This window comes from Eubalaena glacialis, chromosome 1 (genome assembly GCF_028564815.1).
Source record: "Eubalaena glacialis isolate mEubGla1 chromosome 1, mEubGla1.1.hap2.+ XY, whole genome shotgun sequence".
NCBI lineage: Eukaryota > Metazoa > Chordata > Mammalia > Artiodactyla > Balaenidae > Eubalaena > Eubalaena glacialis.
The window spans coordinates 9,700,628-9,822,523 of record NC_083716.1 but is presented as its reverse complement, the minus strand read 5'-3'; the positions used below and the strand labels follow the sequence as shown (position 1 = coordinate 9,822,523).

Here is a 121,896-nt window from a genome sequence, read left to right as displayed (position 1 = left end):
AGAGAAGTTTAGTCAGATAAATTTTAGGGAATGTCCAGGATACAGATATAATATAAATCATAAGAGTAAGGTGGTGGAAGGGGAACCAGGGAAAGCATCAGACATAAGGATGTACAGTTTTCAAAAAGTAAATTTTCAAGTGTTAAATGCACAGCATTTATCCATTGGATTTAACAATTTGGAAAGGAAATCACCAATAAAGAGCCTTGGTAGGATGGTGGGAAAGGAGGTGCTACACAGCATGGTGTGAGGACTGACAGGAGGCAGCAAGTGATTGTTATTTTAAAAGGAGATAGGACAGTAACTTGAGTAGGGTCACAGTAATTTTTTTAAGATGAGAGGTGAGCGCGGTTGAAGGGAAAGTGCTAGATACAGCGAAGGAATGACTGACAGCAGAGATCCAAGGATGCAGAGATCCAGAGCCTCCACAGAAGAGACACCTCTACCTCTGACACCAGTGGGAAAGAGTGAGAAAGGATGCATATAGAAGTATGGGAATGGGAAAAGGAAGTAACTAGGCCTCAGAGAACATCAAGGACAGACTTGCAGGCCCAGCACCCATGGGAGCAGCATCACCCCACCCTGTTGTACGGGTTTTCTCTGTGGCAATCAGCAGCCCTCAAGTACAAAGAGAGGACTGCTGGTAAGACGGATCCAAAGTGGTCTGGCTTGGCTTGAAAGAGGACTGAGTATTTTCTTGTGCGTAAATCATAGGCTGAATCATATAAAATTGCTGATATTTGACTGTATTTTACTTAAAAAAACCCAACAATTTCAAATGGTGCCACCTAATATTGGTTGACTTGACTAGCTAACTTTACAGCTAAAAAGATGCACAAAGAACCGTAATGATCTTTAGGCCATTAACAACCTAACTAAAACTTCTAACGGGACAGGACTGGAGAAAGGAGAAACTCTTCCCAAGAACAGAAAATAAAGAATAACTACAATTATTTGTGAATATGGCAATGAACCTCCTTTAATCAAAGACGACCCATTAACTATCAAAAGCTACACTTTACTAAAAACAATCTGTCTTTTAAAAACGTTTAATCATACAGTATGTACAATACAATATGTTGCTTTCCTTTTTGGACTTCACTATCCACTTGAGTCCTAAAAAAAGGGGGAAAATAGCTGGTTAACAGTTTATAAATGATAAAAGTTCACTTAAGATGCACACATGAAATCTACCAACCAGCCCCTCCTCAGTGAGGAGGGCCCAAGTAAACAAACATTATATATCTTACATGGATTCTCCTCTTTCCTTCAATTATCTTGGAACAAAAGAAGCTCAATTAATTGAAGCACATGTTAAGAGTTTACATTAATTGTTGCAAGATGTTTGGACCCAGATAACGTTTACAGTATAAATTCTTGGCTACTCTTTATGCTGTGATTTTACTCTGTCCATCATGGACAGTATCAGAAAACACTGGTCACCATCATTTTACTTGGATTGTAACAGAGAATTTAACGTATTGATGGATGCAATGAAAAGATAAATATTTTGTTAAATTTTTAAATGCTCAAATAATCCCCAATATATTGTGGGGATGAGTATCTTAGGGTAGGTAAACAGCTACTGAATTTTTTTCCTCAAAGTCAGTAGCTTTCTTCGATATCTACTAATAAATGTTATTGTCTTTGAAATTGAATTCCAAAATCTCATTGGAATATAATGAAGAGCATACATAATCAAGCTTAGGGCTTAAGTGAAAGATGCTGTTTCATGTATACTTTCAGTAGACATTTGATTTCTTTTAAAAATAAAGCTATTTTTCCTTAAAAAAAAAAAGTTTACATTAAGTACTAAAAAGCTAATTTTAATTCTCCAAATCATAGAAAATTTGAGCTAGAAAAAAAAGTCTTAGCAATTATCTAATTCAGAATCCCCCCACTTTATAGATAGATTTATAGAGAAGGAAAACAAAGCTGAGTGAGATTGACTTGCCCAACATTTTAAAGGGGCAGAGCCAACAGAATCCAGTCTTCTGATTCCCATCCACAGCTGTGTGCAGTACAGAATGCCAGATCCTTACTAAGATTTCCTCCCAGCAATGTTCTCCATAAAGATGAAGAATTACTTCATAAGCATAACTCAAATTTCAGAAATGCCCATTACCAACATCATTCCAAGGTAATTCCGTCTTAATCCTCCTTTTCTACTTTGTACCTATAAAGTAAGCGAACCTAATGGGACAATGAACAAAACTGATGGGAGGATTCAATATTCCACTTATCTAATTTATCCATTTGTTTGGGCGTAAAAAAAGCCAAACCGAGAACAATCCCTGCTCTGTCTCTTTCAACGGCAAGTCTTAAGAACACCAAAGTAATCAATCCAAAGAAGGGAACTTGCAACCACTAGGTCCTGTTCTGCTTTTTTCAACAGTTACACACAGTTCTAAAAATGGGGCACTAGAGGGAAACAAAATCCAAATTTCACCAGAATGTGAAAAGGTGAAAAAAAACTTTAATAAATACGTGCAGCTTCCCATAGGAAATGTTACCTTCAGCTGGTGTCAAGCACTTAGCCTCTGCCGGCTTTGACTTGAAGTAATCATAGGCTCTGAGATCTCAAAGGTCTTCACAATCTCCTGGCAGAGAACAAAGAACATTTGGGCACTGGGTTTACAGCAAAGGAATTCTTGGAGACGAACTGCCCAAGGCAACATGCAGAGCATTACCTCCCAGTCACGGTAACTCAAAGCTATAATTCCCTGATTCCTAATTTGAGTGTTTTGGTCAATTCCTCCACTTTCTTCGTTAATATTAACAGGCTCTGTTTGAAAGACAAAGTTTTCAAAAGTTATCAAGTCAGAAGAGGTAATCTGAACAGAAACCAGTGAATAATAGGAATGAAACCTGTATCGACAAGATACTTAGAATATTACATATTTATTAGGATTTCATGCATTACTGTGCTGTATTATTACAATAGCAAGTAGTCCCGTTTGCTTCCATTCAGAAAAAAATGTGGTAGAATAACACATTCCAATCATTTGAAAAACTCTGCATATCTATGAACCAGCCACAGAGCTAAGGCCTAGTGGGTCCAACATGAAATTAAGAACTTTTAAAGGAAGACATAAGTGCAGTGAAAGAACTTCATTCTCTACAGGAGACCTTAGAAGGCAAAGAGTAATGGAGAGTGTGAATCATTCAACAAAGAATTAAAGATTCTCTCACGGAGAGGAGGAGCTGCTGGCATTAGGGTTAAAATAGAAAGAAGGAAACTACAAAAATAACTGCAATTACAAACTTTCTAAATTAAAATTTAAGGGAAATTATATCATTTCTTGTTCGTCTTCACAGCAATAGATGTTCCATCAATGACACAGATGAATCCATAGGTTTTAAACTATGATCAAGTTTTCAGCATTTTCAGTTAGTTGAAGAAGATACAGCATTGTAAAGTTTGTTACCTAAAATAAAAACTAGTTTACATTTAATAAAATACATTTCACAAACTCTAGTAACAAGTCCACTTTCTCTAAAACTAATTGTTCTGAACATAGAATCATTTACCTATTATTGGCAGTCGGTCTTGGTCAAGTCTTATTCTTGCAAACCCATCCTAAAACACAAATGTGATTTTAGGAGAAGACTAAAATTTAGATTCAAAACCTATAACCATTGGATGAAAAAATTACTCAATTAGAAAATTCTAAATCTTAGACAATCAAAGTGTACCGTAACAATAATGAGTTTATATGGACAAGCCTTCTCTAACATCCTTCTCGACACGGGGTATCCCTCAGGTTCTAATCAGCTCTTTTACAACCGCATCCTGAGGAGCTCTTAAATAAAACTGTAACCATCTTGACTCTTTGACTGATTCACACTTACTGAATATTCCACTTTTTATTTTTATTATTATTTTTTGTCTGTGCCACTCAGCTTGTGAGATCTTAGGTCCCCGACCAGGGACTGAACCTGGGCCCTCAGAAGTGAGAGCGTGGAGTCCTAACCACTGGACAGCCAGGGAATTCCTGAATATCCACATTTTATTATGCATAATTCTACCATTTACCGTTGACAAAATATGCCTTTGTTATCATTTCTGGAAAAATACTTTGGTCAATACAAGATTTTTGCGTAAGATGAAAATCGAACTCATCTTACAAGTGCAGGAATGCAACCTGACAGAAGACTAAAGACAGCCTAGAGCAAATTCTCAAAGTACATTTCTGAGGACGTTTTTTTGTTTTTTTCCTAAACCATCTATTTTGAAATTACTTCAAACTTAAGAGTTACAAGACTACTGTAAAGACCTCCCAGATATCCTTTACCCAGAGTCACCAATTGTTTGACTTTTGCCATATTTACATTATTGCTTTCTCTCTATATATATTAATTTTTATGAGAGTGATAGACAATCTGTTCCTTTTCCCTAAGACTTTAGTGTATGTTTCTTGAAAACAAGAATATTCTCGTACATAACATGACAACTACCAAGTTTGGGAAATTTAACATTTATATCATACAGTTATCTAATCTATAAGTTCCATATTCAAATTTTGCCAATTCTTTCTGTAAAAAATTTCTAAAATGTAAAAGCAAGCACATAAGTTTTTAGCTAGTTTCTTCTGCCTATGACTTGTCAATGTTTTGCTACAATGGGTCTAAAATACTTATTGGTTAGTACAAATTCCTTTGCCAGCGCCCATCTATACCTGTTATTATTTACCCTTTTAAAAACATATAAAAACAATTAGAGAAATAATCTTAAATCTTACCCTTATAATAAAAGAAACATGAAAGATGTTTTCCACTGTTCGGGCAAAAGAATGTGGATCAACCACAAAGTCAAAGAAGGACATCGGAGTATCAGCTACAGACAAAAGAGGAAAAAAATTCTTCAGTACAGGAAAAGTTGTTTTTACTTATCAATTAAGACCAATACTCTCTAGTGTTAGCCAGAGAAAGGAAATGGGCATTCATCCTGTTGTGGGATGGAAATCAATACAACCCTGCTGGAGGGCAATCTTGTGTACCTGTTAAAAATCTGTAAGCTGTCCTACAGAAATATTAGCACAGGCGCACAAAGTTATGTGCCAAGATTTTTCACTCCAGCAGTTTACATAAGAGTAAAATGTTATAAAGAACTTGCCCGCTAATAGAGGACTTGTTAAATGTATTTATGATACAGCCACCCAGTGGGAAGCACTGAAAAGAATAAGCGGGATCTTATGTATTGATATGGGAAAATGTCCACATGGAGAAGTCATATTGCAGAATAATGTGTATATTATGATTAGCTTTGAAAAAAGCAAAAAACCGACAAGAAAAATCCCTCCTTAGTTGCATATTTATTATGACATAAACATAAGAAAATCTGAAAATATACACATCACATTTTATAAGTGGCAACCTCTAGGGAGTGAGCACAGGTAGAACAGGTACTTGACTTTTTACTTTTCTCACTTCTATGGCATGTATTATTTTGTAACAGAAAAAATATCCCATCTTCTAAAAATAAAAATGAGAATTTACTACACCAATGTTCTCATGGAATTTCTAGAGAGGAGAAGCCTCATTAAAGAAGTATGTCAGGAAAGAATCAAAATGATTCAAACATTACACATATGCCTTTTGAATAAAAATAACTTCTCACTGAAAGTGACACAGGCCTAACTGATAAATACAAGTTGCTTCCTTTTGAGCTTGGTATCATACTTACGATCTTTTTGAAAATATGTCTGCAACAATCCCAAGATTCTTTCTACTTCTTTTTCTGTTGCTTCTTGATGAGATTCTTCCATTCTTTTTAACTGAAAATATAAAGTCGTTATCAAGCAGACTGACCTATTTGTCTGCCTGTTAACCTTTTCTGCTCTCTTACATGGCCAAACTCCTCTAAATATCTTTTATCTGGGATTACTAGCAGTTTTTATCCCCATCTTACAATTAACAGTTAAAAAAGATTTTTCTGGTTTTAGTAACATTTTCATATTAATTTTCTAATAGAAGAGTAGCATTACCAAATCAACCATTTTCAGGTTGAACATAAAATAGCAAAATACAAAAGGGACACTTTAGAACAGTGGTTCTCAATCGGGAGTGACTGTGCACCACCCCTCCCCCACCCCACTGATGGGCCATTTGCTAACATTTGGTTGTCATACTTGGGGTGGGGCAGGGGGAGTGAGAGGATGCTATTAACATCTAGTGGGAAGAGGCCAAGGATGCTGCTAAACATCCTGTAATGCACAGGACAGCCTCTCACAACAAAGAATTATCCAGCCCAAATGTTGACAGTGCTGAGGTTAAGAAACCCTGGTTTGGGAGAACTAATCCAAACTACAGAAATGAGTTAAAACTAAGACAAGTGGTCAATCCGATAAAATGTTTAAAGGCTCAAACATGTCAAAAATGATTCAAACATTAAATGATTACTTTTAAGTGACAGAACCTGACTCCAGACGCTAAAGCTTAGAAAAGATGGCCAAATTACATGTATATCGTATTAATGGCTATTTGAAATTAGGTGTGTTAAAAAGCAACATGTGAAAAAACAAACCTCGTCAGGCATTGCCTGCTGCTCTTCTATCATACGAACTTTTCTTGAACGATCAGTTCGTGGCTTTGGCACAGGGCACTCTCCTTGTATTGAACCCAACCTAATGAAAAATATGCTCTCATATCTTTGTTTGTTTTTAAAACAAACTAATTTCACTAACTGAAGGCAGTTCCCATGGCATAGTCAAATTCACAACCAGGCATCAGTGAGGTATGAGTGACATCAGACCAAGACTCTTGTGTCAGGTTTGTAACACCCTTTCTGCTCCCTCTGTGTGTCTAAAAGAATTCTTAGGAGCTCACCTCAATCACAGATACCTCCTCAACACCTTCGTATTTTACTCTGAACAGTAAGCCGGTGAATATGCCTGTGGTCCTCCCAGCTAGCCTGTTGTCTGTTTCACAAAGCCAACTTCAGAGATCAGGGAAAGGGAACGAACAGCTCCACTGGGGTTAAAAGCCTTTTGGTCTGGGGGTGCCAGGGCAGAGGCCCACAGCCTGGGAATCCAGAACACACCTGTCTTAGGAGATAACAGGTCAGGCAGAGGCCAAGGGATTCCTTTCCCTTTTGGATTCCCTCCACCTTCCAAAAAAGCCCTACAGAGGTACCATGCAGAAACCAAGGCCCAGAGAATTTAGACCCATGTGGTCCCTACACTTGAGGAAATCAAAGTATATAGTAGAGATGGACAGATAAATATTCACGCACAAAGATCCATTTCCACATAATATGGTAGATCCTGTGGTGCTGTAGTGGAGTATTACTCAAGTGCTATGAGAGCATTTGGACAGAGAGATCTACCCAGACATGGGAGTGGTCTGGTTGGGAAAACTGATCCTACACTGATACCTCTGTCTAGAGAAGTCACTGGAGGTTTCCAAGCTGGTGCCTGTGGGAGAAGTAAACCTTACCAGATGAAAAAAAATGGGGAAAGGACACTACAGGCCAAGGGAACAAACAGCAAGTGCAAGGCTGCAAAGCTGTACATAAATCATTGCGGCTGCAAGTTGAGCTACATCATGAGATAAAGTTTAAGTCACACAACAAAAGGCTATCTTTAGATCCTAGGATCTATGACAGAGCCTAGAACTCAGCAACAAAAAAGACTTGGACTTTTCCTATAGTAAGGAAGCTTGACCTTTTTGCTGTAATATACAGCGGTTCTGGGCACTTGAGTTAAGGGAAGTCTTGTTAAAAACAGATGCCGGGCCCCACGCCACAGACGGACCACATCTGCATCTCCAAAGCCTTCTAACAGACACTACCAATCTCAGAAGGTTTAGAAGGGTAATCAGAATAGACAAATGCCCCGGAGGTATCCACTTAAGGAAGAAACCACTTGGGTGCTTACCCTAGAGAAGTTATCTACTATGTATTTAAAGGCTGTCTCACAGAAGAACCAGTAAGAGCTGTTCTTAGCTTCTCCATAGGACTGAGCTGGGAAATTAAGACAGAAGCCTATTCCATTTGGGTATAAAGAAAAGCTTTTCAAAATTAGAGTTGTATCCAAAAAATAAACTAGGCAGTTTATGTGATAGTGACTCAAGCAGTCTTCAAATATAAGTCAGAGATCATCTAACAGAGAATTATATATAATAAATGGCATTTTACATATACTGGTAGAATTTTAAGACATCTTTCATAGGAGGTATCATCCTCCTACCTGATAAGGATTTTAAAGATGATAAAACAAAGCCAGACATTATGCCACAGACCCAAAGTCTGCCACGCCAGAAAGCAAAGGAGCAACTAAGACCCAGCGCAGCCAAATAAGTAAATAAATAAATAAATATAAAAAAGAAAATAAAAGAAAGAAAGCAAAGGAGCCAGCAGGGTGCCCTGGTAAGGAGGTGCCAGCCCACGGCCTTTCCTGCTTAAATTAAGCAGGATGAGGGTCCATCCACATCAAGATTTTATGGGCTTTTCAATCAAAGTTTAGAAAGTCTCCAAACAACATCATCATGATCGTCACCTCCACAATACCAAATAATTTTTGCCCCTACAATAAAAAACAATTTAAGGTTTACAAATGGCTGGTCTGTCGGATTTTTAAAATAATCTTACAGAAAGTGGAATGTATGGGTTTTATTAAAGGTGTTTTCTGCTGTTTTGCCTGATATTTTCCAGGAGTCATAGACTATGAATTCAAAATCAGAACTATCTTCATCACGGATGATTTCTTCAGCTTCTAGCGGATTTACACCCATATGTGTCAGCTACAAAAATGAAGGGAAACAAAAACCCCAGTTAAGCCACAAGCAATCATTCACCGTACCCAATCATCTCTATCACTAAACAACAGGCCAGAGGCAAAGTCTGTTTTTGCTGTCCTAACATGTTGGCTAAATTTCTTATTATAAATTCCTATTTTCAAAGATACCTTCTTTGTGGCAGAAAATATTCCTCAATGTACTCAGAACATTTTGGTAAGAAAGCGAGATGATCCAGACCAATGGTTCTCACCAGAGCGATTCTGCACCCCCCGTGCCCCCGCAGGGGTCTTTTGGCTTCATGTCTGGAGACAGTTTTGGCTGTCACAACTGGGTTGGGGGGAGGCGGAGAGGGCAGCGTTACCGGCAGCTGGTGGGCAGAAGCCAGGATGCTCTCAGTATCCTACAACAGGCACCCACAACAAAGACTCAGCCAGCCCAAAATGTCCTTAGTGCCCAGCCTGAGAAACCCTGCTCTAGCCCCCTGCAGGCTGAGGGGTGGATGGACCAGAACTAAGCCCACCGGGAATTTCTGATCACCCGTAGTTCACTTTTAAGTATTAGCAAAGCTGAATTAGCATAAAAATATGACATGACATCCCAAAGCAAAAGTTCTGAGACAGAACAGGGAAGTTTAGCTGGCTTTCAATTTTCATTTTTCAGCCAACCTCCTGGAGACCTCTATTCAGCTTGTATCTCAGCATTTCCAGAGAGCAGGGGCCTAGCGTCAGGGAGAGAATCGTTCATCTTAAAACCGCCTTCCTGGGAAGAGTTGGCGGAAGTCTAATAATTCTGCTACCTGAAGCTATCTTACAGAAAGTGTATTATATTAAATTTGCTTTTATGAAAGTACACTTTTATTACACTATAAAATTATGAAATGCCTAGAGGTTATCAAATTAAAATGGTAGTATCATATATAAACAATAATCAAAAACCCTCAGAGAGCTTCACCCTTTAAAGGCAGTTAAACTTTGAAGAAAAGAGAGGCTGCCAGAACCCGATGAGAGAGGCGTGGTCAGCCCCACTCCGTTCTCCTGCCACCCTGCCCCACCACCGCACGCTTGGAGGAACACATTTCAATTTTTGTCTGGTCAAATCTACCAACCTTTTCTTTATAGTCTTTTTATTTAGTGTCATACTTGAAAAGATCTTCCCTTCCCAGAGACTAGACAGCTATTAATTTCAGGTTTTATATGGACTGCTTTAAGACTTCTGGAATTTATTCTGATCTGTTATTTAAAGTACAAAGCTCACCCTGATAAATAAAAGTAATTTTTAAAAAGATTACCCAATACATAGTTAACTTTATTTATTGAGCTATACATTAGTGTGCATTTTCCAAAATGCATGATACGTCAAAATTTAAAAGTTGTTAAAAAAGAAAATTTTAAAGTTTAAAATTTAAGTAGGGTAAATTTAAATTTTAAAAATATCTAAGGTTTTAGAAACAACGAAAACCTCGTCTGCCTCATACCTTTACAAAATAATTTATCTGGTCAGGTCTCATGGTACTAAATCATTTTAATAACCTTTTAACAAACATTTGGTCAGAAAATCAATGTCCTAGCAGAAATGCTAGGACACAGGTTGGCTCAAAGTAGAACCAAGGAAAAAAAGACAACAGAGTAAGGTACAAAGTTAGTCTCCTTGTGCTTTTTTTGGTAAATCCATCAAGGAAAAGTTTCCAAATTTCAGGTAACAACCATTCAAACGTATTAAGAGGCAAAGACAGGTGAACAAAACAACAACAGCAACAAAAAACCCCAAAAGCAGAACCCCAATCATATTCGGATGGTTCTGAAATATTCTCAAAGACAAATCAAAACATGCCGCCTCCACCAGACCTGTCATCTCCAGCTGAACTTTGCCACCTGCAGTGTGGGCTTTTGCCCAGCCTGGGACAAAGGTCCTGGGTCACTGAGAATAAGCTGGAACACTTATGAACTGACAGCTGAGTGAGGAAAAAAATGGCCATTTGAAATAAACATAGCACCCAGAGTCTTAGAAGGCTAGGAGATTTTCAAACTGCTCTAAACTGCCAACCTAGATTCCACCACATAGCTCGACTGTCATCTGTTTAATTTGGTAAGATCTCTTTGGAGGAATCTGAGGCCCAAAAAAGTGAAAATGAAGTGAAAACCATTTGCATATGGATATAAGCAAAGTAGATAATTATACAATATGTGACAGATGAAGCATTTTTTAAGATTCTGTAGCTTTGAACTTACTAGAGTTTCAACATATCTTAACATATCAAACGAGTTCAGATCAGAACGCAGCTGCTTTGCCTTCTCTTTGCCCAAATCTGAAGCCAAAACAAGAAAGTGGGCGTCTAGGACTGCTTCTCTTGCTCGGGACACTATTCAAAAAAGAAGGAAAACACACACATTACAACATACACATTATTCACAGGTATTTTCCCAAAACTTCCAACTATACTTACTCCGCATTTCCCACGGGACCAAAAAAATCTCAAACATCATCCATCTCCGTCTAGAAACTGGTTCCCCTGCCCAGCTCACCAAAATCTGAAATCAAGGCTAACCAGTCTTCCTAAAAGCCAACTCCCTCTGCACTTTTCCTACTCCCGGGAACTGAACCGCAATCTCGTAACAACCCCAGCTTAACAAAACCTCCACCATCTCCAACACCGGCTTTTCCCTTTGACTCCAGCAACCCATCCCAGCCACTGTTAACACCGCGCTGATGATGTACGTCAAACTGAATGCCTGCTATGTGTAAGGCACTGTGCTGGGCGTGGTGGTTTGCCAACCAGCAACAGGTAAGTGGTCAAGGAGCCTCAGCTGAAATTAGGTGCGGGGCCGGCAGCGGGAGATGCAGCCTCTGCCTGGCAGCACGAGCACCACCAAATGAACAGTCTACAGGCAGCAGGGCCGTGACCGCTGAGGATGGATGATCCCAAGAGGTTTGACAGAGGGCATGGGATTTAAGATAAGCTATAGGCAGAAAAAGATTTAAATAGGACACAAGAAGGGAATGGGGCAGGGAAACCGAGGAGGAAGTTTGGGGAGGTGAAGGAAGGGTCCATTGGGGGAAACAGCAGGGCTGAGAGGAATGGGTTTAGTCAGACTCCGAAGGGAACAGGCAGTGTGTAAAAGCGCTCCAGGAACACCGGCAAAGGCAAAATTGAAAAGACAGCCAAGAAGAGACAAATACAGCAAAGTTCAAAGACACAAATACCTTTGCTTGGCTCACTCCCCAAGGCCATTTCGTTTGAATTACTATTTCCCGAACATTCCTCAGGCTGGTGAACTTACTGACTCCAGGCTTTGTATTTATACATCATTTTCTTCAGTTTTTTTTTTTTTAAACATTATCACAATTTTAAAAAATATTTATTTATTTATTTATTTATTGGTTGCGTTGGGTCTTTGTAGCTGCGCGCGGGCTTTCTCTAGTTGCGGCGAGCGGGGGCTACTCTTCGTTGCGGTGCGCGGGCTTCTCATTGCAGTGGCTTCTCTTGTTGCGGAGCGTGGGCTCTAGGTGCGCGGGCTTCCGTAGTTGTGGAACAGGGGCTCAGTAGTTGTGGCGCACGGGCTTAGTTGCTCCGTGGCATGTGGGATCTTCCCGGACCAGGACTCGAACCCGTGTCGCCTGCATTGGCAGGCAGATTCTTAACCACTGCGCCACCAGGGAAGTCCCTCTCCTCAGTTTTATTTTAGGAGAATGACTGTGAAAGTGACAATGAGTGAGAGAACGAGGCAGAGGCAGAAGCTAGAGGGGCTGGTTCCTGGACTGTTCTAGACCCCGCAGCACATCACTGTCACAGCCCACACTGTGAGGAAAGTGCAGATCTCTCATGGGTGGATCCAAGCCTCTAAAGAGTTAAAACTGAGAACATCAAATCCACATCTACGGAGGATACAGAATTCTGTGTTGGCTGACCACCTCCTAGGTCAGTTGTAAATAATTTTGCCTTAAGGAGGTGACCCAGCCAGCACAGTGGAAATGGCGGAGGGGGAAATGATCTGTTGATCGACAACTCTTAAGCTGGGTGAATAATAACAATAAGGGGGCGAAGGGGTCAAGAGTAACCTTGAGGAGCCAGCCTGGGGGTCCAGGCTTGAGAGAGAAGAAAAGCCTAGAGGGTGGAGGAGGGATTTCACAGGGTGAAAAGGAAAGGCTGCCTTCGGGAAGGTTTGAGGAAATTAGGTGAACTGGTGGACCAAGATGGGGGATGGTAAGAAGGCTGCAGTCACGGCAAGAGAGAGACAGATCTGAAAGCGTACAGATAGAGAATGTGAAAGGGGGTGACGTTTAAACATCAGCCACACTAGCGAATGACCAGAAATAAACGTTCTGGTCTTCAAAGAACGTGAGGACTTGTGGTGTCCAGGCAGCGGCCAGCTCTGCTGACTTCTTTACCCGCATCTGCCTGCACCCTCCCTTTCTGCTCCCAATGGATTTAGGAGGGAAAAGTGGTCTGGGGACTCATCCTAGGGCTCTGTGACCCAGTGCCCACATCAGGGGCCTCTCTGACCTGTCCTCTGTCTTCAGACAGACAGACTGCTCTTACCACTAACATTGCTGCTGCTTTTAATTCAAACCAAGATTATTTTTTTAGCGCCTTCTCCCTCTGCAACAAAGGTCTAGAGTTCAGTGCTGAGATTTCTCTCTCTCTTTCTCACACCCCTCCCCCCATTAGAGACCCACAGGGCCACCTGGAGACATGGCTACCCCCACTGGGTTATAGGTGGACCAAGAGCAAGGAGCTGAGGGAGGGGAGGTCGGGAGGAGGACAGGGAAAGAAACAGGACGTCCAAGTCCAGCTCAGTTCTTTCTTTTTAATTCATCCATTCAACCAATGCATTCTGGGGATACAGCAGTCAATACAGTAGAAAGATAATACACAGAAAGTTCTCAAATTTGAACAAGCAACAGAACCACCTGGGGGGCTTGTTAGACAGGCTGCTGCCCCCCACCTCCCCAAATTTCATGTAAAGCCCTTACTATATGCTTAGGGAATGTAAGTGCACAATAAAAGTAGTAGTAGTGCTACAGTGAAAAAGGTTCCAAAACTAGTAAAGCACTATTATAAACGTGGGAGTTGTCTGATGTCAATAATTCGGTTCTTATGTAAAACTAATGAAAATTATCATAAAACATATGATAACACAAAGCTTCCATACATAAAATAATGAATTACCTCCATTAAACAGGGTGTTGGCCTCTTCAAGGACCTCTGTTAACTTGTCACTGGCATTCAATATATCCTCCCGGTTTTCTATTTAAAAAAATACAAGCTTTGGGAAGCGTGCTCATCATTCGCTAACAAATGGCTGACAAAGTGACCAGCTGCAGCAACACAGCCAAGCCCCGCCCCCTGCTCCCCGGGGGAATTACTTCCAACAGCTTTATCTCTTTAACCAAAAGGGCCAGGCAAGAGAAAGATGACTGTACCCCTTTAGCAGAATGAACTTTAAAAGGGGACCCACTTGGTTCCCCCTAAACTTCACCCAAAGGCTCCACTCCTTCTGCAGCCTCTGAGGAGCGCCCCTAACAGTGGTTCTCAAACTCTGCAAGCCACAGGATCCCCTGGGCCACCTAGAGTTTCAGACTGGATAGGGCCGGAGTGCGGGCCGCGAATTTGCATTTCTGACAGTTCACGGGCGACGCTGCCGCGGGCGGGCGACCACTCGCTGGGAACCGCTGGATGCAAGAGAAGGAGCCCGGGCTCCGCGTGCCGTCTCTCCCCCTTCCCGACCGTCTGGGCTCGGACGAGCGCCCGACAGCGCCTGGCCTCCGGCGGTGCCGTCCTGCTCCTCGGGGACCTGCGCGCCCCGGCCAAGGTCGTGCAGCACTATCCGCACGACGGATATGCGAGCGCCTCGCAAGCCAATCGAGGCGCGGCCGGGCGGCGCGGGTCTGGCCCCGGGCGCAGTTGACCAGCCGGGCCGCGCAGGGCCTGCGCCCTGCCGCCGCCCAGCGCCCGCGCCCGCCCTGCGCCCGCGCCCGCGCCCGCGCCGCCCCGCGCCCACGCCGCCCCGCCTTACGTTGGACCGAGTTGATGAGCGCCCGGTACTGATGGCGAATCTGGCGGCACAGGCCATGGTCGGTCTCCGCCTCCAAGCTCGCCGGGTCCATCATCTCGTCCCCGGAATCCGACGGCTCCGTGTCCTCCAAGCTCGGGCGCTCCGGGGCCTCCCTGCGCTCGGGCGCGGCGCCACGGCGGGACATGGGCGACAGCGGGGACCGCGAGCGGGAGCGGGAGCGGGTGCGATCCCGGTGCGGGTCGCGGCCCCGGCCCCGGCCCTCGGACCGGCGGCCGCTGCCGTCCCCCGACATCGCGCCAAGCCGCCCTGCAACTTCGCAACGGCGGAAGTTCGCGCCAGAAACTGAAACCCCTGCTCTGCTCGAGCGCTTGCTCCCTGCGGAACGCGGCTCCCGGGCCGGCGCGAGAGCACAGCGACGCCTGTGGCGGGAGGCCGACGGCGGGGCCGCGATCGGGGGTGCAGTGGTTAGAGCGCCGCCGGGCCGGCACCGGGCGCAGCGCAGGCCCCTGACCTTTCGCGCCCCTGATGTTTGATATACTGAGATCCCACTTACTCCACACTGGAAGGTGTTTAGGATCTTGGTTGTCTGGTCCCCCGTGCCGGCCCCAACAGACTTTCATCTTCCCAGGGTCTCTTTGGCTCTCCGGGACACAGCCACAGCCTTGAAACAAATACTTAGCATTCTTCCAGGTGGAAATTCATTCCAAGCGCCAGACAGAAATACCTGGGACAGCCCATGTTTGTTGATCGAGGCTCCTGCAGTTAAGCAGGATGAGCGGTGGACTTGGAGATACGAGATGCGATTCTGCCACTATCTGTGAACGTAGTTCCTCGAGCCATCCTTGGGGGCACCAAATGGGGTTTATAAACAGCTGGCAATCCCACTCTTTTTGAGGACAGAAGAACTAATGAACAAACAAAAAATGAACAAGTTTTTTTGGTTTTCTCGTAGTAAACTCTGTTAACCATCGCTTTTAAATATCTACACCTTGACAGTTTGTGTTCATAATTGGTCCTCAAACTAAAAGATTCTAAAATACCTTCAAATGGGTCTAAGAATGATGAAATTATATTCCTATAGTTTTAAAGATAAATGGATGAATTTCATTCCATGTATTTTGGATGGTATTGCAATGTTTCTCAAGCGTTCTCTTTGGTGTTGAGAACACATTTTCTCAAAGGAACATTATAAGTTGAGTTACTACACGAGTCTACAAAAATACCATTTTGTGAATCAGGTATAGTCAGCTTGAGTAAGCACTATTCATTGCTGCCCAACACATATATCTCACCTCACTCCTGCTTCACCTGGATTTCAGGAAAGGTATGCTCTGGCACCTGCTTCATTGGATGAAGCATGATTGGTCTAAATGATTCATGGTAATCTCATCCCCCTTCCCCAGTGACTGGGCTAGGGATAGGACTCGATCCAGTTCTGGACAGGGACATGAGAGGGAGCTTCCCATTGGATGACACACAAAGTCTCCGGAAAAGAAAGCCTTTACCCCCGTCCTCACTCTTCTTTGTGATGCTGGCATGAGGAAATGGAGCCTGCACGATGACAACCGTCTACTACTGATGACATGACAAGCATGAGAAAAGACCAGAATACTGAGGACACTGGAGAGGAAGGATGGACACGGCTGAATTGCTGAGTGACTTGGAGTCTGCCTACCTCCAGACTCCTTGTTAAGTAAGCCACAAATATCCTGTGGTTTAGGCCACCGTTAATTGTTTTGTAGTTGCTACTTGCAGCTCAGTGCGTTGGAACTGAAACACTTAGCATTCTTCCAGGTGGAAATTTGTTCCACACTCCAGACAAAAATCCCTGAAACATTTCATTGAATTCAACAAGCTTTTGATGTGTATTAATAGGCCAGACACTCAGCAAACCAAACAGGTCACAAAGACGACTGAGAGACTTGTCTTTGCCCTCCAGGGTCTCACCAGGAGACAGATATGAAACTGATCCTAAAATTCATGTGGAAATGCAAGGGACCCAGAATAACCAAAATAACCTTGAAAAAGGAGACAAAGTTGGAAGGACTCACACTTAATTCCAAAACTTATTACAGAGCTATAGTAATTAAGACTGTGATACTGTCATAAGGACGGACATAAAGATCAATGGAATAGAATTAAAAGTCAGAAATAAACCCATACATCTATGGTCAACTGATTTTCTAAAAAGGTGCCAAGACAACTCAAAGAGGAAAGAATAGTCTTTGCAACAAGTGGTGGGACAGTTGGACACCCATATGCAAAAGAATGAAGTTGGATTCCCCCTTGCACTATATACACAAATTAACTCAAATTGGATCGGACCTAAATGTAAGAGCTAATACTATGAAACTCTTAGAAGCAAAATAGGTGTCAACCTTTGTGACCTTGGATTAGGTGATGGTTTCTTAGATATGACAACAAAAGCTCAAGCAAGCAAGGAAAAACTAGACAAATTGGAGACCAGGTTTGTGGTAATTTGTTATAGTAGCCCTAGGAAACTTACACAGGTACCCAGGGTGAGTAACACTGGGAAGTCATTACCACTTCTGGGCCTGACAGGTCAGAGGAAGAAGCAGTGTTACCAGAGCCCCATGAGGGCTAAAGCCACGAAGAAGGGTCCATCAGACAGGAGCTCTGGCCCTAGAGGGATGCAGCTATGCCAGGAAAAGAGAAAGTGCTAAGAAAAGAGGAAGTGGGAGCTGAAATACCCTGGTCTCTCTCTCTCAACATCTCCCCTGTGCTTACCTCCCATTGGCTGATGCCAACATGAAGCCACAGGGCAAGAGAACCTGTGTGATGTGGTCCATAGATCAGTCTCTGGGCAGAACACGGCCAAGGAAGATCGGATGGATATGAGGTAGGGGTGAGGACAAATGACAATAACCAGGTTGGTGGGTAAAGGGTGTATCAGAGTCTATTCAACTAAAAATAATAGAAACCCCACTATAGTGCCGTAACCAAATAGGTATAATTTTTCTTGTGAAGCTAGAAGTCTTGAAGTAAGCATTGGCTTAATTGCCTCAACCAGAAATGGCACATGTCACTGTTGCTCACAGTCTATTGGTCAGGTCTGGTCACGTGGCCCGACCTAACTGTAAGCGAGACTGGGAAACATTTTCTGTTTCTGTTTCCCCATCTCTTCTTCTTTACTGTCGGAGCCCATTTTCCACCGTAGAAGCCAAAAAAAAAAAAAAAAAGCCAGATATTCACCTTTCCTCCGAACTTCCCTGGTACCTGTGATGGAATGTGGCCCAATCTTGACCAATGGGACTAAGGAGAAACCTATGGAAGGTCTTCTCAAAAATGTCTTCTCCACAAGAAAAATAAACACCAAGAGGAAATGTTCCCATTTAGCCAAAAGTATCATGTCCACATGTGTTTCTCAAAATGTGGCAGCCATCTTGTGACCATGTGAGGACAAATTAACAAATTAACATCACAAGGCAGCAAGAGTCCAAGTCCTTGTTGACATAACCAAGCTGCTGAACCAGTGCTGCAACTGCCCTTCCTCTGGACGTCTTGTTCCGAGAAGTCATAAATGTCCTCGCTGCTTACACCACTTTTCATCGGGTGTTCTGTTATGTGTAGACAAAACCATCCAAATGGTGCATTTCTTTCCTACTGAAGCCAATTTGGTTTAGATTCTAGTACCAAAAAAATAGAGACTCCTAACATGTGCCACCAGGTGGATTCAGAATGTAGGAACTGTGCCTGAAACAGGAAAGCCTGACTAGCACAGGTGGTCACACATGATCAGGAACAAAGAGTGTTTCAAGATGATGAAGTGGAGAACAGTGTGGTGAGAAGAGCTGTGTGGATGCCATCCTCTCTTCCTGGAGATGAAGCCTCTGGATCACCCTCCCGAAGACCACGGCATGACAATGAGGCACTGCAAGATGAGGTGTAAACAAAAGGGGGCACTATCTGGTAACCAGGACTTGATGAACACCAGGCAGAGAGGGGCAATGCAGGAGAAGAGTCAAAGGTGGGGCAGGAACTAAGACGATGGGTCCCCCAGTGGCATGGACTCTCCTCCAGGCTGTAGCTGGTTACCAGCTTTTTTTGCAAATCAAATGGGAAAACATGTACATTCTCAGGTAGGAAACAAAGTTTATAATAGTTCTGGCAACATCACCTCTCGGGAAGACAGCCAACTACAGGTGAGATGCTCCTGGTGAGATCTGATTTGGTGCCAGGAACTCTGGACTTGGTGGCCGTGTTTGTCCAGCCACGGCTGAGTTGGAGCGTCAACAACGTGTTTTTCATGGCTGGCGTCATAAACATGTCACTTGCTGTTGTTCGATATTCAGTATGTCTCTCCAGGAGATCTCTGTACCCCTACTCTGCCAGGCTTCCAGGCAAAGTGGGAAGTTAGTGAAAACTTTCAATGCCCTGGTTCTTTCATAACTCCTGCTGTGCTACCAATTACATGAATCTGAGATGAAAATCTGCCCCTTTTCCGGGTGCTTCATTTATTAATGAATGTTTACTGAGTGCCCGCTATGTGCTGAGCCACGTGCTAGATGCTGCAGATAGAGTAGCAGAGACAACAGACAAGGTCCTGCACTCATGGAGTTTACAGTTTTTGGAGAAAGTCAGACATCAAGAAAATGAAGACAGAGATAACTGTATAATTGCTGCTGTGTCAAGTGCTAGGAAGGAAAGGATGAGGACCCAGGCAAGAATTTTGACCTACATGGCAGTCCAGGTCATTCAGCTGAGATGGAAAGAAGCACAGGATGGGAGTCAGGATAGGATGAAGGCAGGAAGGCAGCTGGGGCATCAGAGCCCAAAGCCTGATGCTCGGTATTTGGGAACTGCTTTGTGCAAAGGTGAAAAAATGATCACAGATGTGTCAGATTAGACACTCTGAAGAGTCTCCTGCTACAAAACAACTCGACCCTGTATACACTATAATTTGTATGGCCCTGCTAGGCTCACAAAAATTAAAGGAAATTTCTGCAGGAACATAAAAGAGAGCTAAAACTCGTGAAAAGGGAAAATGCCAGGAACTCGGGGTGGAAAACTGTGCATGTGGCTGCAGGGGAGCTCGGAGGTGGCAGAGGCATAGGGCTGGACGGTGGCAGTTCAGCTCGAAGCCATCATGTGCCCATTAAATGTCAGGCTCTGCAGCATAAGCAAGATAGACAAGATCCCTGCTGTCCAGGGCAGACACCAGCCGGCAAGCTTATCAGGGAGAGAGACGATAAACAAGGAATAAATAAACAATTTCAGATGGTGTATCATGAGGAAATTAAAAAGTGTGTTTTGGCCAAGAGTGATTAGGCAGTGAGGGGTCTAGGGGATTACTCTAGCTGGGGTCTGGGAAGGCCCCTCTGAAAAGCTGACGTTTCAGTTAAGGACTAAATAATGAGAGGGAAACAGCCATGCAAAGTTCTGGGGGGGTAGAACTTTTCAGATCTAGAGACTTATTTTTTTCCCTAGCATCTCCCCTAATTCTAGACACTGGTCCAAAAGCTTTTGAGAGGAAACTGAGCCCAGGATTGGGACATGCCTGCCTTTATTGTCAAGACCTCTGGGTCAGGGTGCCCGAGACACAAGACAATGCAAGAGGGAAGGGTATGCACAGCTCCTTAGCAATTCCCACCTGGACACAGACAGCAAAGGAAGCACCTACATTGATGCAATATGGCTAGAGAGCAGAGGGGCTGCTTGTACTCAGATATGCAACATGCATGCATGAACCCAGAGAAAGGTGTATACGGTCATCCCTCAGCATCCGAGGGGGGATTGGTTCCCGGACCCCCATGAATACGAAAATCTGAGTTTGCTTAAGTCTCATATAAAATGTCACAGCATTTGCAGATAACCTGCACTCATCTTGTATACTTCATCCTTCATCCTTCAATTTGGGTGAGCTGCAATTCCAGTCTTGCTGTACAGTTGTCACCAAGAGGCTTCCCTTTCCTGCTTTCCTCTGTTAAATCCCTTGCTTTCTGGATTCCATGTTTAAAACCTTTCTCAGGAATTCCCTGGCCATCCAGTGGTTAGGACTTGGCCCTTTCACTGCCATGGGCCTGGGTTCGATCCCTGGTGGGGAAACTAAGATCCCACAAGTCATGCAGTGCAGCCAAAAAAACAAAACAAACAAAACCAAAACCTTTCTTAGTTTATGCCGTGATTTTGTGGAGACACTTTCTTAGAAGATTTGTAAAGGGAAATTTTTATGAGTCTGAAAAATGTCTCTATTGTCTCCTTCCATTTGGTTGAAGATGATTCAACCAAATGGAAGGATGATTTGGCTGAACATAGAATTTTGAGTTGAAAATAGTTTTTTTCATCAGGAATTTAAAGGTATTGCTCCATTGTCTGCTTGAGATGGATTCTGATTCAATATTCACTCAACAAACATTCCAGGTGCTGCTCTAGGCATTGGAGATACAATGTTGTATAAGACAAAGACCCTACTCTCAGGGAGGAGATGGAAAATAAAAACAAAAACAAGAAAAAAGACTTGATAATGGTAAGTGCTATGAAGAATTTAAATAAGGCTAAGGGTATAAATGCTCACTGGGAATGCTATTTTAGATATGATGGGCAGGGAGGCCTTCTCGGAGAAGGTGACATTTGAGACGAGACTTGAATTGTGAGAACTAATGAGTCATGCAGAGATGCAGGGAAATCGTATTCTAGTCAGAGCCAATGGCAAAGGAAAGACTTCAAGGATAAAATGAGTCTGGCACATGTAGCTGGAGTATGGTACACAAGGGAGAAAATGCTGGAAAATGAGTTTGGTTCTGATTCTCATTACTTTGTAAGTGACCTATTTTGTTTTATTTCTAGAAGCATTCAGGATTGGTGGTGACTTGAGGATGGCCAGGAATTCTTTGATATTCCTTCCACTGAAGTAGGAGATCTGTGTCTCCTCCTCTTTAATCTGGGCTCTGTGACTCTCTGACCAATAAAATACAGCAGAAGTGACACTGTGCCTGTTTCTGGATTCAGGCCTTAAGAGATTGGCAGCTTCTACTTCCCGTCTATTGGAACATTCACTCTTGGAATCCATCTGCCATGCTGTAAGGAAGCTCAAAACATGTGAAGAAGCCATATGTAGGCCACTGATGAGCTCCCAGCCAAAGCCTGTGTGACCTGCCAGCCATGGGAGTGAGCATTTTGAACACCCAGCCCCACTGAGCCTTCGGATAACTCTCATTCTACCTGTTGTCTGACTGCAGCCACACAAGAGCCTTCCCCCAACATGAGGACGGGCTAGCTGAGCCCAGCCAACCCACAGGACTGTGCGAGATATTTTTAGTTATTGTACCAGGAACCTACTGGGCCCTTTCAATCTGGAGATTCACCTCCTTTCGCTTTGGGAAATATTCTTCTATTACTTCTTCGATAATTTCTTTCTTCCACTTTTTTGTTCCATGCCTGGATCTCCTGTTAATCAGGTGTGAGACTTCATCAATTGATTCTCTAAGCCTCTAATATGCTTTCATATTTTAAACCTTTCTTTAATTCTATTTTCTTAGATTTTTTTAAAGCTTACCTTCAACCTTCTATTGTTGTTGTTGATTTTTCCAGAATACACGGGAGGTTTGGTTTTGGATTTTGATTTTGCTTTTGTCTAGTTGATAGGCATCAGGAGAGGGGTGGGATGGGGTGGAGGAGTTGGCTTCACTTACACCTATTTTTTATTTTCAGCCCCACTTCTGCTCCCTCCAACGTTCCTGGTGTTTCAGAGCCTCTCCTGGGTCTGCAGGGTCTTGTTGGGCGAAAGCCCCCATCCCCCCTCTCACCCCAGCTCTAGGCTCCTCAGCCCTGATTCCTCCAGGATCAGATCTCCATCCACTTCCTGTTATCCACAAACGTGCAGCCATCTCTTGTCCGCTGATGTGCCGACCAGTTTGCTTCGTTATTGTCCCAACAAACTTGAAAACAAGAAACATTCCTTTGTGATCACTTTAATGAAGTCTCTTGAAACAAGGAGTTAAATTTGCGTGTTCTGTTTGCTTCCTTAACAGGAGTTTCTTTTTCGCTGTGTAAGGAGATGATGAACCTTAAACATTATCTTTTTATTTTCATAAATCCACCTGTTTACTGTCATAATAAACATTACTTTGAATTTATTTTCCTTCCAGAATTTTTAAATAATCAGCAGTTCTAAGCATTGCCTGGGAAATGTTTTGTGTTCTTTGCGTTCTCTGCCATATGCTAGTAATTTTCAGCAAGTCCTCATTTACACGAATTTGAATTGGGCAAATAAGTAATATGAAATAAAAATATTATAAAACCTTACTTTATAAGAAAATTTTGAAATATGTCAAATATCCTCAAATTAAAATTCTTTTTTGCTTTTGTTGATTAAATAAGTAGTTTTTAGGTCAAGAATCATTTCAAAGCTGACTGGACAAATGGTAAAAACTGCACTGTCCCTATTGCCACATGGTGGCGCCACTTCCGCTGGTAAGCAGACAAGTCTGCAGTTTTTCATCAGGATTGTGGGAACCGCACCGTTCATAGGCATTGGAACTTTGGCCTGTGATTTTAGTGTAATCAAAAGCCTTTTTTATATTTCAAGGCAATTTCGCCCAAGCATGATACCTTGGTACTAATGTGAAGACTAAAAAATTGCTTCTGGATTAATAAACTGGGAACAGAACTTAGATGTGCTAGGAAACCATGCAGGAGGCCAAAACAGCCCACGATGACAGGCCGGGAGGTTTGTTTAGAAGAAGGCATCCCGTACAATAATGGGAGGTGATGCTGAGAAAATTAAAAATAGTACTAAGATGAACATTAAGCACAATGACTGTAGATCCAGGCCCTCTCAATCTATGCCCTTTACATTTATGCTTGTTCTTATGGGAAAATTTGACAAATTATTTGAGTGTTGAATTACACAAGAACTTCAGGAAAACATTATAAAATGTGATCACCCTGAACCATTCTATTCCTGAGTAAGGGTTTTCCACTTCTAGAGGGCTTTTATATACATCATCTTATTTGGGCCACGCTGGGCCTGTGGAGAAGGTGGGGTGTGGGACCGTTTTATACCTAACAAAATCGAGGCATGTGGCATTTGGACAATTGACCCAAGCCCTGGTTAGAAAGAAGATGAATCAGGACTAAATATCCAGGCTTCAGACCCCTTATTCGAAACTCACTTAGGTCCTTTGCTATTACAGGATTTTATCTATTGCAGAACTCTGCCTTCTTAAAGAATATCCTTCCCAATCCGATCAAAATATTTAAATATGTGAAAAGTAGGAGTTATGGTCAATTGAATTCAGTGCTCTGAATAGTAGAATAATTTTGAAAATTAAATATTGCTAATGAAAATTAGATCACCTTTCAAATTTTCTTTGAAAAATTACTATTCACAGGAGATAAAATTCCTAGACCAGAAAAGGAAATATGTGAGAAGACAATCGTCCTCTTTCCCTCCCCCACCCCGCCCAGAGTCTCCACCCCTCCCTGGTCCATACCTCCCTGGAGGCAAGCACTGTCACTAGTTTCTCCTGTGAATTTCCAAAAGGAGTCATTAATTTGTATATCATAATATAGTATAGTATGATTTTCTCAGGACATAGAATTTATATACTATACATAATGTATACGCACGCAAATTTATACCCTCCTTTTTTTTTTTAAACACAAATGGTAGCATAATAGACACACTGTTCTGCACCTTAATTTTTTCCACTTAATGATGTATCTTGGAGAGTTTTCAGTGTTGGTACATAAAGAGCTCCCCATCCTTTCTAAAGGTTGCTTAGTTGTCCATTGTATGGCTGCACGTTTAATTCATTAAATACTGATGGATTTTTTAGGTAGCTTTGCCATTTAGAGTTGGTTTAACAGTCTTTGCTCATTTCCCCTTTCCCGAGGGAGCGTACTGACATTTTCAAAACAGACAACTTGATTTTATGAGGTCGGTAGAAGCTGATGATGACCTGCCCCATTTACCAAAAGCACTTCTAATTTTATAGCTTTTTTCTTTTTTTTTTTTTTTAAGGCTGCTTTGTTTTGAAAAGTAGCCAAAATATAGAACTGCCCCAAGTAAATTAAACTGCAGCCCGAGGCAGTAGAGACTGGCTTCAGATCCCAGATAAACTTAGAAAAACAGAGAGCTGCGGGCTCCCGGTACCTGCAGGCTTTCTGCCCCTTGTTGTCCTCCCTCTGGGCTGCAGAGGCTTCTGGAAAGCTGCCGCCTGGCCTGGGTCAGATTGCTTACACACTGCTCCCTCCCAGGCCAGCGTTCCCAACCTTAAGCCAATGCACATTTATAGAACACTTTCATGTGATCCTGGGAAGACAGACCGCGGGCGGAGGGCAGTGCTGAAAAGTCGTAACATCAGGAAGAGAGGGCCTTTCCCCCTTCTCTGCCCCTCATGCTAAGAGGATACTGGGTAAGTAAGCCTCAGATTGGTGGCTTTATTCCTTTGAGCGACATGTACTTTAAACTGGTTTGGCTACTGAGATTAGAGGGATAAATGCATTTCTTTCTTTCTTTTTTTACCTTATAAAGGGAAATTGAAGGCCCATCTGTGCTCTTTCTTTCCCCCCTTCTGATTGTCTCCTAAGCCACATAAACTGTATTTTTTTCTTTCCAATAAGTTACTGGTTGCTTTTGGTAGGATAAGTCCCCATTAATCTAGACCTTCGTCTCTTCCCTTGTAAAATAAGTTTGGGGCTAGGTGGTTACTGAAATTTCTTCTGGCTTCTGTGATGATTCTGCCCATGGCAAACTGGACTTTCAAGTATTTATGAGTCTGTGGAACGATGATTTAAGACAGCCCTAAGGGCCTAAGACAACAAGACTTTATGGCAAAAAGTTATTTTAAAACTGGCGATGCTGTTGATTTTGACATGTTTGCACAGTGTTTCTCTAGACTCACACAAGTACCTTTTCAGACCTCTTTCTGATGTCGTGGTGGCCACCTTAAGCTGCCATGTGATCTCGACAAAAACTGAGTGTTTCTGAGTTTGACTTGGTGTCGGTTATAACCGAATCTTCAGATCACACTGAAGTAAGGCAGTGAGCTAAGCCTCGTAAGAGAGTCCAGCAGTGAAATTAAACACAGTGGAGTGTGAGAGTAAGTGAGTATGTGTGTGTGTGTGTGTGTCCTATTTCATAGCATGTTCCGTGCAACAGAAATGCATAGACTGAAATTCTTTATCCCACTTACACCACATATAGTCTAGTGTGTAAGAGCTGTATTTGTGTGTATGGCGAGGGCAAAGCTCCTCCCAGTTTTAGCCTCTGCTCCCATACTGGCCCACCGTCCCTTCCAGTGGATACCTGTTGGCTCCCTGGGGTTTTTCCTGCTCTCACGTCCCGCTGACAGTGCCCTGTTGCTTCCCTCTGCCTCTTCCTGCACAGACGTCGAAAGCAGGTGGGTCTTGTTGGTGGTTGAGGTTCAGGGGAAACCTTATTATCCAGTTTTGTTGTGAGTGTCCATAGGTTTTCAGTTTTTCTATCCAATTGCTCTGTCTGTTTATAGGTGGGGATTTGGGAAGATCTTAAAACTCTGCTGCCACCATCTTCCCAGAATTCTATTTGGCAGGTTTTTAATTGCAATCAGGGAGACCAGGTGGCTTCTGCAGGACCTTTAACCGGTAGTGATGAGGGTCTGGCCCGGAAGCCAAAGGAATGGGGAGGAAGGGGACAAGGAAAGAGACAGCAGGAAGAAAGAACCCAGAGGGCTTGGTGAGTGTATTGGAGAGACAAGAGGAATGAGGCAGAGGGAAAAATAAGAGATAATCATCCTTTCCTCCAATTCATTCAGCAAACATTTAAGTGATCCCCATGTACCAGACCCTGGGAATAGTGGAGGGAAGGAGGGAATAGTTGTACACTCCAGTCATATAATCCAGGCCCTCATGGAGCCCCTGGGCTAGAGGGGAGGCAGAGACTAAGCAAGCAATCACCATGCGGTGCAGAATTACCGTGAGCGTCCCAGGGGATGCGGCTGAAAGAACACGATGCTCTCAGTGGAAATGGAAAAGTCAAGAGAGGGGTTGGCTTGAAAGAGAAAGATATCAAATGTGCATTTTAAGAGTTTGAGTGACTGTGCGTCATCCAAGTAGAGATATCCATCAGAGAGTTAAAAATGCGGTGGGGATAGGAGGGAGAAGTCAGGGCTGGCATCTAGATTTGGAGCCTTCTGCCTGGGCTCAATGGAGGAAGCTATGGGAACCCATGGAATCTTCCTAGGGGAAGACCAAATCCCGAATCTCATGAAATGCCTTTACAAAGAGGGGAAGAGGAGCGCTGGAGAAGTAAAAAGAGAACGAGATTTTGCAGCACCTTTTAGAAAAGTCCTAAGTGGAGAGAGTTTGTGAGGAGGGTGGGGTGACGGTGTCAGGTGCTGTGGAAACGCTGGAGGATGAGGACTGCAGAGAGGCCAGAGTGCAAAGGTCATGGGCGACTTTTGAGTGTGGTTTCAATCAGGGAACGCTTGGTTGCAAGAAGCAGAAGCTCATTCAAAAAGAGAAGGGCGGATTAGTTGAGAAGACATAGCTCCGGGTTGTAGCAACTCTTTTCACCCCTACTTCTCAGCTACCACCTGCTTCATTTTGGTCTGAGGGTGGACCGGTCTCTGCTGGGCTCCCCGTCCCCCTCCTCCCTCAGGTCAGCACACGCAGGCTCTGGGGGGTCTCTGGCACTGATCTAAGCCCCCATTCTTCATTACCTCGTGGCTTGTGGCTTCCCTCATTGACTTCAAAGCCCCTATCAAATAGCAAGAGAGAAAATCTGATTGGCCCAGCTTAAGCCAGAACCAAGCCCTAGTCCAATTAACAGTGTCCGGGAGGTGAATTGGTGTGGTGGACCAAGACTGCTCAGCCAGTGGAGGGTGGGAAGGAGGGGAGAATGATGGAAGAGTCGTTTTCACAACAAAGGACAAAGGACAAAGGTAGGCCCTCGAAAGTTGCCTGCTTAAGTGTGTGATTTCACAGGTGTAGAGAAGTGAAAGCTGGGTGGCTGTGATGAGTGCTACCACCTGGAGGCAAGGACGTGGATTTAATGGGCCAGGGCATGCTGGGAGTGGCTCCAGGACAAATGCAATTGACCAGATTGTGGAGTATTGGCCAGCAGAAAACCAAACTCATTATGACACTCACCCTGGTCCAATGCTCTGATTCTTGAGGAGATCACAAGCCCAGGTGAGATTTGCCTATCTCAGTGCAAGAGGTCCCATCCCAACACCAAAGGCAGGGCGTGGGGACTAAGACTCCATGTGGTGAAACAACAAAGGAGCAGCCAGACACTGATCAGGAAACTAACACAGGAAGACGACACTCTGTGGGCTTGTCTGCACCCTTTGAGGGTCACTGAACAACCCACGACCCTTGTCCTAGGGCTCTTAATTCAGCTGTGTTCAGAAGAGGTGCATATCAGTGTGTTTTTAAAATCCTAGCCTGGTAGGCAAGTTTGTGCATGTGTTTCAGTCTTGGGAAATGCCCCTGTACAGCAGGGGCAACTCAGGATAGTTACCACTTTGCCAGCGTTTCCTAAATGTTAATGAAGATGTTTAAAATTGACACAGTGGAGAGAGTCTCTGGGATGAGTGGGCGCTCTGAGTTTGTGACCTAAAAAGGGGAAATTCTGCTCCACACTCAAGCCAGGGAACAGCCTTGGCTGAGCTCTGTGCCAGAAGTGGTGCCAAAGAATTATAAAGAGATTAAACCCAGCAGCGCAGGCTGATGTTGTTCTAGTAAAGAGAGCTAACTTTCTGTAGTCAAGCTGCTTACATCTGTATGAAGTTCCAGAATGACTAAAATTGGTTGTGTCTCAGTGTTCTGGGGCTCCCAGGAAACGTCCAGGCTCTAGCAAGGACCAACCATCCTCTGAGTAGTTGCCTTTGGTGCTGATCAAATCCTGAGTTGCAAGACTTAGACCATGAAAGGTTATTTCATCCTGGTTTTGCTCCTTTTGTGTGAAAGGACTGTGAAGGGTTTGGATATGGGTGAAGCCAGAGTGATCATTTATCAGTGGGGCCATGTTTCTCATTTTGAGGAGACATAATTTTGTAAGTGACTCTATGGGTTCAAAAAACATGGCTCTGGGAGTTCCCTGGTGGTCCAGTGGTTAGGACTCCACGCTTTCACTGCCAAGGGCCTGGGTTCGATCCCTGGTCAGGGAACTAAGATCCCACAAGCCGCGCGGAGCGGCCAAAAAAAAAAAACCAAAATTAAACTAAACCAAACCAAAAAAAAAAAAAAAAGAAAAAAAAGAAAAACAACCCATGGCTCTGTATTCACTTCTGGTCACGCCAAAAACCATTCCTATGACTATGCTACTGCTGAAACATATTCAGGTTCAAGTTAGGATCTGACAACGTTATTTTGCATCTCGTATTTCATAGCAAACGGATGAGACAACTCTTGAATCCCATCAGTCACAAGATTATCCTCTTATGTGTTCCAGTTCTTTGAAGAACATATGGTGAGGTTGTTGTTTGCATCACCTGGTGGGAGCGTCACTATTTGACGTTTTTTGGGTGTGCTTCCCTCTCCCTCAATACCAGCCCGCTTTACTGCCCCAGGACTGTCAAAAGATTGAGACGTTTTTGCGAATGCCTCCTTCTCATTTAGCAAAACTAAAGAGATTCAGGTGGACTTATCTTGGTCAACGTGTTTGAGGAAAATGACCCAACTACAGATGTGAACCTTGGAGAAACAACTAGATAGAGAAGGAACAATGCCCATGGGCGATTATTAGTACCAGAGCTTCTTGTTTGGAGGCAGATCCTAGTAGTAGGAAATGTAGGAAGTTTGGCAGATTTATCCTTTGGCAGATGTGTTTATACGTGGCAAGGTCAGTCCTCAAGCCCAGGTTCTGGAAGCCAGGTAGTGATCAGATACACAATACTAGGAACCAACCCAACATGGATGGGAGAGAAGGGCTGAACTAGGACTTGGGAAACAACACTAGGACTTAGAGGTCCATTGGAGGCACTGGGTCCACATTTGAAGTTCAACAAGGAAATTTGGTTTGGAAAATGCAAATCAAAAGTAGCCTAAATTACTGGCAGGTCAACTTGATGCATGCTTAGGGAGGGATGACCTGATTCCAAAGCTCACCATGGACAGGGCAGAGACTGGCTCAGCCAGGACTGGCTGGAGAACTGGAGTGGACCCCAGTAACACGTGAAGGAGGAAGGATTTCTTTTCCTCCCTCCCACTCTCTCTCCTTCCCTTCCTTCACCTTTTATTATGGACTTTTCAAGCATGCACAAAGGTAAGGAGAATATTATAAGAATCCTCATATACCCATTACTAGTTTCAATAATTTTCTACATCTGGACAATCTTATTTCATTTATTACTCTACTTTCCATTAATGTCTGCCCCTCCCCCAACAGTGATATTGTTTTCAAGCAAATCGTTCCATCATTTAATCAGTGATATTTAAGTATGTACCTCTAAAAGATGAGGGCTCTTTTTAATACGTGTATAATGATAACATTATTATCATACCTAAAAAATAAACAATAATTCCTTAATATTAAAAATCCTGTCGGTATTCAAATACCACTGATTGTCTCATTTTTTAAGGTGGTTTATTTCAATCAGGATCCAAGCAAGAACCATAAATTTCTTTGGGTTGATATATCTCTTAAGGCACTTTTCTGTTCCACAACCCCCTGCCCCAGGTTTCCATAGTCCTCCTATATCGTCTGCTATATATGTCCTCCAGAATTTTCCTGTCTTCCACCATTATATCTCTCTCTATTTTTTGTCTTGCTTGTAAGAGTTATTTTTAAGTCCTTGTTTGCTACTTCCAACTTCTAGGACATCTATGTGTCTGCTTATATTGATTACAGAGAGGGAAAGAGGAAACTAGAACAAGCTCATTGCTATAGGTAAGAGGTGGGCGTTAAAGGCTATTGTGTGGGGGTATTCTCCCTCTTGATTATTAGTCCTGTTTTCCTGCTTCCTCACATATCTAGTTGTCTGTTATTGTGTATTGGGTATTGTAGTGATATCTGTAGGTACTGGATTCTATCCTCTTCCTCTAAATAGTATTGTATTTTCTTCTACAGGCAGTTAAATTACTGGGAGATTGCCTTGATCATGTGGAGGCTTAGTTTTAGACCTTGTTAAGGTAGGTCTGTTTTGATTTAGCCCTTATTCCTAGGGCATAATCCTTAGTCCTGAAATATAGTCCTTATTCTCAAGGTGTGGTTCTTCCAGGGTTTCAAAGAGAAGCTTGAGGTATTTACCAAGCCCCTCTAATTCCATGGGACTTGAGCTCCAAACTACCCTCTCTGCACCGGGCAGCTGCTGAAACCACGTCTCAGAGCTTTCAGCTTCCAGCCATTCCTTTTTCTTGAGCTCCTTGGAGCTCACCCTGAGGATGTGCATTTTAGGAATCAACCAGAGACTTGAGGGGAATCTGTGTGCAAATTTTGGGGCTCACTCTGTGGCTTCTTCCTTTGAGAGCTTCCCCCCTCAATTCCAGCTTCCCTGGCAGGCTCAAATTCTGTTTCTTCAACTTAGCAACAGTGCAGCTTTCTGCTTGAGTCTTGGCCCCCATTTATCAAATAGATTGGGGAGTGCCCCCATAGGAAAAGCCAGTTAAATATGCTCTTAAGTGTTTTTTAATCTCTAAACATAGAGATTCCTCTCTCCTTCTCGTACTATCTCCCTTTCCCTTGCAGTTATTTGTTGAGGAAATTGGGTCATCTTCCTGTAGAATTTCCCACTCTTCGGGTTTTGCTGATTGCATCCCTATGGTGACATTTCTCTATTCCCTATATTTCCTGTAAAGCGGTACTTAGCTCCTTAGACGCAGAGGCTTGATCAGATGCTTTTTTATTTTGTCAAGAATACTTCATAGGTGATGCTCTGTACATCCTACAACATCACACCAGGTGGCATTTAATGTCTAACTGTCTCTTTTTTTGCTGTGTTAAGATTGATCAATGAGTCCAGATATTCTCATCCTTCATAAAGTTTCCCATCAGCTTTTCACTTAATGCTGTTTGCATTGAAGAATAGCACCTTACATTTATTATCTCATTAAGGTTTGAAAAATGGTGACTTTGTAATTCTATTACGACTTCTTCATTTATTAATTGTGATTTCTCTATAAAGAAGTTTCTATCATCAACTATTTGGATATCCTGAAATGCAGTTTGTCTGGAAAGTCAGGTTCTATGCTTGATTATTTATCTTTCTTGATTGCCTAGAATTCTTGAAAGGTGACCAATGAGCTTTGTTTAGGGAAGGAAGAGTATCATTATGAATTCATGGAAATTAACATATTTGATGTCTTTCAACTCGTTGCAGTCGTTCTTTTTGATCAGTTCCTGGAAATCCCACTTGTTTGTAGTATGTTATTTTCTGAATGTGGTGCTAGAGTTTGTTTGTATTTAAAAAAAATTTTTTTGCAACAATATTCATGAGTAATATTGATATGCAGCACTCCTGCAGTGATCCATTTTTTATCAGGTTTAGGAATCAGTTTATTATTCATTAAAAAAATTAAGAGTTTTTTACTTGCCTTTACAATGCCTTGGAGTAATTTATAGAGCATTGGGACTATCTGATCTTTGAAGGTTTGGTAGAATTCCTCTGTGAAATCAACTAGCCTGGTGCTTTTTTGTGGTATTGTTCTTTATAAATTTGTTGTTTTGTATGGAAATTGGTATGTTTAAGTTTTCTAACTCTAATGAAGTCAATTCGGTAACCTGAATTTCCCTAGGAAATTATCCATTTCATGCATTTTTTATTAGCAAAGAGGTCTGCAAAGCAGTCTCATAATTTTAAAAATTTCTTCTGTTACAATGGTTATTTCCCTCCTGTCATTTTCTGTTTTGTATATTCATGCTTTCTCCCTTTTCTTCTTGATCAAGTTAGCTAGTAATTTTTCTGTTTTATTAATTTCTTAAAAAACTATGATTTTCATTTGTTCATTAGATTGTTCATTTTTCTGTTCTTTACCTCATTAATTTCTACTTTTGTCTGTATTATTTTCTTCTTTGTACTTTCCTTAGTTTATTTTGCTTTTCCTTTCCTAGTTTTTTGACTTGGAAATTTAATTTGTTATTTCCCTCATTTTATTTTCACTGATAAATATGTTTAGTGCAGTGAATTTTCCTCTGACTCCTACTTTAAATACATCCCTCTTTTCTTACTTAAACTTTCACTCTTTGGTATATCAGGACTCAACCCCCCCGCCCAATAGCCTTTAACGCCCACCTCTTACCTATGGCAATGAGCTTGTTCTAGTTTCCTCTTTCCCTCTCTGTCTTCTTCAATTTTTTAGATGCATTATTTCTACTTTGTTAAATCAAATAACGTTTGTACATTAGTCTTCCATCCTTGCCCTTCCATCTTTTTTTAGTCTTAGGTGTATATTTACTTTTTTTTTTTTTTGGCCATGCTGCGAGGCATGTGTGATCTTAGCTCCCCGACTGGGATGGAACCTGGGCTCCCTGCAGTGGAAGCACTGCTTCCTAACCACTGGTCTGCAGGGAATTCCCTATTTACATATTTTTAAATCCTTATCATCAGTCCTTTTGCTAAAGTTTTCCCAGTCATCACTGGGTTAGATGAAATATACATCATCTAGGAGATTCCCTGGAATGGAATCTGATGGAAATAGAATTCAGTAAGTTATTACATGTTGAAAATTCTTTTCCTCTAGCCTTGATATATGAAGAACAGCTTGGCTGAATATAAAATCCTTCATCCACACTGTAGTTCACTGGGTTTTTTAAAATGCTACTCCATTGTTACTTTGCTTTGTGTATTGATTTTTTAAAATACGATACGAATCTTATTCTTTTGGCATTGTAAGTTATTTGATATTTCTCTCTGGAGGTCATGAGGATTTTATCTTTTATCTTTGAAATCTAATAGTTTTACTAGGATATGTCTTGGAATTGATTGTTCTGGGTAAATTTTCCCAAGTATTTAGTGAGTCCTTTCAGTGTGTAGATCTGGGTATTTTCCTATTTCTGGAAAGTTTTCTTGCTTAAAAGTTAGAAATATTAGCTCTGCTTAATTTTTTTGTTTTTATATCAAGGACTCCAATAATAGGGATATTATTCCCTCTTTGTCTCCCATTTTCATATTTTCTCTCTGACCCTATTTGCTTCTTTCTTATGTCATTTCTCATTCTCTTCATCGTTTTCCTGATTTTCCTCAATACCCTCTACTAAATTTTTATTTGAATCTCTTCTCTCTTGGGTGCCTTGTAATTTATTTATTTCGGAGGTAATTTAACTGTTTTCTATTTCTTTCCTGAGTCCAATCAACAGTCTTTTCATTTCTCCCTGATTTTTGTTCATTGCATTTTTGAATTTCTGATTCGAGGTATTTTGCATATGCTTGAATGCTTATTTAAGAATATTTAATTCTGTTTAGTGTATTGACTTATAATTTAGTTCTACTTAGCTTTTTGATGGTGTGGGAAAGATTTTCCCCAGGTGATATGTATAAAATGTTGTCTCCTGACTTTTTTTTTTTTTTTTTGCAATAGCTCTGTATAGATTTGTTGACCTTCCTCTTGTCCATTTTTATAGCATTGGGATGCTCTGCAGTATTCCTGCATTAATAGTGCCCTGTTCTGTCTGTAGAGAGTCCATATTTGGTGGGATAGGGTGGGGGAGTTTTTGTGAGTCCTCTGATGTTGTGGTTCTCTTTTTCTTGTCAGGCTCTAAATTTTCTCTTTTTCATTCTTTTCCCCATTCAATACCCAGTTGCCATAGAGTGCCTCTCCTGTGGTTTTTGCTTTTTTTTTTTCCTGCCCCAGAGCAGTGCATTTTGAAGTGCAGTGAATCATACCTGTCTCTTTAAATGTCCTGTGCTTTGAGGCCCTGCCCCTGCAGTCCAGGCTCTGACCTGCTCAGGCACTTTTTTTGGTATTTTATGACTTAGGGTGGACTTAATCATTCTGACAATAATTTCAGATCAACTTAAGCTTCCTTCTTCTGTCTTCTCTACCGTTTTTCTAGTATCGATGAAAAAACTAATCAGTAGTCAATCTGAGAAAGAAATGGAAAATTTTCTTCCAGTCACACTGAGGATTATAACCTGGGAGACAGTCTCTCAGAGAGCTCTGAGAACTGTTCCGAAGAGGTAAAGGAGGAGGCCAACATATACGTGATTTTGGAGAAGGAGGTATGTGCCATCAGGCACACATTTCAGTGGAATTTTGCTGCTAGCCAGAGAAGCAGACATCTTAGTTAATGGTTTTAGTGCTTTTCTAAGTATGGGAAGATGCAAGAATCCAGGTTCATAAAAAATTTCTCCTGAAAATATCTAACTATTTGAAGGCCTGTTCTGTCAGTTTTCCCAGAACACAGAGTGCCTCATCCTGATCTTCGCCCTGAATTCCTTTCAGGGTGTCTTGTATGTAGGTCAGTGACTGAGGTGGCTAATGACTTAGTTCTTGTAGAACTGGATGGTGGGCAATGTTTTTTATTTTATAATCCCTTCCCTTTTGGAAGCACCTTAATGCCTCCCAAATTAGGCATTTCGTGACTAATTTGTCCCACTGCACTAGGAATGCTCATTGCTAGGTCAGGCGAGGATTTTGTTGATAGGCCACTCAATTCTCTATTACTGGACTTGGCCCTGTTAACAGTAGCCAGAAACCTCTGGGTCGCCTGTCCTACTAGTCTGTTATGGTCCAGGAAACGGTTCCCTCTTGTTTCCTCTTCCCATATCTAGAAGTAAGACTATTACAACCTTTGGTCTTATTGAACTATATATTTGGTCAATCGTTTCAAGTCGCCATATCTTCGTTAATTTTATCTGAGGTTCAGTCACACATTTGGTAAAGCAAGAAACAATAATCTTGTAAAATAGGCAGAATACAAGTAATATAGCTAGTGACATTAATAAGGTTCTAACTAAGTATTTAAGCTAAGAACTTCCATTAGGTGTGGCCCAGTACCTCCCCCCGGTCTGTTCTGCACCAATCTCTATCTTTAAGGGAAATGATATATCGCATTGTACATAAAGTTCACCAAAGATGTCTCCACGTACAAGGCCAGTGGTGGGTCATTGTAACCCTTTACAGGATTGACAAAGGACTGTTATCGTCTAAGGAGTTACATGGCTGGCGCCAGAAAGAGAAAAATTGATCTTTATGGTTGAGCAGGTATTTCTGCCATTGTGGGGTGAGGGTCTGCCTAAGGCATAATGCAGGTGCACGATGCACACCAGAGGGGAGGCAGGAGGCCCAAACAGACAGAGAAATTTTTATGTTTAAATTTTTCTTATCTTGCCTTAAAAGCTGAATTTTTATTTCATCACTAGGTTACTAGGTCTGTCTGCGCTTTTCACAAAGTTCTGTGGTGGGGTGAGGGTGGGAACATGAGGAATTGTGCTCCAGGGCTGCCTGACTTTTCTCTTTTTATTCACAGTTATTTTGAAGAGTGCTTAAATGTCTCTGTCTTTCTTCCTACCAAGGGCCTGGTTTTTTGTTTTTTGTTTTTTTTTTAACATCTTTATTGGAATATAATTGCTTTACAATGGTGTGTTAGTTTCTGCTTTATAACAAAGTGAATCAGTTATACATATACTAGTGCCTGGCTTTTGAGTACATTTTCTTTCTCCTTGTCATTGTTTTATTTTGTTTGCAGAGGAAATATTGGGAGGCAGATGGCTAGGATGCCTCTATTGTTTTCAGCTGCCACCAAAGCTAACTTAAAAACAGGAAAATATGATTAAGATGTTCTTTTTGTTCTTCCTGAAAGAATGGTACTTAACAAAGTCTTATTTATAAGGACTTTTAAATTATATAACTATTGTTATCCTTAGTTTTTTAAAGATAAATTTACAATAAACTTATCTGAGGAACAGAGTTTTTAAAAAGGTATTTTCTTTCTTTCTTTCTTTCTTATTTATTTATTTTTATTTTGGCTGCGCCAGGTCTTAGTTGCAGCATGCGGGATCTTTAGTTGTGGCATGCGGACTCTTAGTTGTGGCATGCGGACTCTTAGTTGTGGCATGCATGTGGGATCTAGTTCCCCGACCAGGGATCAAACCCGGGACCCCTGCACTGGGAGCGTGGAGTCTTACCCACTGGACCACCGGGAAGTCCCCTTAAAAAGCTATTTTCGGGACTTCCCTGGTGGCGCAGTGGTTGAGAGTCCACCTGCCAATGCAGGGGACATGGGTTCGAGCCCTGGTCCGGGAAGATCCCACATGCCACGGAGCTACTAAGCCCGTGCACCACAACTACTGAGCCTGCACTCTAGAGCCCGTGAGCCACAACTACTGAGCCCACGTGCCACAACTACTGAAGCTCACTCACCTAGAGCCCGTGCTCTGCAACTAGAGAAGCCACCTCAATGAGAAGCCCGCATGCAGCACATGAAGAGTGGCCCCCGCTCGCCGCAACTAGAGAAAGCCCGCGAGCAGCAACGAAGACACAACGCAGCCCAAAAATAAATAAATAAATAAATAATTTAAAAAGCTACTTTCTATTTTACATGATAAAATTGCCTGATGTTAGCTGAAACTCTCTCTAAAGCCTAATAATTACATTCGCAAATTCTTACTATGTCATATAGAAGGCAAATATCTTCAATTTCTTAGTTCAGCTCTAATACATGATGCATACGTATTAGTATCTTTGGCTCAGATGTGGTTGGCACCAATATCCCCTCTACACTCAAGATCTCTGTCGTGTTGTTTGTGTTGAAACAGCCTTCCCGCACCCCCAATTCCATCCTCCTTCCACCCACCCCTTAGCCCACAGTTCCCAATTAGGTTGATGCTGTATTTGATTTCCAAAAATGACAGCACAGTTCAGCTTTTGGATTCGAACTGATGTCTGAATTTTTGTGGGTTTCAACAGCTTGTTTTCGTAAGAAATAAGTTTTGCTAATGCCCAGTCTGCAGAGAAGGACTATATGGAAATTGTGAGTAAGGGGAACCTTATATTTAAATGTATCAGCAAATATCTGTTTTGGCAGAAAAAAGAGAGACCCCATTACTGCAAATCAATATGCAGCTTCACGTTTCCATTTTGGGCTAAGGGTCTATGCATGGTTTGTAACATGGGATGCTCAGAGGATCATCCTCAGAGAGCTATAGGGCAATGACACTTAGTCTGGCACAGACCAAGGTGACACTAGGGGCCACCAGCCAAGGGGCTGTTCTTGTAAATTGTTGTTTCACTGCTGCAGAGGGATTTGATCCATCTATCAGTCCTCCCTCATGTGGCATCCTTTGTGATGTCTTCAAGGTCTTCAAGACGGCCAGCCAGAGGTGGGTGCAGCTTGGTATGAAGGAAAGTTCTAAGGACCCTCCAGGGGAAATTTTATCATTTAGCTTTTACCATGTAATAAACCACCCCAAAACTTGGTGGTTTACAACAATAACCAGTTAGTTAGCTTCTGATTCTGTGGATTGGCAATTTTGGCTGGACTCAGCTGTGGTCCCTCACGTGTCTGTGGTCACCTGTGGGCTGGCTAGCTGACCACAGCTACCACTCATCAGTCATGACGATGAGAGAGGATGCTGATTCAATGAAGTCCCAGAACAAGGCAAACTGAGGTTGGCGCTTGAGTAGAGGCTTGCAGCCCAGTCTAAGATGATGGTCCGTAAAGTCAGCTAGATTGTCCATGCTGGTCCTCAGGCCTCACCACTGGCCATTGCCCAGCCCATGCCTAGCTTTAGTCACTATTGTCCAGAGCCATTAGTTCAGCTCTCATGGAATCATGGGTGGGATCTAGACTATGGAGCAATAGAAATAACTTTCCAGTGATCCAGTATACCTCTCTCCAGAAAAGATGCCTCAGGACGAAGTGAGTTTCCCATCACTGGAGGCATTCAAGCAGAGATTCCATGATTATTCACAGGTTCTGGTTTAGAGTTTCAAAACCTGGAGGGCATCACCACCACAGGTACCTGGCCTCTGTCCCAAAGAACCAGATTCCAGCTCATGAACTAAACCTTTCAAGACCTGTCTCAAACATTGTAGGACGTGATTGCCAATGGAGACCCCAGGTCTCCGCATTTAAAAAGCAGCACAGGGCGGCAAAACTCGCCTCATACAAGAATCCTCCTCTCTCCATCCTGACTGCTTGTTCTGGCACAGTCCTTGCCCCCATTTCTGATCCTGCCAACCTGATGGTGCCCCGAAGTTCATCTCCCATTCATAATTCTCTGGTTTCAATACCTTCCTGCTTGATCTAACCTACGGCAGGTTTATGCTAAGCCCTACCCACCTCACTCTATAACTTCCTCCACTATCCCAGGCGGAGACAAGTTATACAAAATGAGAAATGTATTTTTAAACAGCTAAAACTTGGAAACAACTTAGTATGCACTGCAGCTATTAAATATGATGTTGTAGCCATGGGGAAATGTTTCTGATATGTTACTGTTAAATGGAAAAAAAGAAGCAGTTTCAAAAAGAGCATAAACAGTATGTATGATCTCCAATTTCATTTCGCGAGTTTTATTTAAGTTTATAAATATATGCTTACCCCAGGTGTCAAATGGGGTCTCCCTGACCTTTTAGACTCCAGTTCAAGTCCATGACTGGGGATCTCCAAAGTCCACCCCCAGATTTCTGTGAATTCCCAAAAGTTTATTTTACACTCTGGTCTCCTCTACATTCAGGTTCCTACTTTATGGTGTCTCTGTTCCATATTGTATTGACCCAAATAAGAATAAAGTGCAGCCCTTTCTTCAAGTTCCAAACCCCCAATCCCAGCCAAAAACCAAACAAAGTAAAACACAGTACTAGTGAAGCATTCGTGAATGTAGTGTGAAGATCTGTGGGGAGAGAGGAGAGCTTTGCAGTATAAGAACCGAAAACAACTTCAAAATGCCGTTAGGCATTCTTGTTGTTCAAAAGTCCTCGGTACCTCATTTCAGGGAAAGTTCCACTGGCCCTTTACCTTATCATCCTCTATCTCACACCAAAGCCCAGATTCATCTCCTCCAGCCCCCAATTACTTTCTCTGACCCTGTGACCTCTTCTCTGACCTTTTCACCTCTGGAACCAAACCCCAAATACTCTCATTTCCCATGAGGAGCAATGTAACCAGCTCCTTTTACTGAGCTTCAGCTCCTGCCAATACTTGCACCTACACAGATTACATCAAGTTCCTTTCTTAAATGAAGATTGTTCCTTCCCAAGAGGAATTCTGTGCTAGGCTTAAGAAGCCCAGGCTAGCCTGCCGGAGGATGAAGGAGAGCTGAGAAGCTCTAGCCAACAGCTCTTTACATTTGGGCCAGTTACCTAAACTCTCTGGCCTTAAGTTCATCATCTATAAAATGAAAGCCTTAGATTAGGTCACTGCTTCTCCACCGTAAGCCAGTGGCCCACTGCTGGGCAGACAGGTTACAAGATTTCGATATCCTCAACTCTTGGTGTGGCCAGGTGGGGCCTGGGCAGTGGATGAGCCATACAGCAGCCTTGTCCCAAGTCAGGGGCTGTATTAATGTGATTGTATTATGTGTGTCACAATGTGAAAAGGTTGGGGAGCCTTATAAGTTAGAGCTGTAGACCCTCCCAATTCTAATAGCTCGTGATAGAGACTGACATCTGGATGACAGAAGGTCCAGGTTGTGATTGGGTGAGGGCTTGTTGTTGGTGATGCGGAATCCTATGCAACTTCTTTTTTTTTTTTTATAAATTTATTTATTTTATTTATTTATTTTTGGCTGTGCTGTGTCTTCATAGCTGTGCGGTCTTTCTCTAGTTGTGGTGAGCGGTCTTATTGCAGTGACTTCTCTTGTTGCAGAGCATGTGCTCTAGGCATGCAGGCTTCAGTAGTTGTGGCACATGGGCTCAGTAGTTGTGGCTTGCGGGCTCCAGAGCGCAGGCTCAGTAGTTGTGGCGCATGGGCTTAGTTGCTCTGCGGCACGTGAGATCTTCCCGGACCAGGGCTCGAATCCGTGTCCCCTGCATTGGCAGGTGGATTCTTAACCACTGCGCCACCAGGGAAGCCCTAAACAACTTTTTATTAAAGTTAAAGCTGATGATGGACTGAACTCGCTTTACTCATTCATTTAACTGAACACATATTTATTGGGTTCCAATGCAGAGAGTCGTGAACCAGGAGAAAGAAGATTTGTATCCCAGTTCTGCAAGCATATCAGCCACGGTTAAGTCAGAAGACAGAAATGTCCCAGTTATTTTAACAGAGGGAATTTAATATAAAGGATTGTTATCTAGGTAAATGCAAAGGCAAAAGGCAAACTCTACAGGATGATGGAAGGTAGCCACTGCAGGAAGCAGTTATCACACTTAGGGCTTAGGGAGCAAAGAGAAGTGGGAATTATTACTTAGGAGCTTGGAGGGGGTGCCCCACAGAAGGGAACCTCAGACCTCTGTGGAGGGATTTGCAGTCAGCTGGGGCTGATGTCCACGAGGCTAGCTCTGTAAGAGTTGGGAGAATGGCAAACTGGACCCCACTGCTGCCCCGGGAGGGAATTGTTGCTGCCACAGGGGAGAAGTGAGGTTGGGGTGATGCTCCCAGAAGCAGAAAGCAGCCAGGAAGGAGTGTGCCCTGCTTCCTCCTTCCTCCTCTGGCTTCCGCCTTCCCCTGGCAGAGCTTCACGAGGAGCTGTTGGCAAAGCAGAAATGGGGTTTTCAGAGCCTCCCAGCATCTGAATATAGTGGGTTTGGAGCTGAGAAACAAGAACTTAATAACTGACCTGCCCGCTCACCAGCAGTCTTGTGTCTGATCTCTACGGCATGAGAGCAGGTGATTTCTAAGCTCTGCGAGAATGGACTTTTCACATCAAAGTTTCTCGGTGCCCTCAGAGATGGGAGAGGAAAGAAGACAAGCGGCTAAGGGGAGAGTAAGAAGGAAGAGTTGTCATTTCACTTAAACCCCCTGGAGCAGCCAAGTCCACGGTGCTCACGAAGGGCCCCTGCCGGAGCAGAAAGCAGGCAATGTCTCTTAATAAATCCCTTTCTCAGGCTACGGGTGTTTGTTTGTATTCAAACAGGAACATGATAACAGAGCTATAAGTAGCTCCGCGCTCAGCCGTTCAAGGTAGGGAGTTAGAACAACTGAATCCAGCCACTGGAGGGAGAAGCTGAGGCCTCCTGCCTGCCTGGGATGAGGGTTGGCGCCGTCTGTGGGAACAGCAGCTGACTTAGGTCACTGGGTTTGTCAAGCAGCCAAAGGAACTGCTGGGTCAGGTGAACCTGAGCTCACCCCGAGAGCAAGCATAACCTCCCAGTTGGTGCCCCCCATATCCTCAGCTGACGCAGGACCTGAACGGCTGGAGGCCACTGTGACTGGAGAGCAATGCCATGCAGGAAAGGTGGGTCTCATCTGATCTTGCTGGGCTGGTCTGGAGGCGACTCCGGAGCCTGCAGAGGCCTTGTCAGGGGACACTGCCTGTTGGAAGCAAGCCTGTCTGAGTCCAGTTCTGGTTCCAGCCCTTGCTTGCTGTGGGAGGATGGGTAGATCATCTCTACCCTCTGGCCTCCGCTTCCTCATCTGTGCTGGAGAAGATGATCTCCACGCTGCTTCCAGCACTAACAATCGAAATGACTCAACGCGGAAGAATCCAAACGTATTGAGTCTTTAAAACAGATACATTTTCCTCATGTACAGAAAAAGTGTTTTTAAAATAGAGAATTAAAAACCCTGAATAGAAAACTCGATGAGATTGTCTGATGTATCAACACATCCCAATAGATTGCTCACAGGGCAGTGGGAGTTTGGCTGCAAAACCTCTCTGAGCCCACGTGTTACCGTCGATGAAACTGGGCCTGCGTGATCTCGTCTTCGCTTCCGCAGCATCTTGTACCTCCCGCCCCGTACACAGCAGGTAAAATGGGGCATCAGCTCAGACACCACAGTCTGGGTTCTGAGCCACGTCCTCCACCCACAGGCTGTGCTGCACAGTTTAGCTGCCGTGCTCATTCTCCCGGCTCCATCCCCTCCTATTTCAGACTTGGCTCCAGGCCCTGTTTCCCCAATGTTTCTCTTGGCTCCTCTCAGCAATGCTTCTGGCTACCCAGCCCCGTTAGGCTATCCCAGCCTTGGTGGTTCATCACCAGCCCAAACCTTACCTCCTTCCCTCTTCTAGATCAGCTAGGGGGATCCATAAGCTGGAGCCTTCCCAAGCAGCTTCAGTTGCCAACAGCTAGAAACCCCATGCTCTGCTATAGAGGTAAGTGAACGAGCGATAAAGGCAGTCAATTACCTTTGAACACTTGCCAAAAGTCTTCCAAGGCGGCAGCATTTCATTGTTCATCGAATGCCAGGGTTGGGGCCATCAGACTCCAGCCTTCCTTTTCCTCTCTCCTGGGCTTTGGCCATGCGACTTGACCTCTCTGGGTTTCAATTGTTCATCCATAAAAAAAGAAAAAAACCTACCTTATGGCTTTGCCGTAAGTGCAAGAGAACACAGGGACCTCAGGCTTGGCACATAGAAAGAGCTCAGTATTTATGGAATAGACGCGTAAGTAAATGAATGAATCAAAGACTGTCCCAGTTTATATTTGCAGCTGTGATGATGTGACGCCAATACACCAGCTGAAAAATAAAAATTCTCCCAAACAACCATCTTTTAAAATGAATTTTATATTTGAATCTACTGGAGACTAGGTTGAGGTTTAGCTGGCTGTCTAGACTCTGTACACAGAACAAGTGGGTAGAAGAAACCTTTGTGGATTCAGTCTTGCTTGTGGAAAACCCCCTTGAATTAATTAGAAGCCTAAACCATGGATCATTTTTGAAGAAGTACAGTTTCATTTGCCTGGGGATATAGAGCAACTCTAGCTAAATTAACATCGGACGCCCAGCAATGGCCAAGTAGAGGGACAGGATTGGAATGATGTGTCACTTGCCCAGCAAATATTTCAATGTAAATTGCTTGGTCCAAGTTCTTGAAACCGTGAACTTCTTATTGAGCCTATGTTATAAATAGTCTTCATCAACATCTGTTTCTTTCAGTGCACAAGTCAGTTTAGCTGATGTGCTGGTTTCTAATCAGTAGCGTCAGAATTCATGATTTTTCTGAAGGGATAAAAAAGAAGGCAACCTAATCTTTGTTTCACTGTGGGATCTGCCTGTTGGGGGCTCCAAAGAGACCCACTGCCAGTAGTAATATAATAGCCAACAATTTATCTAGTGCTTAATCTATTGCAAGAGCTTTATGGAAATTATCTCACCACAGTCACATGAGGTACATATTGTTATGATTCCCGTTTTATTTTATTTATTTATTTTTTGGCTGTATCGTGCAGCATGTGGGATCTTAGTTCCCTGACCAGGGATGGAACCCCTGCTTTGGAAGCGCGGGGTCTTGACCACTGGGTCACTAGGGAAGTCCCTGATTCCTATTTTAGAGATGCCAAAACTGAGCACAGAGAAGTTAAACAATTTGCTAAAGTTTATACATCAGGTGGGTGGTGGAGTTGGCGTTCACAGGGCAGCGGTCACGACCCTATCCTCCCTCCGAGGGGAGCTTGTCCCAGAGACAGATGAAGGAATTCACATACACGTGCGTTTAGCCATCTGTGGCGGGAAGTGGAAACCTGGTCACTTGCTGGATGTCCAGCTTGGAAGAAAACAGCATGAAGAGAACGAAGCTGATCAGCCGCGAACACGTGTAGACAGTGGTAAGACTGCTGTTGGGGTCCCGTCAGAGTAGTGCCTCTAGGAAAGGGGGTCTTGACTAAGAAATATGGACACTCTGGATTCCGTGGTGCCCAGCCTCTGGGCCTGTCCCCTGTGCCTGGGAACTCTATCATTATAAGAGACAGAGCACTAGCTCCTGGGATGGAAGCTGAAAAGTCTGTGTATTCATTCGCTCTCTTCCCCAGTGGCAGTGGCAGCCTCTGGTGCCCGTGGTGTCCAGGACAACAGTGAGTGATGAGACAGGTGTCAGCGACGATGCTCAGTGTCCATCAGCCATGGTAGTGGTGGTCCAGGGGCCAGTGGTGGCAGCAACAGGTGAGGCTGCAGAGCTGCCTGAGGGAGTGGTCCCTGGAGGGCATTTCATTGCTGAAATGTACACAACCGAAAACTGAACACTGAACATTCCCCACCTTCAAAGTCCTTACCCTTACTAGACTCTGCCATTTTGGTTGGCCATCCTCTCTCCCTCCTTCGCCTCTCTCCTTGGGAGTGAGCCCCCAACTCTCTCGTTCTCTTTGTCAGGGTTTTTTGCTATGTTTGCTCCCCTGTTGAAGACTTGCTTGGGACCTTTCTTCATTCCCATCTGGCTCATCCAAGATATTTTGTTTGAAAAGATTCTCTTCCCTAGAAAAATTCCCTTTTGATTTTGTGATGGGGGGACGGGAAGGGGGCGAGGGTAGGCAAAGTTTCTTGTTTCTTATCCCTTTAATCTTCAATTTTATGGAAATCTAGTGTTAATAAACACAAAAGCAGTCGTTTTCAAGCTTTTTTCCCCCAGTAGGTTTATTTTTTCAAACAATATCTTATGCAGAATCTCAAGATATGAAACATACTCACTTTTAAAAATTGAGTTGAAACTCACATAACACAAAATTAACCATTTTAAAGTGAGTAATTAAGTGGCATTTGATACATTCACAATACTGTTATCTGTCTCTCTGGATTTACCTATTCTGGACATTTCATGTCAATAGAATCACACAGTATGTGACCTTTTGTGTCTGGCTTCTTTCACTTAACATATTTTCAAGGTTCATCCAAGTTGTAGTATGTCTCAGAATCTCACTCCTTTTTATGGCTGAATAATATTCCACTGTATGGATAGATCACAATTTGCTTATCCATTGTCTGCCGAAACATACACACTTCTGCTCTGTTTGAACTAGAAGTGGGGCACTGAGATCCCCCTCCACATCCAACTTTCCCCTCCCAGGAGCTCCTGACACTCCTCTGAGCTTGGTAGGACATCTGGTCTCCAAGAAACCTTTGATGAAGTGCTAACTTTTTTCCCTGGAGGGGCTGCACCGTGTGGCAGGTGTAAGGAGCTTCTGCAGAATGAATGAAAGACTCTGCCACTACAAAAAATATATGTATATATATTGAAATTGACTGCATTCATGCAAAAGAGTGGCTAATTGTTAATGACTGGAATCCAGAGAGGAAGGAGGCTGCTGAACAGAAGGGTCTTTGGTGGCTGCCTTTCTCCAGTCCCGCCTGAGAGCCGCAGGGCCTCCTCCACCCTGGATGGGCAGGTCTGCCTACCAGCGACCTGGGCAAGCCTGCTGCTTTGTACAACTTCACTTGTTGACACTCAAGCCACGCCTGGGTAAGTACATCCTGCACACACCACACCATAAACAGGTGCCAGACTGCTGCGTCATCATGTTTCCACAAGTTTTCTTTGTCTTTCCGTATTATTTACGGCAGAATTTTCCCAGGTGCAAACAGGACGCCCTTGGAGGATTTTCCTCCTCTGTAGAAAGAAAGGTTTGTCTCCTGCTCTAAAGCATAAGGGCAAGCGAGTGACTCATGGCACCCCTGCTCTGGGAGCAGGACAGTCCTGCTCGCCTAAGTGCGGCCAGTCAGATCACAGGGGCCAGTTTTAGTTTGGATAAGCCTTTTCTGAAAGGAGCCCTGCTAATGTACTAACAGGAAAATCCTCTGCATGAAAGGCCCTGGCCTCAATGGGCTGGGAAATGCTGATTGCACGTTTGTGTACTCACTGCGGCTCTGCTCTGGCTCTGCCCAGGTATGATGTGCAGCTGGTTTGTGTCAGTGTCGTGGGTGGAGACTGTTTGGGCTGTTTGCCCAACTGGTTGAGGTGGCTCTGGGCCTCTGCTTAGACCTTGCTCGCTTCTGAATGGTGGAGGAGAAAGTCAAGTTGCTGACACGCAGACTTTCCAGGGGCCTCGGCCTCCAAAGTCACAGACCGTCCCTGACTGTAAGTAGACGGCAGAGTCGTACAGAGCGGTACTTCCTCTCTGGTCTTGAGGAAGCCCGAGGAGGGCAGTTCTAAAGGTCACCAGGAGAGAGTTTTGAATGCAGCCAGGCCTTCCCTCGGGGGTTTTGAAATTTACACTAAGCCAGAAGTAGTTTTAAAAGCCAGTTTAAAAATCTAGCTCAAGTGTTCTGATTCTTAAGAAAATTATTGAATTTTATTTGGTGAATGAGTTTCAAAAATTAATGTTACATCGAATCATGTGTAATTCCAGCTGCATGTGGTTCAGCCTGGCAGGTACGAGGAAGTTATGATAATGGATAAGGGCACAATGATTGTAACACTCAACATTATTTCCTAAGGCATAATTTTGCAAATGAACAGAAAAAATAAACTGAAGTGATTGATTTTACATAAATGAAAATTTTTACATTCTGTAAGTGAGTATATGATTCCTTTTTTTTTTTGGCCATCTTATAAACAGCAAATGGCAGAAAGGATTGAGCAATTGCAACTTTTTTTTTTTTTAACATCTTTATTGGAGTATAATTGCTTTACAATGGTGTGTTAGTTTCTGCTTTATAACAAAGTGAATCAGTTATACGTATACATATGTTCCCATATCTCTTCCCTCTTGCATCTCCCTCCCTCCCACCCTCCCTATCCCACCTCTCTAGGTGGTCACAAAACACAGAGCTGATCTCCCTGTGCTATGCGACTGCTTCCCACTAGCTATCTATTTTACGTTTGGTAGTGTATATATGTCCATGACACTCTCTCACTTTGTCACATCTTACCCTTCCCTCTCCCCATATCCTCAAGTCCATTCTCTAGTAGGTCTGTGTCTTTATTCCCGTCTTGCCACTAGGTTCTTCATGACACTTTTTTTTTTTCCCTTAGATTCCATATATATGTGTTAGCATACTGTATTTGTTTTTCTCTTTCTGACTTACTTCACTCTGTATGACAGACTCTAACTCCATCCACCTCACTACAAACAACTCCATTTCATTTCTTTTTATGGCTGAGTAATATTCCATTGTATATATGTGCCACATCTTCTTTATCCATTCATCCGATGATGGACACTTAGGTTGCTTCCATGTCCTGGCTATTGTAAATAGAGCTGCAATGAACATTTTGGTACATGACTCTTTTTGAACTATGGTTTTCTCAGGGTATATGCCCAGTAGTGGGATTGCTGGGTCGTATGGTAGTTCTATTTTTAGTTTTTTAAGGAACCTCCATACTGTTCTCCATAGTGGCTGTATCAATGTACATTCCCACCAACAGTGCAAGAATGTTCCCTTTTCTCCACACCCTCTCCAGCATTTATTGTTTCTAGATTTTTTGATGATGGCCATTCTGACCGGTGTGAGATGATACCTCATTGTAGTTTTGATTTGCATTTCTCTAATGATTAATGATGTTGAGCATTCTTTCATGTGTCTGTTGGCAATCTGTATATCTTCTTTGGAGAAATGTCTATTTAGGTCTTCTGCCCATTTTTGGATTGGGTTGTTTGTTTTTTGTTATTGAGCTTAATGAGCTGCTTGTAAATTTTGGAGATTAATCCTTTGTCAGTTGCTTCATTTGCAAATATTTTCTCCCATTCTGAGGGTTGTCTTTTGGTCTTGTTTATGGTTTCCTTTGCTGTGCAAAAGCTTTTAAGTTTCATTAGATCCCATTTGTTTATTTTTGTTTTTATTTCCATTTCTCTAGGAGGTGGGTCAAAAAGGATCTTGCTGTGATTTATGTCATAGAGTGTTCTGCCTATGTTTTCCTCTAAGAGTTTGATAGTGTCTGGCCTTACATTTAGGTCTTTAATCCATTTTGAGTTTATTTTTGTGTATGGTGTTAGGAGTGTTCTAATTTCATACTTTTACATGTACCTGTCCAGTTTTCCCAGCACCACTTATTGAAGAGGCTGTCTTTTCTCCACTGTATATGCTTGCCTCCTTTATCAAAGATAAGGTGACCATATGTGCGTGGGTTTATCTCTGGGCTTTCTATCCTGTTCCATTGGCGATTGCAACTTTTTGAGTAAAGGGTTAGGAGGGAGAGAATTGATCACTACAGTGACATCACTCATAATTGTCTCAGTTTGGGGGCATTTTAATTAGGCCCGTTCAAAATACTTATATTTTATTTTCCCGTGACTGTTGATTACACATAGTACATGGTAGCTACTCACTCAGTTTTGGTTGAATGGCTAAGCAAATCAATGGACACATTTTATTGTGAGTAAGTCCATCACTGAGGTTTTCTGAGGAAATGCTGTGATGACAGCCATCCTGCTGGGAAGAAATCTCGAATCAGAAGGCAGGAGACTGGGTTCTGTTTCCAACTCTGGCCTCCCCAAACTGGGTCTTTGGCAAATCCCTGGCTTTCTCTGCAGCCTCAGTTTCCCCACCGGATTAGACTGGTAATCTCTAAGGCTCCAGCTTGAAAAGTCTGTAATTTATTTAATTAATTAATTTATTTATTGAAGTATAGTTGATTTACAATGTTGTGGTAATTACTGCCGTACAGCAAAGTGCTTCAGTTATACATATATATATATATATATATATTCTTTTTTAAAATATGCTTTTCCATTACAGTTTATCATAGGATAATGAATATAGCTCTCTGTGCTATACAGCAGGGCCTTGTTGTTTATCCACTCTATATATAATAGCTTATATCTGCTCACCTCATCCTCCCACTCCATCCCTCCCCCAACCCCCTCCCCCTTGGCAACCACCAGTCTGTTCTCTATGTCCATGATTCTGTGTCTGTTTCATAGATGGGTTCATCTGTGGCATATTTTAGATTCCACATATAAGTGATATCATATGGTATTTGTCTTTTTCTGACTTACTTCACTTAGTATGATAATCTCTAGTTGCATCCATGTTGCTGCACATGGCATTATTTTGTTCTTTTTTATGGCTGAGTAGTACTCCATTGTGTATATGTATCACATCTTCTTTATCCATTCATCTGTCGATGGACGTTTAGGTAGCTTCCATGTCTTGGCTATTGTGAATAGCGCTGCTATGAACATAGGGGTGCATGTATCGAAAAGTCTATTATTTTATTTATTTATTTTATTTTTTGGCCACGCTGTGTGGCATGCGGGAATATTAGTTTCCCGACCAGGGGTGGAACCTGTGACCCCTACGTTGGAAGCGCAGAGTCTTAACCCCTGGACTGCCAGGGAAGTCCCTGAAAAGTCTGTGATTTTAAAAGCTTTCTGTAACTTAGTTTCTCCACCTAGAACAAGTGAACAAATAGGCCTGATCCTGCTTATGCTATGGGGTCTTGTGGAACTCTGTTGGCGATGTCAGCAGATGTCCTGGGTTTCTCTGTGGGCTGTGTGGGAAGCATCCTCATTATGATGACGATTAATAAACAACGTCACTAAGTAAGCCCGATGAAATGACTCTGGGTGTCCAGACAGCAAGCCGCTTTACATGATTATTTATTCCTTGTCTGGCTACAACTATGCATTTTCCTCAGCAAGAAAAACATGCTGCCTTCATCGAAATATGTGCAGAAGTGAAACTGATTTGATGAAACAAGTGTTTAGAGAAAAAAATATGAAAACCACATGTTTTTGAAGAGCAGTGGATTTCACACCTCCTGACATTGGACACCCAGCTCTGCTGTCCTCGACAGTGGGAAGCCAGCCGCACTCTGGATTTCCAAACCGAACACAATTAGAAACAGAAAACACTCCAACAGCGGTGCTCCTCAAGCTCTCCTTGGCAAACGGGCCCCTTTTGTCACTCCCTTTGTATGTATACATATACGTGTACATTGGCGTTAGGTCAGAGGCTCAGTAACAAACTCGTCTTACAGAAGTGTCTGCCAACCCGAGGTGGGAATAAAACACCAGCCTGTACTGCTGGGTGGCACGTTGCAAAGGAAAACCCTTCAAAAGCAATTTTCCATGCTGTGACTGCAGAGATAAACACTTCCCATCATCTGGCTTTTGAGTTTGGGGAAATGAGCAGGCGGAAAAATCCTCAGATCTTCTTCAATTTTACAGATGTATATACCCTTTTGTTTCTTCCAGTCACCGCCGATCAAATCCGAAGGGACGCTGGGCACCCTGAATCACCATGGGCAACGAGAACAGTACCTCGGGCAACCAGGTGGGTGTCACGGGGCTTCCCCTTGACCTACACGGGTCTCTTGAGTGACATTGACTAGACTTTTTTTCAGCATCTCCTCTCTGCCCAGGAAGGAATGAACTAAAACTCAGATTGTGGCTAGATACATGCGGGCATATTCGTATCCATGTAGGCATTTTTCATTCCATTTTCAGAATTCTCATATTAAGTCTAGCCCTAATTTTATAAACTATATAAAAAGTAGTTTTAATTCTTGTCCTATGCTTTTGAAATTGACATATGAGAGTTTGGCGCATTTTTTCCTGGATTGTGCCCCCCTCCCCATCTACTTACCTACATGGATACATACCCCTCCCCCCCAAAAAAGTCATGGGCCTGAAAAAGTGGTTTTAAAAATCTATAAATGTTGAGCAGATTAAATGTGAACTATCATTTCCATGTTAGGTAAGGTTTTCACAATTGAGGAATAGGCTTTGCTGGATTGTGTGTAATACTGGGATATTCAAATAAATTCAAATTTTATAGTTATCCATTTTAAGTTTGAGAGTTGTAATTCAATGCGCTGGTGAGCAAAATTAGGGAAACACTTTCCCATTGATCTGATACACAGTGGAAATTTTGGATTAATGGTATTGAGTTCTCTGAATGAGAAAATTCGACCTAAAGCCAGCCTAAGGCAGTTCCTTTTCCCTCTGCTTTTTTCTTCCCCACCATCTTCTTTCCTCCCGCAGGAAAACGGGAATCATCAAAAGAAAAGATGGCAAACTCCGATCTTTAGGGGCAGACAAGAAACAGTAATTGTGTTAAACAACTGGGTGGGAAACTATAGGGAGAGGTGGGAACTGTGGCACACAGAGGGGTCCTGTCCAGCTGTCTAAAGGAAGCAGCCACCATCAACACCAGCTGATGGCTGCCAAGTAGAAATGTGGGTCCAGTGTTACAAGACCTTTCCATTTCCTCAAGAGAAGTCAGAAACCCAGATATTTTTTTCCCAAAAATCTTAAAGATTTTAAAATTAAACTTTTTATGTTGAGATAATGGTTAGATTGGCATTTTGTTGGAAGAAATAATACAGAGAGATCCCACGTACCCTTTACCTAGTTTCCCCCAGGGGCAACATTTTGCAAAACTAGAGTACAAAATCACAACCCAGATACTGACATTGACACAGTGAAGATACAGAACATTTCCAGAGACAGTATTCCTTTTGTTGCCCTTATAGCCACACCCACCTCCCTCCGGTGCCCCGTTCATAACCCCTGGCAATTTCTAATTCGTTCTCTATCTCCATAGAGATGAGATAGAGAATGTTATACCATGTTATATAAATGGAATCATACAGCAGGTGACCTTCTGGAATTGGCTTTTCTCACTCAGCATGATTTCCTCGGGATTCATCCAGATTGTTGCATGTGTCAATAGTTCATTCTTTTCTATTGCTGGGTAGTGTTCTCTGGCATAGATGTACTACAGTTCATTGAACCATTCACTTAGTGAAGGACATCTGGGTTGTTTCCAGTTTGGGGCTATTACAAATAAAACTGTTATGGACATTTGTGTACAGGTTTTTTTGTGAACATAAGTTTTCATTTCTCTGACGTAAAGCCCAAGAGTGCAGTTGCTGGATCATATGGTAGTGGCATGTGTAGTTTTATAAGGAACTACCAAACTGTTTGCTAGAATCCCTGTACCATTTTACATCCCCACCAGCAGTGTATGAGGGATCCAGTTTCTCTGCATTCTGGCCATCATTTGGTACTGTCACTATTTGGTGTTGCCATTCTGGTGTGTGTGTTGTGATATCTCATTATGGTTTTAGTTTGCATTTCCCTGATGACTGATGATGTTGAACATCTTTCACATGCTTATTGCCATCTGTATATTCGTTTTGGTGAAATATCTGTGCATGTCTTTTGCTCATTTTCTAACTGGATTTTTCTTACTGTTGATCTTGAGAATTTTTATATAGTCTAGATACTAATCCTTTGTCAAATTGTGGTTTGCAAGTATTTTCTCCCATTGGTAGCTTGTCTTTTCATCCTCTTAACAGGGTCTTTTACAGAAAAGTTTCTACCAGGTACAATATATCAGTTTTTCTTTTTATAGATAGTGCTTTTTGTATCTTCCCTAAGCTGAGAACTCCTACCTGAATACAGACAATAAAGTAGGTTATATTTTCTCTCCATTACCTATACTAAACTGCACTGTCCAGAATTGAAGGCTGGTTTATTTAGGATAGATGCACAGAAATGGAATTGGCACATCAAATGGAGGGTATTTTTGAAAGGCTCTTGCTATATATCTATATCTATAGTTATATCTATATGCGAAATGCCTTCCAGAAGGTGATGACAATTTATATGTCTCTCATCAGGATACGAGAGCCCATCTCACTATATCCTTTCAAGCAATGAATATTTTAGTGTCTCAGATCTTTACTGATTAGAAAGGTAAAAATACTTAAAGATTTAAAAACTCTCACCCTACTATACCTTACCCCCATTTCTCATCTCCTGCCAGCTTCCAACCCTAGCCTCCCTCCCCAGTCCTCCGACTCCTGGAGCAGACAGGAGAGGTTTTCCTGGCACCACAATTTTTCACATCTCCAGCCTCAGCCAAACATGACCCAGTGGGGCGTCACGGGGGTGCCTTTAGGATTCCAGAATCAGAACAAAGTTTGCCTTCCTTGGAGAGACAAATGGAAATGAAGCGCAAGTACGTTTGGCTGTAGGACTCAGGGTCCCCCACGGGGCTGAGGCTCCAAACCTGTCTTTCCACTGTCTCCTGGATATGTCTGCCTGGATGACCCGCAGTCACCCTGAGCTCTTCAAACCTGAGCTCAGCTGATCCTCCCCTTCTGTATTCCCCCTCTTGGGTACCATGCCCTACCATTCAAGACAGAAACCTGGGGGTCACCTCTAACTCCACCCATTCCCATTCTCCATATTTAATAAATCACTCTATGATTGATTGATTGATTAATGGACTGGCCGTTTAGCTTTCCAAATTTCTGTTTAATCAGGACTGTTTTCAGTTGTGAGAGACAGAAGCCCATCTCCAATGGCCACAAGCAGAGAAGGGGTTTGTTTGGTTTATAGAATTGAGAAGTCCACAAAGAGGGTTTAGCTGTAGTAAATTACTGAGTCCAAAGGGTCAAAAGATGACGCTGGAGATCTCTCCTCCCCGGATCTTGCTCTGCTTTCCTACCGTGATGACCTAGTCCTTAGGGAGGTGCCCCCAGCCCCACAGGCAGCTCCACGCTTCTTCCAGCTAATGGTCCGGCCTCTGATTAGCTCTCTCTAAGGAATCTGATGGGCCCTGATCTGTCATGTGCCCTCTTTTGAGTCAATCACTGTGTCCCCAAATGTGGGACACTTTGATTAGCCAGCCTGAGCCACGTCCCCATACCTGTAGGGGAAAGGTGGGCCCTGGGTGATGACGGTCCCATCAGTATGGCTTTAGAGCACTTTCTCAAAAGACAAAAAATGTAGCACATATCCATGAAGTTTTTTCTTACAGCTTTTTTCCTCCACATCCCCATTGTCACAACCCTATTACCTCACACCTGGCTCACTGCAGACACCTGCAAACTATTTTCTCTGCCTCCACCCCTCCCCCATCCCACCCACGCTCCCAGTCCTCTCTCCCAGAAGCGTTTTCTCTGCGAAGATGCACTTGGAGGTGCCTGCAACCTGCCTACAAGTGAACTCTTGGAAGGAAAGATGCAGGTCCGAATGAACCTCTGTTCAGATTAAGGACCAGGCGTTGAGAACCAGCCACGTCACTGGTGCAAAGGATGAGAGACAAGCCTGCCTAGTCCTGGCCCTTGCCTCCTTCATACACCCTCGGGCTTCAGGTTCCTCTCCCTCTGTTGTCTGATTTCCCCTGGGTAGCCGTGGGGGAGGTAGGAGCACCCCCAGCAGGTTAGGCTCTCGCTCTGGTACTTGGGGGGATACAGTTCACTGTGGCCTGTCCTAACAGCAAGACACTTTGCTTTCAGCAAGAGGACTCCGGCTTGAATAACATCATCCTTTGGCCTCCAAACCCTGAACCTCTGCAGGTACTGGGAGATGTGCTCTGCGTGGCTTGCTGTCAGCCCCCTTCCTAACTTCTAGATGGTTGCAGACTTTTGGCGTGGTGTGTTCGTTTGCATTTTTAGTTTTTCTCCTCTTCCTCCTTCTCCCATTGCCTCCTCCCACCCACCTCAAATAAGTGATAAAACACAGTAGAAATCTGCAATATATGTTTGGATTTTTAAAACTAACATTTTGGTGTGTCTACCCAAGACCTGGCTCGGTTGATATGCTTTGAGATGCTGAATAAGGCTTATGTTCTCAAGGTAACGCAGCTGCTAATACTTACCTTTCCAAACATTTCTACTTTGATTTCCTTTGTCCTGGATGGAAGCTGAGCATGGGATGGTGGCCCCCCTTCGCTACCAGTGGGCAAAACGGATTTGTTGTAAGGAAGATTGATTTCCCAAGCGCCGCCAGTGTCGTTGTGCATAACGCAGCTGGCTGAGTCCCCTAGTTTTAGCCCTGCTCAAAGTGTTTGCTGTCGACTGGAGAGGAGGGCAAATTGGGAGCCATGCATCCCTTTCATGGAGATGTTTCCTGGAGACAACGTCAAGGTTGGTGTGTGCTGTGGGTGTGGTCAGGGTGAGGCAATAAAATGTGACTTGCGGTGAAATCCTGGCACACCCAGGAGGAGGAGGAGTGTTAGTCACCCACGTAATGTGTTCCTCGCCTTAGGGAACGAGCAGCTCCACCCCAAGGGTGGCTGCCAGAAGGTCTGCTTGGTGCTGTTGATGAAAATAATCAAAACAATCAATAATAAGAATAGAAAAGAGTTTTATTTGAGCCAAACTGAGGACTATAGCCCAGAAGCCAGCTTCTCAGATTACTCTGAGAAACTGCTCCGGAGAGTTTTCAGCAGAGTAATGACATGAACTGAGAGGGCTGTGATTGCTTTGTCGAGAATGGTCTTTAGGGGGCAGAGGGCAGAAGTAGAGGAGGGACGTTAGTTAAGACGCTATTTAGAAGTCAAAAGATAGATGATTATGGCTTGGAATGAGGTGGCAGGGAAGGGGGTTCCTGGATTGGGAATATATTTTGAAGGCAGAGAGAAAAGGCTTAATGATGGATTGAATTTGGTGGTAGGGAAAAGAGCAGACTCAAGAATGAACCCTAGGTGTTGGGCCTGAGCCATTGAGTAGATGGGAATGTCATTTCCTGAGATGGGGAGGATTGGAGGAGGGGAAAATTTAGGGGGAAGGGAGAGAATCAAAGGTTCTGGTTTGGTCATAAAATCTGAATGCCTATTGGGAGCTGCAATGAAGAGATCTAATAGGTATTTAGATACACAAGAGATGGGACTTGAGATGTATATTTGAGTCATCAGCACAGGTATTTAAACCCATGTGACTGACTGGATGAGACCGCCTGGGAGAGAGTAAGAGAGTTGGAAAAGGGGACCCAGGACTAATTCCTGAGATGCTCCAACATTTAGACATAAGCCCAGGGGGAAGTGCGGGAAAATCTTTGAAGGAGTTGGAGCTGGCTGAAGACAAAGGAAAATGAGGGACCTAAGAGATCATGAGAGTATCAAGAAACAGAGAGTGTACACTGGCATTAGATGCTCCTGGGAAATAAGGGGCAGACACCTGTCCATCGATTTGACAATATGGCAGCCTTTGGTGACCAGGAAAACTTCATATTGCCCTGCAGGCCCCTGACAAGCACAGTTGCGGTGGAATAACAGTGATGCAGGTTGCATGGGGAAGGAATGATGAGGGAAATGGAGATAAGGAAGTAGAGAGAGGTGTGTAGATCATCCAAGAAGTTTTCCTAAGAAAGGGAGCAGAATATTGGGACAGTAGCTAGTGGAGAGAGTTGCATGGAAGCTTTAATTAAAGACTGAAGATACTAGATGCCTGCGTGGTGATGGGCTTGAGGGAGAGAGGCAGGGAATCATTGGAAGACGGATGAGAGAAGGGTCAACTGAAGGAAGGCTGACCTTGAACGTTTGCGAGGGAATGGGATTGGAGCAGAAGTGGGCTTAGAGGAGAGACATTTCCACCACTGTGGACTGGGGGAGGGAAGACAGAAGCAGATACACCTCAGAATCGAGAGGATGGAGGGGGAGGAGTTGAGGGAGCTCCCTTCTGATGGCTGATAAGGGTGCAGAGAAAGGGGTGCATGTGTGCGGGGGTGGAAATGAGGTCAGCTGAGGAAGGGGGTGTACTAAGCATGGAAGTTGGGGGGATAACAGGTACTTGGGGAGACTGGACCCTGAAGCCAGGGTACGAGGCATGGTAGGACCTCTCTTCATAGTCTCTTGGCAGTGGGCTAGCAAATTAGCTTAACGATTTTTGCTTTTGAAATTTTTTGGCAGCAACTGATTTGTCGAATTAATTAATGACCAATTTTATCTTAAGAAGTCAAGTTTAATAACATCACAATAGTCCTGTATCTGGATCCTGCTGACAAGTCACAGTTATTTCTACTTTCATCAGCACAAACTCTATTTAAACTCTGAAATTTAGTAGTGTGGCCTTGGTTTCTTGTCTGTACTGCCAAGGGAAGAGGAGTCATTGAGGGGGAAATTCACACACGCAGGCTGGACCAACTCCATCCATTTATTGAAGGTTCCTTAGTGACTGAGTCCTTTTGACCTCAGACCCACCCCCTTGTGGATACCTGTTGCTGCATGCTGGGTCCTACTTGTTACTCCTGCTCCTTCCCTCCACTGACTGACTCACTGAGGTCTCCTGGCAGGCAGGCTGCTCTCAGGCAGCACAGAGCAGCCTCACTTACTAGAATGCACAGCTGTGACTCACAGCCAAGCCCCAGGCCTTTCCTTCCTGGTGACTTCTCTTCCTGAAGGCGTCAAATATGTTGGCTGCAAATGAGAAGAAAGTCCTATGTGTAACCAAGGCTGTGGAGGGACACTGGCATGGGCATGGGAGGGCACAGTCCAGTGAGAGGTCTGTAGACTAACACTGAGCCAAGGGGAGCCTGAGCTGCTCCGGGAGTGTCAGGGTCCTAGCTTGTGTGTCCTCTTTGGAACAGAGGTGGAGGTGACATAGTAATGAGAGGTTTCATGAGCCCTTTCTGGGGTTGCATGCATCGTGACTTGCATGGAAGGATTTATGGTGAAATAAGGGCCATGTCAGCCCACATCCCCAGCTCCTGAAAGTGGGCATGACAGTGGTTCAGTGTTCTTTCCTGAGTGCTCGGTTCTGGGTAGCCCTCCAGAGGGCACCTGAGCTCTGAGCACATGAATTCCACGGCACGAGGACAACGCCCATCCTTTGGTGGCTGCTTTACCACCTCTGAACTTCCCCTTGGCCATTGGGTTGTCATGATACCCGTTTACGGCTCTGACAGTGTGGAGAGGGAAAGAAAGACAGTCAGTCCTATGACTATAATGGCCTGACTTAAAAATCCATGATCATTGAAAAAACTCTTTTAAAGCAATTCCATTGTCTGGACGTTTCTGTAGTTTGAGTCCCAAGGGGGAAAAAAAAAGGATTTTCAACTGTTGGAAGTGTGGTCAATGCTGTGAAGCAAGAAAACAGACGCAAAGACACCTGACGTGGCACTGGGTGTCTGAGAATGCGCTTTGGGGGAGCTGAAGGACGAGCAGGAAACAAGAGGGGTCGGGAGGGTTGAGGGCAGGTCACTGGGCACGCCTCCTCCAGCCCGGACCTCATCAAGGCAGGTCTTTCTGGTTCTGGCTCAGTGTTAAAGAGGCAGCTGGGCCTGAGGTTCGTTCCTGAAGGCAACCTCAGCACTGTGGTTTCAGACTGTGGACTTCTCTGACATCCAAGGGACAGAGGACCAGGAAGACAGGAGAATCTGTTCTGTGTGAGCCGTCCCTGGGCATGTTTCTGCAGGCTGAGGTCTGTAGAAACCCGTAGGCACTGTGTGATTTCGTTTTGCTTCTAGATAAACGTCCCCTAAATATGTGCATATGTTGTTTAACTCTACAAATGCTTGGGGTACCAAGTTCAGCTTGGAGGTAGTTTCTCTATTTCCTGAGGAACCCAAGGAACTCAACATTACGACAGCCTTAGACCAGCGCCGGCAGAAACGGCATCCTCTAATATTCTACAGGCAGTAGATGGGCACCTGGGATGATATAACTGTGTTTAATGAGAAGGAAATTGAACAAAGACTATTAAACAGCATGAACTCAGTGCTGATAACAGTGGGGAGAGCTCCTTTATTATGACGTCTGATGGCGCAGCCCAGAGGGTTGATGCTAATTTTCGCTGGAGTGATTATCGAAGTTTGTGAACTGCGTGGCTCCGTGTCTGGCCGGACGCATCTTCTGAAGAATCTGATTAACTATTTTAGCTTTAAGCTGAGATGGGCACTGGAGCTCTTGGTTAATGAGTTTTGAATCGGTTTCTTCTCTATAATCATAAAAACTAGAATATGTGAGTGTCCACTATGATCTAGCCTTGTGCTTTGTGCTTCACATGTATTATTTTATTTAACCTTCAAATCAACCTTGTAAATATGATCCCCCATTTTCCAGATATGATACTAGAAGGCTTATGGCTGAATAAACACTAAAGCTTGGCTTTGAACCACTACACCTAGCTTCCTGCACCCTTATTTTTATTTTATTTTATTTTAATTAATTAATTAATTTATTTATTTTTGGCTGTGTTGGGTCTTCATTTCTGTGCGAGGGCTTTCTCTAGTTGTGGCAAGCGGGGGCCACTCTTCATCGCGGTGCGCGGGCCTCTCACTATCGCGGCCTCTCTTGTTGCGGAGCACAGGCTCCAGACGCGCAGGCTCAGTAGTTGTGGCTCACGGGCCCAGTCGCTTCGCGGCACGTGGGATCTTCCCAGACCAGGGCTCGAACCCGTGTCCCCTGCATTAGCAGGCAGATTCTCAACCACTGCGCCACCAGGGAAGCCCCTTTTTTATTTTTTTAACATCTTTATTGGAGTATAATTGCGTTACAATGTTGTGTTAGTTTCTGCTGTATAACAAAGTGAATCAGCTGTATGTATACATATATCCCCATATCCCCTCCCTCTTCCTGCACCCTTATTCTTGAATCAAGCCTCATGCTGCTTTAGCATGACAATGAATAGTTGTAGAAAAATTCTAGAGGAGCAAAAACTAAGGTTTATATCTGCATTTCAAGAGCAATCAAGTAAAAGAACTCACAGGATGTTACAGGCCATCCTGACAACCCTTACTCTTTGAATAGAGACTGCTCCATTTGGACAGTTTTTTGCCATATTGACAAATTGCTCTTATCGGCCACTGAGGCAGGCAGGCCAGGGGTTGGGGTCCCCATTTTATAGACAAAGAAATAGGCTCCAGGGAATTCCCTGGCGGTCCAGTGGTTGGGACTTGGCGCTTTCACCGCTGTGGTCTGGGTTCGATCCCTGGTCAGGGAACTGAGATCCTGCAAGCTGCGAGGCGCGGCCAAAAGAAAACAAAAACAAAAACAAAAAAAAGAAAAAAAGAAAAAAAAAAGAAATAGGCTCCAAAAGGTGAAATGATTTGCGTTTTCTGAACTTATCCAGCCCTCTTTAAACCATATTGCTTCTAAAATATTAAATACATACAGGACATTAATATTAAGCAGTGGTTTTGAAGTCTCAAAGGTTTTCCTTTCCTCACAAACTCCAGACGTCAGAACATGTCAACTCTGGCATCTTTGAGGTTCCTGGGTCCTTTGAGGGTAATTCCTACCACTTTCAATGCCGATGCTTTTGAGGAAGGGAAGGTAGATATCGTTTATTGAATGTTATCTCTCATTCATTCACTAAACTGTAAGATCCATGAGGGTAGGAACCATGACTCTTTTATTCTAATTAAACCTTTTATTTGGGAATATTTTCAGATTTACAGAAAAGTTGCAAAGATAGTCCAGAGAATTCCCCTACTCCTCCCCCAGCTTCCCCTAAAGTTAGTATCTTATACCATGTCTTTTAAAATCTTCTGTGTCAACCTAAAGCCTAGACTCAGCCCTTCCTGAACATGAGGCAGCACCACCCAAATCCCAGTGCAAACTCAATTCTCTTATTTTCTCCATCTTCTAAAGGAAGAGTGGGGCTTCAAAGCCAGCTCTCACTGACTCCAAAGCTTGTTCATTTTTCCTACCACATCATACCACGTTACATGAGAAACCGTTCCATTTGGGGAAGCCTAAAATTCCACCTTGGAGCCTCCCCCTTCTTGGCCTGACAAAGCGCCTGTGAGGAGAGCTAGGGAGGTGAAGAAATGTTTGGGATGATCTAGCAGAACTGGTCTAAGCATTTGCCTTCCCTTGACAGGGAGGGTGGGCAGCCCACCGGCCCTAGCACAGAACATGTGTTCGTCCTCCATGTTCGGCAGCCTGGCAGTTGTTTCTGAAATCCGACTCCTGGTGCCATGGGGACGACCTTTGGTCTACTTCCCAGCATTCACCTGCAGTCACACTGCTCCCAAGAAGCTCATTCCAAGAGTGGGCGACTTGGCAAGACACCCTGGGCCTGATCTAACCATGTTAATGAAATCTCTTTATTGGCATGACCGGTAAGCAGTGGTCTAGAGAGGTGGGGCACATTTAAGAGGTAAGGTCTGGGGAATTTTTCTTTTTTAGTGAGGAAACACTTTAGCTCTTGATAAAGTGTATTTTCCAGGGCTGGAAAGTTGCTGCGACTGTTTGAAGATCGCTTTAAAATAAACCCAGAGCTCTGGAGTATTCCTGAGCCAAAGAAACACTGTTTGTTTACTCAAGCAATGGCAGCAAAGGAAAGATTTCAAGAAGCAATTTGAAAAGTCAGTTTGTCACGTGGAGGATTGCCAATTTTTTTTTTTTCCAGGCTGCTATTTAGAAGTGTAAGGGGTAACTTTAGAAATGTATGCTATTTGTAGTGACACCTGTTGACACAACAGACCCCTTGGAATCCTGTAAACAACAGGGCTTAGTACTGTTGCTAGGATGGGGAAACTGGACAGGGGTTGGGGGGGGGTGGACTCAAAGACACTGTAGGAAATGTGGCAGAAGCAAGAGCTCCAAGGACTGAGCGTGCTTCCCTCGATTTGCAGAAGTGGCTACCAGACTAAACGGGAATAATCTACTTTTCATACATTCAACAAGTATTTCTGGAATGCCTCTCTGTGCCAGGGGCTATTCTAGGCATTGACTCTAGGCCTCTGTATCACATTGTTCATAAATGTCCAGTTGTTTTAGTTCCTCTGAGCATGGCAGGAAGATGGCAGGAATCGTAGGCAACTATTTCCACTGCTTGGTGAGGCAGCATAAAGTAGGGAGGGGTCAAGGGCACAGATTCTAGAGCCAAACCGTCTCGGTTCAAGTCCTGGCTTCACCACTTCCAAGCTGTGTGATTTTGGGCAAGTGGCTTAACCTCTCTGTGCTGTGATCGTATCAGTAAAATAAGATTGTTGTAAGAATTGAAGGAGTTTATAAATATGTTAAACACTTAAAAGAATAGTACAGATTTCCCCAGCTATCTGCGATCTGAAAGTAGAGCATTCCTAGGAAACCTTTTGTAAGCTGAAATGGCTTAAAGCAAAGAAGCGATTACCTTAGGACAGCTCTTGCTAATGGATGCACAGAATAAATTGAATAAAGCACAGATGCTCACAGGCACATTTCAAAGCTATGGCGACCTGATGCTGTGATGCTGAGTGTGGTTCCCGGGGAAGGAGCTTGGCGGGGCCCCTCTTGCTGCTGCTGGGGGTTCTTGCTGCCTCCATACCGGCTTTGCTGCAAAACAAACACTGACTGCTGTTTTTGCTTTTTGCCTCTTTTCATAAAAGCAAAAATCCTCTTGGGATCTCTTTTGGTTAGCGAAAACTTGTACAGGTCTTTTGTAGTAAAGAAATTACATAAAGCAAACATGAAAAGCAGGGGATACCTGTATGTGGCACATAGAAAGTGTTTACAGTGATAAGTTTGCTACTATTGTTATACCAGAAAATGTGCTGTATAGGTGTTGGGTGTCATTATTACTGTGGAAAGAGTATTGGACTTCAAGGCCAGAGACCTGGCCAAGCCACTTAACCTTCTGTTTCTCATCTGAAAAAATGGAAAACATTATTCTACCTGCCTGTTTAGCACACAGGGATTTTGTAAGACTCAGAGGATGTGAAATAACTTTGCAAAGTGCAGCGTGCCGTTCCCATGGGTAGTACAATTGCCTTTATTTTGACTCCATCCAGGGACGTGTTTGCTGGAGAGAACTGCAGATTAGCTCTTTATTAGGAGGAGAGGTGGCCCTGGAAAGTGAGAAAGGTCTATCCTATTTCCTTCTTCAAAGACAAATCTGAGCCCTTGTTATACTTCCTTTGCCTGAGGAAATTCAGCACGTGGTCCCCTCCCCCCTTTAGTCAGAGCAAAGATCTGCCCCCCTATTCCATCTGTTGTTCGCATCTGTCTGAGCTGTTGCTGAGACATGTTAGTGTCTTTCCAGAATTTCTTCACCTTGATTGTGGAATAAAAAGCAGGAGACTTATCTGTTAAATTATTTGCAGATAACGGGGTGATTGAAAGGGAAGCCTGGCTGCGGAAGGTGTTTGGAGCTGAGGCCTGCATGACAGTTAGACAAGTAGGAATTGGGTTACAATTTTAAAAATTCAGGACCCTGATATGAAAATGTCACTCACTCTGTACTGTGATTCCGGAGTTATCAAAGTAAAAATTGTAAACCATGAACCCAAAGGTAGTAATATTGTATAGATAAAGAACCTTTCTCAGAAGAGTCAGGAACACTTGGAGTTTGAATTTACCGTGATTTGAAGTTTGTACTGTCTTGATACTGCCCTAGAGGATGATTGTTGGTCCTGGAGTCACAGATCAGGAGACTGAGGCCCACAGGACAGGGCAGCGGCGCTCGTTACAGGGAATGGTTCAGCCAGCATGGAGATCAAGCCAGCCTGGGGTCCGCAGGCCCCTCTTAGGTGAGGAATCAACCCCAGTTGTTTGCCTCCATTGAAGGCATAGAATAGAGATGCCTCTCCTTGGCTTTGGGGTCAGAGAGAATTAGGTCCATCCAGACTCCACTGCTGTGTGCTCTTGGCCAAATACTTAACCTCTCAAAGCCTCTGTTCTAAAACAGGGACACAAATAGCATCTTTCTCCTAAGGTTGTGGTGAAGATTGAATAGAAAGCTCCTGGCCCAGTGCCTGGTACATGCTCAGTAAACAGATGCTATTATTGTTGTTGTGTTATGATTTTCCCCCCATTCTGTCTCAGCAAAAGTGAATGAAGATTTTTCTAATTGTGGTATTCCTGTTAGCACTGGAATATATGGGTCCCTGAGAGCTGAAGCATCTTTTATATTTTCCCTCTGGACACAACTGGGTGAACACAAGCAGTCAACTGTTCAGAGAAATGCATCAGATGGGGAAGCATCTCATCCCGGCTTTTCTCTACCTGCTGGCTCTGCTCTCCTGCTACAGGCTGCCTTCCTCCACAATGGCTAGGGACAGACTGCCGGTAACTCTTGCATTCATATTCTACAGAAGCAGCCACCAGATTTCCGTCCCTCTTGTTCTCTGGGGAGTCCTGAGGAAGGACCTGGTCTTGATTCGAGTCTTGTGTGCATCCCGACAGGCAGGGGTGTGGAGCACTGGGATTGGCGTTTCCATGGGAACCTCAGGGACAGAGGGTATGGGTGGAACAGGTCTTTAGAAGAAGGCAGATCTGGCCCCAAAGAAAGATGTGTGTGTTGTTTCAGGGAGGGGGGTTCAGGAACGCTGCCGGGAAGACAAATAAAAGGCAACCACTGCTTTGGGGAATACTTCTGGGGGTTCCTAAAAGTCCTTTCCCCATTTCTGATATTTGTATCTGACTTAAATGAGCACAATTGCAATTGAGTTTTAAAAACATCTCATCTCTTTCTGTCCTGTGATTTGAAGTTTTGACTGTGCTCTAAATGTTTGCATCTTGGTTTAAAAAATCAACTGAACAGCAGACGAGCTTATTGCGGGGTTGTTTTTTTTTTTAATTAATTAATTTATTTATATTTATTTTTTTTTGGCTGTGTTGGGTCTTCGTTTCTGTGTGAGGGCTTTCTCTAGTTGCGGCAAGTGGGGGCCACTCTTCATCGCGGTGCGTGGGCCTTTCACTGTCGTGGCCTCTCTTGTTGAGGGGCACAGGCTCCAGACGCGCAGGCTCAGTAGTTGTGGCTCACGGGCCTAGTTGCTCCGTGGCATGTGGGATCTTCCCAGACCAGGGCTCGAATCCGTGTCCCCTGCATTGGCAGGCAGATTCTCAACCACTGCGCCACCAGGGAAGCCCTATTGCAGGGGTTTAAGAAAAGATGGCCAACTCTCAGAATGGTCAGGACCTCAGTGAGGGGCCCTAAGGTTCCCAGGGTCCCTCATTTTCTTCCTTCAGTTTTTTTTTTTTTTTTTCAGGTTTCCAGCTGAATTCTGGTGTGCAAAACCATGGGGCAGGGGGAGGAAGTGTGTTTTCATCTAGGCAGTGCCCCAGACGAGACACTTTAAGATCTCAGATTCAATATCCCACTTTCTCCAGCGAGCAGACGACCCCCAAAGTATAATGTGTATCCTAGTCTCAGTTTCTTACTAAAACAGTCAACCTACTCAGCTGGAAATCTCTGGTTTACTGTGTTTCTCCTCCATTGGGTGGGAGCAGGGGCCACGGTCGCTTTGCCCACCGTGTATCCCCAAAGCCTTGCTCAGCGCTGGCTGGCACAGAGTTGGTGCTCAGATGGACGGTAAAGCAAACCAAACACCTGGCCCTTGGAATGTTGTGGTCAGTGGCCCATTGATAAAGTCTCTGTGTTTTCAAAGACGCTTGTTTGATTTCCTTTCCAATTTCTCTTTCTTGTCGCTCAGAGGACTTCTTTGGCTCGGAGTCCAGGATCCGTGGAGCGGCCTGGGAACAGTCGGAGGGCAGAAAGGAAGCCGGAGGAGAAGCCCAGAAGCAATGACCGCGGAGATCTGCCCAGGTAGGACCAGGTCTGGAGGACTGACCCAGCCCAAGGCATGGCCAGCTCGCTGCCTGCTCAGAGTTTGTTTTGCTCCATTTACTTTGGAAAATTTACCCTAAAATCCATGATGCGGTCCTCGGTGGTGAGATGCTCCAAGCTCTGGTTCCTAGACCTCTTTGTGATTGCCTAGATGCATGATTGGAAAATTCATGTTTTCCTGCCCAGGGATGAAATTAGTAATGATAGGCTTCCATTCCACAGCACGCCAGGTCTTTTATCCTCATTGTCAGAACTTACAATAAACAAGATCAAGGCTGCCAAGGGGCTTAACAGGGGTGACTAATCTGTGGCTAAGTTGGGGTCTGTATGCTAGCATGGAAGCCGAGGTGGGCACCGGAGGATGAGACAGAGGATTCAGAGAACAACCACTGAGTCTCAGGGAGACTGGTGCGTGAATTTCAGAAATCAACAAGGCCACACTGCCACAGTGGAATGTGGCCAGTGCAGGTGCGGCCCACTGGTCAGTAGTTCCTTATTTTGACCCGCAGTCAGGTCCTGATTTCCCCGCCAGGGCTATAGGGAAAGAATCCAATCGACTCTCCCCATGTAGTGTTCAGCACCCACAGTTGTTTTGGGGTCAGTCACAAGCAGAGGGCGAGCAGATGTGAACATTCTGTCCCCAGAACGGACACTGGTCAGGAACACTGGTGGCAATTAATAATTGCCTGTGGGTTCAGCACGTGATCCGGTTAGAAAACCCCTCCTGAACAAATAAATTGAAGCCCAGCTTCTGGGAGGCTGTAGTTACAGGCCTTAAAGGAACAAATGAACAAAAGCTTCAAGGAGCAAAAATGGAAAATTGAGTGGTACACACCCCGCCCCCCAAATCGCCCATCACTGACTTCGGGTCTCAAACGCTTTGCAATCACTTTTCACGTCAAGGGTTAAGCAATATTTTTTGCTTTGAGGGTCATGGGTGAGTAAGAGCGGCCCCTGGTGGCAGGAATTTCCACGCCGACTGGTGTCATTTTCTGGGGGGGGCTTCAGTTATGCGGTTTCCAGAGGAGAGGCATTTTGAACCTCTTGGCATGAACATTGGATTTCTTTAGGGCAATGCTGATCCTGCGGGGCAGAGGATTTTCTTCTGTGGAGAGAGGCACAGACTATGCCTTGAAGGGCACCTTTGATCTCAATTCTTTGTAAAATGGGGGCCTCCTTTCCCTCCCAGAACCCCATGGCTGTTCCACCTTCATGCACTTTTCTATCAGGGTAGCAGGACAAAGGGTTTAATATTTGGCTCTAACTAGACCGGATGACAGTCTAAACTGGCTCCTGGTGATTATGAATCTAATGCTCTGGAATCCTACACAAGCGAAGTCGCTGCTGGCTGAGACCCAAGGTCCAGCTCTTCCATCCCCATCCTTGTGAGGTTCTGGGGTTCCTGGAGAGGTTTGGGAATTACTGGGGACCGGTGTCCCAGCTGGCCTGGGGAGTAACAGCAGCTCAAAGGTCTTTGGTTTCTTGTTCCTCAGCTTTAATCAATTATCTTTCCCTTGAAGAAGAATTGTCTCTCATTGGCATGCAAATTGCACATGAGGTGCCTTCTCAGAGCAAGTTCAAAAGAGCAACTTCCTGTTCACAGTTAAAAACATGATTCTCCTCCGTAAACGTGCCCATGTCGATTGTGCAAGGCCCTGCACTAACTGACTCAGAAACTAGCAAGAGGAGGCCGGGGAGTCAGGATGTTTACAGGAAGAGAGAGCGAGCATGGGGTCCCCTGTGTGCTATTTCAGTGGGGCACGCCACCCTTGGCATCCACAACAATGATAGCATTTGACTAGGACTTGACGTTTATTTTGCAGACGGGCACTAGAAACTATGCCAAATGCTCTGTGCCTGCAAAATAAAATTTTATTTTCTTTAAATCAATTCTTTTCTGATTCTGAGTCCTTACTTGGCCAGGCTGGCGGGAATGCCCGTGTCAGCCATCCTTGGGAACCCCTCTCCTGACCTGGTGTATGGAGGCCATCATCTGTCCCCTCCTCACCCCATCACCACTGAGATGTCCACGTCTCAGGCCACACTGTCTCTCCGGCCCTATGACTGTGCTGCTTTCACGATACACTTGGCACATGGGGGTCTTTGGTGAGGCCGGGAGCCCACGGTCATTCCCTTCAGCACTCTGGGATCATCTCCCCCGTGAGCCTGAGGACATGCTCAGGAAGCAGGGAGGGAGTCCCAGATGTTCCCTACTTCCTAGGACCTTTCCATGCTCTCTCCTCCTCATCCTAAAATGCACTTGCGGTCTCCTTTTGCCTCAACGGATAGCCAGCATTTTCTCTTCAAAGGACGTACTACAGATTTTTACAAAAGATGGAAAGACCCATTGCCCTCAAACTGTTTCTGTTTTCTACTTGGAAAAGCTCCAGAGAGAAAACACAGAAAGGCCTGCAGTGGGCCTGCTGGACCAGGAGGCAAGGGAAGAATATAGGGAGAAAGGCACGTGTTAATACTGCCAAAGATTGTCCCTCTGCGCAGGTGTGATCTCTACTCTCCAGAGGAGGAAACCGAGGCTTGGAGCACTATGCCCTCAAAGCCCTAGTGGTAAAAAGTCCATTGTTTCCCCCTGGAAGCTCCTCTTCCCTCTGAATACACAAGAACAGGCTTCATACATCCCCAAAGAGGTTAGCTCTTCATCCAGTAGGGGGTCCCCTCAGTTTAGCTGCTTTGCTTTCCAGTTGCCACACGGTGTCGCTGTTGTAACTCAGCCCTGCATTGGCCAAACCCGTGCAGAGGCTGGGCAGTGTCTCCCAGGCGCCCCGCCTTCCAGGTGCCCCACCCTGCGCAAGTCCCTGGGCTCCTGCGACAGGATGATCCCGCCCTCCTCTGACAAGCTTCACCCGAGTTTGCACCTCTTACTGCTCAACGATGTCCACCCTCGAGCACAGCTGCCCTGGAAACTTGCGACTGGACTGGTTCCAGCTCCACTGTCCAGTCTCCCGGAGCCTTTCCCTCCTTGGATACCAACAGCCCTTGCCTTTTTTTTTTTTTTTTTAATAGATCTTTATTGGAGTGTAATTGCTTCACAATACTGTGTTAGTTTCTGTTGTACACCAGAGTGAATCAGCCATATGCATGCATGTGTCCCCACATCTCCTCCCTCTTGAGCCTCCCTCCCACCCTCCCTATCCCACCTCTCTAGGTCATCACAAAGCACCGAGCTGATGTCCCTGTGCTATGCTGCTGCTGCCCTTGCCTTTTAAACCCTCAAACCAAAATGGATCTTATCATACAACCTTTCCCCAGATAATGAAGCCATTAGGTTGCACCAGAGGAAATTACTCTTTTTGTAAGTTAAAAAAATGTTGGATAGTGGCCATTTCCTGTGCTTCAATATCATACTTGCTCATTCTCTCAAAGAGGGTGCCAGGCAATATTTCAGAGATGACAGACCTTTCTCAGGGAGTGACCCTAAGCGATTCGTGGGTGAATTTCTGGCACCCTTGTCACTGAAGGAGGAGTGGAAACTCAGCAGCCAAGAGTCTTAACTGTTCTCCACTGGCTGTCAGAGGTGAGCAGGCATCAGGATCACCTGCAAGGCTGGTTAATACACAGCTCGCTGGACCCATCCTCTAGAGATTCTGATTTGGGAGGTCCGGGGCCAGGCCTGAGAATGAGAATTTCTGACGCGTTCCCAGGTGACACTGATGCTGCTGGTCCAGGGACCACGCTTGAGAAGCACTGCATTATGCCAGAGAGCTGTGTGCGTGCCATGGCTCCATGCTGTTGGGGTCCAGAGGAAGACACCTTCTCCGAGGGCTGGGTTAGACAGGAGAGTCTCCTGGTGGGGGGAGGGGAGGGACTTGAACCAAAGGGGATGGCTATAGAGACCGTTCTAGGTAGGGGCAGAATTCCTGAATTGGACCTCTCTGGAGCAGAGCAGGAAGTGAGCCCAGACCTGGTGGTGGATGTTCACTAAAAACAAGGTTGGAGAAGTGAGGCCAGGTTGAGAACTTGGAGGTCAGGGAAGGGACTGAGATTTTATCCTGCAGGTAACAGGAAGCTGGGGAAGTGCTATGTAGTTGGTTTGTTTGTATTTAAACAAGGGTTTATGCGGGAACTTAGAGCCTGGATTAATGCACTGGAGCAGGTAGGCTGGAAGGACAGTAAGGGATGCTCTTGTAGTAGAAGGATGGTGGCTGGGAAATCACCCCAAGGTAGAACCTGTTACTGAACTGAACTCTGGTCCGCTTGCCCACGTGCAGCAAAGCCAATCTACTGACACTGGGTTGTGGTGAAGGAAAGTACAGTGTTTGTTGCAGGGCACCAAGCAAGGAGAACAGGCAGCTAATGCTCAAAAGCTCTAAACTCCCTGATGGCTTTCAGAGAAGGGTTTTTAAAGACAATATTAGGGGTAAGGGTTGCAGGGTGTCTGATCAGCTCATGAACACTTTTTTCATTGGTTGGTGGTGAAGTAACAGGGTGATGTTTGTGGAATCTCAATCATCAACCTTCTGGTTCCAACCAGTTTGGGGTCTACATGCTTGTGGTCAGCATGTAGTCACCAACCTCCACCAGGATATTGTTATTTATATCCCTTTAGGAGGAACCAGTTGTCCTGTGACTCTATTGTCCTAATCATTAACTGCTTGAGTCTGCTCTTTGGAACTCAGGGAAGGTCAAACAAGAAGCGGGGGCAAGGGAAGGGCTTGTACCTTGGAAGGGCCTGCAGGGTCCTCCTCAGTTTCAAACCTACAGAACCTGGAGATGGCCTGGGTGCAGGCAGAGGAGGTGGAGTCTAAGAAGATGCTAAGGTTCTGGACCAAGAACCCAAAAGAAAGTCCAACATTAGAAACTGGGACATCCAAAGTGAGAGCTGCTATAGGGAAACTGTGATCAATTTTAGGCACATTGAAGGAAAGACCATCAAGCTTACTGGGAACCCTGCTGGTATGGTCTTTATGTAAGCTGACCCCTGGCATGGGGAGGAGTGACAGTTTAATGGCATGATGATGGAGCATTATGGCCCCAAATGCTATGATATCCTCATGGAGGTTTCAATTATTTACACAAGTTATTCTCAGATAGATTGGCTCATTCCAGTGCTGCTGTGTGTGTGTGTGTGTGTGTGTGTGTGTGTGTGTGTGACTTTAAAGCTATATTTAAGAATGCAGGAACAGATCGGGGTTGGGGTGAAGGATGGTAAATGAAATCATATGGGACAGTGTTTTCCACACTTCCCAGATCATAAGATTTACCCGGATGTCCGTTAACTATATAAATTCTTAGGCCCCTTCCTAGTCCTTCTAAATCAGAATCACTAGATGTGGAGCCAAGGAATCTATGTTGTTAATAAACACCCTGGGTGATTCTTTCCAGCAGGGACATTTGTGACTAGTGATCGACTGCCAGGTTCACCTTATCACGTGTTAAAATACCCCATTTCCTGACCCCTCCCTTGAAGAGTCTGATCCAGTAGATTTGGGGTGAGACCACATAATCTGTTTTTAATAAGAAGACCACGTGACTCTCATGATAAAGTGTGGGAAACACTGACCCAGGGTTTACCCTCAGGCCAATAACCATAGCTACCTTTTGTTTGCTTGTCTGTGAAGTTTATAGTGAAGGCTCAGAAATCAGGGATAATTAGCATACGTTAAACTCCTGCCCCCTCCCTTTCTCTCATCTATGTTTTCTTTCAATAAAAATCTATTGGGAATCCATTGTGCGAGGCACTGGGGACACAGCCAATAACACTAGAAGCCCTGGGGCTTCTGCTCCAGTTGGTAAGTAGGTTGTAGTGAGGAAGTCAGACATGGAACAGAAGGAAGACAGACACTTTCAGGTAATGTCATGGCTCTGAAAGACACCAACTTGGTGTTGTGATTGACAGGAACAGAGAAGGGAGTGACTAGTTTGGATTAGATCAGTGGTTCTCAAAGTGTGGTTCCCAGATCTGCAGGCTGAGCACCAAGTGGGAACCTGATAGAAATGCTAAGTCTTGGGCCCTTCCCCAGCCTCTGGGGTGAGCCCTCCAGGTGTTCCGTTACACCCTAAGGTTTGAGAACCATTGGATTAGATGGTCAAGGAAGGGAGTGATATTTGAACTAAGTCTGGAATGACAAAAGGGAGGCAGGCATGGGAAGATCCAGGTGGAGGGACGGGCAGTGCAAAGGACGTGAGGGAGGAATGAGTTTAGTGTGTTAGAGAAACAGGAGGAGACTGATGAGCGAGTGAGAGGTGGGCAAGGGCCAGATCAGCCAGACCAGGGCCTTGAGGGCTGGCCATGGTAAGACACCCAGATTTAGGTGATGTGAACTGATATGTGTTTCAACAGGACCTCTCTGGTTGCTGTATGGAGAATGCAAGGGAGCAAGACTGGAGGCCAGGAGGTCAGAGGAGAGGTCATTGCAGGTCCCTGAAAGACGAAGGGGTGCCTGGAACTAGGGCAGGGATGCCCAACCTTGTTTTCATTATCTTCCTTTCCCTGCCCTCCCACGGGAACCTTTGTAGATATTTTATTCCAAATTGCCTTCCCCTCCCCAAGAAATTTCAGTACCATAGATATAGTGCATATGTTTATGTATTGTGGTCTTTGGAGGGCCACAAACCATTGTAATATCTATGATTTTCTTTTTCTGCCTCCTGAGAGCCAATTTTCACCCCTCTGGGGATGATACTGGCCCACTGATGATGCAAGGACTAAGGTGATAACAGTGGAGGTGGAGAAACATATGCAGCTTTGAGTATTTTGGATATTTTGGAGCTAGAGATGCCAGAACTTGCGGATGGATGGGATTTAGAAGGAGGGAGAGAAGAATCAAGGAAGACTCCCAAAGTCTGGGCTTGAGCAATTGGGTAAAGGGGGCCATTTGCTGAGATATGAAAAACTGGCCTGAACAGGTCTATCTGCTGAGTTCCATAAGTCACAGACCCGGTGTCCAGGAGGAAATCCTGTTGCTACCAGGTACCAATCTGGCAAGATAGCATGGTGACCATCACAAACCCTGTCTCAAACTGGGGGAAACGTAGGATGGCCCGCCATCTTTGAGAGAAAAGCAGGGTTCTCCTGTGTGCTTCAGGGATAGCTCATTTCCTGCTATATACCTGTGATATTGTGATTTATAATAAGGAACATATATTTGGTCTTCATCCCAGTCCTGGCACTGAGCTCCTAAAACCTTGGGAATTTCCTAAGTGATGAGAGCGATAAAGGTGTCTTCTGTTATGCTAATGACATGACTTTTGGAAAGCACTTAAAAATGGGTGCTGGTTGCCAGGGGAACCAACCCTGTGATTGGAGGGTTGGAACTTTCAGTCCTACCTCCCTGACCTCTGGTTGGGGGGCGGGGGGGGGGTGTGTGGAGAGGGGCTGGAGGTTGAATTGATCACCAATGGCCAATGATTTTAATCAGTCATGCCTATGTAATGAAGCCTCCTTAAAACCCCAAAAAGACAGGGTTCAGAGGGCCTCTGGGTTGGTGGACACATGGATTCAAAGAGAGTGGTAAGCCCAGAGGGCATGGAGGCTCCTCACTCTCTCCCCATACCTTGCTTTATGCATCTCCTCCATTGGGCTGTTCCTGAGTTATATCCTTTTGTAATAAACTGGTGATCTAGGAAGTAAAATGTTTCTCTGAGTTCTGTGAACCACTCTAGCAAATTAATTAAACCCGAGGAGGGGGTCATGGGAACCTCTGATTTATAGCCAGTTGGTCAGAAGCGCAGGTATCAATCTGGACTTATTGGGGTGGCGGGGGCAGTCCTGTGGGACGGAGCCCTTAGCCTGTGGGGTCTGATGCTATGTAAGGTACCTCCAGGTCGTGTCAGAATGGAGCTGAATTGTAGGACTCCCAGCTAGTACTGGAGAATTGCTTGTTGGTGTGGGGAAGAAATACCCACAGATCAGAATTTTTGGTGCAGAATCTTAACACCCAACACCTTAAACGCCTGAATTTCCTTGGAGGAGGGACAGGTTTCTTAGTCCAGTTAACAAACATGGACCCACAGCTCACCACAGGGCACGCTCCGGGCTTGAGGCCAGAGGTACAAAGATGAACAGGACATGTTGGTCCAGTTGTAGAGAAAGACATGTAGATGAATAATTCTAGAAGAAGCTAAATGCTATAGGCAGCCTCTGTGGGAGCACAGGGACAGGAGAGAGGCCAGACTCGCTGAGGAAAGAAGGAGCATCCTCCAGAGGAGATGGCCTTGCAGCTGGGGCTTCAAAACTGAGTAGAAGTAGGGGATTGTGGGGAAAGAAGGTGGTCCCAGGCAGAAGGAAGAGGTATAATTATTATAGATCTATAGGAAACAGAATTTAGGAAGGACTAGACTTACTAGCCTCTTAAATTTCAGAACTTCTTTAAATGTGGAAAATAGGAGATGTATCACATTCATTAAGCTCAACCTCTTGGATCTTTCAAAACTACAAACTTACTTAGAACAAAAAATCCTTGGTGTTTGGGTAGGGAACACCTAGGGAAGGGTAGAAAAACGGTTTGAAAAAAAAGAAATAATGGGCTCCAAATGAAAGGTAAGGATGTTTCTTATACCTTGCCTCCCGTAGTCATTTTCTTTTCTTTTCTTTTCTTTTTTAATTCATAAAGGTACTGACTTTTTAAAAAAAATTATTTTTATTTTATTTTTTGTTGAAGTATAGTTGATTTACAATGTTGTGTTAGTTTCAGGTGTACAGCAAAGTGACTCAGAATATATATATATTCAGAATACATATATTCTTTTTCAGATTCTTTTCCCTTATCAGTTATTTTCAAACTAAGTCCACTGCATGATGGGCGTTGGACTCAGGGCTGAAACACATATCTCATCCAGCAGCTCTGTGTGGATGAATGCAGATGACCTGAGGGGCTATATAAGGAAACTGAGGTCCTGGGAGGTTAAGGAACAAGCCCCAGGTCACACAGACAAAACGTGGCATGGTGAGGACTAGAATCCAACTTGGTTTGATGCCACCCAAAGCCCAGGCCCGTAGCCATTACGCTGAGTTCTTACATGTGCCTGAAAAGATTTGCCTTGCGGTCTCCATAATTAGAAAGCAAACCCCAGTCTGTTTTCAAAGTTTCATTTCCCTATAAAGAAGGTCAGTTCTCAGACCCAGAAAAAAGAAAAAGCAAAAAGATCTGATCGGTTTTATGAGCAGTGGCCGGGGCCAGCGCTTCATGACTGGGCCCCATGTTTCCTAAGCAGCAGATGCTGTTCCTTCCAAACAAAGCTTTGTGAAGTCCGGGTTCTATCCACAGGCTCCTGCCAAGGCAGGGTGTGTCAGGCAGGGCTGGTTGCAGCTTCCACCAGCCTGTCCTGCTTCTCGCTCATTATTTATCTCTGGCGGGAAGTAAACACGGAGAGGAGAGTGGGAGGGAGGGAGAAAAGGAGGAGCTCCCTGACTTTTGACACTGGCTGGAAAAGAAGGTCATGTGCTGAATTAGGTGTGTGTCTGCTTTCTGCTCGTCTGGTTTCAACAGAACCTTTAAGAAACAGAGAAGAGGAGCATTGTTCCATTCAGAGACAGTACTTGGAAAATAGAGAAAAGTAGAAAGTAGAGGGGGAAAAAGTCACTGATACTCCCACCATCTACAGACAACTGTTTTTAAAATATTAGTGTGTTTCCCTCAGGCTTTTCTATTTCTTCTAGTTCTTTATTGATTGTGATAGCTCTGTGCATATATACATATATTTATATATATATTTAAATACAAAAAAGTATTTAAATAACTTATTTGTATAAATATATAATATATTTAAATAATTAATCAACTATTTTTAGAGCGGTTTTACAGAAAAACTTAGTACAGAGAGCGCCCAAAATTTCTCCCTCCTCTGTACAGTAGTTTCCCCTATTATTAAGATTTTGCATTAGTGTGGTACATTTGTTACAATTAATATACCAATATTGATACATTATTAACTAAAATCTATACTTTACATTAAGGTTCACTCATCGTATTATACATTCTATGGGTGTGAAAAATGCATAATGTCATGTATCCACCATTACAATATCATACAGCGTAGTTTCACTGCCTTAAAAATCTCCCGTGTTCCACCTATTCATCCCTCCCTCCTTCTCTCCAGGGGCAACCACGAGTCTTTTAACTGTCTTCATAGTTCTTTTTTTTTCTATTACCTTTTTAAAATTGGTATAAAATACGTACCATAAGTTTATAAATCTGAGCTTGATGAACGTTTACACGCCTATACCCCTGTGTAATCACGCCCAGATCTATTTCCGTTACTCCAGAACATTCTCTCATGTCACTTCCCAGTCCATACCTCTGCCCAAGAATAACAACTATTCTGACTTCTACCACCACTGATTAGTCTTGCCAGTTCTTGAATTTCATATAAATGGTATTGAAAGGTAGGTATACTTTGGTATTTGGTTTCTTTTAATCAACACTGCTACTTGTTTTTTTTAATTAATTTTTATTGGGTTTAAAAAGGCAAAGCATACAATTTACCATCTTAACCAATTTTAAGCACAGTTCAGTGGTGTTAAGTATCACACATTGTTGTATAACCAGTGTTTCTATAGTTTCTTAAGGTAGAAGTTGAGGTCATTTATTTGAGTCCTTCTTTTTTAATATAGGTATTTTAGGGCATTAAAAGTCACTCTAAATGTTGCTTTAACTGCATGTGACACATTTTGATATTTGTGTTTTCATTTTCATTTTGCTCAAATACTTTCTAATTATCCATTTAATTTGTTCTTTGACTCACAGGCTATTTAGAAGTGTATTATTTAATTTCCAAATAGCTGAGGATTTTCCAGATATCTTTCTCTTATTGATTTCTAATTTAATTCTATTGTAGCCAGATAATGCACTCTGAATAATTTAATATTTTAAAATTTATTGAGTTTTTTTTAATGTGTAGAATATGGTCTGTCTTATAAATGTTTCATTTGCAATTCAAAAGAATGTAATTCTGCCACTATCGAATGTGTTTAATAAATGTCAGTTAGGTCAGGTTGGTTGATAGTGTAGTTGTAGTCTTCTATATCTGTACTGATTTTCTATCTACTTGTTGAATAAATTATTGAGAAAAGGGTATGGAACTATTAGGTTATAATTGTAGATTTGTCCACTTCTGCTTTTATCAGTTTTTGCGTTTTATATATATATATATATTTTTTAATTTATTTATTTAATTTATTTATTTTTGGCTGAGTTGGGTCTTCTTTGCTGCGTGGGGGCTTTCTCTAGTTGCGGCGAGCGGGGGCTATTCTTCATTGCGGTGCACAGGCTTCTCATTACGGTGGCTTCTCTTGTTGTGGAGCACGGGCTCTAGGCGCCTGGGCTTCAGTAGTTGTGGCATGAGGGCTCAGTAGTTGTGGCTCGCAGGCTCTAGAGCACAGGCTCAGTAGTTGTGGCACACGGGCTTAGTTGCTCTGCGGCATGTGGGATCTTCCCAGACCAGGGCTTGAACCTGTGTCCCCTGCAATGGTAGGCAGATTCTTAACCACTGAGCCACCAGGGAAGCCCGCATTATGTATTTTGAAGCTCTGTTGTTAGATAAACTTTCAGAATGGTTACATCCTCTTGATGAATTGAACATTTTATCATTATGATGATCTTCTTTATGCCTGGTAATATTTTTTGCTCTAAAATTGACTTTGTCTGACGCAATGTAGACACAACAGCTTTCTTTTGCTTAGTATTTTCATGGTATATCTTTTTTCCCCTCATTTTCTTACTTTTAACCTATTTGTGCTTGTTAAGCAAAGTTCGAGGTGCCTTTTTTGTAGGAAGCATATAGTTGGATCTTGATTTTTTAATCCATTCTGAATACCTCTGCATGTTGACTGGAGTGTTTATAACATTTACAGTTAATGTGATTATTAATATAGTTGGTTTAAATCTACGGTCCTGTTGTTTTCTCTGTACATCTATTTTTTGTTCCTTTTTCCCTCCTTTTTCTCCTTTTAAAAAAAAATGTATTTTTATGATTCTACTTTACCTCCCTTTTGACTTATTAGTTACAATTATTTGTGCTATTTTAAGTGGTTGCTTTAGGATCTATAGTATATATCTTTAAAGTATCACAATCTACTGTCAAGTGATATTGTACCACTTCATGTATATTAGAAGAATCTTGCACAGTATACTTCCATTTCTCCACTTTTGGCCTTTGTGCTATTGCAGACATACATTTTACTACTACATGTTACAAATCCCACAGTATGTGTTATTTTTGCTTTACATAGTCAATTATCTTCTAAAAGAGATTTAACTAGTAAGGAAAAATGACTTTATATTTACCTGCATAGTTACCATTTCTGGTGCTCTTTATTCTTTTATATAGATCCTGACGGCCATCTGGTATTATTTTCTGTTGGTTTGAGGGACTGTCTTCAATATTTCTTGAAATACTGGTCTGCTGGTGATGAATTCTTTTAGCTTTTGCATGTCTGAAAGATAATCTTTTTTTTAAAAATAAATTTATTTATTTATTTATTTTTGGCTGCACTGGGTCTTCGTTGCTGCACACGGGCTTTCTCTAGTTGCGGCGAGCGGGGGCTGCTCTTCGTTGCGGTGCACAGGCTTCTCATTGCGGTGCTTCTCTTGTTGCTGAGCATGGGCTCTAGGCTCACGGGCTTCAGTAGTTGTGGCGCACAGGCTTAGTTGCTCCACAGCATGTGGGATCTTCCCGGACCAGGGCTCAAACCCGTGGCCCCTGCGTTGGCAGGCGGATTCTTAACTGCGCCACCAGGGAAGTCCCTGAAAAAAAATCTTTATTTCATCTGTGTTTTTGAAAGATATTTTCACTGTGCAAAGAGTCCTTAGTTGGACAGTTTTTTTTTTTCTTTTATTACTTTAAAGATATCCCACTGTATTCTAGCTTGCATTGTTTCCAAAATCTGATGTCATCCTTAAGTTTGTTCTTCTGTCTTTTTTTCCTCCAGCTGATTTTAATGTTTTTTACTTTTTCACTGGTTTTAAGCAATTTGGTTATGATATGCCTTGGTGTAAGTTTCTTCTTGTTTCCTGTGCTAGAAGTTAGATTCTTGGATTTGTGGGTTTACAGTTTGCATCATAGTTGGAAATTTTGCAACCATTATTTCTTCAACTGTTGTTTTTAATGTCTCTGCCCCCTTTGGGGACTCTGACTGCACATACGTTCAGCTGCTTGAAGTTGTCTGACAGCTCACTGATGATCTGTTCTTTTTTTTTTTTAAGTCTTTTTCTCTTTGTGTTGCATTTTGGGGAGTCTCTACTGCTATGTCTTCAAGTTCACTAATCTTTTTCTCTGTAGTGACTAATCTGTTATTAATCCCTCCCAGTGTGTTTTTCATTTCAGGCATTGAAGTTTTCATCTCTAGAAGTTTGATTTGGTCTTTTTTATATCTTCCATGTCTGTACTTATCATGCTCAATCCTTCCTCTAGCCTCCTGAACGTATGGAATACAGTTATATTACTTTTTAAAAAGTCCTTGTGTACTAATTCTGTTATCTGCACAGTTTCTGGGTTGACTTTGATTAATTGAGTTTTCTTTTCAGTCTGGGTCTATTTTCCTGCTTCTTTGAATGCCAGGCACTGTGGACTTTAAGCTTTCAGATTCTGGATATTTTTGTATTCCTATAAATATTCTTGAACTTTGCTCTGGGATGCAGTTATTTGGATCAGCTTAATCCTTTTGGGTTTTGCTTTTAAGGTGAGACCAGAGCAGTGTTTAGTCTGGGGTTAATTTTCTCCACTACTGAGGCAAGACCCTTCTTAGTACTGTAACAGACGTCCCATGAATTATGAGGTTTTCCACTCTGGTTGGTAGGAATGGGAACTATTCCCAGCCCTGTATTAGCTTTAAAGATTCTTCCCTGTAAGCTTTTCAGGTGGTCTGTACCTAGTCCCATGTAGTTTCCATACATATATTTGCCTATCAGTGTTTTGTACAACTCCAAGTTCTCTCTTTGCCCAGCTTTCACTTCTTGGTGCTCTGCCTTGGGAACTTTACATGCCTTGGTCACCCCCCCAGCACCCAGCTCCATCTCCTTAAGTCAGGGAGACTATCTGGCTCCAGCTGGGGTCCCCCACCCTGGGCCACTTTCTCCAGGCCTTAAGCTGGGGCAAGAGCAGGGCCTACTCTGTTACTTTCCATCTCCAGGGATCACTGCCCTTCATTTCCCACATCTCCTGTAGAAGCCAATCCCCCATCAGCCCAACCTCCTGTTAGTTAATAATTCTTTATATGAAATTTTCCAACCCTGGCTCCCTGAAAACTTTGAAAAACTACTGTATCAAATTTTTTTCTTTAAATGGAAATGCAGCAAAAAACACCTGGCATTTATTTTGGGAGAGGTGGGGAGACCCTTCTAGAAAAAAAATTATAGTAAGAGAGAGGATGCTAGGGGCAAGAGTTGTTTCTCTTTTCTCTTCAAGAGCAGCTTGTATCACAGCCACTTGCTGTCTCTTGTGTCTTTTTACAGCCTCAAATGCCAACTTTGACAGCAGTTAATCTTCCCAAATGCGTCACTGCAACTGTGTTAGAGCTGGGAAGGAGCCTAGGATGGTCTTTATGTCTTTGACATTGAACCATCTTGGCCACCACTAATGTTGACTCATCACCACCACCCCCACCACCATGTAGACTGGTGGGATCACAGAGAGACAGATCTCAGCAAAATGGATCATCCCTGGGACTTGCTCTAACAAGAGACACTTAGTCACATTTTTGAGCTCAGTCTCACGTAGGTGATATTGGTAACATCTTCTTTTTCAGAGAGTGGCCCAAATTCGCTGAAAGATTTTTCAGTCATCAAGGGAAAATTCCAGTGTGTTCTCTGTTTTGCACTTTGTTGACTAAGGGAGGAAAATTATTCTAATATATGTTAGAAGTCTTATTAAGAAGGAATATAACAAAAACATGTTTCCCACTATTTCTTGTCCAAAATACCCTTCTGATGTCAAAATAAAATAAAAACACCCCCATAATCCGAGCACATGGGCAAAACTGTCATTTGCATTTTTCCATGGATGACTAGTGAGATTTAATTTACAATTCAGGAAATCTTCATATTCTCAGTTAAACATTCTACCCAATTCCTTTTTTTTTTTTTCATATTTTTATTTATTTATTTATTTAGCCTGCACTGGGTCTTAGTTGCAGCACGCAAGATCTTTTAGTTGCGGCATGCGGACTCTTAGTTGTGGCATGCATGCGGGATCTAGTTTTCCGACCTGGGAGTGAACCTGGGATCATTGGGAGTGTGCAGTCTCACCCACTGGACCTCCAGGGAAGTCCCTCTACCCAATTCCTTGATTTGTGCTTATTAGAATTTTAAAAATCTTTATTGTCCATAAAAGCAGATGTCTCTAGAAAACAAATTTATGGTTACCAAAGAGGATACTGGGGGGCGGGGAGGGTGGATAAATTAGGAATTTGGGGTTAACGTATACACACTACTATATATAAAGTAAGGAAACGACAAGGACCTACTGTATATCACAGGGAAATCTACTCAGTGTCTTATAATAACCTATAATGGAAAAGAATCTGAAAACGAATATATATATATGTAAAAAACCAACCAACCAAACAAACAAACAAAAAAACTACCTGTATACAACATTAAAGACATTTGATTACTTATTGTGAATAACATTTATGGAAATCTCACTTTGTGATCACATCTTACTTATCTTCTTCAATAAATATCTTATTAGATTAAAAACAGACAAACAGAAAACCCAGATGCTTCCTCTAATGGGATTGTAGTTTTATTTTTGGTAATTGATCATTAAGCAACATCCAAATGATCAAAAGTAATTATTATGCCAGAAATGCATTTAAATGAATTTCTGTTTTCTTGTGATAATATCTACATACATTTGAAGTACAGTGACAGACAGACAGAAGGAGGAGACACGGAGTTCATTCCAGCTACAGGGAAGGCTTGGGGGTCACACTCCAAGCCCAGCACTGAGGCTGGGAACCACACAGTTTGGTCAACACCCACATGAGGGTTGCTGAAAAAGATTGGTTAGAGGACAGTTTCTGAATTTTCTTTGGAATTCACTTGCCTGTGCCCTCCTCTCATTATGCTGGTTAATGAAGTCTCATGAGTGGACCAACACCTTGACCTTGAAGTCAAATAAAAGTTCATGTGGCAAAGTACAGGCTGAATACTAAGGATGCTTTGGTGTTTTATCCAACCCCCAACACACACACACCCTTTTCCCCATTAACTCTTTAGAACCTACTAATAATTTTCTTTCATTTACTGCATGGATTGCTTAAGCATTGTGGTCTTTCTTTTTTCTAATGCAAAAGGAGCACAGAAAAGAGTTAACACTGGATTTAAAATACAAAGCTGAGTCTGACAGGGCTGCCAAGGTCAGCAGGCTCGCTGGCATCCATATAGGGAGCATTGTTTGGACAAGTTAGGACTGTGAGTGTGGATTGGACCTAATCTGCTCGGACCACAAAGAAGTTTCTGAGGAGGTGCCTTTCTCCGTGAAATACCATGTTATAGTTGTTAACGCATGGCGGCTGTCATATCCTTATTAACTTGAGAGTCCTTTGCTCTGCACAGATCACTCAGCATGTAAATTCCTTCTCTGAAGCTTCTGGAATGGTGATCCATCTCACAGTGCAGGACCCAACCTAAGTGAGCAGTTATGGCGTCCGTTAAAAATATATTTTTTATTCATCCCATTGTTGACTTAGAGAAAAAGCATAACGTGAGAGTTAATTACTTGTGGGTAAAGTTTTATTTGGGGCCAAATGAGGACTACAGCCCGGGAGACAGCCTCTCAGAGAGCCCTGGGGAACTGCTCCGAAGAGGCTGGGGGCAAGGTCAGTGTTACATACGATGTCAGTGAAGGGGGTGCGTGCAGTCAAGCGCACGTCTCAGCGGAAGGGCTGCCGCTAGTCACGAGGAGCGGACGTCTCCGTTCATGATTTTAGTGCTTTTCTAGATATGAGGAGATGCAAGACATGGGGCCCGTAAAACCTCCTCCTGAAAATATCTAACTATCTGAAGATCTGTTCTGCCAGTTTTTCCCAGAGCACAGAGTGCCTCATTCCTGATCTCCGCCCTGAGCTCCTTTCAGGGGGTGTTGAAGGTCAGTGGTCGCAGCAGATTCTGCATCAGTTGTGAAGGAGATGGCCGGAGTCAGAGAGGGAGAAGGAAGCCAGCTTGATCACTGGCGAGGCTGGACCGGAGGAAGAGCCCACCAGGGGCTCGGCGTACTGTGCCCGCAATCAACTCCCACCAGCGCCAGGCTGTGTGCGAGGGCAGGCTGCCCTGAAGGGCGGGGAGGGCTGGCCCCAGCGAGCTTGCTACATGCAGGCAGCGGGGAGAGGGGCTGCACTGTGGGTGAGCTCATCTCAGTGACCTTGAACACCTTAACTCCCACCCATGGGAAGACTGGACCTACGGGGGGGCTGCCTTCCCCATCTAACCAATCAGAGAAGCCTCACTTCCTGGGGCGACGACCCAAAGGGAGTGGAGAATAGGGCGGAAGTGTCAGACTTCTCTGAGAACTCAGAAGTGTCAGAAAAGCCCCTAATTTGTGGGCCAAGGCATGATGCAGAAGCTGAGGAGCGCCCACAGCCCCCGTGCCCCTCGCCCCAGCCCCAGCCGCTGCCGTGTTTGAGGATAGGTAGTCCCCAGGGTCTGTGGTCTAACTTGCTGGATCTCCCTCGGCCCCATGCCTTCCTTTTCCAGAAACTGCAGCAGAATGCAAAATGAGTAACAGAGACGCTGTTCTGTGGGGACACCTTATCATCTTTTGAATTAGACTAATTTATGAAAATTACAAATCATTCGCAGACTTCCGTGCTTTATAATTAATAACAAATCACTTGCAGCGTACCCCCTAAGTTATCAGACCCACCAGTGCGCAAAGGGACATGTGGTTGAGTCGTGCTGCCTTAACCTCATTTCTTTGGCAGAGGTATTTAAACAAAAGTACTTTGCCTTTCCTGGGCCTCAGTTTCCTCATTCCTGTAAAATGAGAGGTTTGGACTAATAGATCACTAGAGGGCTGTGATTGTATGGAAGAAAAGAACTTTCCTAATCTTCAAGTCGAACAACCAGGATTTGGGAGCATTTCTGCATATTTAGAAACCTTGATTTGCGTTTAGTTGTATTTGTCCATCCATCCATCCATCCATCCATCCATCCATCCATCCATCCATCCATCCCTTCACCCATCCATCCCTTCACCCATCCATCCATCCATCCATCCATCCATCCACTCATGCATTCATATATTCATTGTTTGCAGTATGCCAAGCACTGGAGATACAATATTGAAAAGAGGCAAGACCCAGTCTCCATTATACTCCAGTGGGAGAAATGGGCATCCTTTTTGATGGCAGCTGTGACTAGTGCCCTCACTATGTAGGGCTGTAGAAGGAGATCTGATCCCAGAGGCCAGTCCAGGGAGGTTTCATTGAAAAGTGAAGATTGGGGCTGAGATATGCAGGGAGGAGCAGGAGGGCTCCAGCTCCAGGAAAATGCAGGGATGGGGAGCTCTGTGCGGGATGAAGCCGGAAAGGTAGGCTGGGGGCACAGCTGATTGCAAAGTGAAGCCACCACCGGAGAGTCTTCCCATGAGGGTGACAGGGTCAGGCTTTCATTTCTAAGCCATTGCTCTGGCTGCAGCCTGGAGAACAGAATGCAGGGGCCAGAGTGGGTGGGAGAAGAGGCTGCTGCATTGGTCCAGGAGAGACGAGGCCAGCAAGTACAGGGAAGCAGGAGACAGCAGGGTCCTGGAGCCAGGCGGGGCTTGATCTTGCTTTGCCGTGGGAGCTCCGCGTGCGACCCGGGTCTGGTCTTGAACCTCTCTGTGAATATTTCTTCATTTGTGCAGTGGGGGGCATCCACTCTGCCTGGCTGCTGTGTGGATTAAATGTAATCATAACTGAAGTGCTTAGCACGGGCTTGGCCTTAGTAAATGCTCAGTCAGCGGCGACTCTCCATCTTGACGATTTTGCTTTATGGTTTTGCTGGTTCCCTTAAAGCCTGGTAGTGCAGGGGCATGCTTGTTTTTCCCTCCACCAGCCTCCTTCCCCTTTGTAAGCATTCCTACTTGGCTTGAGTGTGTGTCTTCAGAGCTATTCATTTAGGAACCCATCTGGATGTGATGGTCTCCAGCTAGGATGGTGGGGAGGACATTTTCTGCATCTCCATCCTCTGCTTAGACCTTCGCTGCAGCAAATCACCCCTCCTCCCAGGTCTCCGCACCCCATGCCTCTCGCTTTGTTGGCTGGGGACGTCTGGTCTGCACCGGGGAGGCTGTGCCCTCCCCTCCTCAATTCAAAAGCTGCGCCCACTTTGGGCTGAAAGCCTTCCATTGAGAACACGCTGCCCAGCCCACAAGAGCTTGCCTTTGGATTCTGAGCTGAACCTCCATCCTACACATTGTGATTCAATCTTGAAGCACAAAAGGACATTATGGAAGCTTCCATTAACGCAGAGCCCTCGCAGATGAGTTCTTAGAATTTTTCCTGCCCTTGGGCAAATCTGCTCCTGGTGAGTGGCTTTAATCTCGTTTTAAAAATTGGCTTCTGATGGGCAATCACAGAGATTGCTGGTGCCCAGCTTAGGCGAAATAAACCAAGGCTGGGTCCTTATTTTGAATGGAGTCGTATGCTCACACTCTGGGAGATGTGTTCCTGGTTGCTGTCTCCAAAGACCTGCAGGCTTTCAAGGTGCCCAAATTGAGTGAATTTGTCATCTCGTCCCCAGATGATCCTGACTTCAGGCAACCTGAAGGGAAGCCACACACTCTGCTGAGCTGGCAGCTGCTGTCAGAGACAGGACAACAGAGCTGCCTTGTTTGTTTTGTTACCAGCGCAGAGGGGCTGTGTTCTGCGCTTCTTGAACGAGCAGACATAAATAGGAGCACTTCATTTATGAATTACACACCATTGATCTCATTAGCTACTAAACCGTTCGGCACCCTAGTTAAAGATTGGGACACAAATTCAGTGTAAAGTGCTTATTAAAAGGAAAATGGCCAGATTCAAGAGTGCAGAGTTGCTGGTTCTGGAACAATCCATTGATTTCCAGAAATGCTGCTCTGCAGAGGCCAGGCCAAGGCATGTTACCTGCACACCTGGTGGTTTCACACGTGTCAGTCAGCATGGGGCCAGGGCTCTCCGTGGGCACGTCCGTCCTCATGACCATGTGAGGACTGGAGGGATTCACATAACTTACCCTCTGAGTTTTCTCTTCTTTGCTCTTGTCAGCCTTGCTTTTGGTCTGAAAATGCTAATCTGGTTGAGATAGTAGCCAACTCTCTCTCTTGGGTCCATCTGAAATATTTTCAATGTCATATGTGCAGGAACAAGCATTAAATCAGGACAACTAGTGTGGTGACATGTGTACACACCTCCTTCCAGGATGTCATGTGATGTCATGTACATTTCATAGGTGAGGGGCTTGGCAAGAGGCTGGAATGGAGCCAGGTAAAGAGCCTTTCGCCCTCTGTCTCAGTTTGTTCAGCCTGCTATAAAAATACCATAGACTGGATGGCTTAACGACAGACATTTATTTCTTGTGGTTTTGGAGGCTGGAAATCTAACATCAAGGTGCCAGCAGATTCCATGTCTGGTGAGGGTCCATTTTCGAGTTCACAGATGGACGTCTCCTCTCTGCGTCCTTACAAGGCAGAAGGGGCAAGGAAACTCTCTCGGGTCTCTTTTATAAGGGCACTAATCCCTTCATGGGGGCTCCACCTTCACGACCTAATCACCTCCCAAAGACCCCATCTCCTAATACCATCACCCTGGGGATTAGTTTTCAACATTTGAATTTTGGGGACACAAACATTGTCCCCCTCCATGGAAGTTTTTATTTTTGGAGGCAGCATAGAGTGAATAAGAAGATTATGGCCCAAAAGATTCAAGCTTAACCTCTCTGTTCTCAGGGTTCTTATCTGCAAAATGGCAGTGATAATATCCATCTTGCATGGCTATTCGTAGGGTTAAATGAGATAATCCATGTAAAGCACTGATGTCCAATAAATTTCATCCATTATTATTTTCCCAGCTTTTCATTTTGGAAATTTTGAAACCTTAAAAATGTTGAAAGGATAGTACAATAAGTGCCCCATATACCTATTGTATTAGTCTGTTCACACTGCCATAAGAGAAGACCACAGACTGGGTGGCTTCAATGACAGAAATTTAGTTTTTCAGTTAGGGAATTCCAAGGTTAGGGGGCTGGAGGGTTGGTTTCTGGTGAGACCTTTCTTCTTGGCTTGCAGATGGCGCCTTCTTGCTGCATCCGCTCATGGCCTTCTTGTCTGTGTGAGCGACTCCTGGTGTCCCTTCCTCTTCTTATAAGGACTTCAGTGTTACTGGATTAGGACCTCCCTCTTATGACCTCACTTAACCGTAATTAACCTCCTTAAAGGCCCCGTGTCCAAATACAGTCACATTATAGGTTAGGACTTCAACATATGGATTTTTAGATGGACACAATTCAGTCCATAACACATATTTCTAAATTTGAGCAGAAATGTACTTCATCTTCCCACTATATGCATCTCTCATAAACGAATGTATATGCATTGCCCTGCATGGAAAGATAGGATTTTGGTAGTGGACATGTAGAATAGAATCTTTCCTCTGGTCGTATCCAAAACACTGTGGGTCTATGAATATGTGAATATGTGTGTATGTAATAGTTACAAGAAGATGCCATAAATTTTCCTCCCTGTAATAATTTCAAATAACATGGTAAAAGCCTTAGACAAACCATACTTCTGTTCACTTTGCCTTGAGCAATTTCTTTTGATACTGAAAGATATATGATCGTAAAAGTATATAGAATCACAGCTATGTAAAAATAACAAAAATTGCACCCCCTAAAGAGTTGTGTAGGAAAAAAAGGAAATTCACTAGAACACTTCAGGTGGCAAGCATTTTTTCTACATTTTCAAAATTTTGTATTGGCCGTATATTGCTTTTAAATTTAAAAAATACACCTAATTAAAACTATATAGAATTGAGAAACACAGTCTAAATATGGCATGTGATAAGCTATTTTACAATAACTGGATAGTTGATGATCTATAGCAAGTCCATGACTCTGAGCCATATTCCCCCAAGTTTCCTGCATGTTCACAGTTTTTCTTTACACATTATACAGCAAAGTAAGTTCAAGCTGAGACACATATGGGTATGAAGGTAATTCAGCTCTCAGGAATTTTATATGTAGGTCATATGCAGAAATTCCACAGCTAAATAGAATTGATTTTTGGATTATGCCTCATAGTACCACCCGCTGAATGTAAAGAATCAAGTTAACTTTTTGTCAAGAATAGCTCTTTATTTCAAAGCATGGCTTTGCCCATTTTTGCCTTTTTCCTGAACATCTAAGGATCCCCAGAAGTGTTCAGGACCTCTTTGTAAACTACACAGAGCTCATCCAAATTCTCTGTCATGGTTTATATTTATTAAAAATGTTCTGAGTTTCCTGCATTGTAGACAATTATGAATTAGTTTCCATATTTCCCGATTCACTACTGACCAGCATGGAAAGCCTCAGATTGAATGTTTGAGATTTTCTGCACTAATTTTTGCAGAGAGTGAGGGCACATGTCATGGTTACAGGAGGGGTGGGATTGGGGCGGGGGGTCTCTTCATGGAGAGGAACGAGATGCACGAGGATGATGTGTATTGTGGCCTTTAGTGGGGAGAGGCGTGAAGGGATTCTGCCTGGGCTGTGGCTCTATCCTTGGCATCCATGAGAACTGATAAAACAATAAATGTTTTCATTGTTGGCAGCGTCGGGCACGGAGGTTCCTGCTCCACTTCTGAGGGTGCTACCAGCCCGTATCCCTGCATCGTGTCCCCAGAGGTGACTGAGCCAAGGAAGCACCCACGGGAAGCCAAGGGCCAAGAAGATTCTCCACTGCCCAGCCCACCAGAGCCCTGGGAGCAGGGCAGTCCCTTGGCCTCCGTGCCCTTTGCCGAGGGCGCCCCAGAAGGTTGCTTGGCAAGCCCAGCAGCGGAACCTGAAGATTGTCCCCTGGCTCAACACCCCCAGAGGGAACCTTCCCCAAATGCCCCAGGATACGGCCCAGCAGCCTTTGTCCCTGGGATGGACAGTTTTACTCAGCGCAGGGTGGTTGCAATCGCCCCCAGCGCCGGAAGAGAGAGAGGACCGAAGGAAGACGAGGGGCAGAAACTGTCTTCCTCCAGTTCCATTGACCAGTTGCCGGGAATTTCACCAGCTGCTCCTCGAGAGCCGATGAAGGTGCAGCTGTGTGGAGAGGATGGCTGGCCTGGTGGTTTTGAGTCCCAAGGGAAAGAGGCTGCAGGTGGCTTTCCCCTGCCAGAGTCTGGGCAGGGAGCCCCCATGGCCCCTGCTGCAGCCCAACCAGGCCAAGAGAGCTCAGCCGGCCTGGAAGAGTCCCCCCAAAAACCTGAGAACCCGACCCCGCAAGATCCAGCCCCTAAATGCCAAGTGGAGGGGCCACCTCAGGATTTCACCGATGACTCGGGATTCCTCAGGGCCTGCCCTCCCAGCGGGAGTGGTTCAGGGGCGGCCCAAGAAGCCGAAGCGAAGGTCGCTGCCTGGGAAAGCTGCCCGCAGCAAATGGGAGCGCATCCGCCGCCCACAGAGCTGCCCTGGGAGTCACCGGATCCTGCCCTGGCGCCGGGGGCCAAGGGCTCTTGGGAGGAGACTCTGGATGCCCCTGATGCTCGGGGTCACTCGCAGACAGGGAGGCGAGGAGCCGAGCCCCGTCAAGCTGTCTGTGTGACGACAGGTGACCAGCCCGAGGGGGGCTTGCTTGTGAGCCCCAAGCCTGCCCCACATGCAGTGACTGAGGAAACGGATCCAGCTTCAAGCCTCACTTCACAGCCAGCTGCCCGGGCCTCTGCTGCTGCAGAACAACCCAGGGAGATGATTTCCGATGCTGAGAGGCCTGTTCTTACAGACCTGGCTAAAGAGCAGGCAGAAGCAGGGCTGGCAGGGCAGGAGAAGCACGCGTCAGACCTCGCAGGAGAGGGAGAGGGTCCAGAAGGAGGCCCCGGAGAGGTTCCTGCTCCTTCACCCCCGGAGGAGAGGGAAGAGCTCTGGAAGAGGGAGCAAAGCCACGAGGTCCAGCAAGGGGTTCTGCCTCTTCCCCCTCCCGGTGCATCAGATGAAAGTGCCAGAAGGTCACTGGGGCCAAAGGATGAAGCCAAAGCCCCTGAAGGTCCAGCTGTGGCTAAGGAAAGCACACTGCCTGGGGCCGACCCTAGAGGCCAGGAAGCAGCCCCAGAGCCACCTGAGGGTGCAGATCCTGGGAGCCTTCAGGGAGAGCAACCCGAAGCCTGCGGCTGCAAGCCTGACCCAAAGGTGGAAAAGGATGAGGCTTCACAGCTAACTGGCGGTGTGGAGAGCAGCAGCCTTCCCAGCAGGGCCTCAGCACAGCCGCTCAGAGAGGAGGCCCCCGGGCACGTGGACAGGCCCGGCTCTCCGTCAGAAGATGCAGCTTGGAGCTCGGCGGCCTGTGGGATGACGGGAGAAGCCCAAGTGGTCCATGCATCTGCTTCACTGCACCAGCTCCACGAGCAGGATCCCATCCCACCCTCTGGGCCGGATGGAGCCGGTAAACACGTTTTTCCCGAGGGAGCCGTCCGGGAGGGGCCAGGAGTGCAGACCAAGTATCCTGACACCTTTCAGGATGTGCGGGGATTGGGAAGAATGGACCCTCTTCCTGCTTTAGAATCAGAGAAATCGGATTTCCTGTCAACTCCTGCTACAGAGGTCATCCCCAAAGCCCAGGAGGCGGAGGGCAAATCTGAAATAAAGACGAGGAGCCACCCATCCGCGCAGAGGCCCGGCAGCTGCTATGGGGAGGGCTTGCTGACACCGCCCCAAGCCCATGGGCTGGGACGTGATGCAGCTGGACAGGAAGTCCACACCGATGGGCCACCTCCCCCCGAGGAGGAGAACTTGGCAGTGGACTGTGGGCTCACGACCCTCGGCCCGGAGCAAGGTCAGCAGGAGAAACTGTCCTGCCCGGGGGACAGCGGGATACGAGTAGCTGCATCTGAGAGGCCCTCGCTGTATTCTGAGAACCGTCTCCAGCGGTCCCAAACGGACCCAGAAGCATCCATCTCTGAAACGCTCAGGGAGAAGTCCCAACAGTGCGAAAGCGAGAAAGAGACTTCCCCAGGTGATGCAGAGTTTCAGAACCTGGGTGCAGACTCTCCCCAAACCCACATACCTGTGGAACCTCGGGAAGATGTGAGCTTGCCCACTCACGGAGCAAAGGAACAGGCTTCTGAATCAGAACTTCAAATTGAGCTCCCCAAGGGCAGTCTGTCTGATGCTCCAAGTTCAGCTCCCGGGCACACAGTTCCGGAGAATCGTACGACAGAGCAGTCAGAGTTGTCAGCACCAAAGAGACCGGAGTTGTCTGCACTAGGGGGGAACGGGCAAGAGGGAGAATGCAGTGGCAGTCAGCTGTCCAGGGGCCCACCTCCTGCAGCAGACACCTTACAAGACTCTGCTCTTGCACGTAGCTTGAGCAGAAAGGAAAGTTGCTGTGCTGGACAGGGGCCAGACAAGTCCCAGCAGGAGCTGGTTGATGGGCTGAAAGCTGGCAGCCAGCATGAAGAGGCATGTCTCGGGGATGCAGGCATTTCGGAAGCAGCTGACACTTGGCCCCCGCTCCAGGACTTGGGTAAGACAGAGAAGGCAAGTGGGAGCACAGTGGGGGTCCCGCCTTGTCGGCCTGATTCAGTAGCTCTCCTGCAGGCAGCTCGCTGCCCACCAGCTCCAGCACCTGCCGGCCCCAGAGTCACACCCACCCAGGAGGCCCCAGAGAGAGAGGCCGGTGATGAAACCCAGGAGGGCAGGCGGCAATCAGGGTTAGCCCCACAGAAGGAAATGGAGCGTCCCACCGCCATGGATGCAGAGGCCCAAAAGCTTCTTGAAAGTGTCCCATCAGCCGAGGATCAAGGTGCGGGTGGTGGGACTGCTGAGATTGGTGGGAACGCTGATGGAGGAGACCTGGGGACACAACAGGCTCCGGGGGAGCCAGGAGAAGCTGCTCGGAGTGGTGGCTTCCTCCCAACAGAGCAGTGCCCCTCCCCTGGGGAGGAAGCGTCTACCTGTGCCCTAGATGAGCCCTGCCAAGCTGAGCAGCCCTCCGCCAGCTCCCAGGATGCCTTGCTGCCAGCCAGAGAGCTGGGTGGGATTCCCAGGAGCGTGGTGGATATTTCTGCAGCCCAGGCTGTCCCCGACCCAAAGAGGCTCCTGTCGTCCAGGCCACCAGAAGAGGCTGCTCCTGAAACTCCTTACCTGCATATGGCGAGCGCTGCCAGGAAAGGGGCAGAAGACAGTGGCGTGAAAGCTGTTTCACCTCAAGGCCTCAGAGCTCCTGGTGAAAGCCCTTGTCCCACACGGGAGCCCCTGCTTGTCTTGGAAAATGCCTCCTCCACGAAGGTACCGTGTGGCTCCCCTGCCTCCCTCTGGCAACCAGGAGCTGCAGGTGAGGAAACCTCTGCCGTGCCAGCCAGCAGCGGAAGCCCCAAAGCTGGGACCTTTGAGGGACCTGTGGACTCCGTGCCCTACCTGGACAGGGTGCCCCTTCTGGCCAAGGGTAAGCAGACCGCAGAGGAGCAGAAAGGGTCAAGAGCTCCCGGGGCAAGTGCCAAGCCCAGTGAAATTTCAGCACACCTTGCCAGTGAGGAGAGCACGGCAGGTGATGCAGCAAGGGAGAGAGAGCGCAGTGGGGAGAGGATGGTAGACCCTTCCAAGGATCCCAGGAAGGGAGCATCAGCTGGTGTAGATGCCAGCTCCAGGCAGACCAGTATGATCGCTGGGCTCCCTGACTTCAGGGAGCACATCACCAAGATCTTTGAGAAGTCTGTGCTTGGAGCCCTGACCGCCGATCGGCCCCAGAGCACACTGGGAGAAAAGGCAGGAGCCGGGAAGAGTGTGATGGGCAAGGACCTCGTCACGCCAAGCCCAGAGAAGCTTCCAGATGGGACTCAAGGAGTGGCCATCGCCCCTCTCCCCACCACTCCTGCCGGACTCTGGGTACAGTCAAAGGAGAAGCAGCAAGAGCTGGCTGTAGAGGCTGAGATTTCTCGTCTGGGTCCCCAGGATCCAGCTCCAGAAAAGCTGCCGGGGCCGGCATGGCCAGCTGCAGAGCAGAGCCTGCCAGGTGCCAGTGTGGGGAAGGAAATGAGTGGGACTCCACAGATGCTGACAGAAAGCAAGAAGCCAGAGGGGGCTGGGAAAGGCTGGCCGGGGCTTGGGAGCCAGGCCCACTCACAGCAGGAAAGCGGCCGGCAGGAATCAGCTTCGGGTCTGTCTTCACAGGTGACTTCTCCAGAGATTCCCGATGCTGACTTGCAGGTGGCTCCCCAGAGCCGTGGAGAAGGGGACGCAGTTCAAGACGACAGAATTCCTTCTGGAAAACAGCACCAGGAAACATCTAGCCGAGACAGTCAACCCAGAGAAGATGGTGCTCAGGGCTTTTCTCACCCAGGGGCTCTGGGTGACATGTCAGGGTCTACCTCTGCCCAGGGAGCATCTTCTCCCCGTGGGAATGTTCCGACTGTGGCCGAGGCCATCAGTGGGGCCTGTACCCCAGACACGCTTAGGGGTGAGAGGAGGCATGGAGGTGCTGCTGGGATCTCGGAAACACAGAACGCCCTGGGCACCCAGAGCACCCTGGAGCCACCAGCTGGGGAAGTGGCGGATGCTCCCCTGGAGCCCGGCTTGAGAGCAGAAGCTGCTAGGGAAGCAGAGGGTGACGTCACTTGGAGCACAGCTGAGACCGGGGCACGTGTGTCTGACGACCTGCCTGAAGCAGGTACTACGAGAACGTTCTCTGCTGCGGCTTGTGCCTCGGCTCTGCCAGGAAGCCGTGGGGACCCAGGCTGCTCTGAAGGGGCTCTGAGGATGGAGGCTGCAGCCGCCCCGAGCGGGGACAGCCCGGCCGGGCACCCGCAGGCTGAGGAGCAGCCCGGGCCTGAGCTCCACGCTCCTGCTGGGGATGGGAAGGCGCGTGTCTCCTCACCTCCAGAACCTGACGAAATTTGGGACCTGAAGCTGCAAAGCCTGGATCCAGAAGCGCTCGACGCCGAGAGGTACTTAAAAGAATAAATTCCTATGGGAATATGGGGTCAGCCTCAAAAGTGGTTCCCACTTGGTTTTAAAAAGTCAATCAGAGAGATGGGTGGTTTTAAGAAGGTAAATTTTCCATATCTAATTGTTTAAATTTACCTGCTCACAATCTCTGGATGTGCTGTGATTCTGAAAAATGTGAGAAATGGTTTGGAGGCATGGGAGCTGTCTGTTTAACGTGTCTTATGCCTTGCCTTGTGTTCTTTTAATTCTTCTAACTGAAACTGTTCGCAAAGCATGAAATGTTTACAGGCTGGCAGTGCACTATAAGGTCATAGGTTATGGTCAATCAGAAGTTTTTCTGGAGTCCAAATACATCTGCTTTTGAATCTGGATTTATTTATGCAGAGTTATGCAGAGAGACCTAAATGATCCCAAAGCATCTCAAAGCCATTTGCTGCCTGAAGCTAATTTTTTCTAGAGATTTTGGTGAAGTAGACACTTAAAGCTTTAATTGGGAAATGGGCTTTTCAATAGGACATGGAGAAAAATGCCTTTTTAAATATTTATTGCTTCTTTTACCTTATGCCAGAAAGAGCTCTGGGCTCGGCCCATCCACCTTACCTTTGGTTCCTGAGAAGGATCCTCCAAATGTCATGGGCGAGGTCATTTCAGACGAGACCAGAAGTGCGGAAGAAGCAGAAAGGTCAGTGAAAAGGTAGCAGCCTTTGGAGAACCATGATACGTGCCTTTGGCAGAGACCTGCTGGATGTTTGGCAAAGGAGAGTACTGCTAATATATGAGTCTTTATCTAAGAAAGAAACACCTAGTCACTCCCGTTCTTTATACAGGTAAAGCAGTGCCTAAGATAACTACGAGCTCCATTGCTGTAAAAGGAATTGAGTGAGTTGCTTTCATATCTGAGCTTATCTTTGTTTTCCTTAACAGCTTTATTGAGATGTAATTCACATAGCATATAATTTGCTCATTTAAGGTGTACAATTCAGTGGCTTTTAATATATTCAGAGAGTTGTGCAATTATCCCTACAGTCAATTTTAGAACATGGTCATCCCCCCCAAAGAAACCCTGCGCCCCTTAGACAGCACACCTCATGTCTCCCAGCCCCCTGAGCCCGACACCTCCTAATCTAGTTCATTACCTCTTGAGGCAAATGGGCTCAACTTTGCTTTAATCTCAAGCAGGAATGTCTAATCACCAGCAGCAGTCACACCCCTCTCAAGATTAGAGGAGGACAAATGATAGATGCAACTGTGAATCCCGGACCTTCGCACTTTGCAGCGTACCTGCCTGTTCTTTCCTAAGTGAAATGCCACCCTGTTGCGGAACAGCGGCTGCTGGGAAATTTCATCCTTTGCGGGAGAGGGAGATACTGTGGCAAAGACACATTCTGACCAAGCTTTGCAGCATCCTTCGATCTTTGGCTATTCCAGAGCTCTCCATGTGTATGTGTGTGTGTCTGTGTATGTGTGTGCAGGCACACGCGTGTGTGAGTGGGGCGGGGTTGGACTTTAAATTAGTACCTGTGGCTGGCCAGTGTAGCCTACCAAACAGCTGCAGGCATTTTGTAAATGATTTGTTGCATATTTTGCACATGCAGAAAGAATGCATGATCACCTGTTTTTCGAGTCTGAGCACTTCCACCGACACCCAGCTGCCTTTCCTGCCCTTCGAGGGCGACTCTCATAACTCTGGGCCAATGAGATACGGACGCTGCTGCCGAGACAGATGCAGTTTTAATCTGCATTGGACACTTGTCTCCGCTGCTGACTTAGCACAAAATTCCCTGCAGCTCCTGCTCGTATGTATTTTTGACCTTCCCAGTTAAAGTGTAGGAAAAAATGTCTAACTGGAAAATCCTCCCCTCCCCTCCCCTCCCCATAAATGTTCTATTAGCTCCTTCTTCAGTCCCTTGATGTTTTATCACCTTCTTGGAGAACAAGAAGATCTCAGGACCAGGCATATAGTAGTAGTTCAATAAGTATTTCATGGCTCTTTGTTTTAATCACTTTAAATTTTAAAATTATAATTTCTAAATTAATATTAGAAAATTCGTAAGGTATAGAAAAGTATAAAGAAAAAGAGAAGAATCCACAACCATACCAACTTACGATGACTGGTGTTTATTATGTTAGTGTCGCTTCATCCACTGTTTTTTCCTGTTTAAATTCTGAGTCCTTTCTTTCTGCTGCCATCAGAACTCTTTGCAAACATAAATCTTAGTGGCTGAAGTTGTGTGACGTATCACAGTTTACAGAGCAGTGGACATTTACATTATAATGGGTGTTCTGTGCACTTTGCTCTGGTGGAGGATTTGTTGGGTGGTAGACTTTTAGATTCTTGAGGTGTGCTGTCCAATTTGGCAGCCACTGGTCACATGTGAATGGAAATGTGCTGTAAGGGTAAAACACACCCCAGAGGTTGAAGATTTAGTGTGAAGAAAAGAATACAGGGAATTCCCTGGCGGTCCAGCGGTTAGGACTCTGCGCTTTGAACTCGGATCCCACAAGCCAGGCAGTGCGGCCAAAAAAAAAGAATACAAAATACATCATTAATAATTTTTATATTGTTATAGTTAAAATGATAATATTTAGGATGTACTTGGTTAGACTATGTTACTGAAATTAATTTCACATGTTTTTCTTGTTTTTAATGCGGCTACCAACCTTTTAAAATTACCTATGTAGCTTTTGCATTCCGAGCTTGCATTTGTGGCCCATGGTCTACTTCTATTTAGATCATTGGGCTCCAGAACCTGCTTTGCCCTGGTCCTTGAAGGAAATGAGGATGAAAAAGGGCTGACCTTTCCTGTGCTTTGGGTTCTTAGGAAAAAGGCCTGCCACTCTCCCATTGGCTGAGGATTTCCAGAAAGAATTCTGAATGGACCCTCCCCTCCAGCTTGCCAGGTGGGGTGACCTCTGTCTCCCCTCCCTCGAGGGGAATTACAGGGGCAGCAGCACCTGACTAAATGGACCCCAACAGATTCCACTTTATACTTAGTAGACAGTCAAAGGTCTCTGGAAGGTATAGACCAGCTCTGTCCAATAGAAATAGAACATAACATAGCACAGGGAGATCAGCTCGGTGCTTTGTGACCACCTAGAGGGTTGGGATAGGGAGGGTGGGAGGGAGGCGCAAGAGGGAGGGGATATGGGGATATATGTATATGTATAGCTGATTCACTTTGTTATACAGCAGAAACTAATACACCATTGTAAAGCAATTATACTCCAATAAAGATGTTAAAAAGAAAAAAAGAAATAGAACATAAGCCATAAATGTAATCCTAAATTTTCTAGTAGCTACATTCAAAACTAAACAGAAACAGGTAAAATTAATTTCAATAATACATTTTATGTAACCCAATATAACACAAATATTATCATTTCAACATGCAATCAATATATAAATTATTAATTTGATATCCTACATTCTTGCTTTCCTATGAAGTCTTTGCAAGCTGGGCTGTATTTTGTACCCACAGTGCATCTCAGTTTGGACCAGCCACACTCCAAGCCCTCAACAGTTCCATATGGTGAGTAGCTGCCCTCTGGAACACCCCAGCTCCTCACAGAGCTCTCACAGCTATCGAATGATCCAGAAGGCCAAGCCTTCCCACGGTGACCCTCATCTCTCAGCCCAGCAACTTCATTCCTACTTTAACACAAACGTAGGGAATGCTTCCTTGCCTTGGGGGTAGGCTCAGTAGCTCTGGTGGACCTTTCACCAGGAGGGAGCTGTGCCGTGGACCTGGGCAGGCCTCAGAGAAAGTCTGGCCAAGGTCAGGGGTGCGCGTCCTGGGAACAAGAGGTGTTGCACGTGAAGGTGAATTTTGGCAGCGGTCTGGGGGAGGTTGGGTGGCCACACTGAGGCAGATACTGCCAGGAGCTAGGGTGGTGGTGAAGTTTGGGTTCACACCCAGCTGTGCACCTTACAGGTTACATACCTAACCTCGGTTTGCCAATCTGTAGAATGGGGAGGTCACAACTATACTTGCCTCGCTGAGTTGCAGTGAGGGCTGAGATAACTGATCAAATGCAATTCCAGTGCATTCCAGCCCCTGGCAGGGGTTAGGTTTCCTATTACAGTTCTGTGGGATGGGCTTTTTTCCTGCAGTGAACTGAGTGGTAACTGTTCGTCTTCTTGAGGTTGAGGTTCCAGCCCGGCCATCTTTCTTTTCCAGGGCTGACTTCCTTGTCTGCTAAAATGTCTTCATGGCTGAAGAGAGCGAACTCTTTCTTACCCCCTACTGTATAGCCCACAGCGATCTACTTATTGTGTACCATATCGTATTGTATTTCAACATAAAAATAATGCTTTGAGTTGCCACGAGAAGAGCAAAGCAAGTCAAAACCATATTTTCTACTCTCTTGGTTATCAGGTGACGTGCTTCTGTTGAATCTATTGAATTTTGAGATTCTGCTAACTTGAATGGAGCTGATACCACAGATCAGATTCAATATCTAAGAAATGTCTCTTTTCTGTCTTGGTGACAGGATAGTTTAATAACCCAATCTCATATCCAGGTAGATGCCGGGAGCACAAATATTTTGCTGCTTAATTTCCCATCTTTTGACGTCAAATGGACCCTGCTGGTGTATGTGCTGTGGGTATCTTGTGGCTTTGCTCGCCTCCACCCAAGGGGTACATGTACACCCAACTCCAAGAAACAGGAATCTGTTGACAGACGGCTTGGCTGTGGATTTCTATATACAACGACTGTCTTCAGTGGATGGAAAGTCTAGAATTTGGCATTTTGCTTTCACACCACTGATGGTCAGATGTGTAGTTCTGAATCCATCGTGGACAGCACCAAGCTTGTTTTTGCTGAATATTTTTTAAAGGGGTCTCTTTTTTTTCCATTTGGGGAAATGGTTGGAAAGGTATCATTTTCAAGTACTAGTGCATTTGAGAGAATTAAACTATTCCCAGGTGCTTTGGGTCTTTGCGTACACCTAGGCTAAACCACGAAGGGCAGTTGGGTTGAGGAGTTGAGGGGTAGAAGGAGGAAGCAGCGAGGGGCAGCTGGCATCTTGTCCAGGAAGCCCCGGCTGGCCTTAAAGGCAGGGCTGGAGCGACTTCCTGCCCTTCCTCCCACTGGGTCTGTTTCTTCCTTCTCTCTCCTCCTCCTTCTAAAACTACCAGCTGTGACACCATGTTTTTGAGTTTCAGAATAAGGTTTTGAGGAGGGCTACAGCTGTATAAATTAAGGAAAAGAAAAGAAGCTACCAAGCCTAGGTCTCTTAGCAGATAAAGCCAGGATGACAGATCCCCGTCCCCACCCCCATCCTTCTGGGTTTGATTTTAGATTACATTGCTTGGATTATTTTAACCTTCCTTTTGAGAAGTATTGGGCTATGACAGGGCTATTACAGAGCTACAATGCTGACACTTCTTTCCCTCGGAGCAATTTTCTTCCCAAAAGGGAGACAATGGAGTAAGATGGAGGGTTTATATCCCAGAGACCTCTTACTGGCTGTGTGATGCCTGGGAGAAGCTGCTTAACTTTTCAATCCTGTCTCCATATCTATAAAATGGGAAAAATAATACTTCCCTGTTAGGGTTGGAATTAAGATTAAAATGGAATGTTTCCAAAGCCACCTAGTACAATGCCTGATATACGGTAAGTGTAAAATACAAATGGTAACCACTATTAGCATTTTAAACGTCTTTATTCAAAAACATCCTGGGAATTAAGCAAACAAAGAAAATACCCAAGGTCTCCAAATGACATAGTAACAGACCCCACAGGAATGGGGAGACATGAGTCTGCGTGAGTCTGTTTCCAGCCGGTTTCCAGCCGGTTGGCCTGTCTATGCCTCTGCTTCTGTCATACGCGAGCTCTACTAACCCCGCTCAGCTCACAGGAGCTTGTTACATGGTTCAGAAGTACCTTAGAACTAACGACTTTACAGATGACGTGGATTTACATTACGATCCACAGCTTCAGTCATTGTGAACCATCGTATTGTAAAAGTCAAAGGACCTTTAAAAATGTAGGCTTTATGTTCTGAAGCTTTTGTGTTCCATAATTAAAACAAATTTTTTTAGAGGTGAATCTGTCCTTGGGAATAATGCCAAGTCACTTTGGAAAGCTGGATTATGAGGCACCCACACCAAAGGTGGCAGCCGCCCTGAAGGCAGGGGGCTGGTTCCCTCCCTCCAGATGCCTGTGACGGGAATGCCACTACTTTGGTCTAGCCCTTCTGGGTTTCTGAGCCCCTCAGCCCCAAGGCCTCTGCTGTGCCAAATCTGGATCTGATGCAGGAAGAGCCACTTAAGAATCCCAGGCCAGTTTCAGGGCAAGGTGGTGATTTTCCAAATGAATGTGTCCAAACTCATCCGCTTCTCTTCCTGGAACCTCTCATTACCGCCACTGTTTTAGACCAGGATGCAGGTTTGTTTCAGTAGGTGTGACTGAGAAATGGGTATTTTAGACTCTAGCTGGATATCTGGAAGGAAACTTGGGCACATTCTTGTCAAGACTCGGAATAGGGACGGGACGAGGGAGCTACCTGACAGCAGAACTAGAATCAGATTCTGGCCCCTGACGATATGCTTCCCCTTGATGCCTGAGCTGAACCGAGGACCTGCCCCAGGGCATGGGGCCATTCTTCCCAGCAACACCGCCCCAAACCTGCTTCTAGGCTTTAGAGAGAAGACTGTAGAATTGAGTTGTATTGTGTGAGACCAGCATAGGCCTGGAGGTCTACAGATAAGTTCCAGACCGAGTTCTAGTTCTGTGACCTTGGGGGCATCACCTTTGATGCAACTGTTTACCCACCTGTAAAGTGGGGGTATATAATACCTAGGATTAAACGAGCCACTTTATTTAGAGCGCCCAACACAAAATAAGTACTCAGTGTAAGTTCCCTTTCACTTATTCCTCCTTCTGGGCCAAAGTACTTCCACATCTAGCACCTTATTTCCGCCTCACCTCAACCCTCAGTAGGTACCACTTGTGTGCCCCTTGTGCAAAGGAGGAAGAGGAGGCCGGGACAGGTGACATGGCTTGCTCAAGGCCAGTGGTTTAATGAAAGTTAGGGCTGGGGCTGGAACCTCTTTCTGGAGAGTTCTTCAGACATCAAATCCATGTTTGGATCCCTGATCAGTAACTTATTAGCCAGAAGGAATCTTGGGGAGGTTATTCTCTAAGACATTCCGTCCACTGGAGCTTTCTACGATGATGGAAATGTTCTGTATCTCCGCTATCCAGTACGGCAGCCACTAGCCACGTGTGGCTACTACACACCTGAAATGAGGCCACTTGAAAATCTGGGGCTGGTTTCAGGGTGATGTGGTTTCAGGGTTAGGGAGGAACCGAATTGTGAATTTTATTTAACTTTGATTAATTAAAACAAATTGAAATAGCCACGTGGGGTAGTGGGCTCTGCATGGGACAGCCCAACCTGAAGACATAGTTCCTTCACGTGTCCATGAGAGATGAACCATCCCCGTCAGCAGCATGGACTCCGAGAGGTTCTGTGTGAAGCCCTTGCAGGACTCAGATGCCTGGCGGTGCTCAGTGAGCGCTGGGTTCCTCCTTGCCACCCCTTGGCTCTGCCAGTGGGAAAGTCAGGCAGCTGTGCCTCCAGAGTGGAGACTGGGGTGTATTCATGGCACAAGTGCCTGGCAACACGGATCAGCAGGAGACGTCTCTCTGGCACCTGAACCAAGGATGTTCACCATCGGGCCAACCGGAGGCCTTGGCTTAGCCAGTGCAACCTCACGCCCAGGCCTGGTAAGGAGGCCCGGGTAACCCAGTCAACTGGCTTCAAACACTTAATCTAGAACTCTCTGTGCCTACCCATCCCCACTGGCCACACCTGCAAGGGTGCCCATCCGGGCTGGGAGGGAGCTGACATGGGTCCACAGCAGAGAAGTGTTTGCCAGTTGCCGTCTCTGTACCGATCTTGTCCCAAGAAACTGGCAGGGTGGGAAAGAAGCTTACCGTGGGGTGTGCAAGGTCAGAGGCCCCAGCTAACTGCATCTCGGCCTCCCCTTTCTTCTCAAGCATGTTAAGTCGTCAGGTGTTAAATATTTTAGCAGCCTGCTGATTCAGAGGTAGACCGCACAAGCGTTTCTCTGTTTCCAGGGAAGGCACTGTAACGGGTCTGATTACTGAGACTTTTAATGCCTTTTCCTTTTGTAAGGTGGTCAGAGGGTGTCTGGGAAGAAAAACCTCAGGGGAGGGGTACACCTGTGCCCTGGGAGTGGGTGGGGTGCGCAGAGAGAGGACCGCAGTGTGCAGTGGGCACGGTCAGCACTGAGTCCTCAGGCCAGGAGCACCCGTAGGTGGAGGGAAGCAGGGCCCCGAGACATGGGCACGGAGGGCGGGGGGAGGAGGCACCAGACGTGAGGCTGAGGGTGAAATCAGGCTGGAGGGAGGGGAGCGTCAGGTCCTGGAGTCCAAATCCTGGTCCCCCGCTCTCGGGCCTTGTTGGGTGATTGGGTCACTTCTCCAAGCCTCGGCTTCTTCATGGATAAATGGGCCAATGATGTCTCCTGGGGCTTAAAGGAAGGTTAAAGGTGAATAGAGGAGGCAAGATACAGAGTACCCTGCACAAGCCAGCTTTCCACAGCCAGGAGCTGTGACGACAGAGCTGTAGACAAGGTCCCTGAGCTGCGGGGACTCCTGAAGACAGCTCCATCCCCACAGCCGGCTCAGTCCCCCAGCAAATGTGCACCCAGGCCAGGTGCTTAGAAGGCAAGCCAAGGTCTGCCCCCTTAGGGAGGAGCTAGGACACTGGGCACTCCTCCTCCCTTGGACAGAGGGTTGGGGTGAATCGGCAGGTGGGCGGTCGGTGGGCAGGCACTGCGGGGGAGTGATGCGTGCGGTTTGCTGGCTCCCAGCCCGGTGCTTAGCACCCTCCCTCCAGAGGGATCAGGTCGTTCACCGGCTCCTGGCACTCACTGTGTGCCTTCATGCCTTTGCCAAGGGACCGCACTTCCTTCCCCTCCCTGGGCCTCAGTGTCCTCTGACGCTAGATCAGGAGGTGGGTGTCATGAGCCTGAATTCTCCATCTAGAAATGTTTGGTGGGACACATGGTGATGATCACCTCTATAGAAAGTGGGTCTCGGCCTCTGGCCAAGTGAAGAAGTCACGATCTTGTTTCTTTGGGAAGGTTAGACTTGCAGATGCGGCTCTTGGTTACCCAGCACCCGATACTCTGCGTGGCACACAGTGGGCGCTCCGTGAGCCTTTGCTGAATAATTCATCTCAACTCGCTATCTGTTGGAGGCTTTCTGTCCTGGAAAACCAGGTCAGGTGGTACTCCAGGTCTAACTTCTGGATCTGCCATTAGACTCTCCAACCTCCAGCAAATTCCTTAGCTACTCTAAGCCTCAGTTTCCTCACCTGTAAAATGTGTATAATGCTAGGATCCACTACAGACAGATATTAGGGAGATTACATAAAAATAATGTGTGTTAAAAGCTTAGCCGAGTGCCTGCCTGGCATGCAGTAAGGACTTAAACATCAGGGGTAATTTTTGTCATTACTGCTGTTTTTATTACTATCATCATTTGAATGATAATAGTGCAATTATTCAGGCAGGTTACTGGTAAACATTTGTGCTTTGACACAAGGACTCGTTGAAATTTGCTGAAGTTCATTTGCATCTCCCCTGGATTCTTTGGAAGGTGTCATTACCCATTAAAGCTACCTCTGGAACTGTGGCTGACAGCCTCCCCACTGGGGTGGCCCTCAGTGTTGCAACATTGTATTTGATGCAAGGTCAAGCCATCAGGCACACATGGGGAATGCCTTCTCTCCCTTGGGGAAGCTAGGGCTTTGTGGTTAACCTCTTGCCAAGAATGGCTGCAAAGAGGCTGAAACCTAACATTTGTGGCAGGGATGGAGCGCCTGTGTGGGTGAGCCCAGCCGAGGCTGCACCAGCGGAACGCAAGCTCTGAGCGTGTCTTATGGGTCAAACTGCCCGACTATTTAGTAAGACGTTTTGAGCTGCTAGCCCATCCCAAACTCCTAGAGGAAGGGGCAGGGATGAACGTTGTCTGGCTGCCTGACTTGCAGATGCTGTAGCACAATAGCTGGCGAAGGAGACCCCCTCCTGGCAGGTGACCAAGCGGCTGGTATTGAAATGGGTGTGGCCAGAGTTGTCAGAAAGTGAGGATTTGGATGAGGGGAGAGTGCCAAGCTTGGGCTTGAGGTCTCAGTTTAGGCCAGACTGCCTTTCAGGGCCACGTTTGAAGGATGTCTGGGGCAGAGTCCCTGGCTCCTGAGGCCTGGTAGCAGGGAAGCTCACCCTTTGAGACAGGTACCACCCACGTCTGGCTCAGGCATTCGTAGTCCTGAAATAACTGAACCAGAAGGATCTTCAGGCTCCTCATTTTACAGGTGAGAAACTTGAGACCTCGAGAGGGTGTGTGACTTCCTTAAGGCCACACAGCTTGTCAGGGGGCCACTGGTCTGACTCGTATTGAATGCAGATCTTCTGGCCTCGAGACCAGTGCTCTTTCCAACAAACCCGCTGCCATTCTAGTGAGCAGGCATCACCTTTCCTGTACACAGCAAGCACCCCAGGTGGGCCTGGTATGAACTGACGTTGTAGATCGTTTTCTGGAGGTGGTGGTAGTGGTCTAAAGTAATCTTGTCCTTGGGTTGTATCCAAGAAAGCTGCATATGCAGGCTTCCTCCAGCTATTTTGCGAAATGAGTTAAACTGCAGCCTCTGCACTCTGCTGACCCTAGCTTTCCTTTGATTGTGGCCAGTAGCATTTGCAGTAGGATTGCAGGAGAACCATTACGAGAAGCTGGTTGGACAAGAGCTTGCAGATTCTCTAATTCACCAGGATTTGGGGAGTGAGCAGATGCTGGTGGGGAGGGAAGTCTGATTAGAGTTAACTCAGGGGACCGTTCTGCTGAAACTTGAGCTCACCTCCTTCTAGCCCAGTGTGTCGATGTGAGCAGTTTGCTGAGGAAACTCTCAGACGATACTGCAGTCCGTTTCAGGTTTCTTTACAAACAGTTGGGCCATGAATCCTTGGGAGATAAAACACTCTTGATGAACCCTGCAGGGTCTAGTTTTGCTTTTGCATGAAGATGGGAAGCTTATGTTAGAAACCACCAGGTTCCCTGTTGAGTCACTGTTTGTACCTCTTCTGTGGTTCATATTTGATCTTCGGTGGAGAGAAATTATTCTGTAGAAATGGCCCCACCCGGGAGCGGCGGCATTTTTGCTTTCCAGAAACCCCCTTTGCATTTTGCACTCGGGAACTATAACTGACCCAAATGGGACAGTGTCACACTTTCCTGCTTCTTCCTGGGAGTCCTGCAAAGCCACTGGCTCACAAGTCTAACGAAGGGCATTTTATGTCTTCTCTTCTAAATTCCTTTTCCTCTGGTATAAGAACTGGAGAAATGTGTAAACGCAGAGGCAGGCCCAGACTTTAAAGGCATTAGCGGCAGGAACTCCAGCATGGCTGAGAGATGCTGGCCAGACTCAGACACCCTTGTCCTTGGGTGACCCCTCTGCCTGCCTCGCCGCTCCCCCTACTTCTCCGCCCTCTGGGGAACCGCACTCTTGCTCATGAGACCATAGAGGCTCAGGCAAATGCAGTGCCTGTGAAGCCTTCTCAACCCTCCAACTCCCCAGGAGTACCGCCGCCCCCGGCTCTGCCCAAGAATTGAGAGTTCTTTCTGTTACCTGACCACAATTTTAAGACAGAAGCAAATGTATTATAGTTCGTATAGGATTTCACACTTTGCAGAAGAGGTTGGGTGTTTTCAGCTGGACAGATCTAGGTTCAGATTTGTCACTTATTCACTCTAGGACATCGGTCCAGTTACTTACTTGCTTGAGGCCTCAGTTTCCTCATCTGTAAAGCGTGTATGAAGTCAGCACCTACCTCCGGAGGACTGTGTGATCGTGGGAGGGAAGTGCTAGCTCGGGGCTGGCACAAGCAAGCACCCAAAATATGTCTGTCTCTGTTTGAGGGTGAGGCCTCTGACGGCAGGGTCTGCGCTGGTCCTAGTCTTTAGCACAATGGGCTGCACATAGTAGGTCCTCAACAAATGTTTGTAGATTGATTGTGTGTTGTCCAGCGGATAGAGGGTGTGTCTGTTTGGTGCTTCCCTCAAAAGAGAAATACAAATCTACTGGCCAGGTTAGTTCAGTAACACAATAACAAAGTCATTGTAGTTGTAAATCATACATTCATTCATTCATTCATTCACTCAAACTGAGGGCCTCCTACATAAAGGTCAAGCTAGGTGCTCTAGGCAGGGTTTCCGATCCTCAACACTATTGACGTTTTGGGCTGGGTAATTGTTGGGGACGGCTGTCCTGCACATAGTAGGATGGATGCCAGTAGCATCCCCCAAGTCATGACAATCAAAAATGCCCCCAGATACTGCCAAATGTCCCCTGCTGGGCAAAACTGCCCCTGGAGAGCCACTGCTCTAGGGCTGTGCTACTCAAGGTGTGGTTCTTTAGACCAGCAGCCTTGGCATCACCTGGGAGCCTGTTAGACTGTGGTTGTTTCATCAAGTACTTTATTTTCCACCATCGTGTCGGATGGGACACAGACATCTGACTCTGACTCCTAGAGAACATTGTTTTTCTGTTCAGGAAGAGGGTACAGCCGGCGGAGCTTGCTTTGTATTTAGTCAGACTTACTTAAAATTAGGACTAGGTCAAGTTCAAATACAGGTTCAGCCGAGTACAAGTTCAAGCGATGCGGGCCCTTGTGTGAAGTAGGCTTTGTGTGCACTCAAGGAAAATTCCAAGGCCACGGCTAGAAATCCTGGATGAGGTTCAGAAGTCACGTGGAACTGCCCCCACGCATTTTCTGCGTATATTTTGGGTTCAGGCTGACATTTCATCTTAGCGTGGGTGGAGGCAATGGCTGAATTTTTTGAAGGCCTGAACCCCGCCTACCAGTATTTCTCTTTGCCCTTACAACTACGTTTTGCTGGGTTGCAATTCAGGAACGTACCTCCCTGCTTGGACAGCCGTTCATGGAATGTGAGAGCTTAGCTCAGAAGCCCAAAGCAGTGATTCCTTCTAAAAAAAAAAAAAAAAAATTCCCCAGAAGTCACTAGCGAAGTGGATCTTATTAGTGTGAGAGCTGAACTCACATGCTAGAGGCGGGCACTGGTCCTGGGTTCCTCATGGCATATTCCTCTGCTGACGTATTCAGAGTATATAAAAATAACCTGAAGTTAGCCCTTTGTCACTGTGGACTGGTTAGGAGTTTGGGTTCGTAGACACGCAGCCTGTGTGTGCACCTGCCTTTGCTTGGTTGGTGGGACCCTGGGTAAGGGGCTTCACCACTCCAAGTCTGTTTTCTCCTTTGTCTGCTAAGGACAACAGCAGTGCCCACCGCATAGGCTCCTGTGAGGATTAAGTCAGAGGAGGGATGGAAGCCACTTAGCAGAGTGCTGGCTCTGTAGCAAATGCTCACAAATGTTAGCTAATATTAGAGTGGTCATTTAAAAAAGTTTTTTAATTGCCTTTTTGGTTTTCCTGATCTGATAATTAAGTGGGGACAGCAGAGCGCAGGCTGTCTTATGGATGGTATTTCGTCACCCTTCATAGCTGGCAGATGACAGGATAATCTTCTAGGCAAAAATGCCCTATCGGCTCGGGTTTCTGGTGGTTGGGTGAAGCCCTGAGACGCCGCCGCACTAGAGAAGAAGGGCTTCAGGAAACAGGGAGGTAGGGAGGGCTGGGGAAGGCGGGCCCCGGAGGAGGAGACTCCTGCCAGGAGAGCGATGAGCACTGGGCTGAGAGTCAGCACAGCGGCCAGGTGGGCACGGGGAAGGCTTGCTATTCTGCCCTTGAGCTGACAGTCTGGTTCAAGAGGCAGCACACGAGCATTAAAGAGTTAAAACAGCTCACAGCCCTAATTGTCTTCGCCTCTCATTGGGTAATTAATGTAGGTGGCCGTTAATACTTACCTAGAGAGTATTCTCCACGAGGGCAGATATTTTGTCTCTTCTGTTCACCCCTATCTCCCAGCACCTGGAAGTAGCTAACACATTGTAGGTGCCCAAGAAATACTTGTTGAATGGCTTAGTCGTATGCTTCCTTATCACAAGTTACTGGTTATACTCAAGAAGAGATTTCATTCCCACTACCCAGAACATTCTATTTCTCTTCTCCAAGTCCATTTCCCTTCTTTTTTTGGCTCAGTGTTTCATCAATGTGCACCACCCCTGTAACCACTTTCAAGAGTTTTACCATATCTGTATACCACTGTATTATTATCTACTTATTATTTTTCTTTACATCGATTCATTTTTATTTCAATATATTACTTTACTTTTGTTTTAGGTAATGTCTGTGAAGTTACGGGTTTGATGTGCTAATTAGAACCTTTTCCTCATATGCTTCAAATGTATAACTATTTAAAATACCCTCATATGAGAAACCTTACTATGGTAACACCTCCTTACCCTATAAAAGTCAGCTTAAGTATTCCCTCTTCTGGAAAATCTCCCCATGCCTCTTCCAAGGCTGATCTAAATGTTGCTTTTATGTTTCTGTCATGTGGTAGCCACTCCATGAACCATCTGTAGAAGTGGGCAAGGGACCACGAGGCATCTGACATTGCACAGGGCCAGGAATGCAGTAGATACTCAATACGTGATTTTGAAAGACTGAATGAAACCTCTTGAGTCCAGGAGAGTTTGTGCTGTCTGGCCACGTATGGGTGTCCTGAGCGGACGCCCTAGGATTCTCTGAAGACAATGTGCTGTTACCAACCTTCCATTTGGGTGCCCATAAACAAGGCAGATATGTGAACTTCCATGTAGACTCACCCTTGCAGCAGGGAGCTAGTGTGCTCTTTGTTTAGGGAGAGTTGGACCTCTGTCCTTCAGCATCACATGCTCCCTACCAGTTAACCAGCCAGCCTTGCACGTTTCCAGTCTCTGGCCTTGTTTCCCAGGTTTCTTCATGTATGAAGTTATAGCATTGGCAGTCCAGGGAGGTGCCCATGGTCCAGTGGGGCAGAAGCAAGTCAAATCGTTAGAATGAATAGAATTGTATAGAATGAAGGTTCCAGTCTCCTGAATAACTTCTCCTAATACACATGCTGCACCCTCGGTTCTTCCCGCTCCGAAGGCCGACAGCACCTGGTGTCTGCCGGCGTTCTTGGTCCCAAACTCCTGCTTCTTGCCCCTCCAGCATGAGTCTGTCTGCCCAGGCAGGGTCCCGTCTTACGCACTTTTACACCCGCATGGGCCCTTGGAATAGTGCTCAGTGAATATTTGATTAGTTCATGGTTATTTATGTATCAGGCAAACTTGGACACGGTTTCTAGTTTAGCTTCCCATTTTCACGTGGCTTGTCACTTCTCAGCCAAAGCAAAATATCATTGCCACAACAGAGTGTAAAGGAAGCTGCAAACACAGAGCACAGCAGTGCTCGGTGGACAGAGCTGGGGGTGTTTCCTAGGCACTGATTTGCCTTTTGTTTTCCAGAAGACTCCACTGGCAAAGAATCTTTGATTTGCTTTGTGGTTTTACATTCTTTTCTTCTGTAGCCTTAGGTCTAGTATGGACCAAATGAGTGCTTCTCAACATCACAGTTGACAGCCTTTTCACCATGCTTTTGGTTGCAAGTAACAGACAACCCAATACAAGAAAACAACAATACTAGGTCCATCATTTCTCCTGGCAGGAAACCCAGAGGCAGGGCACTTCCAAGGTTGAGTAATTCATTAGCCCTTTTTATCTTCCTCTCTACCTGAATTTAGCGTGCTGGTTAACGTCCCCCTTCATTGTTTCAAACTGGCTGCAGAAGCTCTAAGCATCAGGCCCCATATGAGATTGTTGAGAGGCAGGAAGACATCTGAAGACACAAGATTTGCAGTCTTGCATCTCCTCTGAAGAGTGAGAAGAATGTCTCCAGAAATACAACTGACTTTCCTTTCTGTATCATGGGCCAAGGGTGTGTCACATGACCACACCTAACCTAATTATTTGAACATAAGTAAGTAAGTAAACAGGAGAGGGAACATCACTTTTGGAGGCAACTGATGACTCCTGCCACAAAAGTTCAGATTCAGAGTTTCTCCCAGTGTGGTTTGGAAAGCATCTCCACCAGAATTATCCAGAATATGCTTGCTAAAATGCATATTCCTCAGCCCCTTCCTGACTTCCTGAATCAGAATCGCTGGGAACATTTTAAAAATAACCCAGGGAGTCTGACATGAACTAAGTTTTGGACCCATGGGTCTGGTGTTTGTGGTTGTCACCTATTAATATTTACAGGTTGTAGATCATCCTTCAGCTGTGCTGATCTTCTTGAGGGGAGGCTGAGGGAGCGAAGAGAATACAGAGTCAGCCTTCAAAATTCCCTTCCCAGTCCTTGCCTTTTGGAGATTCAAACAGGAATATTAACTGATACAGTGATGATATCTGGGATTTGGTTTAAAATAATCTGAGTAACAAGGGAGAAGTGAGCATGTGAATACAACAGAGTTAGCCATGATTTGATAATATTGAAACTGTTTGATATAATAGAGTTCATTATACTGTTCTCTTTACATAAGTTTAAAAAAAATCTCCCTTCCTGATACCTGCTCTGTCACTATGTAGCCTTTGACCTTGGGTGTGTCAATCTCCTTCTCTGGGTCTCAGATTGGATTCCAGGATTCCAACAGCACAAGTTCTTTTCTATAAAGCAGTGTATTCATGTTTTCTTTCTTTTTCTCCCTTTCCCTCCAAATGAACCTTTTCGTGCACAAAATCTCTTGTGGAACCCAAAGATATGACAGATTTAAGTGAAATAGCTCTGGTTACAGGGGCCTCCCAAGGAGCCTTTAAGATAACTCCAGAAACCTAGGACTCTGGAGAAGATCGTTTAACAGCTATTGCACTGGGGCATTGCTGAAAACACTGACCACATTTCTGCAGGGGCCTTGACCTTGTACTCAGAACCAAGAAATCCTTAGGATGTAAAGATTCCGTCATGGATGTAATTACTAAGGCGCATCCATGCTGCCTGTGATTCAGTCTTTTTCTATAGAGTCCAGGTATCCCAAGACAAAGGGCATAAGCACGTGTCTGTCCTACTCTGTACCAGTGCAGTCATCCCTCTGTATACCTGGAGAATGATTTCAGGACCCTCATGGATACGCAAATCCGAGGATGCTCAAGTCCCTTATATGAAATGGTGTAGTATTTGCATATAACCTACACACATTCTCCCATATATTTTAAATTATCTCTAGATTACTTATAATACCTAATACAACATAAATGTTATGTAAATAGTCGCCTGTGCATAGCAAAATTTAAGTTCTGCTTTTGGGGACTTTCTGGAATTTTTTTCCTGAATATTTTCGATCCGCAGTTGGTTGAATCTGCAGATGCAGAAGACGCAGATGTGGAGGGCCTGCTGTGTCGTGTTGTTACCCTTGACCTGGAGCAGGAGGAGACAGGCAATGCACATTTACTATTGCTTCAAGTTTATTATCAGGGCAACTTTTCTGGCTGTGGCTAGGACCAGGGCTGTGTGGGTTGGCTGAGACTTTCTGGTATGGATGTATCTTTGTCAGATGTCAGGATTTAAATATCAATCCCTCGTGATGTTGAGAGCCCTTTATTTCATCTTCCAATGAGTGTGTCCTACACTGGACCACGGCTCTGTCTGAATGCTAGCTACTGAACATCATTGCACTGTTCTGATCTTGGTGATACCTTGGAGAGGTGCTGGGGTCAGGTCTTTCTCAGCCAGAGTGTTTCTCCTGCAATGAATGGTCTTAGACTCTGGATACTTTCATAAAATTCTTCAAGGAGGAGATTAAATCACAGTAGTAACCAGATACCTACTGCATTAGTTGCCTATTGCTGCTATGATAAATGGCCACAAAATTCATGGCTTAAGACAATACAAATTTATTTTCTTACAGTTCTGTAGGTAAAACATCTCACATCGGTCTCAGTGGGCTAAAATCAGTAGGGCTGTGTTCCTTTCTGGAAGCCCTAGGGAAAAATCTATGTCCTTGCTTTTCCAGCTTCTAGAGGCTGCCCACATTTATCGTCTTGTGGTGCCCATCCTCCATCTTCAAAGACAGCAACACAGCATCTTCAGATCTCTCTCTGACTCTGCTTCCACTATCAGTTCTTTTTTTCTCTCTTCTTTCTCCCTCTTCCACTTATAAGGACCCTTGCGATTATATTGGGCCCACCAGGATAATCCAGGATAATCTCCCTATTTTATGGTCAGATGATTAGCAACCTTAATTCCCCTTTGCCCTATAAATTAATATACTCACGGACATCTTTGTGGACATCCTTGAGGAGGGCATCATTCTCCTGGCCACACCAGTAGGTTTCAGAGCATAGTGGTACCTTCCTGTGTCATGAAGGATATGCCTCCGGCAACTGGGGAGGGGCTATTTCACTTGAAAGGGATGTTATCTCAAAATCATGTTAGCTCTTTGCCTAACTGGAATGCTCAAGCTTAGGAAGTGGTGAGTGGAGCATGTTTTTTTTTTTTTACCGTAAGTGGGTATGACCTGGGATCAGGGCACAAGGGCACAGAAGACTGGGCATTCCAATCCTCATGTCACGAACAGCTGATGGTATACATTTGAACAAATTAGCCTATTTTGAGTGTCAGTTATCACATTAGTGAAATAGGCACTTTAATACTAAACCACTGAGCCCATGATAAGCAAGTGAAGAAGGAATCTATTTAAATTTCCGTCAGAAATGTGGTTCTTAGAAGCATGGTGTTTTTAAAAAGACAGTATTTTAGTGGAAGGCAATAAAAGTCTACTTCTTTATTCTACAGAGAATTCCCGTTTGGGGACATGGAGCCTCGGGCATCTGTTTCTTTAAGAGGAGGAAATGAAGCCTTGAGTCATTTGTGAGTCTCTTACCCTTTGGTCCCAGAGGATATAAAACATAGCAATGCTTTCTTGACACTAAACTTAAAATAGGAAGCCTGGCGCCCACGTATAGCCACAGGCTCTTCTCCATTGGGGCCTAGACGCAGAAATTTCCAGAGAAAAGGTGATACGTTTCACTGGTGCGGGCAGGTAAGCGCCACTCTGGGGGTGAGGTCTATCTTAGCGAAGGAGTTGATCTGGGGTCCTATGAGGAAAAACAAAAACAAACAAAAAAACGAAATCCACAACTCACAAATAGGAACACACATGCTTCCCGGAAATATGGCCGCGGGAAGGGGTTTGGATTTAGCCTCTGCCCATTTTAGAGGGCACATCAGCCCAGGAGAAGGCACAGGCAACAGGTTTTGCAAACTGTAGAGCGCAGTGCGCTCTAAGGCTCCGTGGTTAAGCAGCGTTAGGACTAGGCAGGTGAAGAAAGAAGGGTCAGAATTTGGCTTCCGGAACCAGCAAGCCACCACATCATCCGCAGCTTCTTTCTGAGGCTCCGGAGGCCAGCGGGCCGGCATTCCCCTCCTCCCCTCCGCCTCCACACCCCACCCCGCCCCGGGCTCGGCGGAGGCGGAGGAAGCGCGCGTGGACCGCAGAGTTGGGGCACCGGCCTGTAGTTGGCCTTCTCAGTGGTTCACACGCCGGTGCCTTCCCCGCGTTGCCATGAGTAGTGGAAAGCGCCGTGGAAAAACTAAGAGCTGTAGCAAGTTGTCATGACTCAGAGACTCCTGGAGGAAGTCTGCAGCGCATTCGCGAGCAGCGGCCGGGCCGCGCGTCCGTCTGTCCGACTGTCTCTCTGTCCCCTGCGCGCTCGGCGGCCGCGGGGCGAGTGGGCGCGCCGCCGCGTGGGCCCCTCGGTGGCCTGGGCGCGCCGCGACCGGCCCCGCGCATTCCTGGCCCGGGAGGAGAGCGCGGCGGGCGCCCTGCGCGAGCAGCTGGCTGCGCGCTGGCCGGCCGGGAGCGCCGAGAGCTGGGGGAGGAGCCTGGCCCGACCGCCGCCGCTCTCCCACTCATTGGCCTTTTGTGCTGCAACTTTGCCCGAGCCCTTCGGGGAGCCGCGCCGTCCCGCGCCCGCTCCGCGCCGTTGCCCCGGGAAAGTTTGCGTTCTCGGCCGGGCCGGGCCGTGGAGACTCCGCGCGCCGCGCCGCCGCCGGGCTCGGAAACCTCAGCCTCTCGGGGGCTCTTGGGCAGTTGCGTCCCCGAAGGAAGGCGGCTCCGTGCGGGCCATCAGCGGTCGCCCCCGACTGGTAAGTGCGCCGCGGCCAAGGGCGGGCGGGAGGGCGAGCGCCCGGAGTCGGGGAGGAGACCCGCGTCCCCAGGACCTTGGCCGCCAGACAAAGACGTGCTAGAAGTAGCTGAAGCTCATTTCATCTTTCCCCAACGGGGACTGGCTAAGGGGAGGAAAGTGGCTGAACACACATGTGTGTCACTTGCTGGCAGAGGACTGTGTCTGCGGGGGAGCCGGCGGGGCCCGCGGCTTCTGCCCGGGAAGCTCCTTCCGTCGGGTGAGGCGGGTCGGGATCCGCGCCCGAGGTCGGGGCGCATGCCCGAGGCTGGGATCCCGCCCACGGTGGAGGTCCCCGCCCGCGGTTGGGGTTCGTGCCGGTGGCCCGGGTCCCCGCCCGCCTCCCGGCTCCGCGCCATCCCCGCTGGGGTCCTTGCGGGCTGGTGTGGTCCCACCCGGTAGCGCGGGGGCTCCCCCGGCGGGCCACAGCGGCGCGCGGATTAGCCCTAAAACTCTGCACTGGGCTTCTTCCGAGTTTGGGACTTTTAAATTCTCGAATAGTTACGTCAGCGGGGCTAGTGCACTTCAGGGCTTGGGCGCACCACGTGACCAGCCCTTGATTTTTTTTTTTTTTCTTTTTTTTTTTCTTTTTTTTCTTTTCCCCCCTTGGCGTCCTTGGCCCCAGCGGCCTCGGGGCCGTGTCTTCCCCTGCCTTCGGACGTCCTGGAAATGCGACTTCAAAAGTAGTGATTCACTGCACGGCCTCAGAGCGCTTTCTGCAGCAAGCTGTTGCATGGTGTTCCTGCAACGTGTGTTGTCCTCCTCGGTGCTTGTCTTTTCTTAAATGGCATCGTCATCCGCGTGATATTATTATTGTTGTTATCTTTTGCCTCCGTCAAATGCTAGGACAGGAAAATGTGGGAGTGGGTTGAGATACAAGTGAAATAGACATTGTGAGAAAAATGTGTCTCCAAGGTGGACTGGGGGGATGGAAATAGAAGCTGAGCCTAGGGAAGGGTAGCCAGGGTGTTTGGCTGGTGCCGGAGTGTGTGTGTGCGTGCGCACGTCTTCATATGTGTGCGTGCATGTGTACCCATGTCTGTCCCAAGCCTTTTCTATCACAGTACATGGAAAAGCAGGGGTCCTAGTGCCATTTCCTATCTGTTTTATGCCAGAGGAAGGTTCAGCTCTGTTATTAGGTGGAGAACTTCTTATTTCTCTAGGATTCCCTATTGAGGCCACATTTCAAAAACTGTTCCCATTGTATTTAGAAATGACTTTGTCTGGGGCCTTGTCCTGAGGCTGGGTTTCATCTGTGGTTTTCATCCATCCAGATTCACTTATATATTTCAAAGTTAGTCTTCACTAGTGGTTTTAGGGGGTCCATTTGGACAGTTGATGGAACTCAGAGGAACGATTTGGTTGGGAATTGTGGAGTGAGTTACCTCTTAGAATGTTCGGTTTTCCTGTTCTGAGGTCGAGCTGGGAGCTCCTCCAGAGAATGGGGCCAGTTGTGCTGGGCAGGTGAGTGGAAGGGAGTGGATTCCCACGGGGCTTCTCATAGGCTGTGCCTGGGGCTTGGGCATTCTCTTCAGAGGAGAGTTGAAGCAGGAAATAGGTCAGGGACTGCCCTCCTTGTGCAGACACCACAGCCAACTCCCAGCTACCCAGAGTCTCTTCTTTGGCTCTTGCATTGTCACTGGTCCCTCATCAAAAGTTAACTTCCCGAGTCTCAGGGAGGCCAGCACCATAGAGTACAGCCCATACATAGGCATTACTGCTTATGGAGCCAACACACCCCTCCTGGTCCCCTCTGGGAGAGCTAGGCAGAATTGGCCTCTGGTCCCTCTGTTCGCATGCATCCCTTTTGTCTCTCTGAGCTTGGGCACTTAGAATATTTTATCTGGAAGGAAACTTAAAGATCAAGATTTCATTTTACGATGTGAAAAGGGAGACTCAGAGAAGTCCAGGGTCTTGGTCAGGGTCACATGTGAAGGTGGGACTCAAACCCAGGACCCCAGACACCTGGCCTGGCAGCTAAGTCCTGCAGCCTCTTTGGTTTCACGCTTTGTACCGTGGTTATTTACATTTGTCGTTTCTATGGAGACAGACAGTGCTTCCAGGAAGGCTTGTCTAGTTTACGGTACCACTCCACAAGTGTGACGAGGGGCCGGGGGTCGGGGTAAATGGTAGTTGAAGTAAGACCACCCCTGCTCTCAGGGAGGGGTGTGTGTGTGTGTGTGTGTGTGTGTGTGTGTGAGATACCTGAACGGACACACACTGGGCAAACTTTATGGTGAGGATAGTGCCCCAGGAGGGGATGTTTGCGTATGCATGAGGATGTTTGGTTGTCCCAGGGACTGGAGTGGGCAATATCTAGTAAGGGCCAGGGATGCTATGCATGGGACAGTCCTGTCCAACCAAGAACCGCCTCACCCCAAATGCCAATAGCGCCCCCTGTAGAGGACACTGCAAGGGTTTGAGGAGTTGGGAGAGACCAGTTCTAATTGGGAAGATGAGAGATGGGGGTCTATGGGCTCACTAAACCCCAGGCTTCGGGTTTGAATGAGGCTGGGAGAGACTGAGGGTGAGGTCAAGAGCTGTGTGTGTGTGTGTGTGTGTGTGTGTGTGTGTGTGTGTGTTCTCCTGGGACTCAGTTCCACAGCAAAGCAGATGGTTCTTGAATTAACTATGGTTTGAGTCGAGCAAGCCCTGGCACCTTTTGCATAACCAGGAGAAGGTTTAGGAAGCTGGTGGTGGTGTCCCTGACTAGTCCTGGTGGGAGAAGCAAATCTAAGGAGAAGGACTGGGTGCCCTGGTCTCTCCCGCTGTGACCTGTGGCCACGGTGCGCGAAATCTGTCCCGGTGGCTGGGCTTTGTCTCCCTCGCCCCCACTGAGGTCACAGTCCTTTGTTCACAACCTCGATAACCATTTCCACAGCAACTCACCGTGATGACAAAACAAGCCAAGGATTATGAAATCATTCCAGAGAAAGGAAGCCATGAAAAAGAAGAGCTGGCGAAACAAGTTTGTAGGGAAGTGCCTCTAAAAATAGAGTAGAGGGCAGGCGAAATTCTCGGGGGACTACAGAGCCATGATCTGTGATGGGGCTTTCGTTTCAGATACGTTGGGTATCAGCTGCGTCCCCCTCCCTTTCCTGTCTGGTACACTCTGGTGTATGGTTTCAGTCTGTCATTTAGCAAATGTATTCAGGCTACCACTTAAAAGAAAGCAAAGTTCCCAAGACTGTTTTTCCGTGGCTTGGAGAAAGGCAGTATAGAGAAAGCTCCAAATTCAGAGACAGAGATTTTGTATTAGAATCCCTGCCCCACTCTTACCAGCTCTGTGACCTTGAACAAGTCACTAACGGTCTCTGTGAATCATGATTTCCGTCTCATTAACAGTGGGGGTAGTCACGGTGCCCACCTGGCTCACAGAGCTGTAGGGGCAAGTGAAATCATGTGCGTGAAAATACTTGGCAAACTGTGAAGTGCGGTGCAAATGGAAAGTCACGCTAATATTTTTCACTTTGTTATGATTAAAAAGGATTTAATTCGAGGAGGTAGATTTCCTAACACCTCCTGTAGCTATTTTTGTTGTTATTATTTTTAATTGGAAACAAGGAGGTGTGCTAGTCGATGCAGATCTCTTTTATTTGGAAGCTGGTTATCTAGGTTTCCTTTCTGTCCATCTTCCCTTGCTTTGTCACCCTCCCTTTTAATTGCTTATTTATACTTTCCCCAGAAAACAAGTAAAAATAAAAGAATAGGAAATGCATGTCAGTTCCTCTTACAGAGAGCAAATCTGGTGAAAAACTGGAAAGAGAAAGCAGTTGCTTCACTGGCTCCTATGCAGGATTGGCTATTTAGAGTCCTAATTCCTCTCGCCGCCTGGTTGCGTCCAGTGGGTCCTCTGAGGTCCAGAGCTCTCCGGGTGGGTGTCTGTGTCATCGAGAGCATACGGTTCCTGGCCAGCATCCTCAGGTTTAAGCTCCTGAGGGCACAGGGTTGGTTTCCTATCATGACGTTTCCCCAGTGCGGGCCCATTCCAAAGAGACGATAAGAAGATGGGTCATGTCCACGTCAGGAGCATCTTTTCCCTCCTTCTTTTATGGCCAGGACGCCCCTGCCTCCAACCCTCGGGCTTCCCCTGGCTGCCTGCTCTCCAGCGCCTGCTTCACAGGAAACAGGAGAAGGTCCAGTGTTCCCTTGCAAACCTTGGCCGAGGCTCGCTCACCTTGTGAGTTACCTGGCCCAGGAACCTGCGTTCCACAGCTCCCTGCTTCCAGCTCCCAGGTTGTCTTGTGCTCAGCCATGTGCTAGGGTCTCTCTCTTCCAGTGCCGACAAGACCCTGCCTCATTTCCCCGGCATCCTCGTGCCTAGTGCCGTGCTGAGTAGGACACCTGTCCAGCGGTTCCTTCTTGGGTCAGTGACTGTCTGCTTTGGCTCCTCTCTGGAAACGGCGGGTACAAGCCTTTGCTCCATGCATGAGGTCTAGACCTCTCGTTGCATTCCGTGGGTAGGGAGAGCTTACGGAGGTAATTTTGCTGCTTGTGTAGTTTTGGAATCAGGGAAAATCTGTGACCATTATAAGATATGGAGAACTCCAAGAGGTTTTTTTTTTTTTTTTAAAAAGAACACTACTGGGGGGAGGGGGAAAAATAAATTAAAAAATAAAAAATAAAAAAAGAACACTAAAATTTTGCCTTGTCTGTACTTAAGGCATTTGTTCAGGCCTCAGCTTGATTATGAGCTGAGTTGCCTGCTCTCAGTTCAGGAAAGTTAGAGAAGCTGGCTCTGGCCTGAATTAAGTGGCAGCTAGACAACTCTGGTGGCAGCAGCAGTTAACATCTTTCTGCCCTTGCTACTTTCCTTGCATCCATACGTTCAACTAATATTTATCGGACACCTACTGTTTGTTGAGGACCCATTGTGAGATCGACACTATGCTTGACATCTATGTTTTGCTCTTATTTCTTTTAATAATCTTTCCAAGTTATTCAATTTGTCCCCATTTTATAGGTTCAGAAACTGAGGCTCAAAGAGGTTAATGAACTTGCCTAGGACTACAAAAAGCTAGTAAATGGCAAAGTTGGCTTCAAGCTCACATCTTCCCGTCTCCAGAGCTGTGCTCTCTGTACTATACTCGCTGCCCTGCTCGCCCACCCAGTGGACGACTCAGTTGGATTTCGGTGCCCAGGGTTCTGGTGAAGTCGAGGCACCTGTGGGTTCCATGCACTGGCTCTCGGGAGAAGTAGGCAGCCTTGGCTGAGGTCTTGACCCCAAGGTGCTGGCCTATTCAGCAGGCATACCCCTTGGCTTTGTGCTCTCTGATCAGGGGGGCAGCTACATCATCACTTACCTGACCATGTAGCTTCTCCCAGCACCTGGATGGGTTTATTTCTTTGTCTTTTGAAAAGAATAGTGACTACTGTCTCCCTGCCTTGTCCTCCTAGAATAACTTCCTCCCCTTTGAGCTTTGCATAAACCCCAGTCCTTGAGTTCGTTAACCCTGAGAGGTATGGGAGCAGCAGTCCGATTTTAAGGAGTGTGTAAGCTGTGTATGAGAGGGGGTTCCCCCTCTGCGCCCCCTCCCCGTCACCAGGTCTCCCAGGGAGCTGGTCACCCCCGCCTCCCATCTGTAAGTCCTAACCAGGAACCTGGCCCCTGGCCAAGGTGCCAGGCCAGCTGGGGCTGGGCCGCAGTGGACACTGCCCAGAGCCTCCTCCAAGATGTCCTTTTCCAGCCAGCCCAGGGGGCTGCGCCTCTAGAGCCTCGGGGTTTGCAGATCAGAAAATCAGTGGCCTGGAAGGGACCCTGGAGACCCAACAGTCCAAACCCTCATTTTATGGAGGACGTGCGTGCAGCCTGGGAGGGGCAGGGTCTTGCCCGGCTCCCCCGGGTTAGAGCCGTGCCAGCGCCCCCATGGACTGCTGACATGCTTTCCGTGGGGAGGCGGACCCCGCTGGGCTGCTTTGCATATCACTCTCTTCATTCTGCATGCTTGAGAGAGGCGCCGCTTGAGACCAGGGTCCTGTTGGCATGAGGTTTGCGGTCGGAGCAGCCGATGGAGCTCAGCCCGGCGTGGCCTTGGGGAGCGACTTTCCCCATCCAAGGGCTCCATTTGCTCTTCCTGAAACGGGCTGTCACATAGCTCACAGTGACAAAGGGCCTGCACGGTGCCTGGCACACAGTAGGTGCTCATAAACCTTCGTTCCCGTTGCTGTTGCCACCTGTACTCATCCCTGTCCTATGACCCCAGACGGCGTGCACACGGGGCCTGGGGTGAGTGAAGGAGCAGCGTGCCCACCTGAGGGAGCACACCTGGGCAGGGGCGGCGGGAGGAGGGGCATGTGTACTTTGAAGAAGCACGTTCAGTGTGTTCCGTTGGGGAAAGCAGCACACCCTGTTGTGTTTTGTATTACTGACGCCATCATTTGTGGAGCACTTCCGTGTGCCAGGCCCTTTGCCAGTTTACGTGACTGGTCTCAGTGAACCCTCCCCACGCCCTTTCCAGACAGGATGGCCCTTGCCCTCTCTGACAGATGGGGAAGCTGGGCTCTGAGGAAATCTTCCACAAGGTTGCACAGCTCTTTATTGCGGGAGTGGTGTTGAGACTCTGGCCTCCTGTCACCGGCTCCATCCTGCCTCTCTGGGGAGAGCGTGGTGGGGATGCAGGTTCTGTCTCGGGATGCTGAGGGGGCGCCTGGAAGGGCTGCGCATATGTGCTCCACTGCTCCCGTGCCTTGGCTCTGGCTTCTAACCTTTGCCAGCTGGGTCGTGCCCAGCTCCTAACCAGCCAACAGCTCCCAAGATGGAGATCTCAGAGGATGCCATTTTGGTCATTTATGACAGGTTTTGCTTTTCTTAAAAAAAAAAGAGGAGTGAGCCAGTGTGATCAGCGCTGGGCTGTCTTTCAGCTGTGTTGGTGAGAGCTTCACCAGCATTTTCCAAAGTGTGGTGCCCAGCTCCCGGGGGGCCTGGCCTGAGCCTGGGGGCTGCCTGGCCGTGGTGAGTTATCTGTTACTCATTCTGTTAGAAAAAAAGTAAAAGCAGCACATGAAAACCACAGACTCACCGGGGTTATTCCTTAGAATGATGTACCTTTATTTAATTTGAACAACTGACTTCACTGAAAGTTAAGTATAAAGTAAATAATAGTACAGAGGGTCTAAGGTACTATACGTGAAACATGCAGTTATTAACGCGACTTTCCAACCAATCAGATGCTTAAAACCCAAATCATCTTTGATTGTTCCCCATTTCGCTTCCCTCCCTCTTCACGATGTGTTGGGTGGACATCGTGAAGCTCGATGCACGACTGGCCCTGGCTCCCCTGCAGCTGCTGGGATTCCGTCCCGCATCGCCTGGCCCTGCTCCACGGCTCCAGCTCTGGCTCCCTCGTCTGCGTTTCCTCTCCCCTCCCGTTATTCTCTACTCCGCATAAGGGCTGTCTCCCAGATATTCGGCTGCTTCCCTGCTCTTAAATCTCTGATGCTCCCCATCCCTTGGAAAACAACCAGTTCTTGGCCTGACATTTGAGGCCTTCTGCAAGCTGGCTCAGGCCCCGGCTACCCCGGTGAATGGCCCACAGGCCCCTATTCAATGCTGCTCCCATCTCGACCACACTCTGTCCTCCAGAACCCAGACTGAACTCTGCGGGTGCTGGGGAGAGGCTGTCTGCATGCCTTTAGTCAGGAATGGTTTTGTTCTTTTCTTCCTGAAATAATTTCCAACTTACAGAAAAGTTGCGAGAGTAGTACAAAGAACTTCCCTACTCCCTTTGCCCAAATTCCTGAATTATTGCCATTTTATCTCATGTGCTGTCATCCCCTCTTTATATGTGTACATATGGATGTAGATACATATATATATATCCATTATCATCACTCTTCTTCTGAATCATTTGAGAGCAAGTTGCAAACACGAAGGTGTCCCCATCCAAACAAGCACTCCAGTGATCATTTCCCCCAGGCAAGGCCCCTCTCCAGCACAACGCGATACAGCCATCCAGTTGGGAAATCAGTATGATATGTCACGGCATCAGCCAGTCTTCAGAACCCATTCGAATTCATCCACACCGTCCCTTTTCCTACAGATCCAGCGTCCAGCCCAAAGGCACCTGTCACA

The 121,896-nt window shown here is 45.8% G+C and overlaps 2 protein-coding genes across 3 annotated transcripts; one reads left to right on the top strand and one right to left on the bottom strand.

The window, feature by feature from the left end:
* Window positions 1-970: 970 nt before the first annotated feature.
* NSMCE4A (NSE4 homolog A, SMC5-SMC6 complex component) lies at window positions 971-15,108 on the bottom strand. 2 transcript variants are annotated; one of them, XM_061192585.1, is made up of 11 exons: window positions 14,754-15,103; window positions 13,907-13,984; window positions 10,968-11,098; window positions 8,591-8,742; window positions 6,527-6,626; window positions 5,687-5,777; window positions 4,743-4,837; window positions 3,532-3,580; window positions 2,691-2,785; window positions 2,514-2,600; window positions 971-1,116 (listed from the first exon to the last, which is right to left on the bottom strand). In XM_061192585.1, exons 1-10 carry the CDS (start codon window positions 15,043-15,045, stop codon window positions 2,526-2,528), a joined length of 1,158 nt encoding a protein of 385 aa, XP_061048568.1. In that variant the 5' UTR covers window positions 15,046-15,103; the 3' UTR covers window positions 971-1,116; window positions 2,514-2,525. The 2 variants fall into 2 exon arrangements, with proteins under 2 accessions (XP_061048568.1, XP_061048576.1); XM_061192593.1 differs by lacking the exons at window positions 971-1,116; window positions 2,514-2,600; window positions 2,691-2,785 and adding an exon at window positions 2,906-3,428 and having other exon boundaries at window positions 14,754-15,108.
* A 3,813-nt stretch (window positions 15,109-18,921) lies between these two features.
* LOC133090937 (transforming acidic coiled-coil-containing protein 2-like) lies at window positions 18,922-101,379 on the top strand. Its single transcript, XM_061189612.1, has 11 exons — window positions 18,922-19,065; window positions 44,499-44,628; window positions 45,802-45,919; window positions 46,246-46,342; window positions 50,595-50,673; window positions 60,959-61,199; window positions 64,092-64,128; window positions 65,496-65,608; window positions 88,356-93,668; window positions 94,238-94,351; window positions 101,232-101,379. The coding sequence occupies exons 1-11, from the start codon at window positions 18,922-18,924 to the stop codon at window positions 101,377-101,379; spliced, it is 6,534 nt and encodes a 2,177-aa protein (XP_061045595.1).
* The last annotated feature ends 20,517 nt before the right edge of the window (window positions 101,380-121,896 follow it).

Bases quoted from the DNA above. Each gene is read 5' to 3' on its own strand.
- NSMCE4A (XM_061192585.1), bottom strand. From the start codon at position 15,045: ATGTCGGGGGACGGCAGCGGCCGCCGGTCCGAGGGCCGGGGCCGGGGC. The intron at 11,099-13,906 runs GTAATTCATTAT...TTTTTTGAATAG, and splicing joins CAACACCCTGTTTAATGGAG to TGTCCCGAGCAAGAGAAGCA. The intron at 3,581-4,742 runs GTAAGATTTAAG...TTTGTGTTTTAG, and splicing joins ATGTTTCTTTTATTATAAGG to GATGGGTTTGCAAGAATAAG.
- LOC133090937 (XM_061189612.1), top strand. From the start codon at position 18,922: ATGCTCCTGGTGAGATCTGATTTGGTGCCAGGAACTCTGGACTTGGTG. The intron at 44,629-45,801 runs GTGAGGCTGCAG...GCCTTTCTCCAG, and splicing joins GCCAGTGGTGGCAGCAACAG to TCCCGCCTGAGAGCCGCAGG. The intron at 46,343-50,594 runs GTATGATGTGCA...TGTTTCTTCCAG, and splicing joins TCTGCTCTGGCTCTGCCCAG to TCACCGCCGATCAAATCCGA.